This window comes from Zosterops lateralis, assembly GCF_965231275.1.
Source record: "Zosterops lateralis genome assembly, chromosome: 11".
Classification (NCBI taxonomy): Eukaryota; Metazoa; Chordata; class Aves; order Passeriformes; family Zosteropidae; genus Zosterops; species Zosterops lateralis.
This window is the reverse complement of record NC_139771.1, coordinates 11,675,696-11,819,874: the sequence shown is the minus strand read 5'-3', so window position 1 is coordinate 11,819,874 and position 144,179 is coordinate 11,675,696. Positions and strand designations below refer to the sequence as shown.

At 45.3% G+C, this 144,179-nt stretch overlaps 2 protein-coding genes across 5 annotated transcripts; one reads left to right on the top strand and one right to left on the bottom strand.

Annotated features, from left to right (window-relative positions):
* Positions 1 to 25,528: 25,528 nt before the first annotated feature.
* SLC41A3 (solute carrier family 41 member 3) lies at positions 25,529 to 51,706 on the top strand. Of its 4 annotated transcripts, none has more exons than XM_083869728.1 (11): positions 25,529 to 25,633; positions 27,451 to 27,767; positions 37,905 to 38,012; positions 38,823 to 38,894; positions 39,699 to 39,843; positions 41,904 to 42,050; positions 44,669 to 44,813; positions 45,538 to 45,617; positions 47,274 to 47,408; positions 48,203 to 48,351; positions 50,799 to 51,706. In XM_083869728.1, the coding sequence occupies exons 2-11, from the start codon at positions 27,477 to 27,479 to the stop codon at positions 50,982 to 50,984; spliced, it is 1,458 nt and encodes a 485-aa protein (XP_083725854.1). In that variant the 5' UTR covers positions 25,529 to 25,633; positions 27,451 to 27,476; the 3' UTR covers positions 50,985 to 51,706. The 4 variants fall into 4 exon arrangements, with proteins under 4 accessions (XP_083725854.1, XP_083725855.1, XP_083725857.1 ...); XM_083869729.1 differs by lacking the exon at positions 25,529 to 25,633 and adding an exon at positions 26,284 to 26,428; XM_083869731.1 differs by lacking the exons at positions 25,529 to 25,633; positions 27,451 to 27,767 and adding exons at positions 31,364 to 31,623; positions 31,985 to 32,427.
* A 7,278-nt stretch (positions 51,707 to 58,984) lies between these two features.
* Positions 58,985 to 88,048, bottom strand: CHST13 (carbohydrate sulfotransferase 13; the record flags this gene model as incomplete). The annotated part of the gene is made up of 3 exons (XM_083869683.1): positions 58,985 to 60,272; positions 63,593 to 63,669; positions 87,955 to 88,048. 3 exons carry the CDS (start codon positions 88,046 to 88,048, stop codon positions 59,427 to 59,429), a joined length of 1,017 nt encoding a protein of 338 aa, XP_083725809.1. The 3' UTR covers positions 58,985 to 59,426.
* Positions 88,049 to 144,179: the final 56,131 nt, after the last annotated feature.

Sequence of the window (144,179 nt, the reverse complement as noted above, 5' to 3'; positions counted from 1 at the left end):
ACCCCTCAGGCTTTGTGTCTTACTGTCCATTTCTTGCTCTTTACTTTTCCTGACAGGTGTTTGTATGGGTCCTGATATGATGGAGTGCTTTATGTCATTCCTAGTCCTGTTATTAGGCATTTTTAAGTGCATAAAACTGCCTGGCTGGTACATGCAGTATTGCAATGCCTGTAGATTCAGATGGGTTTTTTGCATCCTCTGAAGCATCTTCCTCAAGCAGGTAATAGATGCATTTTTCCCTTTAAACAAACAATATCCCCAGGAAAAAAAGGAAAATGCTAATGCTGCCTTTCCCTTGGGGTTTTATATCCTGAAGGGCCCCTCACCGAAAAAAACTACTGCCAGGCTGGGCAGGAGGGTTGGAGCTTCAGAAATGTGATGGCTTAGGCCTTTTAAATGCAAATCTATGTTTCTGGGATCCCATTTAACAGAGAGAGCTTGTGTGAAAGCCCCATCTTTAAGCACTTGCAGTTTTTAAAATCTCTTCACTTGAAGAATAGTTTAGCTTTGGCAATTTCCTGTTCATATGACAGTACATTTTTTCATGGTAATGGCTATTGTTTTAAAGCTGGGAAAAAAAAGTCATCATGCTTCTGTTAATCAGGGACACCACAGACTCCATTTAGTGTATGTAAACTTGCTGATTTCTCAGAGACTTTAGCAAAGGCCTGCTTTCTGAAGTGAGAATTATCACTAGCATTAAAGAATACTTAAGATGAGATTCTGCTCTCATCTTAATGATATTCAAGTCTTGAATATAGAGAATGACAGACAGCACTTGATTTCCTGCTGTCTAAATAATATTTCAACTGGGCAAAATTCACAAGCACAAAATCATTTGCACAGGCCTGCAGGCAGGACAAATGCACGGGAAGCCAGGAGTTACATCTTCATTCAGCTTTCTGTTTCTATACCTCAGTCTTCCAATTTGTGATCTGGGAACAAGTAACTCTTAAAACTGTTGTGAAACTTCACGGATAAGAATTTGTGGAATGATTTGAGGTCCTCTCCATTGGGCTGGAGTATTATTAGAATCGGAACCATGCCAGATATTGAGTTCATGCATGGGCCCTGGGGACCATCACTTGACTCAGATGCTGTAGGTAAATTTAAATCTGTGCCACAGTTGCTACGTCTGCAGAGAATGGCTGTTTTCCTTTTAATCTGCTGTTCTTCAATGGGTTTCCAGCCTTTGCTAGCCTGTCTTTGTGAAATGAATTTTCACCATTCAAAAGCAGCAGTGTTTTAGTTTTGTTTTAGCTGTGCTTGGGAATGCAGAGCAATTCAATCAAGAGGAAAATACACCATGAAAAGCTCTGAAAGCCCTGAGGTCAAGGATCTGAAGTTACCCACAATATTAATGACAAACCAGTGGCTGCACCATGGCAACGGGCAGAAGAATACGTGGCGTGGAAACCATAAGTAGTTTGGGGCTTTGAAAGAGCACAAATGGGAGAAAAATGGAAATTACATCATGTTCTCTCTGTTCTGTGCTAGGACAGCCATGTACAGTCTAATTCCCAGTGCTGGTGAGTCCAAGACTTTCACGAGGGCTCCATAAAAGAAAGAGAAAGGCTTTGGAGCTAGAATTGGACTGGTGAAAAGTTTTGTTGAAAGGGGTAAAGGTTTGGATGGAAGCAATTTAGATGAAATTAGTTGAAAAAAAAGGATGCTGATGCTATGGGATCTCCATTCTTGGGTTCTCCTCTGGGATTCCCTGCTGGGTACAAGTGAATCACTGAAAAATCAAACATTGGTAGTGAAGTTGATTAGAAGTATGAACTTCAGCTTCTTTGCCTGAGATGGGAATTAGTGGCAATCAGTCATGCTGCTGATTTCAGAGAGTATTGTTTCCTGATTAAGAAGTGAAGGGATTGTTTCCAAAACATCCTCTAGATAGGATAGCTTGTTATTCTTTATTTTTACTGAAAGATTATGTTTCTGTGACCATCCCTGCTGGCTGATAATACACAAGATAATAAAAAGCTGAAGCAATGGAGGGCTGAACTGTCCAGCTCTGGCATCTCATGGCAGTGCTACTGAGCAGGAATGGGGGAGTGGGATGGGGGAGAGAATGGGAAGAGTCAAAGCGAGAAAACTCATGAACTGAGATAGAGGTGATTTAGTAAGTAACCCAAAAGCTGTGCACACAAACAAAGCAAAACAAGGCATTCATTCACCCCTTCCCGTGGGCAGGCACATGTTCAGCCATCCTCAGGAAAGCAGGGCTCCATCGTGTGTGTAATGGTCACCAGGGAAGACAAGCACCATCACTCCCAATGTCCCCCATTCCTTTTTCTTCCTGGAGTTTTGTGAGTTGAGCATGATGCCATATGGTGTGGGATATCCCTTGGGTGAGCTGGGGTCAGCTGTGTACATTCCTGTGTACCCCCAGCTGACTTGCTGGTGGGGTGGGGTGAGAGACAAAAAGGACTTGACTTGACTTGTGGAAATGCTGCTCAGGATTAATGAAAACATCCCTGTACTATCCACACAGTTTTCAGCACAAATCCAAAACATGGCCCCATACCAGCTACTGTGAGGAAAATTAACCCTATTCCAGCCAAAACCAGCACACAGTGGTAGAACTGAGCTCTACAAACCAGTGACGATCTCCATTGCCATACTTGGCTACTCATCTTGAGTTAAGTGTGGATTTTTGCTCCAGTGCAATGTGTGCTGAAGTTCTGCCCAACCCTCATGTGGCAAACATTAACATCACAGCTTGGACAATGCTGGCAGCTGCAACTCTGCATCTTATTTTGCATAAACGCCTCTTTTTTTCACTTTTCTTCAGCTGTGTGAACACTTCAGCTATAGAACCATCCACAGAGCTTTCTATAGAATGAATGTAATTTTCTTCTTTTTTTTTTTAAGTCAAGCTCCTACATTTTGGAACACCAGTGGTATAGAAGGTGACTCAAAACTGGGTCATGGTAAACTGCGTCACTGAACAGCCCACAGTTCTATAACATCTGTTGCTGCAGCATTTGTTGTGTACACTTGCAAGCAGATGACCTAATTCTCTTTGTGTGAACAGGGAGTGCACTTGAGTAGGGAGAGGGCTGAGAACATCTTGTGGAGAGCCCTGTGCAGGAATCTGTCCATTTAGTCTCGTTGGCTAGATTGCAACAACTCAATTGCAACAGCTGAATGAGAAGAGAGGAATAGAAGGCAGCATAACTTCATGGAAGAAATGAAACATCGTTAAGGCAAAGGAAGTAAAACAGTTTAAAATCAGAACAGGAAGATTTTAAAATAAAATCCAAACCTCCCCTGATAAAGGCAAGAAAGGAAGCAGTGAACTTGTTGCAGTAAATGCTGCAAACGATCGCTTAGTGCCTAAAATATACCCATAAGGCCCTTTTAATGGTAGGAAAGGCAGTAGCTCAAGAGGTGTTAAATTTGAGACAGGAGGGCTGTGCAGGGCACTCTGGTGACCAGTTTCCTTTGAAGCACTCTGATGACTTGGGAAAAGCTGGGATTAAATGACAGAAGGGGACAGAGAGTTCAGCTGCTGGGACATGAGGCTGAGAAATGTGACTGTGTTTCTTCTTTCTGTTGGTTTGCATTTCTTGAATACATTTTAATTTCTGGTTCAGTGCATTGTTCAGTGTCTATCCAGATGACCTTGAGTGTTATACTTCTGAATATGAATTGCTTCTTTCCGTATTTTCTAATGCTTGTGGTGCTGTAGCCCCACAATGAAGAGAAATGAGATGAAACTGCATAGTCATGAGTACTCTTATTTCCTGAGGGCATTCTGTTTTCCAAAATAATCTTAATTATATCAATTTACCTCCTTTTTAACTGCCTTCTTTTCATGGATCCTTTTCTCCTCATACTTGTTGAAATGTGTAACATGGTTGTGAATAGATAGGAATGGAGATGAAGGGCAAGTGGAGGAGTGATGGTGAAATGTGCATATGAGCAGTTGGGGTTACCCAAACTTCAGTTTCTGTGGGATTGTTTTGCTGACTAGTGTCTCCAGGGCAGGGCCATGCTCTGGATTCCTGCTCCCTTTCTATGACTGGCCAGAACTGGCAGCAGAGTTTGGTCCCATGGAATATCTGCAGGAATTTGGCATCTGCCTTAGAGAGAATGAGCAGGACAAGACTAGCCTGGTTTGGGGCAGAAAAGAAATGTTATCTGTGCTGTCTGTTGGTGAAGGAACCTGTGTGGGTTTTGGACTTCTGATACTTCCCAAAATTTTTAACAAAGGGATCTTCTAGGAGGGAGAAAGGTAAAAATAGTGGGTAGCCCATCTTAAATGACTCTTTAGAAAGTTGTAACAGGGAAAGCTGGGAGGAGTTTTTGTAACATCCTTGTTCTGTTTTGCCCTTGCATTCTCAGGTTTGTTTTGCTGGTCAAACCATATATTGAAAATTCCAAGCTACTCTCCCCTCAAAAACAGCCCAGATGTTCCGCTTGGACTAAGAACTACAAATCTGCCTCTCTCCGGCTGTTTACTTGACTCCCCTCATTAATGTCTTGATCTTTCTCAAGATGGTTGTGTGGAGCTCTGGCGCCACAGCTGCCTCCTAAGTACAATTCCTCACGCACAGACTATGTCACATAACCACCAGTGGGGGCCTGCAGGGCTCTGGGGGCTTATCTGTGACTTCAGATCTCTGGAAGTCAGCCAGGAGGGGGCTAAGCCTGCTATTCACAGCATGTTCAACCTGGTGCCAACACATACGAGAGCAGTGAGACCCCAGTGGAGCTGCTATCTTTGCCTCTCTGAGATATTCCCACTCTTGCAGAATGTGACTTGTGGGTGTTGGCTGTGCACGACTTTCAGTATGCAAAGGAAGGTTGGCCACTGCTCCTCCAGCTGTTCCTAAAGTGTTCAGTGTCAGTGGTAACCCTCCATATAATATCAGAAACAGCAGCTACAGATGGAAAATCACCAAAGTGCAAGTCGTGCTGAAATGCCCAATGTCTGACATCAGATTCCTCGGAAAGGATCCCGAGGAATCTGGGAACTGTGGCACATGATGGATTATTTCTGGTTTGGCCTGTCTCCTCTATGCAGCTTATTTCTGTCAGTCTCTGCTCCTCTTGACAGCTGGAAGGTTGTGGAAATGCAACTTGTCTCTCACTGCCTTTACTATTCCAGTTCTGCTAACAGGCTGGCGTAAGCCTGAGTGTGACACATACGAATGGGGATCATATGTCCTGAGGTAACAAAGTCCTGGAGTACAGTCTGCTCTGTTCTTTCCAGCAAGGATGCAAAAAATAATCGTGCCTGTTTGCTGGAAGCAAAAGACATGATAAAACTCCAGCCCTTGTGTCCCTTCACTGTTTGTATGCAATTAGGCACCAAAAAAAAAAAAAAAAAAAAAAAAAAAAAAAAAAAAAAAAAAAACACCAAAAAACCAGCTTACATGGATTATAGAGAAAAAGCAGATTTAAAGTACATTGCTATCTTCTGATCCATGCCAATAAAACCTTCAAGCTGCTCCCAGGCCTTTCTAGCTCATCAGGGGGCATGTTCCAAGCTCTCCCACCCCAGTTCTTTGCCTGACCTTGTTGCAGTCAGATATTAGCAGTCTGCCTGGGCAGCATTGGGCACAGCTTGCAAATTGTGGAGCACGATGTCCCGTGCCTGCCAAGCCCTCCGCAAGGCTCTGAGCACTGTGCAAGCATGAGTTGAGACACAGGGAAAGATGTTCTGTGTAAGCACAAGCTTAGGGCCCAGCCTGTCAAAGGCTAAACACTCCCAACTCCTCAGTGCTGCCACTGGGGTTCAGGATATTTGGTACCTGGAGCACAGAGTGGCTTTCTCAGATATAACAAGAATGGGTTTTATTCCAGGCTTGAGTGATCCTACTTTAGTGTGGGAGGCTTAGGCTTAGGCAGCTTCTTTTGTTCCAGCCTGTTTCCAAAAGACTCAAAGAGCAATACCACAACTCTGTGAAGTTCTTGATAGTTCAACTTTCACCCTCTAAGAGTGTCTAACAGTAGGAAATAATCTGTCCAAATCTTACCCTGAAGCACAGCTTCAAAAAAAATTAGAGAACAAGCAATGATGCTGTATGATCCCACATCTGTAGTGGGTCTAAACCCAGAGCTGAACTCAAGCTTGCAGTGGCATCTTCACTCCAGATCCAAGCTTTCTTTTAGAGCCATATGTTTATATAACCTGAGTATGGTGGTGGATGGACTCAGAAAAGGTTACCAAGTAACTATTTTGTGTAGTTAATGCTGGTGTCAATATTAAAGGGTGAGTACCTTTTAATAACATTGAATTTTAATTTCACTCTGACTAGAATTTTATCCCACACACTAGGGCTCAGGGAAGGGGTCAACCTATCTTTGAGCTCATTCTCTATAGGGCAATGCTTTTCTAGCAGAGATCACAGGAACACAATGGCACTTGTGGGAAGGGTGATCTCACCCCAAGGTTTGTTTGAATCCTTTTCACACAGGTAGAAGGAGGGGCACTCACTGCAGAGACCAGTCTTTTCTGGGCACTGGGGCCAAATTTCTTCTGTCAGCAAATGCACTCTCGTAGCACGACACCTCCTAGGTATGCAAAGGGGGCAAGATGAGTCAGAAGCTCCTGCAAGAGTTCCAAAAAAAGAATGAAACTTCTGTACTGCTTGTTCATGGCCTCCCTGGAGTCAGCACAGGGGAAATTTAGTGCCATTCCTCTGCCATCTTGCTTCCCATGAGCACCTGGCAAAGAATGTCTGATGCAAAAAATAAACCATGGCAAATGCTGTCTGTTTCCATTACTGTATGGGGAATGACTGGATTATGTAAAGCGTGGAACCACTGCAGGGATCAAATATAAATATTGCTTTATTGCGGAATGTACTGCTGGCATAGCTGATATTTTTGTGGCTGATGAAAAATCAAAGCTCATTATCACTCCTGAGGTTTGCCCTCCGTGTGTGTGTTGGTGTGTGGGTCTGTCTATTTCTGTGTATTAAAGACTCTGGGTCAAATCCTGATAATTCTGAGTCTATTTTTACTTTGTCACTACTCAGGCAAAACTTTCATTGACACTAATTGGAAAGCTGCCTAAGAAAGGGTGCTGAGGGAATTGAGAAGCTGGCTGTAACTTGGCTTGACTTTTCTTTCTGAAAATTCCTTGCTTGAGATTTACTTTATATAACATACACTTCTTAATGCAAATTTAAAGTTGGTGCAAATTTACACTGCACCACTGGAGCTATACATTGATTTATTTCAGCTGGGATCTCTTTTGCTCTGCATTTAGGATACAGGTGTCCTGTGTGTTTGTGGATCTGCAGTTTGTAGGACTTTCCTCACGGAAGGGGTGAGGGAGGGTCTGTGTTTCAAGTCACCCACATGGCAGTGGAGCAGTGCTGACTTTCACTGGCTGTAGTTCTGGCATGCAGAGTATTTATCTTTTTTGGTTTTTCTTTTCCCCCTTCATCACTGAAGGAATTTGGAGTTTGATGGGAATGCATTCAAATAAGTCCCCTTCAATCTCAAAACTTTTCCTGTTCTTTTCCATCCAACCTGCTGCTTCCAAGCTTGTTCTCTCAGAACTGCTGCCACTATCTCAGTTTGTCATTTGGCATGGAAGACCCCACATGAAAGACACCTTGGAAAGAACTGGCTTGTGGAGTGAAACACATCTCCAGCAGAAGAAACATGAAGTGCATCTCCAGCAGATGAAACAATCCTCTGTTTGGCAGGTGGGAACTCTGACTGAGGGGCACTCAGAAAGATGCATTTTCTTTTATCATTAACCTGGTTTTTGGTTTTGGACTCGCCCAAATTGTGTACATGCTTCTCAGAAAAAACTTGGTCTGCAGAAAAACAGACAAATCTATTCTGGACAGATGGTGCTGAAAAAAGGGTGGCAGAAAGGTGGCAGGAAACAAAGGGAGGAGTGGGTGTGAAAGGAGGGTGGAGAGAGGGAATATGTCTAATACAGGCTCAAGCAAGTCTGTGAGGACTTTCCTGATGTGAGCCAGCCCCTGAAGTGAGCCAGGGAGCTCATGGTCCATGAAAATCATGTCAACGAGAAGAAACTTGTGTGAGTGCACAGGGGATTTCTTTTCCCTTTAGTGGCACTAATGAGAGTCATCAAGCTGCAGCTACTTACTGGACACAGTTATAGGCTTTGTTCTTGTCTTTCTCTCCACATCCTGAACTTCCCTTTTTTGGTGTTGCCACTTAAACTAGTTCCCAAACTCCCCTGGAGTCTGGGAACTTGGTAACAACCCATCCAATTCCTTTCTTACCACCCTATGATCCAGCCTGTGTTTTAATGAATTGGGTTATTTTCTAACTGTCCCTAGAGAGTGGGGATGACACTATGCTTTGGGCCACAGTGGTGGTCATGGGAAATACTCTGATTAATGTTATATTTTGCTATTAGGGAACCAGTGGGGGAAGAGCTGCCAAGAGCTTATTGCTGTCCCTGCAGAGAAGAGATTCCCAAATTGCACAGTGACATTTAGTGGTACCCATAGTCCTCTTTGCTAGTGTCAGGCCTTTGAATCTCTCTTGAAAAGGGGTAAATCCAGCCTGTGCTCCCACATCTACAGAAAGGTGCCATCCTGCCGGAACAACCTTTGAGAAGAGGTGGTGAACAGATGAGGAAATAAATAGATTGGTTATTCTCAGTGGCACATGAAGCTCTCTGGAGTCAGCAGAAGGAGGATTTCTCTTCTGAGAGATGCTTTTACTCTGGTGATATCCATAGAACAAGAAATTTCTTCTTGTCAATCAAGTTTACCATCAGACTTCAGGTTAATTACTGTTTGATACGACATGTTGTCCCAGCCATTGGCCCAAACTGCTGATTCAGCTGCAAGAAGGTGAATTAGGCTTCAGATGCAGCCCTGGACTTCTGGGACCACCATGCTGCTTTTCCTGGGATATCTGTAGAAACAATAAAATGCAGAAATCCCTTTTATTACAGGCCTTTTTCATGAGGTTGCTGAGTGACTCTTTGGAAAACAGAAAGGACAGTGTAATTTGGATAATTTTGCATGTGAAGGCTCTCATGTCTCTCATCTTCATTCATCACTATACTTAAGACGTAATTACAGTCAGCTATTAGCCATTAGCTGTTAAATCCCTGTTACTGATGAAGATGGAATTGAGTTGCCACTTCCAAGTGTCTTATTTCATGCTTCTTAGTGTCTGAGCCTCCAGAGAAACATCTTTTAAATATCTCTATAGAGCAGGCGAAGCATGACTTTCCTAGAGCTGGGCTGGACTTATGTTGCAACCCAAACAGTAAGTATTCAGGATTTTAATTCAGTTTTTAATTTCACAACATTTGAAAATGTTTTGGAGCCCTCCAGGAGGCTTCCAGGATTAAATGAGCGCCCCAGGCAGGTGATTTTCCTGGTGTGGAGATGGTCAGCATGACTTTCTGCATTAAGAAACATTTGTGTAGGACTCCAGCTTCAAATCTAGATTTTCATGCCCATGAGAAAATATATAGTTTCCATGTGGAGCAGTGACTGGATTAATCACTCCCAAGGAATGACTTTGCTTTCTTAAATTACCTGGTTAAAAAGGCTTTCAGATACAAGGCTAGGGAGAATTTTGCTGATTGGTGCTAGAGGGAAAGACTCAGTATGTATGCATACATCCATGATAAACTTCCATATTCAACTATAAGGAGCCCCACAGAGCTTCAGCATCCAGTGAAGCTGAGTGCCTGTGAGCTCCTCTTCCTTGGGATTTATAAACAGAACTTATGACTGTACCCACAGCGAGTTAATTATGGTACATTTGACAAGACATATTGCTGTGGTTTGAAACTGGCCCAACACCAGGCACAGTGAGAGTTGCTCACTCACTCTCCCCTGCTGCAGGTAGGTAGAGCAGGGAAAATGAAAAAAAAAAATAGTTAACAAAGGGTTCCTGAATTGACATAAGGAGCAAGAGAAAACTCTTCAAGGTCAAAATAGGCTCAACTTAAGGTTGCAAAGTGAAATTTATTACTAACAGAATCAGAAGAGGATAATGAAAAGTAAACTAAGTTCTTAAAACACCTTCTCCCCCCAGCCCATCCCTCCTTCCCACCAACAACACAGGGAGACAGGGCACAGAGGTTTTTGGGTCAGTTCATCACTGAGGTTTTCTTCCACTGCTCCAGGAGAGGAGTCCTTCCCCTGTGAGATCATTGGGTCCCTCCTACAGGTGACAGTTCTCCCTGAACTTTCCCAGCGTGGGTCCACCCTCGCGAGCAGCAGGTCTACCTGCTGTGATGTGAATTCCCCCCATGGGTAGACAGTCTTCCCAAAACTGCTGTGTCATGGATTTCTCTTTCCATGGGGTGCATCCTCCAAGGACAGGCTGCTCCAGCCTGAAAGCAGGGCCCCCTCTCTCTACCAGGATCACAGCCTCCTCCAGGCATCCACCTGCTCTGGCATGAGCACCTTCCCCAGGGACTGTGGGTGGATCTCTGCATCCCCTGTGGATCCCCATGGGCTGTGAGTGGATCTCTGCATCCCCTGTGGATCCCCATGGGCTGTGAGTGGATCTCTGCATCCCCTGTGGATCCCCATGGGCTGTGAGTGGATCTCTGCATCCCCTGTGGATCCCCATGGGCTGTGAGTGGATCTCTGCATCCCCTGTGGATCCCCATGGGCTGTGAGTGGATCTCTGCATCCCCCGTGGATCCCCATGGGCTGTGAGTGGATCTCTGCATCCCCTGTGGATCCCCATGGGCTGCAGGGGCACAGCTGCTTCACTATGGCCTGCAGAGGAATCTCAGCTCTGGCTCCTGGATCACATCCTCCCCCTCCTTCTGCACTGACATTGGTGTCTCCATGTTCTCCATGTTCTCACCTCCTCCTCTTCTCTAGCTGGAATTAACACTGCACACGACACTGTTTTGATTTTCTTCTTAAATCTGCTATCACAGAGGCATTACCAGCCTCTCTCATTGGGTCAGTTTTGGCCTGTCCATCTTCAGAGCCATCAGGGATTGGTTCTACCAGACACGGTGGAAGCTTCCAGAAGCTGCCCACAGAAGCCACCTCTGTGGTCCCCCCCATTACCAAAAACCAGGCCATGCAAAACCAACACACCTGAACACCTGAGGCACAGACCTCAGTGAGCACAGCAGACTTCCTCTGGGTCTTTCAGACAGACAGATCCACCCCACAGTGTGCAAGGTCTCAGCTCTTCAGGAAGGTGCATTAACTACAAACTGACACTGGAGCTCAATAAATCCATTTCATCCAGTACTGGAAAAAATCCCCAGTTGCCTTTGGATAATGAGGTGTACTTGAAATCAGGCCTGCGACAGCCTCTTCACTCTTTCATGGCTTTCACACTATAATTTTCTGTTCCTTCCATTTTCCAAGATGTGATGGACCCCTTGCTTTTCTATGAAAAGAGCTAGTGCCACAATGGAGACTAGATTACAGGACTAAATGAAATTATTCATGTATTAATTCCTATTAATTAGGGCCAGAAGGGACCATTATGAACAAATCCTCTGACCTCCATGACATAGGCCAAACAATTATATCCAAAGATTCCTGGAGCAAGTTCTCTATTTATATTGGAGCTATGAAGGTACATTTTAGAAGAAGGGTCATAATTTAAAGTGCTGGAAAATCTTCCTGATTGTAGCAATTGCCATGAAGCCATGACATCCCTCTGCCCCCAGCCAAAGTGCTGAGGGGGCAACCACAACATGATCATTTAAAACTGTACCCTTCCAGGAGGAGACTTTCAAAGCAAAACCAGCAGAGTTTCAGGAATGAGATTGCTATGGATTGACTATAGCTCAAGAAATCAATGCAAACTGCCTATGGAAAGGAAGGAAATGAGACTGATTAAACCAGATTTTGCTGAGATTCAGGAGATTAGTTCAAGTTATCTAAACTGGGCTCTGATAGAAATAAAAGAGCCTGTTGGTCTTGAGCTGAAGACAGTACAAGGAACACTGTGAGGTTTTTCCAGCCCACGGTGTGTATGTGATCCACAGGACTGCACTGAAGAGTAAACACATAGCACAGCTCTCTGCATGGAGAAAAATCCTAAAGTTGTTGTGCCCTGGAGTGAGCTTGATCCTTTTTTAAACAGATATGTGACATGTTTAACAGCAAAGAAAAGACTGGACATCAAAAACTTTAGAGCCTGACCCTGCTATGGAATATGTTCCTGCAAAATACTGCGTGACCTCCAGTCACTGATGAGTGTGAGTGTGAGCCAAAGCTCTGGAGCACATAGCAAGATCAGCCCCTTCATAAAAATAGTGTGATGTGAGTCGAGCAAATTTCCCCTTCCTGAGCCAAGAAGGAAAGGAAGCATCTTCTCCAGGCATCTCTTGCACTCTGAGACATTTATTCTGTACTTTTTTGTGCATCTACTTTGATCGCCTGGACAAGATGTTTCTATCTTAAAAAACCTGAGCCTCTGTTCCCAGTCTGGTTGCTTTGCAAAATGCTCCTTCCTCTCAGGCTGCTCAGTAGAGTGGCTTTTTTGATCACTCATTTACTGGGATTGTGCCAGCCCTTTAAAGAGTTCACATTCAATTACTCCTCTGTGCCACTTTCTGGTCACCAAGGAAATGCCTCCAACAATGGAGGAGGCAGTGCAGCTGATGAGGATGTTTCCAGCCAAACCCTCAGCAGGAGGGTAAAAAGACACACAGGAACAGCTCCAAAAGTCATGTGCAAAGTAAAAAGTGATCACTTTAGGAGTGTCCATTCACACCTCCCCTCCAGCTTGCCTCTAGAGCAACACACTTCAAAACAACACCCTTCAAAAAAATTTATTGCTGCTACTATGGTTTGAGGGAATCTAGAAATAGGGGAAGCTCTAGAGAAAAATAAATGCAAATATACCTATCAACCCCACAGGATATTTTCATATGTAGCTTGCAAAGATGTTGTATGAATAATTGATGGCATGGTTCATATTGTGCCATTGATTAGCTAAGCACTGACTGAACCAGCCACCCCACCCTTTGAGGATGAAGTGTTGAATATTTTTGTTGTCATTATCATAATTCTGACTTTCAGTTCCATGGGCAAGGGCCAGAACTGAAACTACAGCTCCAGCCACCCCAAACATGGGTGGTGTTAGGAAGCTGACCCACAACTGAGTTCCAAGTTTAGCAAATCTTTATCATGGCAGAAAACCCCAGCTGTGGGTAACTTGGGGTCAGTCTCTGGCCTCACTGAATCAGTGGGGTTTTTGCCAGTGGCTAGATTTGGAGGCAGGAGTGCTGGCTTGTGAATTTCAAGCTAGGATTTTTTTTACAACTTGATCGTACCTTAAACTGGATACGTCAGTGTTCCTCAGTTTGTACCCTCTCCCAAGGACTTAGGTAGAAGCCAGCTAATTAAAAATGTTGTTTAAAGTGTCTTGTTCTCAGCCATTGGGGAAAATGTGATGACCTTGTGCCCCATCTTCCTCCCATGTGGGATAGACAACTTCATTATTGGATGTTCTCACTGCAAATGGTTTAGCAGGTTAGCCCATCATTTTTGGAAGCATCTAATGAATTTAATGCTCTGAAGGACATTTATCCCTTTAGTCATTAATGTCTCTCTGACAGCAGGCTTTCAGTCGTTGGGAAATGAATGGGGTGAGGGTGGAAGTCATTAATGAGGATGTGTAATGAGGACCTCTGCCAGAACCAGTGTTGTCTATAGCTGGTTGTAGTCAGTCTAATCTGCCTAGGGACAGGTCACATTTCTCTGTCTGAAGAAGTGCCTTGGATTAAGGTGATGATTTTATTCTTCATGTCAATACACAGAGGTTGGAGGTGGAAAGAAAAAAGAGCTGCTTCTTGCAACCACCTCTGTTCCTTTTGCACTTGCACTGTGGCCAAACGTGAGTGACTGTCAGCTGCACGCAGTGCCAAAACACACTGAGTGGCTGTGCTTGGGAGTGGAGGGAGCCAGAGCCAGCCCTGCACCAGCTGTGGAGCAGCTGCTGCCCTGGGGTATGCTGTGTGCCTGCCGTGTGGCAGTGCTGGCTATGACTGCAGCACAGGGCTCTGACGTCCAGCCTGCTCTCTGCAACACTGAACCATGTTAGGCTGCCCCTTTCCAACTTTGCTCTCCATTTCCAAAGGCTTTAATCTTCTGATGAATTGTGAGGTTGAGGATTAATTTCTTTGGGCATAGGTAAAGAAGAAGTAACATCCTGAAAAAATGAACATATTATGGAAGTGTCTGTACTACTTGTGGAGAGGATGGATTGTCAGTAGACAGGGTAGACAGTGAACTTTCTGCTGCCTGGGACAGGGCAGGATATTGGGCAGATACTCACAGGCAAAATAGCTGTGTGACAAGGAAGAGTAAGTGATCTATATTTTACTATGGAAAACTCTACCAAGACATATCAGTATATCTCATCATGGGCTTTACTTTTTTTTTTTTTTTTTTTTGTTCTAAAAGGTTCACATTGTCAACATCAGGAAAGGAATGCTAAACACTGATATTTCAGTGTCTCCTTGCACAGAATCCATTCCCATGTGCAACGGACACAGTGAGCAGAGGCACCTAGTGTGAACTTTGAGGATTAAGGCTGTAATGTGGGAAAATGCTGGGCAGGTTTCCTTGAGAGGCTCTCACAGTGTTCCTGTGAATGCAAACCTCCCTGCATAGCTGCAGGGCTGAGATAAGCAGTTCTGCCAAAAGAGTAGTTAACCAGATGAAAAGAAATGCACCTCAGTCCACAGGCACGTACCCTGAAGCCACTTGGATCTTGTGTTCATTGCAGTCTGAAAAAAAGCCTTCCTCCTTGTCCTTGTTTGACCAAAACCAGCACATCCAGTACAGGCAGAGATGTGGACAGTGTTACCAGGCTTTGTTTAGTGCTGAAGATTTCTTCCAAGACTCATGTTGTCTGTTTACTTAAAATTTCAGTGTTTAAGGCAGATTCCTTCTGTAGCCAGCAGAGAACAATGAGCACTTTTACTGGGTCCCATCTGAAGAGACGTGTTTAAGATGGATTTGATGATTTGCTCCCTGGCTCTCTAGCCTTCCTAATGTTTAATGAGTATGATCCACCCTGTTTTAATTTTGACATGCAGTCAGGGGCTTTAGGCATTACTCATCTGGGTTAACAGTGCTCACAGCTTACATTTTCCCCCGTATCTATGAAAAGCAAAGATTTATGTAGCTCAGCTGACATGCAGTAGCTCAGTAAACCAGAGCAACCAAAGTGTCTGAGAACGAGACACATTTAACTGCAATTTATAAAATACCAAAGGATGTACCTCTAGTTGCTTTTACTTCATTACTTTCAGAAAGTGGGTAGTTGATGTTCATCATCTAATTAACAAACTGTGAAGTGGGAAGGCAACACTAAAAGCCTTCTCATCTATCCTCTGCTGCAGATACCTGTGTATAGATGTTTATGCCTGTAAAGATCTCAATTATTGGAAGCATGCTGGCCTAATGCTTCATTATCTCTGTAGTCTGAAACCTCTTCCTAAGCTGAAGCCAAATTTACCACGTCTTTCTGTGTGCTTGTTAGCATTTCAACAGAGGTAATTAAACTAATGTATTAATGAACAACAAAATAAAGGAAAAATTCTCAAAGGATGTTTAAGTGGACAAGGGAGGAGAAGGGAGGTTGCAGTACACCTGCAGACATAACTAGATTCTGACAGTGAGAAGATAGTGACTGTCTATAGTATTAAAGAGATGTTTTAGGAAGTGCTCTGTTTGGAAGTTTGGAAAATTTACCTTTTTCTAAGTCACTTTGCTTGGAAAAACTGCAAGTGACTTTGAGGGCTCTTCCAGTTCAAGTAAATGAAGTATATTTGATTATATAGCAATTTGAAAAGGAAGGAGAGCTTCAGAAAGGTCCTTTTTGCACCTATACACAAGACTCTCTCTGGTACTTGTGACGTGGTATTTGTTCAGTTAGAGTGATAGTCTCTTAGTGTTATAGATGGGAAGGAAGTTGTTTTAAAGCTCATTCCCAGGGGGGAGTTTTCTGGAAGGGTGCAAATTCTTCAAAAGCTCATTAAATTATTACCTTCATCCTGGAGTGCACACTGCAAAAAACATTTGCCCCTGGTCTTAATGTCACCGTACATTCAGTCTTATTATTACAGGGCAGGTCATGGGATGTAATGTACTACTGACAGTGCTGCCACAAGCTCCACACACCCCACAAATACGGAAAGCTCAGGGTTCACATACTTATTATGGCTCCCATTACTCCAAACCACTTTGCTGCCAGGTCAGAGCTTCCAGGCAGGGCAAGGCAGTGTCCATTCACCAGTGTCTGTCTCTTGAGGCACGGGAGAACATTAAACACATGGTACTCAGCAGACTGGTTCTCCTTAGCAGCTTGGCTCTCCACACACAGAAACCTGTTTGTTTGTCATTTCAAGGACTCTGATTTTTTTTTGCTTAGCACACAGATACATAAATAGATTTCATCTTAAGATATCAAAGCTGGTTTGGGTCCTATTTGTGGCAGAAGCTAACTGCTAATGGAACGAAAATCCATAAATGTTGTCGGCAGCTTTCATCACCCAAATGTTTAAGAAAGCTTTACCACAGACTGTGCTCAGTTGTTAACTCCAATTATCCTGGTAGCATCCATGAGAAGACTGAGACACAGGAGACTAAAATGCTCCTCAAACTAGCAGCACATTCAAATATAAGTTTTGCTTTGCCTCCTCCAAAGCTGCTTTTTCAACAGCTGGGCTGTGCTGTGTGCCCAGCACTGCCAATATCCTTCAGAAGTATATCAAAGCTTTTGGTAAACAGATTGAAGAGCTACTTAGCATATATCATGTGCTATGGCTGCTCATTGTTTCTGAACTAGAAGGGCTCTGCATTTAATATAAACCTCTCACTGCTGATACAGGCAAGCAATGGTTCTCCCCATAGCCAGGGGCGTGTAGAGGATTGAGTAATGTTCTTGAAAAGCCAGGGCATGTGATGGCTACTCTCAGCATGCTGGTATGAGACTTGGAGGCAGCACATGGATTGTACACCCATGGGTTGCAAGCCCCTCTCTCACCTGAATGCGCTTCTTGCATACAGGAACTGAGAATTTCCCTGCGCCAAATGAGCGGTGGCCTGCAAGCAAGAACATGCAGCCTTTTCCCTTTGTCTAGGCTGCAAATGAAAGGGAAAAACCAAGATTTTCTAGAATTATGTTTGTCTCTGGTGTTGTCATGTTACATATATAAACACTTGCATGTAATCAGAATTCTAAGCTATTTTCACAGAGCATCTGGGCTTGCCATATCAGGATGAGATCTCTGCATGGTGGGGTATATGAACACTTCAGATTAGAGTCTGAGTCTGGAAAGATGTTCCTCATTAATAGGAAGACAAGACTGGAGAACAAGAGATTAGAAACTGATGAAAAAAGTGATACAATCTAGAGGTTACAGAGCTTTTTTCTACTTGGAGTCTTCTACAGATACTGTGTGAGTTAATTAGAGCTCCTTGTGTCTCAGTTTCCTTAATGCATCACAAGAGAAATACAGCCTAAGTTGGAAAGGGAGATCTATGTGTATGTTTTACCCAAGTATCCCCAAAGTCTGTCACAAATAGAAAGTCAGTTTCAAAACAAGCTCAGCTGGACACGGTAGAAGGAAACACACAGGAATAGTGTCGCCTGCTCCTGGAATGTACCCATGTCTGGGACTGAATGTTACAGCAGTGCTTTTTTCACAGCCTGGCACAGCAGTTCACAGCAGGGTAGAGGGATCATGCACTGCATACCTTTGAAGAAGAAACGGTGATGCAAATTTGAAGCATGTAATCTACCCAAGCTGGAACTCAGAGACTGTCTGCATAAGGAACTTTTCTTCCTTCAGTTTGCACCCATGTTTGACAGCCTTTCTCTCACAGTGTCTTTTGCCTTTGTGCTCTGGTGGCAGGAGAGTGATTGCAGAGACCTGTGAGGTGTTGGCAGGGCAGCTCCAGAAGCATCTGTGAGGGCACTGTCTGCCTGCACCCAGCTGCATTCTGCACATGGGCACTGCAGCTACTGCATCACCTCACTGCATGGAGCTACTGAGAAATACATGCTCAAACTTACTTTGAAGTGGCCATCCCCCCAGAAGATCTTAGGGGGGGAAATACTCTTGAATTTGTTCTCAAAAGGCAGAAGTAATCTTACTACAGGATCATAGGACAGGGGCTCAGGTAGTACCGATGGCTGCGGCACAAAGCATCAAGTGTATTCAAACACCAACTCTCTTCTTCAAATGCAAAATGAGAATTCAGCAAAACCTTTAAAATTACTGTCTTCCTTTCCACTTGACTATACAATTCTAAGTCTGGATCTTCTGACAGGCTGAGAATAAACTATCTCCTCACTAAGCAGTAAACAATTATGCCATGGGACTCCACTCTTTGGAGGATTGGACCTGGAAATATGATAAGTATAGTAGCTAATGCTCAAATAGAACCAAACAAGTCCCCAAACCTAATACTACCACGGTTAATCTGCTGGCAACACTTTCTATTAAATATAGAAACCACTTCTCCAGCTCACAAGCCAATGATAAATAAATACCTTTTCCCTTTTCTTTTTTTTTTTTTTTTTTTTTTTTTTTTTTTTTTTTTTTTTTTCAGGAGAGCCTGGCACAGCCCCAGTGAGCCTGCTCAGCTTCTGTTGTGGAGCTGAGTAACAGGCAGCTGCAAACCTACTAAATACATGACCAGGCTGACATGCTGCAGCCCAGCTGCAGAGCAGGGACACAGGTTTTTCCCCTCTGCCTGTGGGTGACATGCTCTGAACAGGGCTGCAGTGGCTAAGGATGAGCAGCATCCCTTTCTCCTGCCTGTGGAGAACACATTGATGGGGAAAAGAAACTGGGTGCTTTGCTTGATGTGTGGGAGAAAAAGGAAAAAAGTCAAGAACTTTGATAGAACTGAAAGTGCTGAAAAAGTTTTTGCTACTGGTTTTCAGTGAGAGGAGTTTGTTAGATTAGGACTTGCACAAAAAAATAATGCCATGAGCAAGAATTTGCAGGTGCACAGGCCTACAGCCAGGGAAGCACCATGTGAGTGCAGAGTAACTGATGGGGAGAGAAAACCCTCAGTGTCTGCACTTTGAAGGGGACTGAGTATGGTTCCATAATCCACCTTTTTGGGCCTAATAACAGCAGCATCAGGACATTTATGTAACATTTATCAACTTTTCAGAATACCACTTAACAAATAAATCTTCTTGAGGAAGCTCGTAAATTGCTCAAGGATCCTTGGAGGAAATATGACTCTCTTATTTTCATGCTGCTAATGTGTCTTCCCTGTCACCCAACCCACAAGCAGATTCTGCTCTTAGAAGGTGATCTGTGACATTTGTGTGTGTCTGTTCCATGGCAGTGGCAGGACACTGGTCCTCCAGGTGACCAAGGGCTGGCTGAGTAAAGTGCACAGTCTGAGGGTGTTGTCAGAGGTGTGTGCCCTGACCTTGGTGCCTCCCACGGTTTCTAAAAGGTCTAAATGGTGTCTTATGACAGTTTTGTATAGAGATGTCTGAGGATTAAAATACATTTCTATAATAACTATGTGCAATTTACATATTCATTTGGCAATTCTTGAGACAAGGTACACAAAATGCACCTGCCTTGTTAGACAATTCCTTTGAAAAGGTCTTGTGAAAGCCTATGGCTATAACTTTGCTTTTTAAAAGCCTGTTTTTGGAAATGAATGTGTCCAGGCTCAGACTTCATAGTCCTCTTTACGCCCTGAGTTTTCTGCTAAGACTGCCAAGCTTGAGGCCATTTCTTATGGTGATCTTTGGGACACTATCAGGGCATATTTTGTTTTGCTGAACAATATTGTTTAGACTTTCCAGATCCCTTCTCAAGAAAGCTTCAGTTTTTCTGGAAAGAGTTCAGAGAGGAAAGTTTGTTGCTACTTGCAGCAGCTAATGGCTAAGAAATCAAAGCCAACAAATCATAATACAAATCAGCAAAAGGTAAGAATGAAACGATTTCCTGAGGAAGTATTCTGACAAACCAGAGCAACATTTCAAAATTATAACTTTTAAGTCACTTAATAAAATCAATTTCAGTACAGCTGTGCCCTAAGGAATAAGTGTCTATATTTAATTTCTCTTAAGCAAGAGGCATTTATCTGTAGGGAAAAGTTGCTTTGTTCATTTTCCTTGGGGGCAGTGACACAGCTTCAAATATATTTGATAGTATCCAGGTTTCTGCAAAACTGAGTGGTTTTGAAAGATGATTTATTTTAAGAGCTATAAAAACATGAGTAGAAGGATCACTGACTTACTTTAAGATATCATTTCCAGGCAGAACTGAATGGAAGAAATTATGTTTGTGTTACCTACATTTGGAGCTGCTACATCCCAGCAGAAAGATTTCCTACTGCCACCTCCATCATACTCAAGCACCTAAAAAACCTATTATGAGGCTGTGTCCTATACCAGGGCACTGCAAGTGTAAGTATTTCTTGAATGGTTCTGCAAGGTATCTTGAAGTGATCACTGCAAACTGGGAAACTGAGAAATCCTGAGTACAGCTTTTACCTCATATTCTGGTGTGAACTACAGGGAGCTAATTGTAGTGCTTAGCATGAATACAGTCATCTCGTTTCTTAGCAAAGGTGCAGTTATGCTAAATTAAATATGCTGAGATGAATAAGAATAATTATTCATCATGATATCTCCATGAATTTTCAGTGGTCAGGAAAATGACTCCCTTTTTAATACTAAAAATAGCTTTAACTGAATAGAGCATATTTGATGTTGCCATGAGTAAACTTGGGAGATGAAGCAGACTGAGTAACTACCTATGGATAACAAGAAAAAAACTCTGCCCATGGTAAGGGGCTAGAAATAGATGATCTTAATGATTCCTTCCAGCTCACACCATTCTGTGATTCTGTGAAAACACTGATTTTGGTTTTGTTTTTTTTTTCTCTCCCTCTTACTCAGTAGCCTGAGCTGTCAGTAGTGATGAGAAATGTACCCTGCAGGGGCAGCAAAGTACAGGTATGTTCCAGGAGAACGGAAAAAAAGACTGTGCTGGGTGTCACTGCTTGTGACAGTGTTATTAGTCAAAATAATGGAAGAGCTCAGAGGTGACTCATGAATGAAAATAACTGGGTAATTAACATCAGTGAACATTTATTTAGGAAAAACGGGTCCCTTCAAATTAATCCAGTCTGGCTGATGGGTTACAGGCAGAGATCTATTACTGATGGGCTGCAGTGACACTGTACCATACTGACAGTCTCCTGCTGCACAGGCAAACAACCATCACTTTAGTTATGAAAATCCATGGGCCAGTGTTTAAAGGTCTAGCAGGGCTGAAATGTTCACTGGCTTAACAAAGTCTGCTGCAGGTGCAGATAGTTTGGTTCTCTCTGGATTCAACACTACTGGCCAATACTGGAGCCTGTTGTTTCTCACATTATTGGGAAATTTAGTTAAGTGGGGAAGTTTTGGGGAGACCCACATGAGTAAGTGGAAGCTAATCTGCTTGTCCTAATGTGAGAGGCTTAAGGAGAATGACAAGAAGGGAAAGGGCAACTTGGAAATGAGTTTATACAGTCATAAAAATGTAACTGAATTCAGGGGCTGAAAGCCAAAATGGGTCAAATAGTCTCATAAAGACATTCTAACAGAATTTCCAACAGAAATGCTCCAGTTCAACCAGGAGCTAATCTAAATAGATGTTGTGTGCTTTGAGTCACACAAGACAATTGTTCTCTCTTGCCTTGCAGGATATCAACCATAGATGGGCTGAAACCACAGAGTTCCCCTCTGGGATCTCAGCCTTGTTATCAGATTGGTGAGGTTTGGGTTAAATAAAATACAAAATGAATACATTATAATCTGTTTGTTCCTCCCATTTTGCTTCAGGGCACTAACTGTGGGAAAATCACGAAGTGCTTGAATTCTTCCCAAGCTTGGGCAGCATCCCACATCTCAGAGGCAAAATGGCACATGAAACATTTCCTGTTTCCAAGCATTTTCTGTGGGGCTACCAGGTGCCTCTTTCCTGCAGTCCTGTAAGCTGTGCTGCTAATTCATCATGGGGAGCATCTCAGAGCTTGGTGAGGAAGGACAGATTCCCTAATGCACTTCTGTGTTTTCCGTACTGTATTGTTCATGATACTTGAGAGAACCCAGTGATGTAAACACACCCAGATGTGTGAAACATGCCCTTGGCCTCATCTGCCATCCTGCTCTGGGAGTGCTGTGAAGTATTTCCATTCTGGGTTACCAGTTTCTGTGGGAAGGGGGCTGTTTGGAGAAGAATACTCACGTATGCAGCGGGGCTGGGTCCTTGGAATGAGGCAGCTGGATCCCATCCCTGGCTCACAACAGCATTTTCTGTTGTGTGGTGGCACTGGCACCATGAAATGTCAGGTCTCAAAATGGAAATGGCTGGCATTGTTTAGGATTGATTCCAGCAAATGCCTTTTGGATAGAAGCACTCTTTTGCTGCCCCTTCTCTGTGACCTCGTGAGGAGAAGTATCTAAAATAGGTCATTGTTATGCACGGAGAGAACCCTGTTCCCTAAGCTCCCTTGGTTTCCAAGTAAACGAACTTTGGAGGTAAGTTAGCAAAAGAGGCTGATTCATTAGCAGCAAGGGAAATCTGTGTGCTGGAGGGGAGCCCAGCTGCCCAGAGGGATTTACGTAGTGACATGCTTCTCAAATCTTTATAGAACAGGCTGAGTGATACACACACGGGCTTGAACTGTATCACAATCACATGCTTGCTAGGCTCAGTTCTTATCTCATGGGTTTCTCTGGAGAGTATCAGTTGCTCCAGTCCTTCACAGGGCTTTAAATTTGTAAGGGAAGAAGTCACAGTGAGGTGTCCTCTAATGTGAGAAAATTCTGAATCTGTTTTCTTTTCCAAATTAGGTCACCTTTTAAGGCAGTTCTGGATGAAGTTTGTCCCCACAGTTATAGAGGCTGTAAATAACATAGGCATTACAGCATGTTTGACAGGATTTCATTGCGCCATCACTACTCTATCCCAACATCATATCTCAAATTAATAACAAATTAATTTTATCTGCTGAAAGACCCCAACTGTCACCCTCCTGTCCGGAATGAGATAATTTTGGGCAGTTACTCGCTTAGAGCAGGAATGGGGCCAGCACATTTTTCTGGCATCATTACCGAGGGCAGGCTTGTGCACAGGCATGAGTGCTCCCCTTTGTCCCGTCATGTGGAGTTCAGGGAGGAGAATTCAGTCCCTTTGGAGCATCTTCCGCCTCTTTGTTGGTGTGTCAAGCACTGGTGCCAATTAGTGCCAGTGATGAGAAGGGCACTCGTCCACAAGATCAGAAGCAGAAATGCACAAACTGCTCTTGCAGAGGACGCTCAGCAGCTGTCGGATTATAAAGATCTCTGGCCCCTCCTGACCTGGGCCAGATTTGAACCATTGACCTAGAAGCAAAAAGCTTGAAATCCCTGCTCAAGCCACAGGATATAGAGGACTTGCAGAGCCTCATTCACATTCAGTTGCTGCCATCTAATGGCAGATGGAGTGGAAAGGCCTCAAGCAATAGAAAACAACATAAATACCACCCTTGGGACTCTAGTAGATGGTAGAACCTGCACAGAGAGTTCTCATCAGAGTCCTGGGGATTTAGGCTGGGTTTATTCCTCTAAAGAATAGTTTGACAAAGGACTGCTGTGCTGCAACTCAACACAGAAGTGTCCCGCTACAGACACTGGGTCTTCACAACATTTCTGCTCTTCTCTGCTGGGTTGTTTCCATACAGGCAACCTCAGGAAAAGTTTGTGATCATAGCTTGGCTTAACAACTGCCCCAAGGGCAATGGCAATTGAGTGGTGAGTGCCTATAACAAGGGGAGTTGATGAGAAAAAGAAGGTAGGAAATGGCATTTTTAATTTTTCTTAATACCACTGATGCACACAAAACATTTGGACTTCCCAGAACTTTGCATCAGGAGAAGGAGGTGGAGATTAGAACAAAATTACACAACTATCTAGAAATTATTTGGGCTGGCCTAGCAGACAATAAAGCTCACTTTCCTTCAAATACTACATAAAGGAACACAAAAGAGAAGAGATCTCTTGATTTCTTCTTCTCCCCCTTTACCAGCTCCGGGAAGTTCCTGCTGTTTGCTGCCTCTAAACACTCAGATTTATAATGTAAAAAGTATTGATCATGTATCAGTTTTGCACTGCCTGTTTCTGTCGATGCACATATCTCCAAATAATTATTTTAAGCCATGCTAGCTAACACTGTCTCACAGAGGAGAAAGGCTGGAGACTGCATCTTCCTTTATGCATCCCTGAGCTGCAGCGGGTGGGTATCCAGAGGCATGTCCCATGATGGGAATGCAGCCTGATGAGCCATGCAGCAGTCCCCAGAAGCCTTAACACAGACCCAGTGGTATTATGTGAGCTTGCATGGCCCAGCAGTCCAACTTAGTCTGTGACCAGGGCTAACTGAAGTAATAAATCAAGATTTATATTTGAGAAATGTCTCCAGTGCTGCCTAGTCACCCAAGAAATGCCATTTTATAGGAGAAAACTGGGAAGGAAAAAAAATCAAATCTTCAGACAGAATACTGAAGAAAGCTGTAAAAGTCTACTCTTCTTAGCTGAGGGAATAATTGCTGGAAATAAAGTCCAGTTGTGAAGCAACGTGGAGGGAACAAAGGGAACACCAATCTTGTTATTTTTCTCCCTCCTGAAAGAAACAGTCTTCAAAAACACTGTGGGGAGACACAGAAATGAGTGTATTGAGTCCTCACCTTGCAACTGCTGGTGCTACCTGCACATCTGTGAGAGAGCAGAGGAAAGCAGCACATGTGAACTGTAACTTAGGGGGCAGATAAAACATTTTAGCATGAAGTGCTCAGCTTTGTGCCATCAAGCACTTCCCAGGCCGCAAGGAGCAGCTGAGCTATCCTATCTAAAGGGTCCCTGGAGCTCTGTTTGCAATCAGGGTTCAGCCACTGTTCCCTTACGTCAAAGCCAGGATCTATCCAAACAATGTTGCTGCACTTCCGAGAATGAGCAGCTTTGTGCCGCTGCTGAAAGGCAGCCTACTCAAATACACACCCGCTGGGGATGCTCCAGGGACTGCAGCCTGGTACATCAGGTCATGGCACAAGAGGCAGGTCTTCTGCACCCACAGTGAGCTCTGGCAGCGAGCTGGGAGCTCTTGTTGGGGCTGCTGCTCACAGCCAGGTGTGAGGTCCCTTGTGGAACAGTTACATCCCTGAGCTGGAGGAATTACCAAAATGCCCTTGTCAATCAAGTTCCCTGGGAGGATTTGTGCTTGCTCTGTAGATATTTTTCTTTGAAGCTCAGTGGTAAAACGATAGGAGAATACACTTAACAGGTCTAAAACTGTCTTGGCAACGTTGTTACTTTTTAAAACCGCGTTCCTTCCCCTCTTATTTCTCACACCAAGACGCTGTCTTCTGACCACTCTCGGGGAAGCATCAGTTGCAAAGTAAAGACGTAAAATTACACCAAGTGAGCTGAAATTTAAAGCCTTGCCCTTATGGAGTGACGTTCAGCAGTCACCGTGCCCCCTGGACACGCAGCAGCTGCAGGGTTTCGTTACTGCCGCTTACAAAAACCTTCAACTCCTTTTGGTGTGCCCTGCCTTGAACCAGAGGCACCTCTTTATCTCTAAGAGCCCTTTAGCATAGCATGACATCTGAGAGACTTCAGCAGGATATAAGTTTTCTCTGGCACTGAGGTATGATTTAATATCCTCAATTGTTCTGGAAATTTGAGCTGCATGATTCAGGAGACTTGCATGAATATGGTTACTCCAGCGCTTAATAAGATTTACGTGCTTAAATTCGATGGATGCTGTAATCACATTTCTAACACGCCGGTTCAGAACGGGAGGGGGAGAAAACCCAAGTGAACAGGGCTTTAGCTCTGCCGGTGGTGGAGGCAGGCTTTTTGCACAGGAAGCTTCCAACACGAGCTCTCGCAAATGCCAAAACGAGGAGGGAAAAAAAAAAAAAAAAAAAAAAAAATCCCGCCAACCAACCCAACAAAAAATACCGCGACGAACCCAAACAGAGGAAACGTCTTTCCGCAGCTCTTAATTGCAGCCTCCTGTTTACGCTGCCCACGCTGGAAGCTGTCACCCTTTCCCCACATCCTCTGCGGGCTCCGGGAGCGGCGGGGGGAGAGCGGGCGGCGCTCCGGGGCGTCCCGGGGCTTTTCCCCCGAGCCAGAGCCCAACGCGCCGGGAGCGGCCCCGCCGTGGCCGGGGGGCACCGGGAGGGGGCCGAGGCCGCCGCCGGCGTGCGGTGCGGTGCGGACAGGGCGCCGGGGCAGGACCGCCGGCTGCCACTCACGGCGCCGCCTCCGCCTCCTCGGGCGGGGGCCGGGCTCGAACCCGCGGCCGGCGCGCAGGGCGGGTGCCGAGCCGCCCCCGCCGCGCCCAGATGTGGCGGGAACCGCCCGCGCTCGCATCGCCCCGGCCGCGCCCGCGGGCCCGCGGGGCCAGCCCCGGCACGGGCAGCGCACGGAGCCGGTAAGCGCCGCGCGGGGACGGGGCCGCGGGTCCTCCTCCCGCAGAGCGGGACTTGGTCTTCCTCCCTCCCCTGCCCAGACGTGATTGGGGCCTCCCGGCCCCCAGATTTCCTCCGCTCCCCAGATGATGCGGCAAGAAGAGGGCCGGTCATACCTGGGGTTGTGCACGGCCTCGGGGTGTTAGGGGTCCATCCTGAAAATGAGAGCATCAGACATCTGGCAGAGGTTAATCCAGATGGGGGCTGGCAGGAGGTGATGGGTGAAAGACTTGGGGCACTGCGTGGGCCAGCAGTGGGACAGGCAGTATGAGTGACAGTTCCATCAAGAAATGAGATCTGATGGCAGCAAATGGGCTACTGGTTAGAATTCTGTGTGTTTATTTTTTCTTGTAAGATGCTGTGGGGTCATGGCAACTTCCCTGTAGATAGATGAGTCATGTAGTGCATGCGTGTCAACTAAGGCACAAAAGGAAGGATAAGTATTCAGATTGGTGTGAAGATGAAAGAATTGTCTTGCTATTGAGGAGTGGTGGCTAGCTGTGCTAGGTAGTAATCATAGCACACACCTGGATGCTAGTGCTTTGCTGAACTGTGGGATGCCAGGGTATAAGGAAGTCAGCTGCTCCTGTTTCTTGGCTAGGGGTCAGGTCCTGAAAAGAGTTGGATTCTGCTGGGCTCATAAGTTCTTGTGATTCCCAGTGTGAGAGCTAGTGGGTCAAGAGTTCAGGCCATGTGCAGCACCTTCTGCCTCCTTCTAGGCTTTCTCAGGGGAACAGCCAGGATGCACAGCAAGCACTGCAGCGTGAACACAGACCTAGGAAGAGATGCAACTCCAGAAAGGGAGATTGGTTTGACACTATACAAAGTTGAAGGTAAACTAAGTACTAGTATTCAGGCCAGCAGAGTATCTTGGGTTTGGTAGTTTGCCTTCAGGTTAAGTACACACAGTGCCAAAGAATTTCCTGTCTCTCACCTACCTGATACTCCTTTTTGTTATCTCGTTGTTTCTGACTTTGTTTTTCAGAAAAACTGTGATTCAAGAAAACCACCATGAAAGGTGAGGAAGTTCGGCAGAGGAGAAAAGAGGGCAGGTCTAGGAATGGAGAGCGATCCAGGCACAAAGGAAAGAGCAAGGGTAAACACAGAGAGAGCCGACTTGGCAGCCAGGAGGCAGAGGATGTCTCTCTGCATGCACAGCAGAAGCTGTTGGCTGAGGAGAAAGCAGCCATGGCAAAGTCACAGGAAGAGTCAGCAATCTCAATTTGTCTGCAAGTGCTTCTGCCATACCTCCTAGCTGGGCTTGGCATGGTCTTGGCAGGCATGGTTTTGGATTATGTTCAGGTAAGGGAAAGATACTCATCTGACATATTTAATATGGGATAAGTGGGGGACTTTTCTTCACAGGCAGAGGATTTGCTCTGGGAATGGCACAGTAAGGGAGGATTTGCAGCAGTTTTCTATGCCAGCTTGTCCCTTAAAGTCAGCTATTATGTACTGTGCAGCTCTCAAGAGACATGTGGTGATTTTCTGGCGCCTTTCCTCCTCTGGATAAAAAAGAGAACACAGTACTGAAGAGTACATGAAGGATGATTAGGAATGTGCAGTCCTGTGCAGAGATCTCCCCTTGGTCCTGGGAAGGGGTGGCACAGTGCTGTCCTGCAGCAGAGACCTCAGTGACATCACTCACGGATGTAGCTCCGGACAGTCCTGCACCCGCTGCTTCCTTGCACAGGGTGTCAGCCAGCCCAGCACTGCTAACACTTCATACAACAGCTCAGCCCTGCCTGTGCACCACATCCTTTTCTAAGGCCTCACAGCAGATGACTTGAATTCTTTAAGTCCCATTTCTGAGTCTGTGGTGGTCAGGATGAGACCCTTCCTTCTATGGTGCAGCAATACAGACCTTTAAGGCAATGATCAGCACCTAATATTAGACAGTTTAAAGCTGCAGTTAATTTCCAGATTATAAATTGCCATGCCTTTGCACTCTGGGTTACTCTAACAGCGTGCCTTTTTGTTAACCTTGTTATTTGACTAACTAGCTGTGAGGTCAAACTACCCTGAGCTATCTGATACAGTGACACTGAAACTACCCTGCTGACATTGACAACTTTCAAAAATGTGGAGCTGTGTTCCTTTGTCATTAACCCAGGGCTGATCTCCCTGAGCTAGAAGAGCTATAAAGGCTTAGGAGTGACCCAGTATCCTTAACTGACCTTAGCATGTATTTTATACACAGCAGAATGTCTAGTCAGATCACAGAACACCAGGCAAATCCAGAACCCAGTGTCAAACTACTTTTTGTCTCCTTAGACATTATTCCCAAGAGTCTTGAACACTGAGCAGCCACTTCCATTTTTATTTTTCAGACCTTTTTAGAGCTGCCTGTTCCTATGGATCTCTGACATTAAATATATGTTTCTTCCTACTGTGAGTTATTAAAGTGTGAAATGGTTTGCAGATGGGTTTATGATGTTGGAGGAGGATTTTTCCTTCAATGTTTCTTCCCTGGGATTTTTTTCCTCTGAGGAACTGAGCCACTAATATGAACAGAATGTGAGGCAAACCTCATTCTCCTATGAAACTGCAAAAGTCTGTTTTCTGTTTTTGCAAATAAAGAGCTCACTAAAAGCATTATATTAATGCTTAAAGTATGCAACCCATGCAACATCTCAAGGAAACGTGGCTTTTGGCAATTAGCACAGTGGCTGTTTGTGCATGACCATGGACTGCCTGAGCACATCTCATCAAGGACTTGCTGCTGCCCTTCCTTCCTGAGCCAGTCCTGGCCTTTGCCTGGCTGCTGCTGTTGTTTTTGTGGGACAGCAGTGGATCCCTGAGCCTCCCTGGGCCCCAGGTACTTTCCATTGCCTGCTTTCCATCTCTCCACAGAAGTTCTCTTCTTTGCCTTTTCCTAAAGTGGGGAGGAGAAGAGCAAGGTTAGAAACAAAAATACACTGCTTGATGTAACACAGAGCTCACAGAGTCAGGAATGGCAATGCTAGAGCAACTGGGACATGCAGCCCCTGAAGAGCATCGTTCTCCTGTGAGCCCAAGGTGTTGGAATAGTGCTGCCTGTTGCTAACACTGCCACGTTGTGAGAGCATTCACAGGCACTTCTGTCTCTTCTTTGCAGGGATGACAAGGTAAGTATGAAGCTGTGCTCTCAGACACTTGCCATCTTTCTGTTCTGTTTTTTGTACTGTGCCAGTGGCTGGAGGATCTAGATCAGGGTCAGGACTCACCAAGGAGGCTGTTTCTGCTTTGACTCCTCCAGGACTGTGCTGTTTGTTGACTTGTTGGCAACATGAGGATAGGGCATATCTGTGTGCACAGAAGGGCAGCAGTGCACCTCCCCAGATTTTGCCATCTTGAGTGGTACAGCCATGAGCTGTTGGGTTTGGTTTTATTTTAGTTTTTTCAGTAGCTAGTTACAATCTTTTTCCCACTGTTGAGCAACGCTCTCTTCTCAAACCTGATGTATCTTTTCTGGACAAATAAGGTATATTTCTTTGCCAGGAAAATGTGATGCATCTCTCTGCCAACAAATATAGTGTGGCTCTTTATCAGAGGCTCCTTAAATGCATAATAAAATGACCCAGTGTACACACATGGGTCACCTGAACCAATTACCTCTCTGCATACTGATTTATCGGTTGAGGGCTTTTTATGGTGCTTGCTTAGAAGGAGAGAGATGGAGCGTGATCAGCTCATAAACCCTGTCAGGCTGACGCTTTGGAACAGGATGTGTTGCTGCTGTGTTTTTTAATGTCATTTGAGTCATTTAGGCTCATTGATAGTTCCTTTACATTAATGTTTCTGCCTGTCATCAATCCAGTTGGCTGATACAACAGCATATGTAGGCACATTATTAGAACTTGAAAACCTATGTTTTTGTCCAGAAATTTTGTCCAGAAATTGTGTTTTATTTCCTTGAAGCCTCTGTGAATGACTAACCAGTACTGGACCTTCATACTGTCATTTCTCTCTTCCCAGCTGGTATAAAGAAGTTGGATCATGTGTGGTTATTAAAAGATTTTTATTAATCTGACTCTTCCAGATATTGTGGGACTTATTTTCCAGTTAGATTAGCTGAAATGTACTCTTCTGTTAGCCTTCAGCTAACTGGACGATTGCTAGGTGGTGGAGACACAGTAGACACCAAGGCAGCTGGGAGTGGAGAAGGTTTTAGGGGCTGTACCAAAATAACAGCCTAGAAAGCAGCAAGGACAGAGCCTCCATAGCTTGCGTTTGTTTTCCTCTCTGCCCTGCTTCCAGGGCGATCTGCTCTGTCACCTCAGTTTGTGTGAATTCAGACCAAATAAACACTGTTTAAATGACCGAGAGCATGTCATGTTCTGTCCAACTCCCCCGCAATGCTGGGGACCCTGTCACAAGGACAGAGTCCACAAGCTGTTAGCCTTTTTCTCTGCAGAGAATGTGAGGGAAGGGTTTGATCCATCCTAAATGGTGGTTTTTCAAGCTTTTTGACCCTCTGATTTGATTAGTTTGCCCAAATTAATTATTAGAAAGGAGCCCAAGCATAATACCATGACTCTTTTCCCTACACACATGAAATTGAGCTGAAGCCTTTACAGAGCAGGATACAAATATTTTAGCCATACGTAGCCACGGTGCAGCTCTGATTTTTGACCTTGTATAAGCTGCTTAAGCATGAAGCCTCTGGGGTAAGACCCCCTCTCTCAAAGACAATACCTTCCCGGGAGCATGCAGGAGCAGCGTGTTTCACTTCAGAACAGGAAGGGTGACCAGCTCACAGTGTGCCCTTTCTCTCCCTTGCCTGTCGTGCAGAGAGATTATGGAGCTACCTTAAATAAGCTCCAGCTAGGACTCTTATCTTGGCCTTTGCAAACTAGCAGAAAGTTGAAGTGATGACAGCAGATAAGGGTGTTCGCTTTTGAAGCTTATTGGCTGGTTCTCTGAACTTTTTTTCCCTCTGAGAGCCAGTCATTCAGAGGTGCAGCTGGCATAGCCCGATTGCTGTGTCCTGCAGAGACCATGGAGCGGACATGAGGGGCCAGGGTCTAGCAGGGCAGATCTTGTGTCACCAGCTGGCTCAGCTGTGTCACCTGCCCGGGGATGAGACCTGCGTAATACTGTCAGCTGAGTGAAACGTGGGCTCCTGCTTTCCTTCCTTGACCTTTCTTCACCTTGGAGAAGTGCAGAATGGATCGTGGTTGGTAACTCCCTACCTCCTCCTCAGCCTCGGGACAGTGAGGAAAGTTCAGTAGTGCTTGTGGTGGGAGTGAGGGAGCTGGGCTGGTTTGAGCAGGCTTACACATTAAACCGTCGTATCAAACGCGCGCCGCGCTCTGACAAGAAGTGTAACCCGAGGAGAAAGGACACCAGTGTGTTTGAGCACGCTGAGGGATTCTTGTATGACCTGTCACTCTTTCAGTGCTGTAGCCTGAGCAGGTCCTACTGGTTTTTACTGAAGTGGTGGGAGCTGAATGGGGTGTGGGCTAGTTTCTATTCGTCCACAGGCATCTCTACAATCTTCTCTTCTCTTTTTTAATTCCCCCCTGGATATAAATCAGAGAAATTGTGTCCATCAAGTTTGCTGCCACCTGGGCTCAACCCAGCTGAACCAATTTTGGAGGATACCCTTGCTGCAATCATCTGGACGTGCTCCTAGGAGGAGAAGAAACTAAAGGAATTTGGCATTGTTGCTGTAGTTTGAGGAAAAACATTCCTTCTGACTTTGGAGAGAGCTACAAGGAGGATCTGTGTGATGTCTTGATCTCCCTCCATTTTCCTGCTGAGCATGGGGTAGCAGTGTGTGACCATGGTGGTCACCCAGTTACAGCTGGAACTGTGCTTCCACGGCAAGAAGCTGAGAGGTTTCACCTGCAAGTTGACCAGGTCAGCCAGTGGATTTCTCCCAGAGACTTCATTCTCCATTGCCTCCCAGATTTTTGTGCCGTTCCTTCTGGCTGGCTTGGGAATGGTAGCTGCTGGCCTCTTGATGGATGTTGTTCAAGTAGGTACCTGTGATTAGGCAACTTGTAGTGAGAGGGTGGGCTAAGGCTCTGACCTTGAGTATTTGTGCTTGCTTGTTTTTAATGACTGTGGTCCTAGCAGCCAGTCAACAGTATGGCTGTAGGTTTTTTCTGTGCTGGAGGGACACTATCCATCTCCTTTAGATCAGTAGCTGGGTTCCATGTGGTGGGGATACTGGTTTTCAGATGGCTGCCTAACACTGCACTGGGTGTGTTAGACTGGGTGCTCCCTTTTCTCTATTGAGCTAAACAAGTAAAGACTCCTGTGAAGCAACTGGATCAGGCTGCAGCATATTCTCCTGATGCATGATATCATTTCTTTCCTTCAAAAAATGCTGATAAGGAGATCTAGGTCAGGGTTGTTATTAACTACCTGTTTTATTAAGAGGCAAGTTCTTTGCAAACTAATGTAATCTTTGGTCTAGAAAGCATTTAGATATGTGGTGAGAGGCATGCCGCCATTAAATGATTAGCATTGCCTACAAACTGAGTGCTTCTTGGGCAGTTTCTGAGGTGGGTATAAATTTAGAATATTTTCCACTGACTGCCAGGAAGTGCTGCTGCATTTACACCATTGTGTCCACAACCAGGATCTATCCCATCCGTCTTTCCTTTGTACCAGTGGCACAAATAGAAATGCAAAATTTGATCTAGTTTGGGCATCTCATGCCAGTGGATTTACAAACTAAAAGGCTGGCAGAGTTTCCCGAGGATATATCCTGCACTCTGAGCTCACTGGAGTACATTGGATTCTCTGGCATTAATACCACAGGAGGAGCTAAATATGGATACTTGAATGTTTGGAAAGACAATACCTTGCTTGTTTTTTTCTTGCGCTGGAAGAAACAAAGAAGGCAGGGAAGTCGAACTAAAGGGAACACAAGGCATATCAAAGAAGGGTTAACTGGAGTGGCACAGGCTGTTGCTGTGCTGTGTTTGTCATCTCCACCTTCTGCTGTGCTTAGGCACAGACCTGTCTTGCAGCATTACAGAAGTTCTCAAACTACCCAGGATGTTATATTAATAGTTAGCATTTGCCCTCAAAGAAGGAGAAAGACATAGCACATACCCACTCTGTACCTTGGAGTGAATAGGTCTTTGTCTAGAAGAAATTAATTCACTTGCTAAGAACTGAGCTGTGTTCAAAAATGTAACTGTATCCAAACTGGGGGGAAACACAAGCCTGTATGCCTACATTGCACCTGTCCTTTAAATAACAACATGCAATCTAGTTTGTATGTTTGCTCACTTGACTCCTAGAAATGGGGTCAGGTGTAAACCACAACCACAGGAAGTATATATTTTGGTGAACTATGTTGAAATAGAAACCATCAGTCCATGGGTTCAGCTCCCTGAGGAGGGAGTCCAGTTCTTAGCTATGCATTGGGAGTCCCAACTGGCACAGGAGAGATGTTAGTGAGGTGAGCTGCCAAGGTATCAACAACCCCATAGCTGGAAACAAAGCCAGTAGCTGGGAAAATGCAGAGATCTTAGCCTTTAAAGCTTTGGGATATTCTTTTGTGTCTTTGAGCTGTTTATTTTCAACTTCCTGCAAGTGTGAGAGCTAGAAATTCACAGTCCTGTCCAACTAAAACCTGACACTAAGTTTGTTTGCTTGAGGCCAGGTACCATAAGACTCATATTGCCAGTCATGAGGGCTCACATACTGAAATTACAGGTTTTTCAACTCCAGGAGAGGGATTTGCCCATTTTCTAGTGGTTCTTCTTGCTAAGGAATGTCTTGCCCTATTTGTAGTGACTGCAAAACATTCTTAGGAAACTCTGTGTCTGCTTTAGACAGGGAGATATATGGGCAAGCTTAAGGATGGTATCTAGAGCATAGATAGTACTGAGTTTAATCCTGCTGCCCTTCTTTTATTACATACAAAATATCTTGAAATAACTTGGTTCTCTGTTGTGAATCCAGCTGATGTTGTCTTTTGCAGGGCTCATATTGCTGTAAAGAGAAAAAAAATGTAAATTGCTCATTTGTATCCTATCAAACTTCTTAGGATTTTAGCAGTTTCTGATCTGCTCTGGGATGAAACCTAGTACATATTACTGTTTAAAAGAAAAAAAATCAACGGAAGAGATTTATCTAGCCCAGTTGACTCTAAGGCTCAGACCTGAGTCTCCCATGCTGTAGGAAAAGGATGCCCAAAGAAGTAGATGTTTGCCATTTTCTCTTCCTTTGTGTTTAGGTGATGCAGTCTCTCTGCAGGGCTGATAGCATGGCACAGGTTTTCTTCCTTCTGGACATTTTTGCCTCTGCTCTGGTGATCCTTGGCCTCCTAGGCCATCTGGTTTTTGGGCTGGCTGGTGTTTCTGGAGACCTTGCAGGGCCCTGCCAGTGTTTGGCCCACTTTTTTACAGTAAGGTGAAGAATCATATTGAGGCTGGATGATCAGATTTCAAACCAGAGAATTCAGGAGGAAAGCTTCCCTTTCATCTTCCCTTTCCACACCACTGGAGTGGGACACAGTCCAAATAAAAGTCACAGATATAAGATATCTCTGTCCTTTGTTGACAAAAGCCCATGAGATGATTAGCTTTGAAAAGTATTTTGAATTGGCTTGCATTTTGTACTCTAGGATATTTTGATCTTTCTGTTGACTTGTTCAGAGCAATGGAAAACCTCTGAGGCTTCTGAGCTGCTGCCATAGGAGATGGATGTCTTGGGGAGGTAACAAGATGTGGTTGTGTCTGTGAGGACAGTGTGAGGAGCTGCACTGAGGCTGGGAGTGCTGGCTCAGTGCATCCATGGTAGCCTCTCTTCCTCTGAGGGACCCCACAAGCAGATCCAGCTGCTGTGGGTAGAACAAGGGGTTAACCAGGCTTCTTCAGAGCTGAATTTTATGGCTGAAACTCCCTTACTAGAATGTGAAGTGGAAAAGAGTCTCCTTCTGGCTCTGTGTCCCTCTGTGTGGGTTTGCAATGCTGCATGAAATGTTTTTATTCTTTCTAGGCCAGTTTTTGTCTCAAAGGGCAGAGACATTTCCTAGGCTTTGTCCAGGTGTCTTCATTCGGTTCCTTGCCTGCATGCCTCCAAACTGTCCCACTCAGCCACTCCTCCAGCTGTCAGTCCTGCAAGTTGATGGCATAGGCATCATCAGTTTATTCTGTATTTCTGCAGTCACTAACACAGTGCAGTCCTGGCTGTTGTTGTATAAATAATTATGAATCTGTCCTTAGGCTCTGGATGAGTCACTAATGAGACTCAAATTGAAGCAATTAAGTCAGCTTTTTCTATTAGTACAGTTGTGTGATTATTAATTGTTCAGAGATTTCAGGTGTAATTATATGTAAGGCAGAGTCCCAAAAAATCATGCCTCATATGCTGAAACTTCTGTTCTGATGGCTTGAGACCTGCAAAATCTATTATGTCACAAGGATTGGAGCTTACCTAGATATACCAAAGTCATATTTCCCAGAGGTGGCATACACAGGAAATACAAACAGTTGAGTTTTCTGTTCCTTTCTTTTGTGTCTTTTTATGTGCAAAATATGCAAGGTCTTAAGTATGAATTTCTGCATGTCTCGATGCTTTAAATGATTGGGGGTTTTTACCTTGTGACTATGAAGTCTGTTTTTTCTCCTCTTTCTTCTGAAGGTGTCAGAGATGTGTTTGGATCTTTATTCTTAATTAAAGAGAGAGGAGAGAGGGGGATGTGAATCTTTAAAAGACATGTCTACCCTTAGCTTTTCTCAGGTATTTAAGTTCCGTGCTAACAAATTGAAACAAAACTGTAGTGTGTCAAATAAGGGGACAATTTTTGTGTTGTTGGTTGTTTATGCAACAGTAATGTACCTTGAACATTTTGAAATATGCCTGTATCCAGGTCACCGCTGGCAGGAAAAGTGCCTTTTTTATATTAATAATAACATTTTTGCCTGTTATCTGCACTTCTGTTGCTTTGCACCACATGCTCAGGACTGGCTCAGCCCCAATTTCATTCATCCTGACTGAGAAGGAAGCTGTGAGGTCTTCCCAGCAGACAGCACCACCACCCTCCCACAGCTTCCTGCAGCTTCCCATGGCACAGCCAGAGAAAAACATCAAGCTGTTATACCCTGTGTAAATTTCCTAACAGGCTGGCAGTTGAATGTGTCACCATTTGTTGAGTCTGTCCTACCACCTGGATATTCAGGTTTATAGAATCCCAGTGGATGTGAGAATAGTGGGTAGGGGTGTGCTGTTAGTTTTGTCCTCTAGTGCCAGAATTCAGGGCCACCATGGGGACTAGCCAGTGACAAGTTGGCAACAATGAACAAATTGTTCCTTCACACCATGTGCAGCTAAACTATGGAAATTTTTGCCACAGGATGGCACCTGGGTTGGAGGGGGGAGTTTGGATGAGGACCTGAAAGAGAAAGCCTTTCAACACTGGTAAGTGTGCAGAAAACCCCCACCAGCTCAGTGCCCTGTGGCAGATAGTCATAGCATGGAAAATACACAGGAGAATTATTGCATTTACTTGTCGTTTTTGTAGATTCTTGTTTTATACACCTGAATTGGATTATTGGCAGAGCTAAGGATGGGTTAGATGGACCTTTGATCTGACTCATTGCAGGCACCCTTTTTCCCTTGTATTCCACTCTTAGATGTTGGGCTCGTTACTTTTCCTTCATGCTCAGTGGCCCCATTCTGTGATTTCATCCTGATTTAAACCTCTCTGGCTACAGTAGGACTTTGCCAACAGCCTTGAATGCACAGAGGAAGAATGAATTCTATTCCAAGGCACTGCATGGTACAAAAATTAGAGAAGACATGTCAGTCAATAAAGTTTCTTACGTTTTCAGACTGACTCGGGTGTTGCAGCTGATTCAACAGCTTTGTACAGTTCAGCTTCAGAGGAGTAACAACAGTCAAGATATTGGCCCAGAAGTTTGGCTTATGAGATATCTTAATTCAAAACCTTTTTCCAGCTGCACCGAGAATGTACTTAGTAACAGGAAGATTAGGAACTGCCTGTGGAGAACAGATGCAAAAATCTCATTCCCTCCCACCACCAGTTTTAGGTGCTTGACTAGAAGTTTGGTAAGAAAAGACAGACAGAACTTCTTGTTGTGAGATCATTTTCCAGATCTTTGTTTTTGTTCTTATGAGTTTGGGTAGCAATAGAGGTTCCTGTATCTAGTGTCAGTGCAAAGGATGGAGAACATGCTCTATTTCATTTGTGGGTTTCCAAAATCTCCTGTCACCCCTAGAAAGAAATATCCTTCCCCATTAGGGTAGTGCTTTGTCATGCATGAGATGATAAAGAATACTATGAGCTGAAAATTCCTTCCTTCACTCCCAAAATGCAAAACATAAAATGCATCAGGGCAGCATCTGCCCCTATGTGCACAGGATGCCTGGAGGTGGTGAGACAAGAACCTGCTGCCCTGGGGTGCGAGTGCAACAGCATTGAACTGGTCAGCATCACAAACTGAGGTCATTGCCTTTGTTTCCTTCCAGCACTGGGATGTGTTTCGGACAATTACAGAAGTGTTTATCCTGGTTCCTGCTTTGGTTGGCCTGAAGGGTAATCTGGAGATGACACTGGCATCCAGGCTCTCCACTGCTGTGAGTGTTAACAAGCTGGTGGGGGGTGTTGGGAAGGGAGTGATTAGCAGGAAACATCAGGAGATTTCTCAATTTATGTAATCACACTGTGTATGAGAGATGCCCTTTTCTGCTAAGTAGAAACTAGTGGGGTGTGAGCATTAAAATAATGTGTTTGCCCTCATTTTGTAACTGGAACAGAGAATTTCCATCTGCACTTTGAAGGTGAATTAATCCCTGGGTGGCCACTTGCTGATATTTGGGGCCCTGTGACACATGAAGGAGACAAAGCCAGGACTCCACAGCTGTCAGCTTTAGTACTGGATTGCTTTTCTGTGGGTATTGATCCTTGAGGGCTTCCCAGCAATCCTACCTCAGGGAGAGCAGACCCAGGTTTCTTGGAACCTGCAGCAGCTTTTGCTACTCTGTATTTGATCTCCTCTATCTGCCTAAACAATACTGTTTACTTTGGCCTTTTTTTGATTATGCCTTGGGAGAAATTGTAGCTTACCAGAGAAATTTAGGGGGGAAAAAAGATGAAAAATGGTTTCATTTGTTCAGGTTTTAGTTTGTGCGGGCTGTGGTGGATATGCCCACTCCACCTTTAAACTGGGTGCCCTGCAATACCTCTGCACCTCCAGTGTGAGCCTCTGATACACCTGGGGACAGTGGGCTGGTGGAAAAGTGTCAAGAAGGAAGTGCAGGGGGAGATGGTGACCTGCATTTTCCTCTCTCTGACAGTCCCTTTCCACCAGGAACCAGGTGAAACTGCCTTCAGCAGCCACCTGTACCACAGAAACAGCTTTTCAGGGTATCTCTCTTGACTCCTAGGCTAACACTGGACAGATGGATGATGCCCAGAAGCAATGGAAAATGGCCACCTGCAATTTAGCCCTTATCCAGGTGAGTCACTTCAGCTGGGAGATAAAAAGTCCCTTTTCTCTTGCTATGCTGCAGACCAGTAGCATCTGTTCCAGCAGTGCTGAATGCAGAGCTGGTGATTTGAGGCAGGTATCCTCAACACAGCCAAGCAGAGCCAGGACTTGACCTCCAATAAAGCTCTGTGTGGCCCCAGAGCTTGTAGTTTAGCTGTAAAACACATCTAGACATTCATTGCCTTTGTGAACAAACTGAACTAATAAAACTCCTTTTGCAGCAGGAGCTATGGCAAAATCCCTGTTTCACAGCAGCCTCTGGATAAAGCCTGTCATTTACAGGCAGTTTTTGGGAATCAGCCTTGGGCAAGAGGGGAGAGATGGGAGAAATTGCCTCTTGTAGCTCCTTCTGCATGTTAAAATCCAGGAACCAGCCTAGAGTTTTCATATGGCAAGACCACAGGGCTGACAACACGTGTCGGTGTGCTTTCCCTTATCTCCCTCCACAGCTCCAACCATCCTAGGAGTGCAGTGCTGATGGGGAGCCCATTTTTGTGTTGACCAGGGCTATTCCTTTGCCAATGGACTCAGTGTTCTTTGCTGAAGTGTTATCGGCCCTTTGCAGGCCCCCAGAGTTTTTCTCCAAACTTTGTCAGGATTTCTGTTTTGATCTCGTGGAGCCTTGCAGGGATGCTGTTTAAATACTCAAATAATCAGCATCTGTGCCAGGCTTTGCCCTCCAAGCTGTGTGGCAGTGTTGCAGTCGTGTGGAGCCAGGGCTGCCTGGGAGCAGATGTGGGCAAGTGCTCACCAGCTGTCCTTTGGTCCCCAGGTCCAGGCCACTGTGGTGGGACTCCTGGCTGCTGTTGCTGCTGTGATCCTGGGAGCCATCTCCAAGGGCTCTGTGGAGCTGAGCCAGGCTGCTGTGCTGTGTGCCAGCAGTGTGACCACGGCCTTCATAGCTGCACTTTCCCTTGGTGAGTGGTTATGGTTCCTCAGATCAAACGTGCAGCACTCAGATGGGGAATGAGCTGTCCCTTCCACCAGGGAGGCCCTGCTGGCATCCCTCTGGTCTGGGAGAGGGAGGAGGGATGGCAGGGAGCCGTGTCTGCTGCTTTCATCCTCTCTGCTTCTCTTCCCCCATGATCTGTTGTTCACTAGGCCCTCAGCATCCACAGGCAGCAATCAAAATATCCTTCACCTGACACATGAAAAATGCCCCATGCTGTGCATGGGTGTACAAACATGCCCCACTCTGTGTCTCTTGGGTGTCACATTAACCATCTACACTGGCCCTTTCCAAGGGGAGGGTGAAATAATGCCACCCAGGGAATGGAGAATATTTTAGCAGACAAATCCAGACCATGCTCGAGATGGACTTGGGTCACCCCATACCTTGAGCAGGGTTGTGGCCAGCCCTGTAGTTTGCCTCCTGTGAGCTGGGAAATCCGGCAGTCTCTCCCTGACTCTGCCTCTTCCAGGGGAACCTGAAGGGCTGGACAGTAGGAGCTGGGCCTGAAGATCTCCAGTTTGTAGGTTTGCCATAGGAGGGCAGCATGACACCCTGAATAGAGGAGCTGGCACAAAGGATACCGCAAGGTTTCTAAATGAAAAGGACAAGTTAGAACAAGTGCATATCCCGAAGCTGGAGTCAAAGGGTGATTGTAGATGCCTTTGATGAAAAACGTGGGATGAGGCAGTTGTTAAAAAACAGCAGCTCAGCTTTCATTACTCTTCCCTACAATCTCCCTGCCTGATGTGGTACAGAGAGGCTTTGCTGCTGTGCTGTCTCAGGTTTGCTGCTGACATTAGTTCTTTCCCTGGACATGGTCACAGGCAGGCTGTGTGTGGGTGTGCACGACGGGAAGCTGCTGTTTTTATGGCCAGGGAGGGAAGCAGCATGAACTATGCTGTGGAGAGGGGAGCGTGGGTGTCTTGGAGGGCTGCTGTGGAAATGTCATGTTATATGAGGATGTGTTTTTGTGTAAGGGATGTTGTATCAGGGAGGATGCACATGTGGCATTTCTTGGGGTAGAACTGATGCTCCTGTGCGTGCTCAGCTTTGGAGGGGCTGTGTAGACAGGCCCAGAGAGATTGTGAGCTGGAGGGAATCACCATTTCTCGGGCTTCCTTTGGTGCAGCCTGTGAGCCACAGAAGGGCTTTGAAGAGATGTCTTCTGTCTTGTCTCAAGGCTGCCTTTGCTACTTAGCAGTGGAGCCTGGCCAGGCAGGGGTTTATTCCAGGTGCTTCTTCCACAGGCCTGTGACAGATCTGATAGCTGAGGGATTCCCACATGTTCATCAGGGTTTGGGGTTTGTGCTCCTAAACTTGGGCAAACAAAACTTCCCTTCTCCCTAGCAATGCTGAAAAGCAGCTCAATATTCCAGGTGCACCTCAGAGGTCATGGGAAGAGATGTGGGCCATCACCATAACCTCTTGACTCTGGAACAGCTCACAGCATCAATATCTACCCAGTGAAAATTAAAACAGCCCCAAAGACTCTGGGACATGGCGGGGTCAGTCTGATGGCTGGGCTGAAAGGCTAATGCAGGCTACTGTAAAGAAGCTCATTGCTCCTTGGTGATTCAAACTTGGAGAAATTTCAGTCTAATATGGAAAATATCTTTGTGCTATGGAATCCAGAGGAGGGGATGGCACCAGGAGGCTGCTGCATGCCTTCTGTGTGCTTATCTATGAGTGTGCTTCGTGCCTGGTCCTGCTTCAAGGCAGCAAAGATTAGGCTGCTCAGGAGGGGAGCTTCTACATTTGGGCTGCCTGCTGGTATCTCCTTTGAACCCTGGAATTTGCTTGTGTGCCTCTGGGCTCTTGATGCAGTTTATAAGGACAGAGTCATGCACTTCAGATTGGTGAAAACAGGAGGACAGACTCCTGGGGGTGTCTAATCTCTGGCTGCATGGTGCTGTTGTGCTTCTTGCTTCTCTTAGACCCCCATGTCCCTCTGGGAACCAGAGCAGCAGTTCTGGGGTAAAACACAGCAGAATGCTTTCTCTAATTCCTGCTCTGTGTCTTCTCTAGGTCTGGTGATGATTGGTGTGATCATTGGAGCCAGGAAAGTTGGGATCAATCCAGACAATGTCGCCACACCCATTGCAGCGAGCCTTGGAGATTTGATAACCCTTTCCCTCCTGGCAGGAATCAGCAGTACACTCTTCAAATACATAGGTACAGTGTTCAGCAGGGAATTGCAGCTCAGCAAGGGAGCTCACAGATCCTGGTGAAATTATTGCAGGCTGCCTCAGCATTTCTGGCATGTTTCAGAATGGAGGCTGTCTTACTACTGGGGTAGAAAAATGACCAAAGAGGCTTTTTCCAGACTCTCTTTTAGTAACAAACTGGAAGGCAGAACCTAATAAACACAACTAGGATTTGTCAAAGAAATGACCAACATGTATTGTGTGGCTTTGGAACAGAAGGCTGACATATGTGACACTGACTCTGTTCCTCAATCTGTCACTAGCCAAGCAAAGCTACTTCCTGTGTATGGGCAATAGCAGGTCCTTCTTCACAGGGCAATTTCAGGGTTTTGGCACTAGTAAAATACTCTTGTATTCTCTCACATGGAGAGTCACAGATGAACAAGATATTCAGTTGAAGGGAAGTAGTCTGCAGTGTTTTGTACCTGCAGGACTCTGAGTAGGAGTTGTGGTCTGGGGTTAGCTGTTCTGCTGGTTGCCAAAGACTTGGGCACCTGATGACCCTCAGAAGCTCAAAACATTGGTGATAGATGTCTGTTGCTTTTAAAGTGTTAGGCTACTTACTGTGAGCCTAAGCTAGAACAGGCTAAACGGGAAAACAAAAAGATCCAGCAAACTTAATACCATTTGAAACCCAAAATGTTGCTTCAGACTGAGCAGAAGCAGTGAGGCAGCTGTTCTCAGTTTGCATAACTCATTCCATGTGCAAGCACAAGTGAGGGAGTGAAGGAGCACACACTGCAGGGAGATGCCTATGAATCCCTTCCATCCAGTCCTCCTTGAGCTTCAGAGGTGCTTTTTTTAATAGGATTTTTCCATGATGCCATGACACCTGCCTCTGTAAAACCAATCTGTCTTTCAGTTGCTATGCCTCAGATAATATCTCCCAGGGAGCACAGGGCAGAACAACATAACAACCTCTATGGCTGTGATCAGAGAGCATTTCTGGGGTTGCCAGCATAGTTTAAAGAGCCTCTTGAGATGGAAAAATAGTCAGCACACAGACACTAAGTCATTGGGAGCATGAAGTGAAGCAGGCAGGAGGATGGCACTGCTGATGGTGCTTGAACAAATCCATTTCCCTGCCCAGTGCGTAATAAGGTACAGGTCACACTCTAAAAACTTCTGTGTCCTACCAAAATGTATATGTATCCTTCAAAAATACTCATGAGTCTGTAAAGTTTGAAGTACTGTGTGCCACGTGATGCAGTACCTTCTCCTTCTGCAGAATAGCCTCTTTCCAGAGAAAATTCTCTCTTTTTTTTTTTTTTTTTTTAATTGCTTCTGGTCCTTCTCAGTCCTGCATAAAGGAGATACAAACTGTGCCAAAGGATTTGAGTTTGCTTATGGGTTGTCTGTGAGAGAATGTGGCAGAACTGGAATGTGGAGCCTGAAGACGATTCATCCTACCAGGAGTCTTTCTGTGGGCTCTGATAAGGTTTGATCAACTCCAGTGCTCTGTGTCTGGATTATTTAAGAAGGAATTAATTGCTCAAAACAACATGTGGTATGGGTAAGAGACCTAGTACAGCAGCTAAGTCTTGTCACACAACCCACCTGTCCTGGATGACTCCAGGAGGTAAAGTGCACTGACAAAACTCTTAATCCCCAGAAGGAGATGCATTTCAGTGCCCACTGAAGCCACTCATGAAGAGTTGCACCTCTTTGTGTAAGAGCCTTTCATTCACAAAAGATGCCATCACATCAGTGCTGTTGCATCCAGGTAGCCCAAGGCCCTGGCAATGGTGTTTTTAAAAATGCACACTTTGAGCTGCTTCATCTCCCAGATTACCTGCAAAGTTGGCATTACATCCCACTGCCTTTGGCCCCAGTTCAGAGACCAGATGGAGAGCTTTCTTGAAGAAGCATTTTTTTTGTATCAAAAGGGTTGGCATCAGCCCCATTGCTCAAAGGTGTTTCTTATGCTTCTGAGTCATGTTCCTTTCAGTGCTGCACATCTACTTATTTTTTAATTTCTTTGCTTCCAAAGATTGCTCCAAGGCTATGCCTCTGCTGAATGGAAAAAGCACCTAATGGAAACACATGCAAGCTAGCACAAAAGAAACCCCAGATCTTAACTGGCTTATATGTGCCAGAGAACATTTGTTCCTATAGAGCAGACCAGCTGCTCAGCAATTCTGCTAGCTTGCCTCCTAAAGTACTTCTTGCCTCTCGTTTTAGGTGAAGGTATGAGGTGTCTGCCCTAAGTGAGATACAGCTGCCACACAGGAGTTTCCCCCTTGCCTTGCAGTTTGATTTGAACCCTGAAGCCAGAAATTTTGTAACTTTTAATCTTTCTTAGTTGGAGATGGAATTGGAGAGTTGTTCGTCTTCAAATATAACTTGCCTTGAATCCTGCTGGTTTTCAAACAGCATCTTCTAGCAGTGAATTTCAGGGATTAATTATGGATTTCTGTGGTAGAACGAGGTGCTTTTTGGGGAGTATCATGCTTCATGTGATTTTTTTTCTAACATAACTCGGTTGGAGCAAGAGTCCTGCTGCCTTTCTTCCTATCTTTGTGCAATACAAATTTGGCAACCAGTGAAGCTACGGGTATTTAATTCCAGATTTCTTTTCCTTGCCAGATGTGAAGTACCTTTCTCCTCTGATCTGTGCTGTCTTCATTGTCATGATCCCTCTCTGGGTTGCTATTGCCAAGCAAAGTCCTTCCCTGGCTGAAGTCCTGAAATCTGGGTGGCAGCCTGTTATTGTTGCCATGAGCATCAGCAGGTAAAGGAGGCAGTGCTCCCAGCCCAGCCCTGTATGCACACTGCAGAGAGACCCTGGGCTCACATAAAGGCCATCAGAGGTGACACCTGGGAGGGACAGCAGAAGGGTATTTGTCCAGAGCTTCTCAGCCATTGGTGACTCTCCAACAGGCTGTGACACAGCAGATAAGAAGCCCCCAAAGGACTGGAAAAGGCAAATCGTTCCAAGTCTCACTTGCACATCCAGGCACCACATGGGTGAAAGCCAGGAAACTGAAAGCACAGATGATGATCATCATGACTTGTCAGGCTTCAACCTCATTCTTATCCAGCTGAGAATATAGGATATAAGAAAAAATACTGGTAAATGTAGAGCCAGGTAGTTTATTCCTCCTGTGCTACATCTTTCACAACCAGCTGAGATCTGGAAGAGAATTTTAAAAAACTGCTAGAGCCAGTATAGAAGTCTAACAAAACTTTGTGGGAGGGTGATAAAGCTTTCCTAACTATTACCAGTTTTTCTTGGGGGTGGGCTAGGAAGTCCTCCTGAACTCATTATGCCATTAACAAAATCTATAATGCTTTTTGTTGATGAAAACTGAGCTGTAAAAGGAGTCCATGGTGAACAGTCCAGCCCTGGCAATGAGGAAGAAACAGTGACCCATGTCAGTGTGCTATTTTCACAGTGTAGGAATTGCCCTGGGAAAAGACTAATCCGCTCTAATTTCCTGTTCTTTTCTTAACAGCATTGGTGGGCTCATCCTGGACAAAACTGTAACTGACCCAAACTTTGAAGGCATGGCAGTTTTCACACCTGTGATTAATGGTAGGTTGGGCCTGGGGTTCTGTGCATGCTTTTTTTTATATCTTCCCTTCCTCCCAAGGGTTCTGGTATCCACTGTTGCCCTTACACTGACATCAGTGTTCAAGTCCCTGCTCCCATCATGAGTGGAAGTGAAGCTACTGGTCCTCATCACATTCCTGCTTGTATTTTAAAGTGTCTCTGGAGCAAAATAGCAGCAAGGACAAAGCTGTGTCAAAAGGTTAACAGCATCTCTGAGAGCTATGTTGACACTTTTCATAACATCAAACCTACTGGGATGTCACAATAAATCCATTTTCCCTTGTTTCCTTCCCTCCACTCAGTAATTTGTGCTGTGCAATCATCCCCTATACAGATTGTTGATAAATATTAATATAATAAGATTATTTATGTGTATGTATCTAAAAGATTATATGTATGGATTGGATATAATTGGATTTTTATATATATATCTCAACATATTTTGTGTATATTTGTATTCATATTTATATTCACAGTGCTTTTATACACACACCTATCAGTACAAACTGCTGGGGATCCTGGTAATCACTGAAGATCCACTAGCTTATTTTTCTGCTATTACAACGTTGTTGTAGCACAGACTCATTCCAAGGTAAACTCAGGTTCCTAGGGCCTCATGTCACCCTAAAAACATGGTGTCCTGTTGCAGTGCCAGAGGGTGTCACCTAGCTGCCACCTACCTGGATCTACATAAAGTCAACAGCCCTTTAGCTGAGCAGCCCCAGAAATGGCTCTGTGGGGACAAGTGACCCGTTTGGCAGAGCTGGAGGCAGAGTTGTGCAGTGCTCTGTGTCTTTGCACAGGCAGCTCTTCACTTTGCATGTGCATGGCTCAGACAGATCCCATCTTGAGCTACAGTGAGGTAGCCTGGGTATTTTCATTTTGATTCCCATCTGGAAAATCTCGCATTTAATGATGATTTTTTTCTCCAAGGAAGGGAAAACATGAGAAGCCTGTAGCATTTGGCTCACCATTATCTTTTTTTTGTGGCATTTCCACCCTGAAAATACTTAGAGTGCTGGAAGTTGGTTCCACAGATCATTATCCCTCTATTTTCTACTGGAAAATGTAGCTGCTTTTTCATGTTTGCTACAATTAATCAGTCTGGAAGGAATTAATTTACTTTAATTAGCTAAATATTTGGGTTCTATTTCATTCTCATGATTCCTTCTCATTTAACAAGTGTGTTAGGTACCTTCAGACAGATATATAATCACTCTCTGTGATGTTTTGTTGTCTTTTGAACAATAATGGTTCTCTGAGTGAGTAAATCCAAGAAGTGGCCATGAGCAGCATCTGTGCTGCCATCCCCAGGTGTTGCTCACAGGCTGTGTCAAACTGGTGCAATTACATCACGTTCAGAGGCCACATGGCATTTACATCCAGTGCTGGGGAGAAAGGAAAATGTTTCCAGTCAGCAGTCAGAAGAATACAATTACTGGAGCCTTCCTGATTTTTAGGAGCTGTTCCTGCAAAGTGAATAGTTCAGCACCACTAGGGATGCAGGGATCAGGTTTTCTCTTTTTCTCACTGCTGCTCTCAGTGAATGCAGATGACTCACCTTAGGCTAGGTTTTGGACTGATGTATCCTGCTGTGGTGAAGGTGGTTTACAGGTTTTCTGTGTTTTGTCCTCATAGGTGTTGGAGGGAATCTGGTTGCCATCCAAGCTAGCCGAATTTCTACATTCCTGCACTTCTGGAGCATGCCTGGAGTTTTGCCATACAAGATGAGGCAGAATTGGCCCAACCCATGCACCACATTCTTCTCATCAGGTAGACCCTGAGCCCTTGGTGTCCATGTCTCAAGGCCTGTCATACAGATAGCTCCTTTCCCAAGCCTGCTTGGTGAAGGACTAGGTGGTTTTAAAGGCAGAACCTTCCCCTTCCACAGAGAATAGTCAGATCAGAGAGGAAGCATCTTTGCAGTGAGCAGCGTGAAAAAAAAGGCTTATGGCATATTTGCTCACTGGCATGCAAAGAAAGTGGCCTTCAGGGAGCACTAAAGAAAGTAATTGAAAAAGAATCTTAGATTTGATCTAACAGAAAGTCATTTTAATGGCCAGCCTAGAGCCCTCACCTGTGGACAGAGCAGTGAATAGACCATAATCTTGCTGAAAATCAGCAATTCCTCCATCTTCAGCACTGGAAATACTTAAGCATCAGCAAAACTCTATTTTGGGTCTGTTGTCTTTATAGAGTTCCTCATGATTTTTCCTGTTAGGCTGAGAGTTAGTGCTAGATCAAACTATAAACTGGGAAAATCTGTTACAGTGAGGCAGAGCAGAAGTTGTGGGAGGCAGAGAGCAGCTGAGAGGAGTGTCTGCAAGAATCAAAGTGGATCAGCACAGAGCACAAAGCCTTTGGCATGTAGCTTCAGTGCTAGACAAAGCTGCTGGGCTGATCCTGCAGATGCTTCCTATGTCTGTGTGATCTAGAGAAGGCATTAGCAATGTGTTTGGTGGGAGGGGGCAGCCCCAGGTTTATACATTAAAATATGCACTGTGTCCTGTCCTCCCTTCACCCTCTCCAGCTGCTGTTACCCCTGTTTCTGTCTCTGTGCTCTGCAGGGGTGAATTCCAAGTCAGCCCGGGTCCTGTTCCTCCTGGTTATCCCAGGGCACCTCGTGTTCCTCTACACCATCCACCTGCTGCAGGGGGGGCACACATCCCTGTCCTTCACCTTTGTGATGTTCTATCTGGCTGCTGCTTTGCTGCAGGTAAATCCCAGACTCTCATCCAAAAGGAATCTATCAGATAACATAAACACAGCATTCTCCAGGTTAAAAAGAAGCCACAGTAAAACATTCAGCAGCAGCCTCTGTTTCCTGTCATTTCAGGTGTGCTTCTACCAAGAATCATGTACATTCTGTAGGTCCAGTAATACTCCACCCAAATTGCCAGGCTCTAGTTTCCCTCATGAGCACAACTGGGCTTTAGGGTGATGAGGGATCAGGTGTGAGAAGAGGAAGAAGTTCTCAGCATCCACTGAGAACTGAGAACACAAGCTGCATTAAGTGTGCAGAGAAATACTTGGCAAGGAAGGTCTTGTTTTAAAGTGTTCGTTCCTTGAGTCTCTAAGCTCCAAGTATTTCCAGGATGCCATTAGTCACCCCAGCAAGGGGCAAGTGAGGAGCAGTGAACTCCAGCCAGCAGGTTTCCCCACCCATTTTAGAAACCACTGTTACATATTATGGTGAAGACCTAGGGAATCTCTCTGGGCAAGGCCATTTGGGTAAAAAAACAGAGAGAAAGTCCAGGCCCTGAGCAGTTCATCTTCAAAAGTAAAAGTTTCTGGTAGGCAATGGGCAGATCATCTGATTTGTCCTGCTTGTTTCCTTTTGCTGTTTTTCTGGCCCTGTAAACTTTATTTTTCTCACTCAGAAATGCATACGGCTGTTGCCTGAACTCACACAGGCTGTAACTCCACTTGCCCTTTTAAATCAGTGATTCATTAATTTGCATGATGAGGTGTCTGACTCTCACTTTGCCTTACAAGCAGCTTTGTGTCTCAGGGTGAATTCCTTGTGTGTGTAAACAATCAGTTTTTCTCGACCTTTGCACAACCCTAAGCCCAGCAGCACAGCCACAGTTGTAAAGGAAAATATTTATTCTTCTCTTTATGCATCGAGGTAACTCCTTGACCAAAGCCAAGCATGAAGATAGGAAGAATAAATGACAGCATAAAGAGCAGCATCCCAGCAACACCACTGACCCTGAAAGATTCCCATGGAGGCCAGTGGAGGAGAATACACTCAGCCTGGCCCTTTTTTCCCCTCTGTTATACTTTATAAAGAAAGACAGAAAGAAAGAGGGTTGGGGTAAAAGTTTGGGTCAGCTGGAGGAAGCCTGAGATCAGAGGCCCAGAAAACATGACCTCAGAGGAGCGATTGAATGGACTGAGGTTAACTAGTCAAAAGTAGAGAAGCTTGAGAAAAATCTGGTTAACAGCCTTTAAACTACTAAATCTCTTTAGGGAGGGACAGAATAACATTTGCTATGTGGTCACTAGGGGAGGAAACATGAAATCATGGCAGATTTATGTTAGGCCTTGGGAAAACAAAAATAGGGAAAAAAGCCATGGGGCTGATTGCTTAGAGTGTGGCATCTTCATCTCTGAGGGTTGTTTAGCACAAGTTAAACAAATTTTCCATCAGGAAAGATGTGGATGTATTTGATCCTGAATTGAGGAAGACGAATGATCTATGTAAAATGCTCGAATTGCCAGCCAGCTTTAGTTTCTGAGATTCTGTTATTGAATTTACTTCCTTCCTTTCTCCCAGCCCAGCTTGCAGTTTTCACCTTTAGAAATGCTGCCTCAGGCTTTAGTTACTGATGTGCTGTGGTCTCCCATGGAGGGACCACAGATGTGGGGTGCAAATTCTCTCTCCCTTCTTAATTCAATTAACTAGACAATCTTTAATCTTTAACCAAAGTATTTTTTTTCTCCATCTGTTAATCTGAATTGGGAATGAAATAAGAATTAAGAGAAATTACAACAAAGATTTTTAAACTGTTGAGATGAAAAAAAAAAGATTTTTTTTTTTAACATGTCAGTTCTGCTTGGGATAGCTTTGATGTAAAAACTGCCTCAAACTCCAGTTGTCCACTGAGACTTTTAGGAAAAACAATGTAGACATGATCTGAATTTCTAATGAAAAAAAGGATGAAGAGAAAAAAGTCTGGCTACAAACTTGTCCTTTGGAGTTGCCTGCATATTCACAGGAACCCTTCCTCTGGTGGAGTGAGTGGGAGTGCTCACTCAGGGCACAGGAATAGGAACTGTACCTTTGGGAGATGCTTTTGGTGTGACCAGGCTCTGTTTTGGGCAGGCAGTGCTGGTGAGCAGTTCAAGCAGGGTCTCCACGCCTGTCGCTGGCAGCAGAGGGCTGTGGCACTGTGGGTTATGTGATGCCAAAGGGTAGGACCCAGCTACATCCATCCCGTCCCATCCCATCCCATCCCATCCCATCTCATCTCGTCCCATCCCATCCCATCTCATCTCGTCCCATCCCATCCCATCCCACGAGGAACTTTGACTCTCTGGGGAAGGTGTGAAAGCTCAGTGACCCCTGTTAGCTCTGGTACCCTGACCATGGCTTTGAGCTGAGGGTTTGTGTGTTACCTTCCCACTGCCTCACAGCAGGGCCTGTCTTGCCTCTCTCAGGTGGGGATCCTGCTCTACGTGGCCGACCTGATTGTGCGTCTGATGTGGAGGAAGGCTCTGGACCCGGATAATTTCTCCATCCCCTACCTCACTGCCCTGGGTGATCTCCTGGGCACTGGATTCCTGGCCATCTGTTTCCGCCTCGTTTGGCTCATCCACGGCTCAGATATGAACCTGGGGAACTGAGAGTCCATGTGCTGCTCTCATCCCTTGCGCCACATGGTGCTTTCCCTGGGACACTGGGGTGCCTGGCCATCAGTGTTGGGTCACCCTGCTGGGCTGGGCCTCCCCTGCCACCCTGACACCCCACCTGCCCTCCCCATCGTGCCTTAGAGCCAGGCTCGCCCACCCCAGGAATCAGCACCCACAAACTTGTGCCCTTGCAAGTGAGCAAGATGGTTTAAGAAGCACCTGCTGCTCACACCTGGACCTGGCAAACAAGGCAGGAAGGAGCATTTGGGCGTGGTGTCTATCCCCAGCACTGACACAACCCTGAGGCTGCTCCAAAGCCTGTCCAGGTCACTGCGTTTGATCCTGCATGGGGATGTTGCAGCCCCTCCATCAGACTCTGACTTTCCATCAAGGGAAATTCTTTATTCATCCCACTTTTCTCCTGCTGAATCCCTGGAGTAGCAGAGCAAGCAGGTCTTTAAACTTGTCTCCTCTCCATAGCTCTGAGGCTCAGGATCTGAGGCAGCGAGTTGCTGGCTCATGCCCAGTAGAAGGTTATCTAGGGATACTACCTACCTGCCCTGACAGCGTCGCTGGTGTCTGACCAAAAAGCTGGTTAGATTGCATTTTAGGGGCAGGAAGGTTTGTTTTTACGGTTTATGAAATGTCCAGTAGTTAAAATGTTTATAGAAACACACACATAAATAAAGTTGGTAAATAAAAAAAGTAATACTGTGGATGTGTGGTTTGCTTTTTTCTTGACATGACTCTGCCTGTTTCTAGTTCTAACTTGTCAGGTAGAACTTCTTGCTTTTTTCCATTCAGGGTCGGACAACACAATTTTAATAGAGCTTCAGGAAAATCAGCGTTTCCTGTCCAAAACAGTATTTTGCCACCCACATGTTTCAGATTAGAATTAAAACCTCCCCCACAGTCACCATCCACTCATTATCAACTGCTCTGGAATGAGTCCAGAAGCTGCCTCTGTTGGTCTGGGTGACAGTCAGGCACAAGGCTGTGGCCAGTAACTCCTCAGGTCCTTGTCCAGGGTGGCAATCTGGTGCTACCAGGGACATGTTCTGGGAGGCTTTTGGGGCTGAAAGCAGCCAATTCTCACTAAAATTTAAGAAGCACTAGATTCCTCCAGATAGTAAGATGCTGCAGAGTCAGGAGCTGAGAATATGGATCAAACCTTTGAAAAATGTCACTAGGCCTCACCTTTATTAATTATCCGCCTTCTTGTTGGAAAAGGGAAAAGGGGAGGTCAAGTCCCTCAGTCTGCTTGCAGACAGATGCCTTATTCAAGGACCTGCCAGCTCTAAAACACTTGAATCTCAGCTGTGTTGAGTGCCTGCTGGCCTTGCATGTTTTGTTGCTCCTAGTTCTCCTGTGGTGTCCCAGAGCCACTGCAGAGCTAAGGCTCCTGCATGGGCTGGACAGAGCTGAAGGTCCCTAACAGCAACAGCTCAACAGCTCTGGGCTGCCAGGCATGGGGAAAAGCACCCCCTGAAAAAAAAAAAAAAAAAAAAAAAAAAAAAAAAAAAAAAAAAAAGAGCTGTTGCCTTCCCTTTCTCCAAGCTTCATCTTCCTTTTGTTGTCATGGAGGAGGAATTGCCCGATGGTGCTGAACAGGAAAGGCTGTGCAGGGCAGCTCCTCGGCAGGGAGGTCACAGCAGGCAAGGCACGCCCTGCCCTGCCCTGCCCTGCCTCGGGTGTCACTGTTTCATCCCTGCTGTGCTGCTGGCTCAGTTCGCCCAGGGCACCCATGGGTGACAACTGCAGCAGCAGCTGAGAGACCTGTGGGGAGCACAAAGCGTCTGCCAGTGCCAGTGTACATATATATTTTAATAACTTGAGCTTAGTGCTTTACTTTGTAAAGCTTTAATAGCTCAAATTTGGCACTGGCTTGAGCAGTCCTGGCAAATAACTCCTCCTGCCTCAACACAATGTTTCCTCCTCCTTGCTGCATTGTCCCCACCTCAGAGGCCCTTTCTGGAGCTTGGTGCTTTTGCTGATCTTGTGAATCAGGTAAGGCTGGTGCTAAATCCAAACTGATGGGGACAGCCTAGCCCTCTACAGGATCCTGAACCTGTGAAACTCCTGCTTTTCTCTTAATAACACAGATTTGTTCCTATTTTCTCCAATTCTGCAAAAGACCTAGACTGGAGCCAGTGGCTGGTGCAAGGGAGCCCAGTCACACTCCTCCAGCATCAAATCCCAGTTCCCAATGCACGGATGCTTCTCTGCCATGTGCTTGCAGCAAAGCCCTGGCACTGGCATGTCCCTTCACTGGGGGATTTCTGGGCAGAACTCAGCCTAATCTGGTTGTCACTGTTGACAAAGGACAGGGATGGGAACATGTAATGGATGCCATCTGTGTCCTACTTGTGGGACTCAGCTGCTCCAAGGTGACCTATGCTGCACCTTGCCTGTGCCAGGCTTGGGGCCTCCCCCTTGCAGGAGGCACTGGGGCTCAGAGTGATGTGGGGAGATGACAGAGGGCACAGCAAGACGTGCTGCTCTCCAGGGCACCTCTTGGTGGGCAGCCAAGCATCAGCCTTGTGCCTGTGCACTTAGTGCAGGGAACGCACTTAAGACTTAAAATTGCTTCCAGCCTCAAGAGAAATGATATAACCAAAGGAAATGGTTTCAATAAAATGGGAAATTTTTTTATTTTTTTTTTAAGGGCAGTGAGAGGCTAGTTATTTGGCTGCTCACTCTGTTTACTTTTACTCTTTCCTCTTTTTTTTATTTATGCAAATGAGAAAGGGCCTTTGCTAACAAAGCTTATATGTAACTCCAGAGCACAGCTTGGGTCAGCATTCCTGTAACTCCATCTGAACTTGCTCCTCTAAGAAAGCACCCCCAGCCCTTCCAGTGAGTGGGAAGCACTGCTCTGTTCCCCAGCACCAGTTGCCCCAGCCTTCCCAGCAGGGCCAGAAGCCCCTGAGTTGTCCAGGCATCCTCCCTCTTCCCTCCCTTTAAAAGCAGAAATTTAATGCTTAAATACCTGCAGGCTCCTCAGCTTCTCAGAATGTTCAGTACATCACAGCAGGCCCTGCCTGGCTTTATACTCCCTGTGGTGTTGTATTGGAGCGATTTGGTCAGGGAGGAGATTTGGGGTGGAGGTTGTTTCCCTCCCTTTTCCTCCACAAATTTCAGTTTCAGAGCAGACTGATGTGGATAGCAGAGCCCAGAGAGAGTGGGGACATTTCATAGTGATTTCTGTCTTCAATCTAACCCAGCAGGGAAGTCACTGCCAGCACCACGCCTGGCTTCTCTGCTGCTGTGTCTGTGTCTTTACTGTGCCCAGCTTTTCACTGGGCTGGACCCACCCAGCCAGGGACACCAATACCTGTTTCAGCAGACAGTGACTTCTATTTGTATTTAGTCCTCACAACTCCCAAATAAGCAATAGCCTTAAAAAGGAGGAGATGGAAGAAAAGATCTTCTTTCTTGCTGCTCTTTAGTCCTTGGCTGCTGACCTGCCCCTTTGGGCTCAGTGCTGGTCCTGGAAACCCATCCAATGCTGTGAGATGCTTGTGGAAGGCTTACCTTGTTGTAATCTTTAGAGGGAACAAAGGAAAATGTGGAGTGAGAGAGAATGAGATTGGCTATGGCTATTTTTGAACCCTGTGTAGCCATCAGCCAACTGATCTAGACTCTAGTAGTGGTCTAGTAGTGGGCAGTGAAACAATTTTTTTTTTTTTTTTTTTTTAATGTCCCATGGATTTATTTCCCACTGTATTAACAGTGCAGGTAGGCTCACTCCTGACATCAGCCACTATTTGTCCCCCAATAACCCAAATCTCAGGTTCATGGCAGTGTTGTGGGATGGGGCTGAGGAAGAGCACTGGAGTTTGGGAGGGGGTGGGTGCCTACCCTGGACCACCACATGTGTTGGGGTGCTGGGGTGGCTGCTGGGACCTTGGGGAGATCCCAGCTGAACTAGGGAAGAAGGTCAGTCAGGTGTTGCCCCATTCCTGGGTGCCTAAGAGTTTTTCTTTGCAGACAAAGAAGGGGCTGTCACCATCTGTAGATGCAGATGGGAACAGGGGTTTGTTTTCAGGGATAGTCAAATCATTTATTTTTCTTCCCACACTGCTTCCACTCACTGCCTTCATCCTAACACAGTAATTTTCCAGAAACTCTCTGTGAGATGGAGCTTCTTACCAGGGACAAGCAAAGTGCCAGCCAGCAAACACAGTAAGTCTGAAAAGCCTCCTTTAAGGGAGACACTGCTTCCAAGACATACTTCAACACGCTTTGGCTTTTTCTCTTCAATGAAAGTCTATTTAATCCTCCAGCTGGTAAACAACCCAATCTGTGGTGCACAGGAAAGTCTGGAAGGAAACCTCCTGATCACTGAAGCTCTGTTTTGTTCCACTGGAAGGAGAAACTCAACGGCTTCACATGGGCCATGAGGGATGGGGCCAGCAGCTCCATAGCACAGAAAACTCACAGCACAGGCAGAGTGCCTACCACACTTGGAGCTGCTGGAGGCACTTGGAGGAAGGGGCTGGTTCTTCATCAACTCCTGAGCCACGCTGGACTGTGGCTGCAAGGGATGGTACTCTCTCTTTTATGCTGAGGGGTATATGAGTATTTATATAATAAATGGGAGGGTGTACATCCACACATATGTAGACATACATAAGCCAAATGTCTATTATTATTATAACCATATACAAATGTAATAGCTCAATTTATAATATGTAGGTTGTTGCAGCAGTAATTCTATTATACATTATAATATAATCATAATTTTCATTGTGTATTTGTGCTCACGTGAACACGCCAAAGTGAGTCTGTTCTTGCTTTTTGTGTTCCTGGTGCTCTGAGAGCTCCCCAGTAGCTCTCAAGCCTTAGGCCAGACTCCAGAACCAACCTGATTGATTTAGAGTCTTGTCCCCAAGCTCTGCAGCCTGAGGCCAGGATGGGAACATTTCAGGGGGCTGGGGGGACACTCTACCAGGGTCCTCTTTTCAGCATGGCCAGGACTGGCACCTTCTGCTGGTCACATTCCCTGCTCAGAGAGGAGTGCTTGGACAGGGCCGAGGGGATGATGCCCTGACCTGCTCCTGGGGGAGAGACCCTGGGCATCCCCTTGTTGTTCATGCCCTTGCTGCACATCAGCCACTGCCACATTCCCACTTCCAAGTGGAGGAGAAAACCAAATCCAGTTACACTTCAGAGATGGCCCAGGCCTCCTTGATATTTTCTCTTCGAAAAAGGGACCGAGTGAAACAGTTTAAAAAGCCAAACCAACCAAGAACCCTCAGACAAATACTTCCCAGCACTCGTACAGGGAATTACACCGCCTGTAGTTGGGATCAGCGGTCACACGGGGTCCTCCTAGCTCCGTCCTGCTCCCGTCCTCCAGCGCTTTCGGTCGGACCTGGAAAGGTTCGACTGTGCCTGCGGCGAGGGCGGCGGCTGCCCAGAGCCGGCCCCGGCCCTGCAGCATCCCGACCCCGCAGCATCCCGGCCCTGCAGCATCCCGACCCCGCAGCATCCCGGCCCCGCAGCATCCCGACCCCACAGCATCCCGGTCCCCTGTCCCGCAGTATCCCGGCCCCGGCCCCGCAGCATCCCGGCCCCGCAGCATCCCGACCCCGCAGCATCCCGACTCCACAGCATCCCGACCCCGCAGCATCCCAGTCCCCTGTCCCGCAGTATCCCGGCCCTCGTTCCACAGCATCCCGGCCCCGCAGCATCCCAGTTCCCTGTCCCGCAGAATCCTGGCCCGGCCCCGCAGCATCCCGACCCCGCAGCATCCCGGCCCCCGTTCCGCAGCATCCTGACTCCAGAGCTGGCCCCGGAGCATCTCGGTCCCAGCAATTCGGCTGTGCCTCGGGCTGAACGATTCTGGTCCCAGAAAGCTCCAGCTCCAGCTGAAGGTGTTCCCTTCAGAAATACAACGTTTCTCTTTTCTGTTTGCATGGTTGGCTTTTCCTTTGGAAAGCTTTGGATTTAGGCAGAGAAGAAGTCAAGGGTATGACCTAAGCGGTCTGGATTGTGGATTTTGGCTGTTGGGATTTTATAGAAACAGCCCAAAGGTAGGTGTTTGTAAAGGTCCCACATGACCCCAAAACGCACCTTTACAGGGTCCTGCCTTGAGCAGCTCACAGCCAAGGCTGCAGGGCTGCACTTGGTCCATTCGTGTGTGGCTGGGCTGTTGATTGGGTCAGTGGGTCAGGTCTGATGGGGATGCCAGGACAGGCTGCCTGTCAAACAGCCATTCACAGCTGGGACCACCTCCCCATTGCCATTATTGCAGCAAAGATTAGAAACCACCTGGCTGAAGAACAAAGCCTAGAGATTGCTATTCCCTCGCCAAAGAAAGCCCAAAGTGGCTCCCAGCCAGCCAGATATTGTCTAAACAGCCACAGACAGCACAGCTGGGAGTGAGGATATCTGTCCCTGCCACTCACTGTGACATCAGCTCTTTAGAGGTACTGGCAGGGAACAGTATTTAGGAAAAATAGAAACAACCATTCAAAAATCCATCCCTTTATGACCCTTCATCTGACCCCAAATTATGATTCATGACCAAAAACAATGAAAAAATCTTCCAGTGATTTGAACAATAATTTTTCCAAGCAGAGGCAGCTCTAAGCAGAGAACATGAGATTCCTGGGAAAACAGGAGGAATGCACTCCAAGCCTGAACACTGCAGATGAAATTTGTTGCATCATATAATCTGGTTCTGTGCTTTGTGTTTCAGCTAGACAGGGAGATACCAAGATAGCATGGGAAAGGCCATTTCTTCAAGATCTCCAGTGCAGATTGGGAGAATCAGTCACACTGCCAGGATCACCAGCAGCTTCATTTACTTTTCCTTTTCATTGCTTTGCTAAAGCCAATCTTCAGTGGAGCAAGTGAGGAGGGAATGTCAGCATATAGATGCCAGTCAGAGGCAGAGACGAAAAAGGTTAAGATATAACAGCTGAAAGTTGTTAGCTGGAAACACCATTTTTTTACAGATACTGAGAGCACTGTGGTTTTATAAAACCTCCCATTGTATTGCACTAATAAGTCAAGTGTTTGCAGCCCAGCCAGCAAACACACTCTACAGCATCTATTACCAGTGTGTTTATTTACAAAGGCAGCCAGCAAGCCAAAGCCAAACAGAAAAGGAACGACTGAAATATGGACTTGTTTTAATTTAAAATCCTAGGGCTCGGTTTGTCATTTTCTTTTGTGTTTCACCCTTTCTTCCCTGTTTTTTCTTCAAGGAATGATTATCCAAAGGCGACCAGGCAAAGGACTGTTTCCCTCTAGGTGTCTCTCTCCCCGTTTTTATCCTCAATTTTTTCTCACACACACACAGGGACACACAGAGGGATGGACACGGACACACACACACAGGGACACACAGACTTTTCTGGCCTCCCAATCCAACATTACCTCTCCGTTACCACAGCAATCTCCCACACCCCAGCCCAGTGCTCCCCCAAACACTTCATGACATTTATAAAGGGGCTGCACACAGGAGCAGCCCATGCTGTCATGGGAAGAGAAGCCAGCACTGCCAGTAGGGCCCTGCCTGACCAGTGGGGCTACAGGCAGGACACTGTGAATGACGTTATTTCATCAGAGCAGACAATTGCACTCATGCTGTCTGTGTGGCTTTACAACTGGTATCACCTGCTTTGAAAAAATGGGAGGTGTGGGGCCTGGATTTAATGGATTTGACCAGAAATCCAGAAACATGCACACACAGGCACTGAGCACTCTGCTCAGTGGTAGTTCAGGGGAAAGCACTGAGGACCTGCTGCAAGCCTTTCCTCCTCTTTTGGAGTATTTTACACCCCAACTGAGAACATGTGGAAGGAGAGGAACAAAAAATCCCTCCAGGGATAAAAATGTGGTCAGAGTAACACATCTCTGTGTGCAACATCCCCCTCAGTAGGGGATGGTGCGGGAAGTGGGACGAGGACAGAGAAAAACAAGACAAAAAGTGGGAGCAATTTTAAATAAAAGGAAAAAGTTACATTAAATTATTGCTTTATTTCTGGTTCTATGCAAGTCTCTGATACACTCCACTCTGACCCCGGAGACTCCATGTCTGCCCCCCAAACCACCCAGTAAGGAGGAGAAAGACCTGAAGGGATCCTGCCCAAAAAAGGAGCCTTCCCAAGATTTGGATCTGCAGAGGAGTCTCTTAGTTAAAAGAAAATCCTCAGCCAAGGCAAGAAGTATCCAGTCCCACCACCATTCCCTGTAGATATTGAAGGCTGGAAGGGAAAAGGGAGGAAAAGTTCCAGCCCCAGTGTTTTCAGAAGTGTTCGTCCGCCAGATCATGCATGAACAAGGCATCAGGAGGTGGAGCAGGCCCTAATAAAAGGGCATAGGCAAGAAGTCAACCAAGAGATGAGTACGAGGTAGGAGGAGAGGAGTGGCAAGATGAGAGTTATCCAGCTCTCCCTCACCTCTTCCCCCACAACCCCTACCTCATCGGATGCGGAGGTACGAGGGGATGGAGTAATTGAATAGCAAGTAGTCCATTTTATATAAATTAAAGAGTCTCCTTTGGTAAAAGGGGCTAATGTCCTGGAAGAACTGGGCTGTCATGTCGTCCGTCGTCCTGGTGGTCTTGGACGACGCCGGGAACTTGACGCTCGCGTCGGCCCCCACCAGCTGCAGGATGTAGTCGGCATCTTCGGCCAAGGTCTCATATTTACCCACCACATCATAGTGGATGATGCAGGGGTGGCACAGCGAGTGCACCCGCTCCCAGTGCTCATTGAAAGGCTCCTCCTGCTGCGTGCGCGGGTCCAGCAGGTAGTACACAAACTCCTCAAAGCGCACGTCATCCCCGCGCTCCAGGGCGCGGTCGCTGGGGTGCTGCCGGTGCCGCCGGATGATCTTGGTGCCGTAGCGCTTGTGGAAGGCCGTGTTGTAGCTGAGGGTGAACTTGTTGCGATAAGCCGAGACCAGGCGCTCGAAGGGCTCCCGCACGAAGATGAACTTGAGGTAGCTGCGCAGGCGGTAGTTGATCTCGGGAATACTGTACTCAGAGAGGGTGCGCAGGTTGGAGGGGACGTGGGCCTCGTGGGCAGGGATTGCCAGCGGGTCCCGGTACTTGCCTTGCCCCGTCAGGACCATCATCACCCTCTTCCAGTTAGTGCAGGCCACTTTGGGCACGTAGCAGTAGAGCAGCCCGTGCGTGTCGTCCACCACCAAGTGCCGCAGGTCGTCGGGCTGCAGGAGACGCCGCTTGCGCGTGTAACGGCTGCAGACGTTGCTCAACATCTCCCGTCTCTGCTGGTGAATGGCCTGCAGGGATGACTGCTCAAACTGGGAAGAAAAAACCCAACAGAGATGGTCACCCTCTTGCCCAAGCTGATTGTGGACTACACACAACAACCGGCCCGCAATTGTCCCCACTGCCTGCCCTTTACTGGGTTGGTCAGTCACCCATGTGGGATTTTGTAGACAGCACTCACTTTGAAGACAATTTGATTTTGTGCACTTAATCCTTGGACAGGCTGGCATCAAAAGAAAGGACAAAATGTGATGAGGAGCTGGATGAGGAGAAAGATCAAAGGGGAAGAGGGAAGAACAGGCAGTGAAGAGAGGGTCAATAACAGAATATCGTTTTAAGAGCAGACACATGCACTGGGTGTGTGTGCTCTCCCTCATACCAGTCTCGGGGATGCATGGCCCCAGGGACAGAAAGCACAGCCTGTGTGCTGGCACAGGGCCATGCACACCTCCTGCTGCTATGGGGCATTGCTGCCTCACACTGACACACACACACATGTGCTTGCTGTGAGCACTCAGCCAAAGGCAGAAATGTGGCACACATATTTGGGCATGCTGGATGGAAATGGCCTGGATGCCCTTGCCAAGGAAAGGCAAATGGAAATGGTCTCTAAAGCTGATGATCAAATCCTGGTGAGCAGGACGGGAGCTGGGAGGTGGGGTGGCAGGTATGATGTAGAGGAGCAAGGGGCTGAGCAGATGATGCTGGGGCCTTTCCTGACGGCTTTGAGTTCCTTCTCCTGAGGGACTTCTTCCACACAGGCCAGTCCAATGCTTCAGCTCTGGTCACAGTTTCCTTTGGCAGGAGGGACAAGGAACCAACACATGGTCCTTTAACCCTTCTGACCCTTGCATCAAGAACTGACAGCTGCTGCAGTGGATTACCAGAAGCCCAGAGTCCCTTAACCCCTGACCCAGATGAAACCCCCTTGCAGATCTGGGGACATGACCTTTCCTGTCATGGTTTTCATCATAAATCCCAAAATGTCATTAGAACATCTGGGGAAGGAAACCATTTCCAGGAAGTCAGAAGGGGAAAGTCCCCTCCTCCTCCTGCCCGCCGTGTCCCTGTTTTGCTCACAAGGGTTGGGAAATTTCGTGTTCCTCATTGCTGGGAGCATCCAACAGCCACGCCTGGGAATGGCAGCACCAAGCACCCGCTGAGCCAGGGTGGCCCTGACCCCACAGGGCTGTGGCTTCAATGCCCTGCAGTGACCACCACCTCCCAACAGCACGGTGGCTCCCCCTTTGGGGTTGTAAAGACAGTCCTCCCAGTGTCAGAGGGTGCCACAGCAAACAGCTCTGCAGTTGCACATATGTGGTGACCTCCAGATGAAGGGCAAGGGCAGCCCTTGCTGCCTACCTGGCTGCTGAGAGCTGTCACTGCCCAGGCATGCTAAAGGAACCCTTTACCAGCCTTCAGGTGCTCCCTAACTGCTCCCTGGGGGCTAATGAAGTGTTTTGAGGGGCAGTTGTAAGGGCTTGTAAAACTCCTACCAGGAGCTGGGATACTAAGACAAACTGTGAATCCTGTGGATGGTCCAGCAGACCTGTCATCTTCAGAGAGACACTAACATCTGGGCAAACAGCTCCTTCTGCAAGAGATGAATCACACTCACACTCTTTAGGATCTTATTTCCACAAAAAAAACCAACCTCCTCCAGGTCACCTTAGTGACCACTTTCTCCAGGAACCTGCATGGGCAGTAATCTGAGACAGGGACAGGATAAAGTATCCCGTCCTTACTGCTTCCAACATGGACATGATAAGGGAAAATGCCAAAACAAAGGAAATTCAGGTGAACAGATGCTAACTGCCAGCAAGGTATAACTCTGACATTGTTGGCTACTAGGCTACAAAGAAAGTACAGCACCTAGGGAGGTGATAACCACAGCTGAAGACGCATTCTCATGCTGCCTTGCAACACAGCCAAACCTTCAGTAAAAAATTCTTTTGTCTGGAGCCTCCCTGCCAGCTTTTAGAATTGGAAAACCTTTTTGCAAGGTCTTAGAAAAAGAGGCATTTTAATAATGTGATTTTTTTCAGGTGTTTTTCCCTGCACTTGCATAATTCAAAACTATTGGACCAGAGAGACAGACAGACAGACACTGTCTGCAGGCATGGCAACAAATAAATGTGACTACTTTTCAGCAGCCGCCCACTGGAATAAATGCATGTCTTGCAGTTATTTCAGAGCAAAATTGCTCCCTTCATTTCCTTCTCTTTAAAAGCCAGGGAAATTAAGTATCACTTTTAAGGAAATAACACCATGACATTCCAGCAGCATCAGGGTTTGCTGGCATCACGGCCACAGGAGTCCATATTTGCCATTTTTCAGAGAGCAAACGTACTTTGGCTGCTTACAGACATAAGAGCATCAACCTAGGCAGTAACACAAAGCAACACATCTGACTCTGGCTGCATTTGGGCAGTGGGGAAGGCAGCAGGGATGGCAGCCCACTGAGGGCCCACCAGCATTGCCCTCTGCTTGTGGGTTGCCACAGATGACAGCCCCATGGACACGGGAAGATGCAGGGTGCGTTTGGGGGCTGGGGCATGTGGTGTGGCACCCGTTGGAAGGTGGTTTCACACAGGGCTTCCTGCAGGGAAGTTGTGGGTGAAGATCCCTCTGCAAAGGCAAGTGTGGCTGAGTGAGGGGAAAACTGCCTGCCCAGGGGGAAATGCAGCAGAAAGAAACAAACACTTTTTACAGCTCTGACCACAAGCCCTGCTGTGAAAGACAAGCAGGACACCTTCACTGATTCCTGCACAGGGAGGGACTAACTAAGCCCACCTGGAGGGGAGTGATTCTTTGCCCAGGTTGTGCCTGGCTGCTCATTTCTCAGCAGGTAGAGCTGGCACAGCTCAGAGAGACGGACAGGCCTGAGATGTTCCAGGATTATAAATCCCCCACGGCTGAGTCCAGCAATATCTACATAAACATATATTTGTGCACATACCTATGTGTCTGAATATATATATAGCAGCTAACACAGAAACATCTGTCAATTATTAGCTCAGGAAGGGCAGTAATGAAGCTCTTGCTGTGATGGCCCAGAGTTGGCTTTGAAATGTTCAGATGGCAAAGTCTCCCAGGTTTGCCTGGCTATGGCTCAGTCCACTGGTAATTAAAATGTTTGCCCAAGTACCAGCAAGGGCCATAAACAGTTTTTATCAAGTTATTCCCCCAAGCTGGGTGGTCTTGTCTTTTATACACAGCCAGAGGTTCAGCTGCCAGGACCCTGGGGGTGGCTGGACCTGGCACGGTGCCTCACACACCAGAGGAGTGGAAGAAAGGCTCAGCACTCAATGCTCCACTCGATCTTTGCCCCACCACTTCCCTGTCCCCTTACCTGGTCACTCTCATATAGGGACTGGAGTGGGCTGCGACCAGCCTTGCCTTGCCAGGTGGATCTCATATCTTCGGAGGCTGAAAAAAGAAGTGAGGAAAATCAGAGGGGTTGGAAGGGTCTGCTTCTCCCACCTTTTCTTGAGATTCCCCAGCTGGGATAAGAAAACCTCTCCCAAGAAGAGACACACCCATTTTGCTCTGGAAGTGATGCTCAAGTAATGCTCTTCCCCTCTCCTTACTTTGTAACAAAATCTGCAGTTAGATTCAAAAGCTCCATATCTATTTTTTAACAAATAAAACACCATAAATAAAGGTAACAATTACAATTTCAAGAGCAACTAGGAAAAATTTGATCCATATGCTTTTGGGAAATGCCACTTTGTCCAGGCTGTATGTTCAAGGGAATGACCCAGAGGAGACAGGACCCTGAGCAGCATTGCCACAGCCCTGTGAGGGGTGAGACAGCCTCTGTGCATGGCAGAGATAAGGGGCAGGTCTGTGCTGAGCCCCCATAGGCTCAGAGTTTGCACTTCCAGGCTCAGAGACATGGACAGGAGCACACAAATGGTGAGGTGGTTTGTCTGACCGGTAAATCAATTCAAGTTCTTATTTGCTGTTTATATTTTTTTTTCTTCCCTTCTAAATCAGCAGCATCTCCTCTGGTGTTTGAAGCTGAAGACAGTCACCCTGGCAGTCCTTTCCTCCTCCCCATCCTGCAGATCAGCTATTTCATTTTGGAGGTCCATTTGCAGCAGCACCAAGCCCAAGGCCAGATGTGGCCAGCTATAAGTGCTACACCAGAAACCCAGTCAGTGACAGCTGCTCAAGTTCTCACGCTTGTAAATTATTTAGGAATGCAACCACCTTCTAGGCTAGGAAGCATCTGCTTCAGCCCCTGAATTCCACTCAGGGACCTGTTTCCAGCAGAGTGGGGGCAGAACCATGTGGCCTGGATATCCCAAACCCAACACATGGAGCCAGCCATGGCAGGGGCACAGGCTCTCACTTGCAGCAACACTCTCAAACAGCTCTCCCACCACTCACCCACCCACTGTCTCTTGGCTCTGACTCTCTCCATTGGCAAAGATGCCACAACAATTTCCACATGGCAAGGTTTGTAACCATGGGGGTTGTACAGCCCTGGAGTTGGCTTCCACAGAAGGAATCACACCATGAGTTTTAAAATGGAGAATTATTTTTTTTTCTGAAGAGGAAGATAGGACACATTGTTCAGGAGACTGTGGCCTGGGAGGCCCTTCCAGTGCTCCAAGTTCCTGGAAAAAGCATCTGCTGCAAGACATTTCTGGCAACGTGAAGGTTTCTAACAGAAGCATTTTGCATGACAGTTTGGGGCTCTGGATCTTTTCATTCACTGACCGCCACCAAACAACCCCAAATCGTTATACAAATCCCAGATGGTATCTGTGCAACCAAAATAACCAGAAGGAAAAATCCAGATCCTGTGCTCATTTTGACATGCTTGTATTTTGCTTAAATGAAAACTGCTCCAAAATACAAAGTCACCAGGGTTTCAGCTAAACATTATTCATTCCTGGAGCTGTAATTAGGAGGAAATGACTGCCTGACCTCACAAGATTTCATCAGCAGTGCCTGTACGCTTGCGCGTCTGTGGGAAATGACACTTCCTGCAGCACTGCATTGATCAAGATGTGACTCAATGAGAGATACAGTTTCTTCCTCAACCCTCTATATCAGTTATCCCACAGGAGGGTGAAATAGCATCTGTGCCAGTGGGAGATAAGCTGAAAATCCAACGTACAGCGCTGGGCTGAGATGCTCATCCCAGAGGAGCCCAGTTTCACATTTCAGCCCCCTGCAAATGACAGGGAATGAGATCGACCTTGAAAACTCGACTCACTGCAGCTCACATCTGCAAACAGAGAGCACTAAACCTGAGCCCCTTTCCCCTTTGGCTGGGGCTGATAAACTCCTGTTGGATGCAGGACTGTGACCCCGCTGAGGTCTGCCGGCAGTGCTTTGCAGCAGACACTGCTCCTATATTTAGTAAAAACAATGTGGAGGCGTTTGTTTTTGTGATTAACACGTGCATCAGCCAGAACCTTTCTCAATGGGACAGAAGCAAACCCCGGGTGGTTGAGGCTGACTTAAGGCTGTTAGAAATGCAAATAGCTCGTGCTGGTGGTGCACACGGCAGTGTGGAAATGTCTCAGGAAAAGGTTTCAGTGCCTGTTGCACTGTCAGGTCACGGCCCCAGAGGAGTGCTGGCTTGGCAGGAGGTTCTTTGGGCTCAACAAAAGGCAAATCTGCAGTAAAGACGGGAGGGAGCAGAGGTCAGGCAGGTCACAGCTATGCTCTGACCTCTTCAGTTCTCTTTTTTTTCAGAGGGACCAACCTAGTCAGTGGCTGCTGCACTTTGCAGGGCTCTTGCCAACAGCTCCAGCAGAAACGTTGCAAAATGGATTTCCTCCAGCCCTTCCCCAGCACAGGATCTGGCAGAGAACAAGGCATCTTCTCTGGAAAGCAGCAAACCCCCTGGGATCCCTGCTATGCTCTTGCTGTACAGGGTTCCAGAAAAAAAGGGGAAGAGATAAAAAAAAGTGGAAAAAAAAAAAAATCCCTGCCAGGCTGTTCCCGTGCAGCTGGAGGAGGCTGGGAGTGCTGAGCTGGCAGGGGAAGACCCCAGCACTGGGCACTGGCTGAAGCCTGTGCGCTCCAAAGCGATGACGCCATCCCTGCCCCAGGCACTGCCAAACCCTCCAGAGCCAGGCCTGGCCTGGCACCAGGGGTTTGGTTTTTGGTTTTTACACAGCTGCACTGCAGGAAGTCTCAGAAACTGTCTGCTGACATTACACACGGCATCCTGAGGAGAAAAGCAGCCGGGATCTCGGCTGGGTGGTGATGGTGTCTTGTGGAGCCAGGGTTAAGCCCTGTGGCAGATGTAGGTGTGGCCCTGCACAGCTCCATGAGAAGGTGCATGAGGAGGACAGCATCTGCTATGTCCCATGGGATGGAGTGTCCATTCTCCATAAGGCTGGGCCAGAGCGGCTGAAGGTGTGTGAACAGAGACAAGTCCAGACTGTCTGTACCCAGAGCATCCCCAAAACATCTGGGATCATCTGGTGATCACAGTGATCTGCAGGGCTACCAGCAGGGTCGCTGCAACCTGCTTGAGCCAGCAGCAGGCTGGAGACAGTAATTTAATGGAGTCCACCCCACTAAGACAAGCCTTTGACACTCAACACAGTCCTGCCCCATGACCTCAAGCTGTGGTCAGCCCCTGTTCATCAGCTCCAGTACCTGCATCACTGCTCACCCACTCCTGCCCCAGTCCTCCCTGATGCCAGATGCTGGCTGGAATTTACACACCCCTCCTATTCCACTCATTCATGCTGGGAGCGAGTTAAACATTCCATTCCCTGTACCATTGGTTTACCAATCTCTGGAATGCCTCTGGGACTTCCAAAAAGTTTGGGAAGGCCAAGGAATACTGAAATAAATGACAGTGTTGAGGAGGGAGTATCATGTGAGTGAATTAATGGTTCGTGTTGCATTTTGGCACCATGGCCCTGAGGCAAGCAGGATATTCCATAATGGAGGAGCTGCCAAGATCTTCACATCTCAGTTTTTCTCCTGACTTTATAGCTTGTTACTGAGGTTCCCAGATTCCACCACATGGAGCGGCAATCCTTGGAAATTTAGCATTGCCACAATTGCATCTGAAAGCAGAGATATCATTTAGCCAAGACATATCAACTTTCTAAAGCAGAAAAACCACCAACCCTTGGCAATTGCAGGATCACTATTTGGGTGAGAAGTATCAACACAGTGCATATCCCCGATCCAAATCTGAAGTGTTTTTCACTGACACAGACAGAGGGAAGTATCACATTTGTCCTCTGAATCTTCAAATGATGAGGCAAGGGGACAGGAGTGATGAGGAGCAGGAGACCAAAACCGCTGTGCTAAGGCAGAGACACTGACCAGAAACCGCTGAATAAGATGAGCCTGAAAGGAAGCTCAGGCACATTTTTTAGTCTCCCGTACTACAAGGGCTTTCAGACTTTCTGTTCGAGCTTAAAAAGATACCACACTTCCTCCTTTCTTTCCTCCTTTCTTTCCTCCTGTACCCCAGATTTCAGTGCTGTACCATCACAGCTGAAGCTACTCTCAGTGTGACACCAACACCACAGCAGGATCTGGGGCTTCAATGTCTTGCCAGCTGTCCTTGGAAAAGGGAATAGATTTTAAAGCTGTGAATATTTAGGTGTACTAGCTGATTGCAAAGACAGCCAGACATGTGTGAGGTGAGGGAAAGACTGGATCATGCTTATTCCAGACTTCTGGAAGCAGCAGTGAAAGAATATGCTGTTTTGGCTGCAGAGACCCTTAAAAAGAGAGGGAGGTTCTCTGCAACCACAACAGCAAATCCAGTGTGTGAATTGAAGAGTTTGGCTTGCAGACAGGATTCAGGCAGCAACAAGCCTGCTAGGCTGACATCAGCATTACCCAGGCTTTAGAAAACAGTCTGAAGCAAAAAAAGCAATTAAAAGATGTGGGTGCAACTGTATAATAAATAACAGAATGAAAATCAACATGGCACTTAGCAGACACAGCTCATACCCATGCAAACCTGTCTGTAAATAAAATAAGCTGTTTCTGTAGATCAAGCCTATGTGGTAGATCCTCACCCAGATACAAACAGTGCATGAGAGACAACACTCCACAGGAAACAAGGACTTCAGTCAGAGAGGATGAAGTTTAGAAAGTGAACTGTATATGTCACAAGCAACAAGAAAGCAGATGGCACTTAAATGAAAAATACTGGGCAGAGGGCAGATGTCTAGAAAAGTACCTCCCAGATTAGCTTTGGAATTAATACTTTGAGAAGGAGTTGATATAAAAACAGAAAGATACTGATGATGGACAAAGACTTGAGAAAGGCTGCCATGGCAGGGAAAGACAAACACCAACAGGGAAACTGAAGTTCATCCTGGATGAGGGCAGTGGAAATTTAATAGGATTTAATTTCACAACGTTGGAATTCAGCAGTTTCTGCTACTTTGCTGCTGGAAGTGGCAAGAGGTCCCAGATGAATTAGTTCTGGGCCATCAGCTGCCAGTATGACAGTCAATAAAAAAAGCAAATGAAGCCCTGAAACAAATCAAGTGAGGTATTTGCTATCACAGCAAAATAAAAGGAACTATCCATATGCTATTATCCAGAGCACTATTATCCGTTACCCTCACCTGCAGCACTGACAGCCCTGCTCTCTTGGGACGAAGGCAGATCCAGAGCAGCTGAGAAGGGCTGCCAGGTGACTGGGTGATCCCAGGACTTGCTGTGCCATGGGAGGCTGCACAGGCTGGATGTGTGTGTGAGCTGAGCTGGGATGTGACCACCCCCTGGGAACAGGCCAGCAGAGAGGGAGGGCAGGTGCTCCACGTGCAGGAAATCTTCACGCCCACTTGCTCAGAGAGGAAGAAGTTTGGAAACCCCAGATCAGTGGGAGTGAGTGGCTGGGATGCAACAGGAGGAATCCCAACTCATTGTGGGCTTGAGGATGAAGATGTCAGATATTTTCCAGGCTGGACCCTGGGGCCACAAGAAGCCAGAAACTGCACATGTGGTCTCCAATATGAAACACTGGAGAGGGTTAACACCTGGAGGAGATTCAGTGGTCTCCAGCCAAGGGAAGTGAAGAGACAGCACATGTACTTGCACATAAGCAGGCACCCCAGAGGCCCTGAGGAGCTAATCCTGACCCCACCACTGCTGTCTCACAGCCCTAGCTTCACTTCCTGTTGTGTCTGTGCAAAACCTAAAAAAAGAGAAAAAAACAATTGCGGTGCCCGAAATGATCAGTGTGAATTACAGCCTACAAATGCCAGCAGGGCAGTGGGAGAGGTGCTTCTTTGTTCTGTAGGAAGAGTCAGTTCTCAGGGCAGACCCTCTTGGAAGGGAATGCTCCCTCTCACACCAAAGAAGAGGTTCTGAAATTGAAGGTGATATTTTTGATGGATTCTGACTTGAACAAAGGAAAAAGGAGTGGTGACAGGAGCTGTCAGTTTGGCCCACATGGCATGTGTGCAGCTGAACTGCAGGCATGGGAGAAGGAGGAGTGTACAGTGGGAAACAACTGTATCACCAGAAGGGTAAACAATGCCCAGAGCTCTGTGGTGTACAGGGATTAGCACTTGGTTTAAGTTAGTCACTGAAATAGCCAGAAATTAGGACCTGGATCTCTTCACAGGCACAGCAATGAGTTTCTCCAGACCTTTGACTCCTCTCCAGGATCTGCCAGGGGCAATGAGTGAGTGCTTCACCCTCAGCAGTGACAGCTCACTCACCCCTGACCACAAAGATGCTGCTCCACAAAGACAGGCTCCTCACTACTGAAATAATGCACCCAAGAGACATAGGGGAGGATCCTGCCATAGAATTTCTAAGAGGATATTGTGACTGTGCTAGTCAAAGCCAAACCCTAACTGCAGCCACTGACTGCTAAATCTGTCTAATTTTCGATTTTAACATCCAAGCAGGACAAAAAAAAAAAAAAAAAAAAAAAAAAATAGAGCTTGGCAGCAGCAGTGATGGATCCAGACAGTTCATGCAGTCTGAGCTCAGTTTTCCCTCCTGGTTTGATAGCAAAGACTGAGACAAGCAGCTAGATACACAGACTGCATGAGGATGGTCCAGGACACAGAGGCCAAGAAATCCCACATGGAAACAGCAGTTGAACCCCTGGACAGTGTTCAGTGGTCCATGTGAAGAGCGCTGGCTGGAAGGATAAAAGCAATAGGGCCAAAGTGTTGTCTCCAGAAAGCAGTTTAATTCTAGGAAGCTCTGTTTTTTATGCTTAGACTCCTACTGGTGGAGAACACATTTCCTTAATTTCTGCCTAAGCACAAAGGCTGATTGTTGTTTGTTGTTTTGTTTTTAAATACAGATATTTTTTTAAAACTATGGTGATGTGAGAATCCAACATTGGAATGCCACAGAGAACTCCAGACTCACTTACTGCCTTAATGTTGTGGAAGGCAGTGACCTCTCTTTGATGGACAAGATGACCAAATAAGTGACTATTGCTTTCTCACATCATCCTCTTGGCAGTGAAGAACTGTGTGGCAATTCTGGTGATCACAGAGCTAAGGGAGGACCTTTGGGAATTATTCTTATTTTAATTCTTACTGAAAGGTTTTGATTTGGGAATGGGAATTTTTTGGCTCTGAAAGCAAATCAAATTTTTGGCTTCAAAGAGGCAATCAAATCTCCTTAGATTCTCGTGATTGCTCATTTTTACTGCATCTAGAAAGTGAAGGATATAGACAGCAGAAGCTTAATTAAAAAGCTTAGGAAAAGAAATCTAATAGAGACACATGACTGATTTACATAAATGCATCCTTCATCTTTGTGAATTCAGACACAACCACCTCTGCTGGGGAGCTGGAAGCGTGAGGAGGTGTCAGTGCCTGGGCTCATCCAGGTGTCTGCACCCAGAACACTGGGAGTAGGGAGCATCCATGCCCCATTCTAGCAGGTAACTGGCAGCAGAGCACATACACAAGAAAGAATTTTGAGGAGAAAGAACATGTCACAGCAATATTCAGACAAGCATAAGCAATGGCAAAAAACAACGATCCCTATGGAGAACAACCAGAAGAGATGATTTCTGGTCTTTTCTCTGGGTCTCTCCCAGGCACAGCACCACCCCCCAAGAAGAGGAGAGCTCAGATATCGACCCATGACAGCCTGCACCTTGCACAGCTTCCACATGGCAGGGAATAACAGATCCCTGCAGAGCAAATGCTGTACTTGACCTCCTTGGTTCATCCTGGGGCTGTGCCAGAGAATGATGAGCAGCAGTGATGGAGGGGAGCTGGCATCAACTCACAAACTCTTTAACTCTAATAGTTACAATACAAACATGCATTTCTTGTTCCAGACCAACATCCTCTGTAGCTCAGGAAATGCCCCTGTGGCCCTTCCCACCATTACTTCTCTTTTCATGGTGCTTTTCTCCCCAGTTATGCCTTGTTCAGCCTGTTCTGCCTCATGACAATGTCCTGTTGCAGAGGCTCAGCACTGACACAGCTAACAGGTTGCCACCTAACATAGACCCATGCAGTGTGCTCATAGGCAGACTCACAACTGGCCTCTTCCACTGTTTGCCTTGCTGATGAACAAACCAGCAATGTATAACCCAAGTAATCCCTGACAACCTGCCCTTGGCTTTGTGGGCCAAGCCTTGGGAAGGGCTGGCTGCTCTGCATGTCTCTCTCTGCTGAGGTACAGGTGGTGGAGAGTCTGTTGGAGAAGTCTGTCTCAGCTCACTTGCTAAGGAATGGGAATAATTCTCCATCAGAACTTCCCCTGCCAGCTCCCCTCCTGCTCCCTACAGCAGACTGACAACCTGCAGCATCCTGGGGAGCAGCAGAACCTTTCCCATGCTTGTTCCAGAGCATTTTCAGACATTTAGAGCACAGCCAAGGGCCAGGATGGCTGTACCCAGCAAGGGTCCTGGAGCAGGTCCTTCCCAGATAACTCAGCCAAGCTAATGCAGCATATCAGAAGGTCAGGACCTTTGTGATTCTGCCTCCCTGAGCAGATCAGCAGACAAGCACATCCCTGTGCCCTGCAAAACCACCATGTGACTCCATGGCATTCCTCTATGTCACCAGTTGAGCCACAACCCTCAGGCACTGGCATGGCACCAGGAATTCACCTACCCCTCTGAAACCAGTGGGTAAATGTCTTTCACCAGTGCTGCACCCTAACTCTTAGGCTCAGAAATTGTCTCAAGGAGCTTCGTTTTGGGCCATACAATTCTATTTTGAAGCATAGCCAATGCCTGGATGCTGTCAGCCCAGTTATCCACATGGCAAAGGGGCTCCGTTTGGTGGCTCCTGACTTAATGGTATTTAATGTAGCAGAAGTTAAACCAAGTGACTTGAACTTGGCTGGATGAAACAGGACTCAGTCCCAGCAACACAGGGATGCTTGAAAGCTTAGCTCAGGCTTTTTTTTCCCAGAGCTGCACATTTTCTCCCATCCCCCCTAGTCCTCTTGAAACAGCAAAACCAAGTAATTAAATCCCCCTGCCTCCCCTCACCTCTCAGCATTTGGAAATAGAGATACACTGGGAGGAGGTTACCCACAAGGTAAGGGAAAAACCACAAGGAAAGCAGCTCAGGGCAAACCTGAGCAGGACAAGACAGGACATGCACAAGAGTAGGTTTACACAGAGAACAGCCCAAGTACAATGAGCTGCAGCAGGGGATGACAAATCTTCTTTCCCATCAGCCCAGATGGTGAGCCCACATATGTTTGCTTATGGGAGAGGGTGGTTTTGCATCTCCACAGGCACTGAGGTCACACAGAAGTGATGTTTTAGCCACAGTGATAAAGTACCATCTCAGGGCAAGATGAGGGGTAGGGTGCAGAAGAGGGATGAAGGCTGCACAATGGTCCATCATCTTCCTCTTCTCCAGTACCTGGCTATAATACATCACATTTCTGTGGAGCCAGTGGAGGCATCCTATCAATCTCTATCACACAGACCTTCCACCCCTGAAATCTCCCCTTCTCTTGGTTTCCTGGGAAGCTACTTAAGGCCAACTCCAATCAGTCACAGATGGCTCCTGAAGGGTGATGGGGCACCCCCTCCCCAGGACCCATTTTCATCCTGTCTCTGCTGCTGAAGCACTCCAGTACCCCCTTCCTATCCAGAACCCTCAGAGGAGCCTCCACAGGCACTGAATTTAGCTCACTTCTGAGGAGGCACAGTGGTGCAAACCTCTTAGCCAAGAGGAAAAGGAGCATTTTTCAAACTCCTTCCACCAAATGCATATGCTCCACAGCTACCACCCCCTGGGACAAAGACTTCTGCAGCATTTTCTGCCCCAAACCACACAGTTCCTACACACACACAAAGACGTGAAGGTATGGTGGGTCCCTGGACCTCACATAACCAGGTCTACATAGGCAAGATGTCCAGGATTCCTTCCTTTGGGAAGAAGATGAAAAGAGGTGTCACCCCCTAAAAATAATACCCTTGTTGTCAGCAATCACCCCCTTGCCAGCTTCTCCAGAGTGCCAGGGCTGTGTGGCACAATGGGGTGGTAATGGCAGCCAGGCTCCCTGGCACTGACAACAGCCTTCCTCCAGCCAAGAAACACACTCCAAAGAGGGGACAATGAGTCAGTGTTTTACATGGGATGACTCGATGGACTGCACTGCCTTTAACAGGAAAAGTCATTCACTCCTCCTGGGATGTGTGGCCTGGTGGCTGGAAGGCAGCAGTCCACAGACAAGGGAGGGACAAGGGGTGTGCTGCCTTCAGGAAATGTTAATGAGGGCGTGGAAGAAGGTTCTAAGCTATTCTCTCTGGAAAGTGATGGATGGGAAAAACCACGCAGACAGATGAGTACATGTCCTGCTTTCATTCCAACCAGACAGGGAACAGCCAGGCCTGCCAGAAGCAGCAGTGGTTGTGGTGAATGTCTGGGGTGGAAATATACAGCCTCAGGGAACTGAAGTGGGATCAAAAATCCAAGCACACCTGCCTCCACTTGTGCCCAAGATCCCTGATATCTGTGCACAGTCATCTGCAGGCAGCATCCCTGTAAATGGGGCTCATGGGACTGGAGTGCCTCTGGCATGCTGCACTGGGGGATGGAGAGGCAGCAGAGCTGCATCACCTCTTTGTCTGATAATTGGGGAACTTGTCCCACTCACACAGTGCAAATCACTGACAGTGCAGACTCTCACACAGAAATCTGAGGACATCACAGAAGCCCCAGGCACATTAAATGCACTCACATGGTTTCCAGCCTGCAAGAGGCAGGGGGATGCTCCTGTTTCCTCAGTCTGGGCTTGCAGTGACCCATGCTCATGACTGTCACCTACCCACAACCATTTCCACGCTCAGTGACTCATGTCAGATGCAATAAAACCACAGATAGCAAACATGGGGCAGGGGCCAGCAGCATAAGGTGCCAGTGGCACCAAGTGCCACCAGACTTCAGGTTTCTCCTTCTAGATCCAGTTCAAGACAGACACATTGACTTTCACTGGAAAGTGCCTCAGCCCAGCCTCTCAAGCACTGTGGCAACCTTTGTGGGGCAGGCAATGCCCCTGTGCCAAGAGCAGCAGACGCCTCCTGAGTGAGTGGTGTGACAGGCAGCAGCCCCACAGTTGACCTGACCCCCTTCCCAGGCACAGGCTCCTCATGGCTGTCCCCCTTGCCACCAAATCTCAGTATCTTCTCTCTTAGCTTGAACATGTCACAGCCACGTTCCTTACCAGGAGTCACACCTGAAGAGAGCCTTCTGACAGGTCACACATGGGGCTGGCACTGCCATCACTACAGAAATGTGACTACTAGACCTTACTTCACATCACTGCTCCTTCCTCCACTGAAAGGATCCAGAAACTGCTTCTCCAAGGGGTAATTTCTCCACTCCCACTCCCCAGGATCTGCTGTGTCTTTGGCACAGTCCATGGCTGGAAACAGGACACTGGGTTTCTGGGTGAGATCAGCCCCTGCCACACCACAGCCTGCGTGTCCCATTCAGAACCACGTGGGATGTGGGGTGGGAGGGAGGGAGGCAGCAGTCCAATGTTTAGAACTATTTGGGTTCTTCTCCAAACCACTAAAAAAGAGGGAACTCTGCTGAAAGTGCTCCAAAGAAACACAGTGAGCACTGCTGCCAATCTCCACTGTCCACTTCTATTAATGCTCTTACAGGTTTAGCAGAAACTGGAGCTTGGAGCTGACTTTTTACTGTCCAAGGCATGCAAGAACTCCCAGATGAGCAAAGCCAGTGTGACCCTGTGTGCAGCCCCCATCAGTGCCCTTTGGAGAGGCACTTCCCAGCAGGCTGCTGGAGCACTTCCCTGGCAAAAGAGACAATGGATTGTGTGTGTTTTACTCCTCGTGCCTGGCTGACAAACCCAGCCCACAGAGCTTCACATTTGCAGTGCACACTCAGCACTCTGCAGCTAACCCAGGCTGAGGGATGATCCAGCGCTGAGGGGTTTGCAGCCAGCTCTGCCTCTCTGCCTTCCATCTGCTGTACACAAAGCTCAGGCAGCAGCCACAGAGGTGGCTCAGAGGTTTGAGGGGGTGTCGTCAGATGGATTTTTTTTAAGCTGCTACAAAAAGAACATTAAACTCCTGACATGAGATGGGGTCAGAACATCCTGCACTAGTTTAAGATTTCTACTGCATGTCACACACACTGGGCAGGAAAATAATTAGCTTTCTAACTTTACTTTTTTTCCTTTCCTTTTTTTTTTTTTTTTCCTAACAGGAGGCTGTTTAGCTTTTAACTGCCTAGAAGAGACCTCTGAAATCTGAAATCCCTGGTCTGTCCAGGCTTCTGCTAGATGCCTACTGTTTAGGATGTGCTGGTTTTACCCAAGCCAGTGCAGGGACTGGCTGCCACTGGTTCCAGAAGGGACTGTGATTCAGAGATCTGGCTTCTGGACACGCTTCAAAACCACTTGTGCATTATTCTTGATGTTCAAGATCCTGGAAGGTTTACTTAGGAAGAAGTTATTGCCACTGCCATTAGGAAGATATTAAAATTACATAAAGAACCTCCTTGTTTTCTATAAAGCTTCATGAAAGCTCTTTCCTCTTTTGGCTTGTGCTTTCTTGCACAGTTTACTTTGCCTTTATGTTTCTAAGAATAATTCTTCTTCATTTGTCACTGATGACATCTCTTGGACTATCACAGTGCCACCAGCCATACCCAGGGGCTGGCACAGCTGGGCCTTGGCTGTGTGGCTCCCTCCCTTCTCCCCAGAGGTGGGGATGGCTCAGGCTCTGTTTTTCAAGGAAGGCCTTCTTATTCCCATTTAGTCAAGTTGAGTCAAGAATCAGCCAGGGAAACTCTAATCAAGTGATGGAAAATGGTGACAGTTATAGGATTAGCTCCCAATAAATCATGCAGAAAGGGAAAGAAGGAATCCAGCTGCTTCAAGGAGCTTGCCAAATGCCCCAGTATCATCTGTGGGGATCATATTAGGAACAGAGCCAATGGCAGCTGGTCTGGACACTCAGCCCCATTCCCTGCAGGGGTTCTTCCTACACCTTCATGTCTCCTCCGCAGCAGGAGGCTCTGGTCACCTGGTACCAGCCTGAAGCAGATGCCAGAAAGGTTCAATAGAAAGATCACAAGCATTTTAGCTGGAGGGATGTATTTTGCTGGAGCAGTGTCCCCAGGTCTCTACTGTCACAAGTACTGCAATCAAGATCTTTATAGGAAACAGAAAATTAACAACATCCAGCAGGAACGCAGCCTCTGTGAGCAAATAAAGTATTTGTAAGTACCATGCAATCTTCTGTTTCCAAATGGTTAATTCCTCCTATAAGCCAAGTTAGAAGCTTTCCAAGAGCAATTTCTCTTCCCCATTACGCCTGTCGTTCTCCTGGCCCCAGTTGCCTGCTTGCATTTATAATACAAGCCTGAACTGCCAGCATTTCCATTCCTTGTCAATAAACTCCTCCTTTGCAGCCTGCTGCCCGAGGGAACTGCAGAAGAAGGGCTTGCACCGGCAGCACCAAGGCAGGGATCCTTGCCGGGATGGACAGGGGCTGATTTTCCCTGGGCGAGGCTGCACCAGAGATCCACCTCTCCCTAAAACCTCACTGGCATGGTGTCTGTACCCCTGCAGGCCCCCATCTCTGGGCAGGCTCAGGCAGCCCACAGCTGCTCACACAGTACCACGGAGCTGCCAAGCCAGGAGACCATCTGCACCAGCCTGCTGCCTCCTGCTCAGCTGCTGAGGCCACGGCAGGCCAGCGCGCAGGGGACCAGGCTGGGCTTGCTCAAAACCTGCCTGCACTCAGCTCTGGTTTGGGCAGATGCTGTTTGTGCCCTCTGCACACAGGCCACCAGCACAGGTATGACAAAGAGGAGTCTCTCTAACGTCAGATGGCTCAACTTGCCAGCGGAACGTGTTTCAAGCCATCTTCTCAGCTCTGTGCATCTGGGATTGATGAAAGCCTCAATAAGCTGATCTGAGAAAAAATGCACACTCAGCAAACTCTTCCCAGGGCAGCACCTTGCATGCAGCCATCCCTCCATGGCTTTGCTTCATGGCTCTCATCCCTCTGCTCACAGCAGAGGCAGCTGAGGGGCTGTGTCCTGCCCTTCTAAAGGTCATCAGCTGGTGAGACTCCCTGTTACAAGATACACACAATAAGAGGCTTTACGAAGAGTTGAAGAGATGCATGAGCTCGCAGAGGAGGAGAGGAGTGAATTACAGCCTGCTGGGGACTAGGGAGAACCATCTCCAACCCATATAGTCTGACCACACGGCCCATGGTGCAGCATTCTGCTGCATTTAGTAATGACCACGGCCTGAGGCCACCAAAGAGCCCTGTCTCCTCAGCCAGCATGTTCAGCAGAGGACACAAACTCCTCCAGTGCCATCCTAGCTCTGGGGCACAACGGGTCCAGCATTGCTGGTAGCTGCTTGTCTGAGTGGCTGCTGGATTTAACCCTTCCTGAGAGTGGCTGTTGGCTCTGGGGACATCCCCTTCCCTTTCACAGGGAGTGAGCAAGCTCTGATGGGGACCTCAGGAAGAAGGGAACTGGGAGGCTTGTGTCTACACCACCCAGCAGCAACTGTGGGCTACTGATGCAAAACTCCACCAGCATCAATTCAGCCTTGTTTGGGTCTCACAGTGCCTGTGTCTGCTGACCCTGTTAAGCTAAAGGGAAATCAATCTCCATGATACTGCCAGGAGTAAACTTGGAAGAGACCCAGCTGTGAATATGCTACTCCTGCACCCTTGCCAAAAGGAAGGGCCTGGCTCTGTAGATATGTGCAGGACTGAACTCGCTGCCTTTTCCTGCCATGGGGAAATCTGCCTGTGCAGAGACACTCCCCTGGCAGGCAGAGCTGCACTCTCGCAGGGCAACAGAGTACAAATGGAGGTGGGAGCTGCTGAGGAGCTGCTGACCTCCAATTAGTTTGTGCTGATTTCTCAGGTCCCTGCTTCGAAGAAAGCCCTCTAGAACAGGCAAGGCAGCCCCAGAGACACCCACACTCAGCAGCTCCAAACAAACATTACCTTTGAACCTCATGTCGATATTACCCATCTTCCTGCGAGGTCAGTGAAGCAACATCTGGCCAGAGAGCAGGCTTGGGTTGGGTTCCACATTAGCAATGACACTGCAAACTCCTAGGGAGAGAGAGCACTGCAAGGGATGGCTCAAACCTGCTGCTGCTCTCTCCCTGGAAGAGCTGGGAAAATAGCCAGGAGATGGAGGGCTATAAATCAAGTGGCATTTACACAGAGAAGGAAAAGCTGTGAGGTGGTTGTGACTGGAGGCCAGGACTCATGGCCTCAGCATCCCTCCATATCACATGTGACAAGCTGATGAGAAGGGACCTATGGGCCCTGTGCACTGCTATGAAGATCCAGGACATTTAATAGCACATCTCCTTGCACAAGTACCACGGGTAGAGACACCAGCACCTGCCCATTTGACATGCCCAGACTAGAGGCTTCCTCATGTGTCACTCGAGCCACTGCAGAGCCAACAACACCCTCAGAGACACTCTCTGGGGAGAAAACAGCTTCAAGTCCAGTTGGATGCTGCTCTGAGGGAGTCTATGAAAATTAAGTCCAATTTGGAAAAAGCTGGGTCTCACCAGAATCAGGTGCTTCTTCAGCACAGCAGGTCTCAGCACCTGTGCTCAGCACGTTCTGTGTACATGGCCATGAAACAGACTCACCCGAGCACAACACCACACACAGACCCAGGGCACTGTAGTTTGCAGCATCTCACAGCTGCCAGAACAGCTTCACAGTGTGACATCACCCCGAGGGTTCAGTGACCAGGGATGCAGCACTGCTGGGAGCACTGAAAACCTTTGCCATTCCTTGCTCCAATGCATCAGGGGTCACTGGTAAGATGGAGGGAAGGTGGGACATGCCAATAGACAGGGAGGCAACCAGGACTCCAAAGAGCCAGGGCAGGGCTGTCTGCAGGGCTGGGGATAGCTGGTGCTTGGAGAACCTTGCTGTAGGTCAGGAAGCTCTTGTCACAGCACAGGGAAGCACCTGAGGTGGCATGGGACAGCATGTTCAGCTGGGACAAGAAAAATCAGCAGACACTGAATCCATACACACTCACACCCTCAAAACCAGGTTCTCAACCACTTCTAGCACTGAACGGTGATTCTCCTCCCAGCACAGAGCTGCCAGAGGATGTGGGTTATGTGGCCAGGCTTTCCTGCACTGGTAGACAGCGATGAGCCACCTCAGCTGAGGGTGTAGCTGCTGAACCCACGGGTGGTGGAGCTTCTACAATCCTAACCAGCAAAGAGAAACCCTGCTTTCTTCTCCCAGGAAAGACCAACTCCAAGCTATTCCTAGCCAAATTCCCATCAGTCTGCCTGCCCATAAATTTACAACTATTTATTTAGTCAAAGCTCATCCAGATATTAAGAGCTCAGGGGCACTATGGGGAAAACAGGAGCAGGCAGAGCAGCCAGCCTGTTTCTCCAACAGGCTGCAGGAATTCCCCACTGGCTGCTTCAAGGCTGGACGCCTCCATGCCCTGAAGCTAAACATGATCAGTGCCATGCCAGCAAGCTAAAGGGAGTGGACTTATGCAAGGATCTCTGAAGGTGGGATCACCAAGTCTAGAAACAAAATTGAGGCAGATCTTTGACTCTGAGACTTCAAAAGGTGGGAGGTGGAAAAGGTTACAAGACAGGGACCTTCAAAAAGCCTACAGAGCCCAGACATCCCAGTAAGAGCTGCTGCAAAGAGTCTGGGAAAAAATGAAACTTGCTCAATAGCATTCAAAAGAAATGCTGGAAGAGAGCTCAGCATCTCTCCCACTTGCCCTCTCCCTGCCCACCAGAAGCCACCATAAGATGTCCCCATATCAACAAGCTGGCAGCCCAGAAGGGCAGCACCAGGTCCAAGACGGAGCTCCAATGGCATGACTGTGGCCCTGATCCCATATGGTGCCCTCACACAGCTTCTCATCAGCTTTTCAGACTGAAAATCCATATTGTAGGCAGCTCCTCAGAGTAAGTCACAGCCATGTGTGGGGCTGGCAGAGACCAATTTGCCAGTGGCAGGGGAGCGTGTGTGCACAGGGCAGTGTGTGTGTGTTTGCTTTTTGCAATCACTGTCCTGTCTCAGGGGCTCAGACTGGAAACACACTCAGGGCACTACTGAGCTCTCTGACAGATTCAGCCCACCAAGAAGGGAGCAGAGATTTGTGGCTGTGAAGTGGTGGGGTGACAGTTCAGGGTGTTGGCCACTGCAGGTTCCACTGGCTACTGGGTGTCCTGGGCTTGCTCAGCTCCATGCAGAGGGGAACTGGCACTGGTGCCTGCTGGAACCACCTGTGCTGCCTCCTGCAGAGACTGCAGAGGTCCCAGTGCCTGGCTGGCACTGCTGTAGCCCCTGTTTGCTGAGCAGCCAGCACACCATGGCTCCTGGCAGCATGAGCCTTGCAGTGGCAATGTTGGTATCATTTGTGTCCAGGATCTAAGTCACAGAGAGGCATTTCTCACGTTGTGTCCTCTGGCTCCCCTTCCCTTCCCTGTCCCCACGAGGGACACAGTGGGTGTCCCTCAGAACATCATGCTCTCCTTCCAACACAATGAATGAAACATCATCTCTGCTCCACAGATCATTAAACTGTGAGAGAAACAGATCAAGCCCATGGCCCAGTGCCACCTCCTACACTGGGTGATCTCCTGTGAATGACCTGCAGGAAGGCTTTACCCAAGCAGTAGCCATCCAGCTCCTGGGGATACAGAGAAACTCTTCCTTCTCACCTTTGCCCATGTAGGCCTTTGAATTAGAGTGAAGTTTTGGCTTCCCAGTGGAAGCCACAGGCAATTAGGAAATGGAGAACAGAGCAAGAAGAGACATTTGGGGGTTGAACCCTATGTATCAGAGTTCTACAACTGACTTTAATGGCTAATTTACTAGAATGACAGGGGGTACAAACACACAACAGCAAAAACTGACATAGCCAGAATAAATCAACAGCCAGCCGTGAAACAAGGATCCCAGCATCTGGAAATGAGCATTAGGAATGGAGGACAACCTCACAGGGCAGCAGCACATACAGGGGGCATTTACCAATATCTCCCACCATCAGCCTTGCTGGGAGGATTTTACTGACAAGGGAGGAGTTCCATCTAAAGAAGGAAAAAATTAAAAGACCTGTGTGAATCAGTGGGGAAACTGCAGAGAGCTTGTGGTTGAATACAGACCTGTCCCACAGCTGGAGATAGGAGACAGTGTCCTAGTTTACAGCATTGCAAACTCTGCAGGTACAGATACTTGTATGGGAGAGAGCAGACTGAACTAAACTGGGCAACAGAGCCTGAAAATGTGGGGTTCAACTCCCCATTGACAATTCCCCTCCATCCATGACAAATTTTACTGGTGGAAAAAAGTACCTCCAGCTCGTAGGGTAGGTCCATTTGTCCCTGTTTCCACTCTCAGTGCAAACTGTGCTGTGCAGGCAGGACCAAGGCACAATGGTGTTAAACCCAGGCCTTTCAGGCCACCAAATCTACTCAGTGAGATGTTTCCCCCTTGTCAGACTGCGAGTAGTCCTTAACTGCCTTTGAACAAGAAAGTTTTGGGCTTTTGCCCAGCTGCGCCTCAAAGCGAAACATCCCCCCTTGGCCTCTCAGAAGTATTTAGGGAGTTAAGCTCCCCTTTGGGTACTCATCTCCAAGGGGCAGTACTGGGAGTTAAGTGCCTAATGCCTTTGTAGTTTCTTGGCTTCTGATATAGAGTCCTGGGAAAGACAGCTGTGTTTGCACTGGAATTAAGATGGAGGGTTTGTCATGCTCTCCATTCAGATGCTTGCAGGAACCAAGGACCAAGAAATAAACCCAGCACATAACAAGTCCCAACACCCTCAGGAGAGCCCTGTGCACTGCACAAGCACTCATCTCCCAGCCTGGGACCTCACCGACCTGCACCAACACAGGCAAAAGTCCTACTGGTGCTGTTTTTGTGGAGTTCTTATTGCAGGATATTGGAGTTTTGTGTGTGGGGACAAAATGCAGGTGCATCGTGCTGCCAGAGGGAAACAGTCAGGCTGAGATGTCAGAGGGGAATGTGGGGCCAGGAGAGGCTGGGCACAGCCAGCAGAGCCACCAGGACATGAATTTCTCCTGCAGGGACAGAGTTAACTCCGGGTGTGCTAAGCCCACTCCTTTCCCCTCCAAAACCTCTTGCACATATCAGAGATTCTCAGGACACTGTATAAAGCCAAGAAGGACTAGAGGAAGCATTCCTGGCCCTCAGGGCAGATGGGCTTCATTACTCTCCTGCTCTCAGCACTGGACTGGGCAGATTTTTCTACCCTGACAGGTCACGGATGGAGAACTTCATATCTTTTCCAAACATGGCAGATCTGAGGGCTTCAGCCTGCTTTTGCCAACATCTTGGCTGACAAATGCTGCTGTGCTTGGAGTACTGGCTTCTCAAAAGGAAGGGGCTGCATCATGGGCATCATGACACTATGACTGGGCAAATGAACTGGGGAAAACTGCCCCATGACAAATGAAACAAAAGAAAATGAGAAGATGGGATGGGAAAGGGGGAAGGGGAAAGGGGGGGGGGGGGAGGGGAGGGAGGGGAGGGGAGGGAGGGGAGGGGAGGGAAGGGAAGGGAAGGGAAGGGAAGGGAAGAGAAGGGGAAGGGGAAGGGGAAAGGGGAAGGGGAAGGGGGGGAAGGGGAAGGGGAAGGGGAAGGGGAAGGGAAGGGAAGGGAAGGGAAGGGAAGGAAGGGAAAAACAACACCATCTGAGGGTGGCTTAGATTTGTCATCCCTGCCTGTGCTTGCACCCTTAGCCAGGGTAAAGCAGCATCTCCCTCCTTATCTGGAAGGCTGAGGACATGTGTCAGCCAGCTGCAGGCATGACCCAGGCTCAGAGCATTTGCTGGCCGAACCACGCGCACGTCCCAAGGCAGCAGCTGAATTTCAGCCTCCAAATACCTTTAAACAATGGGGAGGAATTGAGGCCTAAAATAGGCTCTTTCCTGTTCTGGAAAAAAAAATAAATCCCTGGTATTCAAAGGTCTGCTAATATTAAAGTGTGCATTTATTTCCATTCACACCAGGTCTAGGTGCAGTTGCAGGTTCAGGGACTAGAGCTCTGTGGGTCAAATCATTTATCAACTCTATAATCTCCATAATAATTTGTATCCCCCTTAAGGGACCAATCTTTAGGCACAGAGATGGAGCTGACTGGGAACAACAAATTTGGAGCAATGAGCAGCAAGAATTTCTCCAAGATCTGCTACTCCTGAAGGGTGTTGGGCTGGGCAACTGAAACCACCTGAGAAGTGGCAGAGTGGTGGCAGTGGTGTCTTCCATATCCACCTTGGCACATAGGAGAGCTAAGAAACACACACAGGTGGTGAGGCAGTTTCCTACCTGTGATATCTGCTACAGGTGTTGATGTGGCTTCTGGCATTGCTGCTCATCCTCCTGCAACACCCCAACCCTTCTCTCTCAGGCTGGTGAAGGGGTTGGAGAAACCTTTGCTCTATCAGAGCCCAGAGGAGATTCAACTGGTTGATACAGGAGCAGATAAGGATGGAGAGAGGGCTCTTGCTGCTTTCTCACTTGGAAAGCTTTCTGGAATAGTATCACAACCCCGGCACTTCTAGTATCTCTTGTTGTGAAAGAGTCAGACCAAAGGCTGAGTACATCTCACCTGCAAAGCCCCGTGAGGTCCAACAGCTCGTGCTGACAGCAGGCTGTGAAACAACATGGGGAGTGTAGAAGCCAGCATTGATCAAATGCTGCTAAAAAAGACCTAAGAAATAACAGCTGGATCCTGCAAATGGACAGAACCAGAGCAGAAATAAAGAGCACTTTGAGATTGAGAGCTTTTCCTTCTTTCTTATTGGAGAAAATCTGCCAGCTCTCCAGGTGCCATTTGCTTACTCACAGTTGTCCCAAAGACATACCATTGGGGTGGCCCCACAGCACTGTCCTGCAGAAACCTCAGGCCAGATGAACACAGGGCCTTAGGACCTGCCATTCACTCCCTCTACCTCCTTCACATGTCTCCCCCTCCCTCTATCACACATCTGTACTACCAGAGTCATCCCACACCCTCCACTGTTGCTAAAATCAGTGTGGTCCCCCTGAGAACTGCAGTGACCAAAGCTCTGATGTAGACAAGGAATGGCAGCCTCCAGGTATGTCCTGCTGTGCCAGCCTAGATGTGCTGCCAGCAGAGTGAGATGAAACACCAGCCTGGGAGCCCTGCTGGGTATTCTCTCCCTCTATGCAGAAAATGTACAGAGTGCACAAGTCAGCACGGCTAACAGTGTGCTACTCCTGCCGGGAACAGCAGAGAAACATCAACTCAGAAGATAGGTGACCATCATGCTGAGGCCAGACAGATCTCCTGGATGGCTGTGGGGTGACACCAGTACAGCCAAGCACTCCTGGTGGCCCTCATCACTCCCTGAACCCAGCTGACATGGCATGAGGTTTGCCTGGGAGCTGAATGCACTTGCCTACGCCACCAGCCCAGGTGCAGGAGGTGTTGAAAGGCGACTGCTCCAGGTAAACCCTGGAACTACCTGCTGTGGCGTGGTGTGGAAGGTCCAGTGGCCCAGCACCACTTCAACACCTTCCTGCAATGCAGACATCCTGCCCTTGGCCATATATCTGTGAGCCTGGAGCAGGACAGCTGATGGCCAACAGGACAGACAGGTCACCAGCGACTTGAAGCATGCAGGTACAGTCCCTGGCAGAGCTCCATCCCAGGGCCAGGGGAAAGCTGGGCTTTCAGCCCCCATGTCTGCTCACTAGTCACCAGGAAGGAAAGGCAGCAAAAAAACACCAGGGCCACAAAGTCAGGGCGCACTGAAGCACACAAGCCCACCTCCTTGTGGAGCACCAAGACCTGCCCCACCTCTCTGGCAAATACCCGAGCTTATTCCTGCCTCCAGAAGGTACAACAGGGAATTCTGCTGCTGACTTCAGTACAAACTAATTCAGCCCACCACCAAAATAACCCACATTCAGCTGCACTGAGGAGCAGAGCTATTTCAGCACAGGCTGGTGTGTGGTTCCTGAGGCAGAACAAGAAAGCCTTATTCCAGCACAGCCATGGAGCTCAGCACAAACCACTGCAGCACACAACTGTTGGGATGGAGCTGTAAGTGGGCAGTGCAAACAGAACAGTTAATTCCTGCTCCCTGAGCTGAGTGAGCCCTTAGAACTCTCAATTGTAAAGGGTTCTGGTTATATCATCTTTCTTCCCATTCCTTGTCCTGGTCACAGGAAGGTTTGGTCTCTACATGCCATTAGCAAGGATTAATTCAGCATGTTCCACGTAATGGACTGTGGGTGGCCCAGGGAAGGCAACCTGCTCAATCCTGCTAATGATGAAGAAAGGATCTGACTGTTCCTGGGGGAAACTCATTGCATTGCTTCTTTTTCTTCTAGCATTTTTCTTCATTATTATATAAAAACCAAATGACACCAGACAACTGGAACTCCAAAGAACCCCCAGGCAGCCATCACTTTAAAGATGACATTTTCGCTTGCAAATTGTTTACCTATTATTGTAACTTGTAACATCTAAAATTCAAGTAATTGGCCTCAGTTTGTTTTCCTTTGGGATAAAAAATGAAGCAATCTTTAGCTTGCTTCTTTTCTGTATATGGTAATGACCTTTCTCCTGCTAGTGTAAGTTTCTCACTGATCTGAAAAGGAAAGGAAAAACTGGAAACTGAAAAATAATAAGGGAAAGAAATGGCACAAAAATAAAGGCTGGATCCAGGGAGACAACTGTATGGCTAGAAAATAAGCTGATGTTAGAGAACATGAATATTGCTTTAACTCACCTCTTTTTTGAACCTAAAGGGACAAATCTGCAGAGGGCATCCACACCCTCACAAATGGGTTCCCACCCAGTGAGAAACATTACTTGGTTCCAGCAGTTAGAGATCCCCACCTCAGACTATCACCATCTATGGGAACTTTCAAAAACCACACTTGGCCCACGGGAAAGAATAGACTTGCAGGGCATTGCACTTCCCAAAGCCTCAGCTGGCCAGCACTTCTCAAGGTAGGATTCCAGACCCAAACTCCCAGCAGCACCTCATGAGACACCACCACCATTACCATCACCTGGTTTGCTCTGACCTCACGGGAACTCTGTGTGAAACTGGGTTGAGATCAGGTAAGGAATTAAAGTCAACTAAGCACACTCAGACCAGCAGAATGTGTTTTTGAAAACCCGAGCCCTGAAAAGAGAGATGTTTTCCAGTCAGATGCTTGAAAGAGCATCCAGTGTAAAACACAATCATCTCTTCATTAGCACCCCTGGAGATTAAAGCTGATTCAGTGCACTTTTTACTGTGCAGTCCCAATACTAAAATAAGATGCATAAATCATTTCCTTAAGAAATGATTACTGAGGAATACAATACTGATTACAGTCTCCTGGGATTTCTGAATTCGTCTGACAAGCTTCACATGCTCGTCTAGAAATAACAAATGCTCGCTGAAACCCAACTCCTTTTCAATCTTACTCAGCCAACAAGTTATGCCTCTTTATTTTTAGGAAAAAAAAACACATTAAGGTGATGGAGCAGCCCCTATAAAAGGAAAAATCACATTTCATTTAGTCTACACTGATAAAATTCCATTAACGTTTTAGTCAAGTCAGTCTTCTGAATTTTAAGATGTAACTCTAAAGGCCCCATTGATGGATAGAAATCCATCTGTACTCAGAAAACATTAGTACACTGTTAAAACGGCAGGAATTACCCAATAACGTCTCTTAGGAAAGAGGAACTAATTTCAGGAAAAAGGCAGGGAAATAAATTATCCCCCCAGCACAAAACGGTTCAGATTTTAGTTCAGAATTGTTTCCCAACTTTACAGAAATTTCTAAGAGCACACACTAGAGAAGTCCCTTGAGCCGTTCAGGCAGACTCCCAGGGATTTCAGCCACCGCGGGTGTCAATCGGCTCTTGCAGGACGGAGCAGCTCCCCCTGCCCGGTCCCGGCCCGGCCCAGCCTGGGGCACAGCACGGTCCGTGCCCGCACAGAGCCGAGCAGGGCTCCGCGCCCCGCGGGGACACCGGCCGGGACAGCGCCCCGGGAGAAGGCGCCGGCAGGCAGGAGACACGGGTGGGTGTCCCCGGGCCGGGACGGGAGCGCAGCCCGAGCTCAGTGCGCCCAGCCCGGGGATGTGCGAGTTCACCGCCGGACACAACTCCGGCCCGCCGGGGGCTCCGGGGGCGAGGAAAGGGCTGCCCGCCGAGCCCCGCTCCCCTCTCCGCCCGCCCGCCACCGCCGAGGGACCCCCGGAGAGCGCGGCGCCCGCGGACCCACCTGGGCTGAGGCTGCTCTGGAAGTAGAAGAGGACGAGCAGGAGCGAGCCGAGGCCGGCGGCCAGCGCCAGGCGCGGCGCCCGGTTCCGCCGCATCCTCGGCCGCGGCTGGCGGCGCAGAGCAGCGCCCGCGGCCCCGGCCCCGGCCCCGGCCCCGGCCCCGGCCCGCCGAGCCCCGCCGAGCCCCGCCCCGCGCCCCGGCCCCGCGGCCCCGCAGGAAGTGACACGGGGCGGCTCAGCCGCCGCCACGGGAACTTGGCCCCCCGAGAGCCCCGCGGCGGCTGGGGCTGGGCACGGACAGTCCCCCCGCGGGGCCGGGGCCGGGCAGCGGGGCTTGCCTCGCCCTCCCGGGGCCGTGTCCGCGCTCCCTGCCCCGCTCCCGGCACGGCTCGAGGGCTCCCCGCGGGGGAAAGAGCGTCGCTGATGTGGTGGCAGGATCGGGAGTTTCCTGATGACACTCCTCTGCACGGTCAGTACTTCAGAAGCATCAGGAAGTTTCGTGGCCTTAAAATACACGTGGACTTAAAATACACCTCTTCTTCTTTCTTTCTTTCTTTCTTTTTTTTTTTTAATATATATTCTTTTGGCTACCCCCGGCCCTGCGGTCTTTCACTGAAAGCAATAATGCTTCTGACTAATTCCACCTCAAGCAATAAACTTCTGTAGAAGGAAGACATAATTTTCTATTACTCTCAGCATGCTTTTAGAAAGTGAGAGCACAGAGTTCTCCTACTGCATCCTCTATCCCCCAGGCTCCGTAATCACAGGCAGAACCAGCCCAGAGCTTCTGTTGCCCCAGTTTTGAAATAGCAGCAATGCTTTTCACTTAGCTCTGTAAAACACTCAAGACCTACTCTAAGACACCTGCCAAATTAGCCAGGCCAAGAGCTGGGTTCCACTGACAGCACTCATTCACTGCGTCTCTTCAGCCCCAACACACTTAGCTTTAACAAAGAGGACAGCTCAAGGAGGAGCCACTGGGGATGACAAAGAAAGCCTGGGTAGGTGCACATGCTGGGCTTCATTTTGCCCTCATTTAGGGCAGAGGAAACCAGGAGGAGAATCTCATTGTAGTGAAGGAAGCTGGAATGAAATAAGAACACACACGCAGCATCTTGCAGGCTGTGCTGGGCTATGACCATGGATTAAACAGCTCTTTGATGTGTCCGTTGGAAGGTCTAGAGAGGGGCAATAGAAATGAGACCACAAGTGAGACCCTGATATCCCTCCTTGCAAGGGCACAGCATGTGCAATAACCACCTGGAACAAACCTCAGCAGCAGAGCCCTGTGCCTGTTTGATCCGTGCAGGACTATGCCCCCAGCCTCTAGGGAGCAGGAGATAGTGCTGGGGGAGTGCTGCTGGCTGGCCATGGCTCTGCAGATGCAGCCTGCTCTCTCCTGCAAGTGGTGCAGTAATTTTAGCCCCTTGATGAGTGTGGAAAGACTTGGGGTCTGCCTTACGTGGAAATATGGACTGATAGACCTCAGGGGCAGCAAAAGTAGTATCTAGTACTGCTGTCCTTGGGGCCAGAGAGAGATCAATGACTGAAGGCATATCCAGCCTGTGCAGTGGGAACCCCCTTGGAGCAGCTTTTCAGGAGCTGGAAGGTGTATTAAGGCTGTTGGTGAATTTTTCATTATTTGCGTATCCCAGTACTGAAATCTCGGGTTTAATCGGTTGTTTCTCACCCGAGATTCCAAAGCTGGCTGGTGGTTCGAGTGGGCTCAAGGGAGTGATTTTCCCTCTTGACCTCTGAAGGATTTAGGGTCTGCTGTCTGACTCTGTGTCACTGTATCTGTGCTGAGCTCGGTGCTCGGTGCTCGGCGCGAGAATGATGAGGAGTCTCAAGGTCTTGGTTTTCTTGGTTTCTCACGTTGTTTATTAGTTCTTATCTTACAATTCTCTGTGTCCAGCCAAGGTGTTCACAGCAGCCTGGACACGAGGTGACTCCCCTGTGTGATGGGAGGTCGCTACCTCTTATACAGATCACTACGTACCCATTGTTTACAATTCTGTGCCAATGTCTATCACCTGTACTAACAGGGTCATTTCTACTCTGATCCAATCCACTGAAACTACTCTGTGCCCACGTCATTGCAGAAGATGGATGCCAAGGGAGAAGAAGAACCCAGGGCACCGCCCTAAAATCTCCATCTTGTCCCTTTGCATCTACATTCTAAAAATCCAAAACTACAAAATCTTCTGCACAGTGATAACTACACTACTCTCAGTAACACCTTTGTGACTTGCAATTCTTCTCTCTGTTAGATGTTTTTCTCATGGACCAAAATCAAAGATTTTGTCTTCCTGGGCTCTGTGCCAGGCAAACCCCCCTGCACAGACCCCAGACCCTCTTTTTCGGGTCCCAGGCCTCTCTACCGAGGTCTGTGACTTCCCAGGGTGCCCAGAGGGATGCCCTGGACTCCAACACTGAAACACTAGAAAATCTAGCCCAAAGCTCCCAGAGGAGCTAGGGAATATGATCACCCCTTTAACCCAGCTTCCCTGGATTCAGCAGGAGGAATAAAAATAGTAGAAATAACCAAACTTCACCCATAGTTGGAATTTCCCTTTAAAGAAAATACAGTAAAACATCCCAGTAGAAACTCAGGCACCGAGCAGGACCTGTTGAGTCCTGCTGCCTGCTGTCTGTATTTCATGCCCGGGGGCAGGGCCAGGGCTATCTGTGAGCACGTCACATCTGTGAGGCTGGTCTTCAGCAGCCCGAGGTATGTGCTGTGCTGTTCAGACCCACGAGGCTAAAAACTGAAGTACATCGGGAGGATTTCATAAGATTCCTATCTGGACTCAGCTGCACATGCTCTCTTTTCCAAAGGACAAACCCCTTTTAGAAGGAGAAAACCAATTTTAGAAGGACAAACCCATTTTCCAAGGGGAAGAGGTGCATTATAAGAGCTGACTGCTGGCTATAGCAACAGCTGCTGGGAGGTCAGGCCTTTGCTGTTGCCTGTTCCTGAGTGTGTGACAGACCTCCCTGGTCACACATGATGCTCTCTCGTACCATCTCCCTTCCCCTGCAGCCCCACCATTCAGAAAAGAGCAACCCCAGCCCATTAAGGCAGACAACAGTGACCAGTGCTTGCTTGAGAAGATTACCTCAGATATATAGGACACATAGATGAAACTGTCAGAGCCTCAGATTATGATCCCAAGACTGTTTCTAATGGAATAATCAGATTCAGTCTGCTTTGGAGTAGCCCTTCTCTACTTCCCCAGGCACCACTGATGGCTGGAGAACAGCAGATGCACAAAGCACACATGAAAATACAACTGCTCGTGGGCACACATGAAATGAGTGTGCAAGCACAGACCCCTGGTGTCTTAATCTGTTGCTCTGCCAGGCTAATTGGAAGAACTGAGAAATGAGTATTTGCTGTAGAATGGCAATGGCTCCTTCCCTGACAGGCTGTGAACTCGTGGAAGGGCCACCCTGTTCCCTGTCTGCACAATGCCTCCCACCGTCGGGTTCAGACCATGGCTGGAGCTATTTATGACTGTTAAAACAATACTGGTAACCAAAAATAATGATCAAAAGGTGCTAAAAACATGCTGCAGAGGGAAATTATTTGTTACTGCCAAGGTCTGAACTGCAGCTGACTTGTAGGTGAAGAGGAAGTGCTGTTTGCCTGCAGAATGATGCTGTGCCTTTGATGCAGTGCATGCTTGATTCCCTCTCTGCTCATTAGTAGTGCTCATTACTGTCTTCTCAGCAGGTTTCTGCCACATGCTTTGCTTTTTCCCAGGACCTTGGTGCCACTGAGTGAGATTAACCCCAAGCTTTGGTCTGATGACCATGTTGAATAGAAATTAAACAGCGTCTAGTCTCTGCTGGAAACTGAGGAATCTGTTGTACTCCTCCCTGAGGCCTGGTTGTCCAGTCACTGTGAAAAAAGAGCCTTTCTGGAGGATATTTTGACTTTGCACCCAGTTGTTTAATTCTGGAGCACAGCAGCAGTTTTCCCTGGCCTCCTGCCGGTGAGACTCCCATCTGCTGGTGGCCCTGGTGCACTGACCGTGCTGCCACTCCCCGGGTGTCACCGAGGAGGGCTTGGGCAGAGATGGGGGCAATGACACTGGTGCAGCACAGGCTTTCCTCAGAGACCTGCAGCCGTGAAGTGTTCCAGGGATGACCGCGGGTCATCTCCCCTCTGTTTCCTAAGAACTGCATTAGGCATCACCCTGCCTTTGGGATTTCCATGGACCCCTGTGTATCCTGATACTTCATGCTGTGTTTTAAATTTTATGGCGTCACTGTAACCTGCTGGCTGAGAGGGACCTTGCAAAGCCTCAGCCTGTCCCTTGCTTGAGCTTGTTCTGCAAGTTTCCCCAAGATGGACACTGAAGATCTTGCTAAGCAATCCTTTCCAGATTTACAAACCCTCAGAAATTTTTCCTAGCACCTTATCTGAACCATCATTGCCAAAATATTGCCATTTTGCCCTGAAAGATAAACAGAGTGCAAGGTTCTGCCACTTTTTTGTGTTAAAAGGAAAGGTCACTGCTGCTGAGACCGCCGAACTGGAATACTTGCTTTCTCAAGCAGTGCATTGATTTTTCATCATTTTCTGTAGCACTTTGCACCTGCAGAATATGTGACATTTCAAATATTATTTCATAAATAGTGTTTATGCTCATTTTGCACTGATATACAAGAGCCTTACTTCACAGCAGCAGAGAACCCATGCTGGGGTGGACTATTCACCATTGAGTGCTGGACTAAATATTGGCAAAGTCAGTATATAAAAGACACAGGTTGGATAGAAGGTAAAAATAACATTAAATACCTCTGGAGAGTTAACTGGAGGATTACTATTTAAATAGAATATAACAAGATGCTTGGTGTATATTTTTAAAACCTGCGGCCAGATTTTGCCACTTGTTCATACAAAGTAGCACTGATGCCTTGAGAAATCTCCTTGGTCTCAGAAGACAGGGCAGGGAAACAACAGCAGCCAATCCCAAAGACGTTCTGTACCCTGAGGAATCCCACTGATTTGATGGGTATGGGAGTGTACATTGCTTAAAGTTAATCAAGTTCTTACGCCTCATCAGAAAAAAAATTACTAAGGGTTAGAATAGTGCACATAGCATCTGATTCTGAGTAGCCAATATTGTAACCTGGCTAATTCCAGAGCCTTTCAACCTTCCTGTTGCCCCCTCACCTAATGGAGCTAATGAATTCCTAGGGACCCTTTTACAATTATCTCCTCATGTCCTCAGAAGTCTTCCTAAAGACCAAGGAACTAAAAACTGGGTGAAATGCTGGCCTCTGTCAAAATATATTTCAAGGAAACATTCTTTTAACTTTTTTTTTTCTGTCCCAATTTAAAAATAAAACAAAAAGCAACAGTTGTTTTTTTTTTTTTTCTTTTAAAAGCATCAGTGGTGATGGAAGCAAACTAAATTACAGGCTCTAAGGACAACCCTCTTGCCTGCATTTACTGGAAATGCTGTTGGTAGGATGGAAACTCCCATCAAACTTTTTATTCAGTAGTGGAAACTAGGGACTGTATTGTCTTTTGTAGCAGGCATTTAATTTCATTAGCTTATATGCTGCTCCCAGCTGGGAGCTTGCTTTCTGCTGATGTCTGATTGAGGGGCTTGCCTGAGGAAGGGATGTGATTTACAGATACACACTGGAAACCAATTGACTCTGGCACAATGATGGGAGTTGTGCAGTTCCTTTGACAGCAGCAGCAGCAAACCTGTCAAGCTTCCCATGCCAAGCATGGTCAGGGTTTGCCTCATGCTCTGCTGTTTCTTGCACACCCAGGGAAGAAAGCCACAGCTTTTCTCCCTGCTGCAAAAGCAGCTGATTGGCTCTGCACCTCTGTGCCAGCTGTGGTCAGGGTTGTACAAAGAGAAAGTGATGGCTGAGATGGGAACTAACCAAGGACCTTGTATCCCTGGGAAACCCAGTAAATCTCTGCAGCAAAACCCCGCCAGGGATTCATGCCCATCATGTGGCAGAGCACAGCAGCTCAGTGCACGGCTGCTCTGGCTTGCAAGGGAACACAACTCACAGGGAGGAGATGGAGGGAAGGAATTTTTCTGCTGTGTCACACAGATGTCCTCTGAGCGAGGCCTTGCACAGAGCAGGGACTCTCACATTCAGTGCTCGTTCTTACAGCCTGATTATGGTGGCTGGGAATGAGGAATTAGAGCATTTCGAGCACAAACAAAAAGCCATGCATTTCAAGTGTCCTCTGGAGGTGGCAGTTTTTCCCTCTCATTCCTTAAGATGTTCTCCCTCCAAGGAAGAACTCTATCTGAAATATCACAAGGGCTCTGAAGCCAAGGGTAAAAACTCCTGAGAAAAGACTAGAATTTTGCCTTGCTCACAAACACCTAATTCAGACCAGGTACATTGTTAGACTTTTTATAGTCTATGGTCCAAATTAGCTTCTCTTCCAGGTTTCTCAATATTTGTGGTCATTGAGTATTCACTATTGAACAAAAATATCTTCTGTCTTATTCATACCTTGTACTGCAAATCCAAATAAATAACACCAAATCCTGTATTGGGGGAAAAAATTACAAAGATTCCTGTAGTTATATACCCATGTTCCTCAGGATGGTCTCACAAGGACCCAAGTCTGTAATTTTTGAATCAATGGAAAACCTGACTGCATCCTAAGCATTGCTGCATCACCTCACAGTGTGACACAGCAGTATTTAAATCCCTGGGGGGGATTATGAGAGCTGCACTACTGCCCAAATTTGGGGTTAAAAACAAGTCATGACCAATCTTCCCCAAAGAAATGTTTCATCTGACTACTCTCTACATCTGTGGGGAGCACACTGCAAGTTCTGCATTACTAGGTAGCCCTAAACCTCACAGAAAATCACCATGACCTGATATGGGTCTTTGGGAATCCAGTGTTGGCTGCTGTGTTAAGCCTCTGTCTGCATTCAGGCCCTCTTGGACCTCGTCAGCAGAACCTGGTGAGGTGGGCACAACTTCTGCACTGCCACATGTTGACCTTGCTACCACAGTCCCAGAATGTCCGAACAAGAAATTCTCTCCTTGGAGGTACAGCTTACATTCCAAAAATATTCCCAAAATGGGGAGAGAGAGGCTTGGAGATGCCATTGAGAAACCTCTCCATATTTCAGGGCAGTTTGAGCACTGTGCTTTCAACCATTTGGCTGAAGCTGGTGATAGGGAAGCCAAAGACAGTTCTTGTCCATGCAGACACAATGCCTTTGTGATGGACCCAGGATTGTTAGACCAAAGCCTGTAATGAAAAGGCCAGACCTTTGGCTGCTCTAAGCATTTGCTCAGAGACTGTATTCGTTTTTAATCCCAGCTGAGGGACCATGTCCATGATACATGCATTTAATAGAAAGAAATCCATTACCAGCATGCTTTTATACCTTCATAAAAGGTATAAACCAGATTATTCTAAACTGGGCTTTATTTGCTTGGAAGCACATAACTCAGCAGCACAGAGAAGCCTGGTGTCTTAGGAGCAGAGCAGGTAGCAAAGACTCTCTCTGGAAAGTCATGTTTCCTGGACTTGAATTTATTTACATGTTCATGACCAAATAATCTGGTCTTGGGATCTTCTGCATCCAGTGAGAAACAGCATGAGAGAGACCTTAGTTTTAGTCCCTCATTTGGAGAGTGTCCTTCTTAGCACAGCAGCATTGAGCACAAGATTGTGACCTGGGGTGTTGCTTTCTATAATTCCCCAGGTCTGAGCAAAGGCAGATTTGTCCCTGAGAGTGGAGGGAGGAGGATTTTTTGTGGGTATAAATGCTTGTGGCCCAGGGAGGCATCTCCCCAGCCTGGCAGGGCACTGCTGGAGGGAGTTCTCTTCCCCATAGCATTCACATTGCTGCTACAATGCACACATCCATCTGAATTGGCTCCAAAGGGAAGGGGAAAAACCCCACACTGGAAGTAACAAGTGTAAATTGCCATCAGTACTCAGAACAGTACTGTAGAACTCTCCTCAAGCATAGAATGAACATGCTGAGAAATTTCTCTTTCTCCTTAAAACCCTGTGTTATAGACAGAGACAGAGGTCCCTTTTGTTCTTGTCCCTCTCACACCAGGGAAGCTTGACCAGGTCTGTCCTTTCTTCCCTCTGCACCCCATGTCCTGACAGCATAACCAGACCACCCTGAAATACTGACATTGCTAACTCTACAACAAAGCAGCCTGGCCCTGGGGAAAGAGAAAAATGAACAAAGATAACAGTATGGAACAACATTTTCAAAGAAACCTCTATGACTTATGTACTGTCCTCACTGACCATGTCTAGTTGAGGTTGTAGGTTCCTAAATCCCTTTAGTACTGCTGATACATTCACTCATGACTAAAAACAGAGCTTCTTGTTTACTCAAGGAGGTGCAGTTAAAATAATCATCATCAATTAAATACCATTAGTGAGGCTGTACCCTGTACATATGGCCACAAAGTCAAACTCAAGTCTGTTACTGCAATTTTAAGCATAGAGAAGTAATTGCATATGTCTGAACATGATAGGGCTGGTCAAGTCCAATTCAAACAGCTTCTATTTCATGGAAACCCTGGCTGAAAAGGCATATAAATATTCTTAGTCCAGCTCTTGTTCATGATATTCAGTGTTTTCACTATTTTAGGAAGCCTGAGATACTATTTTTATTTAGACTAAAAATAATAAAGGCTTTTCTCCAATCCTCTGGGTGCCCTAATTGAATTATGTCAGCATTAGAAAATTCCAGCACTGCTAAAATCAGACAGCCACCCACCCATAATGTCTAGGAGGTCTATCAAGGAAGAATGGTGTCTGCCTCCACCAGAAATATATCCAGAGGTGTCTTTTGCAAGAAGTTTAGTCCTGGAGAGGTACGAAATCAGTTTAGTGTGGTGTGGAGAAAGCCCATTCCAAGTCTCTGGGCCACTGCAAAGACATCCAAGCCAGCTGGCCTCTCTCTTTCCTAAAGAAATCTTTCAAACAGGCACCTCAGCCCAGTGTCCACGGACAGAAGGGAACAAGACCTTGGAGCTTTTATTGTGATGACAATCAATTCAGGATCAACAGCCCAAGGAGCTCTGCAGCTCTGCAGGCCAACCCCCTCAGATCAAAGGTTTTCAGGTAGTGCCTTGGCCTCTTTTTGTAAAGATTGGGCATGGAAGATGATTCATGAGCTTCTGTGTCATGGGCTCCCAGAAACTCAAGCCTGTGAGTCCCACTCTTAGTTCCCAAATCCTCTCATTTGCAGCCTGTCCCCCCTATGAGCCACCCTGGAGGAGGCACCAGGGTTCCAGCACAGATTGTGTGGCTGCCTGAGTTATTGGTGCTCTGCCCTGCTCAGGGCAGGGCCAGACCTCCTCTCAGAGCACTTGCCTTCTTGTGTTAGTACTGCTGACAGTGTTGGAGAACAGTCTGGCTGCTACCAAATCTATATATTGATGGCAGCTAAATCATGCACTTTTTAAAGAGGTGACTATATTTCCAGTTGGCTGCAGTGAGACAGGCTCTCCCCTTTGCAGTGTTGTGAGAATAATCCACACAAACACTCATGAGGCTGGCCTTCTCTGAAGTTTGCCCTCAGTGAGAGGGGAAGAGAAAAAGAGAAAAAGCTACTTCCTTTCTACAGATGTTCTCAGCAATAGAGTGATTTCAGCAAAGCCAGAGAGAATTCCTATTCCTCTCTCAGCTGAGGAAGACAGCACAGTCATATGCCTTGCCTAAACCCTCTTTGCAATGAACAGTGCAGCCAGTGTCATTGCGGGGTGGGGGGGGGCGGGGAGAAAAAAAAATGAAGGGAGTAGAGGGTTGGTGGTGGTTTGTTTTTTGGCTTTTTTTTTTTTTTTGGCTGCTATTTCTGAGGTTACAGCTACAGCTAAAAGCAGCAGTGGCAGGTTACAGCAGAAACTGAATATGCTACTGTGCAGAGGTTCAATTCAGTGAACTGGGCAAATATAAATGGGCTTTTAAACTTCAGAAATTAATTTAAACAAAACACAATTATCTCTTTCAATGAGGACATGTCCAGAAAGCACCAGCTGGACACAGTACAAGGTAGCTCAGGCGTATGTTGCCATGTTTAAAACCTGAAGCAATGAGAACTGCACTGAAGCTTTCACTGTTTTATTTCCATTTGGCATCCTGGAGCTAATGGAGTGAAGGAGTTTGAACAAAGTGCCTCAGTCAGCCTCTCTGTGGCTTGTGCCCTGAGATGCCTCTGGCCAACAAGTCTGTCCTCAGTGCTCCAGAGGGCTCTCCTGTTAGCCAAGGAAAGAACACACAATCGTGAAATTGTATGCGGTGCTTTATTTCAGAGCTCTGGAAGCCGGGGATCCAGACCCAGATCTCGGCTTGTCCAACATGCTTTATGGTTACAATTTTATACCTTTCTTGTTACATAGGGATTCGTGTTTATCATTAAACCCCATTGTTCCATTGATTCCATCCCGAGGAACAATAGTCTGTGTGATTCTTGCTCAAGATTCTGGTTAGAGAAAATAATCATATTTAGTTACCAAACTGATATTACAATTGACAATTCTGGCATGCGTCCTGCTAATGATTATATTGGTACAGATCCTCCTGACCTAACTTTATTCTTTTAGGGCCTGTGCGTTCTACCAAGGTTCCCCCTTTCTCTCCCCCTACCACCTGTGCAAAGTTATGCTTTATACTTCATTTAATTAAAACAGTAGCACGGAATAACATCCTGGTGACATGTGGAGCCGATCCCTGTTCTTGGGCCCTTGCTATTTTAGAAATCAATTTAACCCTATGTTATCACTCCCAAATGCAGGATGGAGGGCTACAGCCATCCCCAACCTCCTGGTTTGAGCAAAGCAAGACAAAGAATACCTAATAATTAGTGAGGGACTAAAAACTTACTGTTCAAATTGCAGGGGTGGCAGAGAGGGGACATGCTCTGAACAAACTATGAATCCATACTCTACTGCATCATGGATCTCATCCAAGCTTGCATGGAGTGTGCAGACTGAGGCTCCCTGTGCAGAGCTCTTCTTTGCACCATGAGGCTGGGGAGAGCCAGGGACTGCTGCTGTGCCTCAGCCTTCTGCTGAAGGGGGGTCAAATCCCTCTGGGCTGAAAGCACCAGCCTCAGGTCACGCTTTAATGATGTCCACAGACCATGTGGAAAAAGCTTCATGCTGCCCAGCAAAGCAGCTGAAACTGAACTGTAAGATAATCAGTGAGGGGGAATTATGGTTAAACATTATCTATAAATAGAGCAAGCCCAAAATATAAACTCTGGTTCCATGAAAGGAAAAGATTAGGAATTAGGGGGAAAAATGTAGTGAAGGTCTGCTCTTCTGACAGTTATCATCCACACTGCAGTGCAGTGTATATGACTTTACTGTTGTCCTGCACTTTTTGTTCCCAATTCTCTCCCCAGCTGCGTGCGTGTGTGTGTGTGTGTGTGTGTGCGCATCTGAGAGTTTGTCAAGCAGCTCTGTGGTGTTTTACTGCCTGCTGGGTTAAACCACAACTACTGTCTTCTCCTATTCTGCCCCTGTAGCTGTACTTTCTCTGGTCATTGGTTTGTAGCCAGCCAAACTATTCCTGCAGAGCCCAGCAGAGCTTATGGTGTTAAACCAGCCAAGCATGCAGCCAAGGCAAATGCTAACTTTCCAGAATCTCCTCTCAGGATGTCCAGAGCTTGACAAAATGGGCATGACTCCATGGATCTCGTGAGCCACTGTCTGGCTACACAGGAATTTATAGCTATGTGGTTGCTACAGCTTCAGCTGAAGAAGACATATAGTTAACTTGTTTTCCAGTGAAATCTTCATTGGACAATGCAGAAGCCAAGAAAAGAAAACCATTCTCAGCTGAAGTCTCTCAAATGTATTCTTCAATCAGTCTGGACTGCAGAGAGAAACTTAACCCTAAATCCCACTCTTTGTGGCCAGTTAGGAGTAGCAGTGAATGACACAAAGCAAAATCTCCTCCTTTTGATTGCAGTGCCTCAAACACCTGCCCTGGGTTCAGAGAAGTCTGATCTGTGACTGCATGTTGATGTTTGTGAATGTGATAATGGAACTTTAAAATATGCTATGAGAAGACTATAAAGGAAAAGGTATCAATCAACAGGAGCATGGAACCTCTTCATGTCCTTCCTTAATGTGTTAAATAATGACTGAATAAAATAAAAATATATAACAGCTGAATGAAATATTAGACTGCACAGAAACACATGGCATTGCTCAAAATATCAGCTTTTCCTGCATGGAGAATTAGTGCTGCTTCTATATGGACTTAGCCATCACAACTTTCCATCCACTCCAGCTTTTGAAACAATTAATCTCATGGAAGCCAGAGCAGGAAATCCTGCTGGGGAACCAAATGCTTTTGGTGAAAAATCCAACAGCAATGAAAACAAATGCACCTGACTTTCTGGGCTGTGCTTAAAGAAAGTCCCCCTTAGTTACAGTGACAGATGTGAATATTTCTGTTTTCCTGTAGCAAGTCTTTCTTGCCAACTTTAAATCATATTAAGTGATATTAAATAAATATCGTATTAACTAAGTGGGGGGCAGGAGGGGAAGGAATCTCTTCTTAACTAGCTTCAGGTATCTGGTTTCCTCTTTGTCCAAAAAACCTCTTCTACCCCTCTGGCCCTAAGAGTATTGGCTGTAAAATCAATCAACAATCTGAAGAAACTAGTAGAAACTCACATAACACAAGTATTTCCCAGGTGTTCAGTGTCCAATCCTCTCCAGATGCAGAAAGTGCAGAGAGCCTTCAAGTGGGAAATGTTCACAATGTCCAGACTCATACAACCAACTAAAATCAGCCTATTTGCTGACTTCAGGGAGGGCAAAAATGTCCATCTGAGCCTGGGACAGACCTGTAAGAACCAGCTCTGCCATACTGAGTGGAAGGAGGCATGAAACCCCAAGTGTATTCAATTGAAAGAGGCGACAGCAGAAAGCTACTCAGCTTGGATGGTGGGATTGAGAGAGGAACAGGGAAAGCAGGAGACAGACTGTAACAGGAGGCAATGAAATGGGCTGTGATTTTACCATTTGTTTCATAGAGGATCTCAGGACAACCCTGCCTGACACCAGAAATCACATCCAAGAAATGACAAGCTTAGAGTAAAACACATGTGGGTGGTAGAATTTCTTTTATGAAAGGGATAAAAACCTCCACCATAACAAAAGTAGTAAGAATGATGTCCAATATTGTAGCTCTTTAACCTTGGCCAAAGAACAGCTGCAACATTTTTGCTGATATTTAAAGCAAATTAATCAGCATGAAACAGACATTCTCTGCTTATGAAGTTTCAATCCAAATAGTTTCCATTTGGCAAAACTATGAGAGCTGAAATGAATTATTGTTGCTGGAAGTGCTGATCCATTTTAGCTATAGGTGGTGTACCTGCATCACTTGCCATATGCACAAAATTCAGTATTGCAAAGACAGAAATGAAGGCTGACACTGTTAATCGCTAACACCTAAAGCATTGTAAGGAAATTAGGGAAAGTAGGTTTTTTCTTCAAGTTAAGAGGTGCTAATTTCACCCTCTCTTGCAGAGAAAACATTGGTTGCTGAATTTAAATTTCACAGGTCAGAAATTTTTTTACAAAGCTCTCCAGGTGGTTTCTAGTCCATGCAGTTAACTGAGACTGTGAATTCTGAGACCCCCTCAGACAGACATCTTGTTTTCCAAAGCCTTTTGGAAAGCCTAGTAAAGATGAAACAAGAAGCATTTTATTATCCATTCCAACACAGAGGCCAGGAATGGGAACAACAGGGGATGCTGCTGGACCCAGGGGCACAGGTGCTGTGTCTTCTCTACATTAGAAGCTTGGAGGTGAAAATGTGGGAATAGTATATATCTTTATATAAGATATATCTTTGTATAAGATATGGACCAAGCTGTGTAGGAGAGTGAGGATGAAGAAGGAGGTGATGGTAAGAGGTGCAGAAGGAGCACACAATGGCTGCACCAGTCTAGGAGCTGCATTGACAGGTGCATAAGAAGAGATCAGTATAATGGCAGCATTCTGGGTCTTGAATATAAACTCTTCAACCAGGTTCTAGGGGAATATTTTTGCTATTACTTAAGTGAGTCAGGTGAATTGTCAAAGTAAGTTCAAACACAGAGAACCCCAAAGACTCACTGGGCTGAATGTTTGCTGGGCGACACCCTTTAGGATCAGAATTGTACTAAAGCACATCAAGAAGATGTGCAGAAGAGCACGAGTGTCTCATTAAGTAGTCCTCAATACCCCCACCCAAAGGCAAGCTCAGTTCCCAGTTTACCACTCTGCATGTGTCCTGTGTAAAGGCAATGGGAAGCAGCTCTGCTCACAAGCTCTGCAGAACTTCCCAAAGCTGCCACAGGCAGAAGGAAAGTCCATAGGCCCAGGGGTGTCAGCATTTTCCCCCCCACATTTCTACTCTGCAAAGGGGATACTCAATGATTCATAGCAAGCTGCAACACTGTTTGTGTGGTGCCACTATAGAAATACTTCCTTCAAAAGAGGCTGTGTTGCCAGACAATGCCATGGGAAACATGACACATTTATAGCTCTTTATGGCAAAAAGTGGGCAGCCAAATGTACAATGAATCTTGATATCTTTGTAGGAGTCCCATAATCATTTCTGTGGGCTGATGGGGTGAGAACATGGAGCTCTATGCCTTACCAACCATAGATTCCTTTCCGTTTAACTCACTCTTTAACCAATTACACCTTCACTACAATTTTAAACCATCTGTTGCATGTTTGGCTCTTTAACAAGGACTTCTAACCCATATTACCCTCTTCTAAATTTTAAAGTCAAATCTCCAGATCAACTGAACATGGACAAAGTAAAAAGTGAACAAAGCCATTACCAGAAAAGCATGGAACAGACTTCCCCTGGATACACGTTCCTGCAGTTCTTATATCAAGATGAAGTGACTTGTCTGTGATGGAAGAACAAGTCAATGGCAGAGCAAAACAGAACTGAGGTAACTGGATTCGTAGTGGTTTACTCCAAAAAGGTTAATCCCTCCTAATGTACATCTAAAGGAGTTTCTCCAGGTTTGTTACACACCACCCTCCCTCTCCTGCCTCTGTGAGCCATGTGCTCAGTGCTGAAGGTGTCTGAGGAAGAGCAGATGTCACTTCTTGAGAGAATTAAGTACTGTCAGATGAGCCTTGCCTGTCCTGCACTGGTAGGGCACTGGTGACCAGCTGCTGCACGAAGGCAAAAGGTTTCACACACACGGTACAAAAGCAGCCCATGTTCTGACACAGGATCCCCCCAAATGGAACCCATGGGGTTCCAAATCCCTATGTCATAAGACAGAATGCTGCCATCAGAAGCAAAGCGCTCTTGTCTTGTACTGAACACCCACAACATCTGGCTGTTTTGCTGACCTTTCAGTGTTAATCCATTTTTTTTTCTTCAAGTTCCTTTACTTTCACATTTAGAGTATAAGTTCACTTTCAGTTCACTTCCATAGTAAAAGGTAAACCTGTCACTTTGCTCCAACTTGCCCCAGGAATTGTTATATTATCAGCCAGCCAAACACCAGCGCAGGGACATAGCCTAGGTTTTTATCATTTCAGGAGGTTCTCCCTTGGGCACATGCATAACTCAGTCCAAACAAGCTCTCACAGGGATTTAGTTCCCCACTGCAGCACCCAGGCCCCCCTCTCTGGACAGGATTTGGACATCCCAAGTGCAAGTGTGGCTGAGAAACCGGCTGAATTTCAGCAAACGAGGCATTTCTCCCTGGGGATCACACCTTCACCAGGAGAGCTGGAGTGTTTTGAAGGGGTGCACTGAGCTTTCTCCCCATCCTGGGAACACTCAAAACCCAAAAGGAACACTTTCTCCAGGATGCCCACTGCAGCAGGGGGCCAAGCTGAGTGCAGATCAAGGCCAGGCTGTTCAGCCTGGTTGTTTATATCCAAACCTGCTCAGGATGCTGCAAAAAGGACAGAGGGAATAATGTCATTCCCAGTCCAAAGACAACCTCTCTCTGCAGAGAGGTTATGCTGCTCTTTCAAGAGCAGCCAAGAGCAGAGTGTGCTCTGCAGTGCCCCGGCTCCCAGGAGCAGCAGGAGCCTGTCCCAGGGAGTGCCTTGTTCATGCCAAGGGGCCGAGCCCCCAGCAGCTGTGCCGATGCCACTGGGAGCTGCCAAGTCTGTTTAGAGCCACAAAGGGCCCATGTGCTCCCGGGAGCAGCCCCTGCACGTGGCTGTAATTCTGTCTGAATTCACCCCTGAACTCTGTGGGCTTCCCAGGCTGCCCTTCTCACCCCTCTGCAGTGCAGTGCAGACAAACTCCTCTTCCTTGCATTCAAGGGAGAGAATATATAAAAAAAGCTGCAATACAGAGGAGCACACAGCCCTGGCTGTGCATGGGGAACATCTGCTGGAAAGGAGCCAAGTGACTACTGAGCCCTTGAAATAAAAAACAACAACCGGTTTTCATGAAGAATTACAAATCAAGACAGAAAGAGAATTGAATTAAATGAAATTCTGAAGAGAAGCAGCAAAGCCTCCGGTGCTTGGGAGGAAGAGGGTTTCTCCCCAGCAGTGCTGCTCTGCTGGGAGCCTCTCTCATCTTCCCCTTGGCTTTTTGGCCAACCATTCACACAACCTAAATATTTATAGTATTTATTTCCTTCTTGGAAATAGTATTTATTTCTCTCTTAGTATTTATTTCTCTCTTGGGCCTTTGGAAATGTGCAGTGTGTCTTGTTTGGGTCACCTCCTCACTGCTGCTGCTGATGCTGCAGAGGAAGGGCTGGCTCTCCCTGGCAGAGATCAATATGGTATCCAGGTCCTCCATTCCAGCTTGAGCAATACTGATGGGCAGCCTATGGATTTCTGAAGTCTATCCATTACAATTTCGCATAGCATTTTTTGTTTTGGCTTTTCCCCCATCTCTGGACGTGTTAGAAGGAGTCACTGGCAGAGCAGGCTGTTGCACAGCCTTTGGACTGTGATTGTCCCTGTAGGACCACCAGACCCTTTTGTTCTGACTCCTGTATGTGGGGGAATAATGGCACAGCTTTGACGTAAATATGCTTGTTGGTTTTGGTTTTTGGTTTTGGTTTTTTTTTTAATCTCGAGAACATAAAATCTTCTGGATCAGAGAGGCCTTGCTCAGGGCAGTGTTCCTAGAAGCAAGATTGGTTTAGATTTAACCTCCAACTGCGCCCTGAGCAGGAACAGGCCATGGGTGCAGATGGACATAAATTCCTCTGGCTCAGTTTTTTGCTGGCCAGATGCAGGTGGCTCTTGGCCAGAAGCATGGGGCTGCAGGAGTGAGGCCCTGAGCCTGGCATGGGGGGCTGAGCCCCCTACACTAAAACCCAGGGGTGGGAGTTGACTCCCCTGAGACCCCCTTGGCAGGGCAGGGTGCCAACATCTGGCTGGGATGTCTGCTTGGCACGGCTGCCTCTGACACAGGCAGGAGGGTCACGCCCACCTGCCAACTCAGAGTTACGCCGTTTCAGACTTCTTTCTTTCTTTTAATTTGAATCTCTTGCAATTTTACTTGCAGACTCTTGGCAACCAAGTGATTTGTGATTTACAGTGAATTCCTTGCAACACCATCCAGTCAGGGGAGACCCCACCAAAAAAAAGAAATCAGCAACATTTGTGGGGTCTCTTGTAGCATCTGCCACACGACCCCAGCTGGGGAGGAGGTGACTCACTCCTTTTCCACCCTGCCTGGATGTCAGGGATGAACAAGGCAGCTGAGAAACTCCAAATGCTGTGTGAAGCAGGGTTTCATTAAAATAAAATACACCACGCACATTGCATTGTATCGATTTGTAATTCTCACCAGTGGTTGCTTTCATAAAGTAATTGCAGATGCTCACTCTTGTTGCTTGCAAAGAGAGCAGTCAAAATCTTTGTCTTGCTTAACAGCTTCTGCATCAAAGACCTCATGAGAGGCTTGGACACTTTAAAAGGATCAGCAATTATTTGTGGTGCTGGCTTTGCATTTAGTTTCCTTGCATATTCATGCCAGTGATATTTTAACATGCACATAACAGGAGGAAGCGAAGACTGACAGTAGGGGATCCAGCTGAAGTGAAGCAGATGTCTTTTAAATTCAGAACACATACAGCACAGCAACACTGAATGATCGAACACAAACTAGAAGCGAAATCAGAAAAAACAGATTTTATACTTAAAACTGAGCACTGCAGAAAGAACAAAGAGTCTGAGTGGTGCAAAACAAACTTATATTAAAAAACTCTTCACTCTGAACACCCTACTGCATTGCCAAGGAGCACAGGTTAGGAATTTCAATAAACTTAGTTTTATGTTGACTGTGTCCCTTTAACTATTACTTTTTGGCACAGCATGTAGGACACCTCCAGGCCAAAACACAAGTGATGTTGAAAGTGCAACTGTTCCTTCCCTTTGGGAATGAAAGTTTTCTGATTATTATATAAAAATATTTGGATGTATTTTTTAGAAGTTCATCCCATTAGCAGCCATACTATTAGCAGTGAGTCAGAGAACGTTTTGCTGATGTTTTAAAATACATAACTTAAGGTCAGAACTTAACTACAGCAAGCAGGCAGGCCTGTTGTGAGACAGCCTTGTTCTCTCCAGTGGGATTGCTCTAATGAGCAAGGGTTGGCAGCGTGTGATCTCAGATTGCGAACTGCATAGAGCAGCTTCGTTTTAATTGCAAGGCAGTGGGCACATCCAGGCAGGAGGAGAATGTAAGGATAAAAGAGCAAGTGCGGAGAAACAGCAGATAATTATAAAAAGAAAAAAAGAACCAAGGGTAAACTGTTTCTCTTTTTACTGGTTAATCTGGGAAACTTATTCTACTGTGGCAACAACCAGTGGTCGTTAGAGGAGCACTGTGACACCAAGCAGTAAAAAAAGTTCACATCTAGGCTTTTACAACATAGGCCTGAAGACCAACATTCAGCTTCCCTGAGAACAGCCCTCTTCTAAAAGCAGACCTGAAATGTAACCCACATGCCTGAGGCTATCTTTGGTGCAGGAGCCTTTCTGGATAAACCAATGTGATGACTCCTTGGCAGTGGAGCAGAGTTACTTATAGCTCTGATTTGGCTTTTGCACAGCACAGATGAGGCTATGGGGAGAGGCTCAGCTGCTTTGTTTTGCTGCTACTCACTTAAGATTTTATGAAATTTTGATCCATACAGATTAGACAACTGCCTCCCCTCCCACACTTTAATTTCACTTGGGTTTCAGGGAAAGCTAAAAAAGAAAAAAGAAGAAAATACAACTCAGCTTAAAACACAGCTTCTGTTTTGGGAATGTGCCCACTGGCTTAAGCCACACTAGAGGGTTAGCTTCCCCCAGTATGGAGAACATTCCAAAATACAGCTTGCACTTTTCCCAAAAAACTCGTGTTTCTCTGGGCCCTTGCACAGCCATGGGCTGGCTGTGGGGCAGAATCACCCAGCATTCACACTGTTTTGCTTTTTGCCTGGGTATGTTTCTATTAAAGCTTCTTCCCTGCCAGAACCACAAAAGATGATGCAAAGAGGAAAAAAACGCCAAGGCTGTCAGTGAAGCCCTTCCTGAATAAGGTGACATAAACCTCGCATACAAAAGATTAAGCTTAATCTCTGAAAGGGAACAGCAGAAAGGCTGCTAGACTTCAAAATGAGCTACAACAGCTGTGTTTTGGTTGGCCAACAACAGCTCGGCTTTGGCTGAGGCTGGCTCGGCTCATGTGAACAAGTCAGATTATTAAAATACAGCGTTCAGCAATCCCATCCTTGGAGCACTTGACAGCACTGCCTTCTCCTTTGTGCGTCGCTGCTTTGACTGAATGTGGTAACAAAGCAAAGTGGAGTAATAATGTAAGGTGCCCATGACAACAGAGTCAGTGATAATCCTATGGTGCTGTCCCTAGTTCAAAGCAAAAGATACCATTTACTGGCTTAAAGCACTGTCTTTTTGTTTCAAAAGTACCCTTTGGGCAGGGAAATGCATGTCTTTCTCTTTGTCTGGCTTAACTGCTGGGCTTAATTGGCCTTATTTTAGAGCATAATAGATAAATCAGCAAGACATGGCAGAATTCAGAATAAATCAAGCTAGAAAGCTTTTCATAACTTGCAAGTCACCACAGAAGGAGAGAAACTGCCCATTTTCTCCAGTAATAAGCTGTGCTACCAACCTGAACAGCAGTTTAAAATAATTAACAATACCAAAAAAGAAAGGGTGTGTGTATATGAGTGGTTCTGCAGAGCCACTCCACCCAGTACAAAGGGAAAAAATTAACTGGGTGGACCTGCATTCCCGTGCCAGTTTAAAATGAACTGCACTTTATATTTCTGTGCCTGCAGATATACATTTCTTGCACGTGATCACAAGTATTGAGGCAAAAAAAGAGCTTAAAAAGCAAAGCAGAACTAAAAAAACATTCTCAAGAAAAGAAAGGGAAAGAATTTCTACAATAAGATAAAGAGCGACTTGCAGTGAATTTTCAGGAGTGCTGATTTCCTTCTTCACAGTAATTATAGAATTTATTAGGTGAATATTTCCTGTATGATATTTAGTATTATTGTGGGAAGATGTCATAACATCTATGTTTATTAGATAACTTTGGGGACCTTGCTGTGGCAGACTATAAGAGAAAAGAATGAGGGAAATAAATTGTGTAAGAAAGATCGAGTGCTCTGTTTGAATGCGAAGGGCACCACACACTTAATGAGGATGGGAAATAACCGTGCAGTGCCCTTTCTCCTGCAGATGTAAAATGTCTTGTATTCAGCTTTAACCTGGTATTTAGGACATCTCTCATACTGACAATAATCAGAAAAAAAAAGGGATGCAAGCCATGCCAGTTCTGGCTGGGAAGGAAGGAGATCAAAGGAGAAGTGTATGTGCAGAAAGGCTGGGAGATCTGGAACTGGAGAAGACTGAAGGAAGGATCCTTGGGGTGACAAAAAAAAGCCTCTGCCATACACCAAAAAAGCCCACAGAGCAACTAAATGTACTTTTTATACAGGGATTGCTCAAAAGGGCTTTCCCTGCCAGTGAAGGGCTTCAGGATGATTCTACTCTGGACCCTGGAGGTTGATCAAAAGTGTGCTGTTGATGACAGCCTGAGGACCACAGAGCTCTGTGCCATCACTTTGGGACAGGCTAAGGTCAGACAGAAAAGTGGGCTGGGCTCTGGCACAGGTTCAAACAATGTGTTATAAGTTATGAGAGCTGTGTTTGTCTGGATCTGGTCACCATCACCTCTTTGTTGATAAGTTTGTTTCCTCAGGAGAGCCCAAGAATGAAAACCAGCACCATTCACTCCACCTTCGCAATAAATATATTGGACTAATACTTATTTTTAAAAAAGATGTAAGTGTAGTTTTTGTCTGGAAAAATAAAACTCATTATATCAGTTGTACCAAGAGAAATATTCAAAGTATTCAGGTTTTGTTTCTGGAGTCAAGTCAACTTGATTTCCTCTTCTTCAATAGGATGTTCCTTTGGTATTTGACATATTTTCTGTTTTTTTGAAATTCCAGTGTTATTGTTGTTGTTAGAGAAATAGATTTTAAGGATTCTCCCAGAGTCCACTTATGAATAAATGTTGATTTATTAATTTCCTAAAATCCATCATCTTGGCTGTGAAATCTTATTTGGGGCAACACTACTGCAAGTTTTTGTGGGGCTCACTCCAGGTCTGCTCTCAACCAGGACCTCTGTGGAGAGCTGAAGATATTGCTGCTGTCAGCTCTGCCAGCAGATCTCAAATACCAGCATCACAGATCACTTGGCAGAAGCAGAATCTCCTTGGCAAACCTCAAGGAGGAGGAGGGGAATTAAATCCAAACACCCTAAAGAATGGAGGTACCAATCTTATCTTATGCCAAGAGCTTGGACATTTTCATCTCTTGCTTCACTCTGCTCTTTCTTGTCCCTGTTGTGTGCACAAGTTGCTACTGTCAGATTGAAGGAGAGGGAACTTGGTGAGAAGAATACAGACTCCAAGCACTCCTGTCCTCTAGAAGCTGAGCATGTAGGTCAGACAGTGGGAGCAGAGGGCAGGATACATCAGAGCACTTGGGGTGCTTGGGAGAATAAAAGCTGCACACAGATGAGTTTTTTACGTGTCACTACTCCTCATAGCCAGGTCCAGTTTATGGAGCTGGGAAGGTTTTTCCTTGTTTAAAAAGTAAACTTTATGGATCAGCAACAGAATGGTAAGGTCAGTCTTCACTGTAAAGTTTTTATTTACAGCAATGATGGAGCACAGAAAGAAAAACTTGGTGTTTAGCTCTTCAGAGTTTGGAGTGACTGCAGTTAGAAATATCACTCTTTGACTTGTAGAAAGAGCACGTTTGATCTGGGAATTGCTCAGACAAGAAAAATCAATATCGACTGGTATAATTTGTTTTTGACAAAAAGTTGTTCTACTCTTGACTGCTAAAGGCTTTACACCATTTAGTAACAGACATTTTTCAAATAGATTGCACTGAAGACTCTAAAACCCACACACAGCTCTTCTCTTGGCTGATGGCTGGAGTTTTAAGTTCAAGTAGGATATAAAACAGCCAAGAGGAAGAGGCAGAACCCTGCAAAGGGAAGGTTGAATATGGGCTCTGTTGACATTGGTTCCTAGTTGGGAAAAGCTTTAAGTTGCACGTGAAGGCCTGTGAATATCTGCCAGACTCTTCTGTCCAGATGAGTTCTCCATGGCAGCATCGTGTCCTGTCCCAGAGAAAAAGAGAATAGTGTCAGGCTCTGCACTGCAGGAGCATTTAAAAGCTGTAGGCAAGCAGCATAATCATCCAGCTTTGTTCTTTCAGGGATAAGAAATTGCTCTTTTCAGATTCTGATTTTTTTCTGCACTGCTGCTAAGCTGGGAGTTCTGCCTGTTTTTAAAATTTTATCATCTGGGGAAATCTATATCTAGAGGAAAATAGCAAATTCATATCACAAGGTGAGTGCAAATGTAAACAGATATCTAAGCAAGCTCTGTCTTAATGCACAATTTGATTATTTCCTTTTCTTCCATCTCCATCTGCTGTCTGCATATAGCTACTCTGGTATTTCCCTTGTCCCCGATTAACACCTTCTGCTGGAGTAATGCCATCTGTCTTATCACCCTGTTGTCCCCATCATCTGAGCTACAGAACAAGGGTGGTATCCCAGTAGTGCAGGCATGTAATCACTGGCTCTTTCACTGGGGCTCTCTGAAACTGCAGGTGTAATTTGGTCTGTGATGTTTCGATATTCAGGTGGAGAATTGCACATGTGGATCTTTTGGAACGACACTTGTGTAATAAAAATGAGACTGGTAGTGGCAGTTTTCATTATGGTAAAGCAGATGAGTTCTTACAAATTCTTTTGTCCAAATTAAACTCTTCCCCTTGGCCCAAAAAAATTACCATTTCTCTGTTTGAAGTGTACATCTGATATTTTGCTTTTTGATTAAGCATCTCTGCCTTCTTAGAGAGACTGCTGTTGTTACTCAATTTTATAAATTGAAACACTGAGGTAGGGAGGAACTTGTTCACTGCTCTTTTCCCTGAGGCTCTATTTAGGACCTGCACAAATTAACCTATTAATGAGTCTTATAGTGCAGCTGCCTTATATGTGCTGTGTCACCTCCTCTATGAATAAATTTTTTCATTAAAAGAAGTGTATTAATATCCTTCAGTTCAGTCACTTCCATGGCCTTGGCAAGTCAATATCCTCCTTGATAACAACTTTCCTGTTCATTTTCAGCAGCTTTCTCACATGGTTCTCTAAGTGATCCCAAACAATATAACATGGGAACACATATGATCATCACTCAAAAAAGTACACAAAGTTTCATTTTAGGTAAAAGAAGCCTGAACAGCATCCTTTCTAAAAGAAACCTTACCTTGGTGGATGGGTAGGATGCACTGTACTTGCACCATAAGTGTCTTTCTAATTCACTTCTTTCACCACCCACTCCAGGGCACATTTCCCTGGGGAGATTCCCCACAGCCAAGAGGTGATTCCATATGCAGCAGCCCACATAGCACCATCTGACCTTACCCTGCACAATATTCAAGCAGTGTTGAGCAACCAACTGTGTCAGGGATGCCAAAGCTGTGAGCTGTGCAGAGTTACAGGGGAGACATCTCAAACTGGAGATACAGCAGGGATGAGGGATTAGTTACAAAATTAAGATGGAAAGGAGTGATTTGGAAACTTTACCCCTTCCCATAAGTACTGAATCAGTGAAGCATTTTTATTCTGCACTGCAGTCATAGCCAGCAGCATATACAGAATAAGGATTGAAATATTTTGAAGTGCTGTCACAGTGTGAATGATTTTCTTTAGAGCATAAAATCAGACTGCAAAGTTATTTTCTCTCTGCAGCGACACAAGAAGAATATGAATGTCATCATCCCTGGCCCTGGGCATACAGGAATGCAGAACTGACCTTAAACAGATTCTCTTTTTCATTCTGAGTCCTTCTAAGAAATGTATAATCCAAAACAAATTCTGAATCTGGCTGGATGTCTCATAAGAGGAACAGGATTTCTGCATAGCTGAAACAGCATGACTTTGATTATTTGAAAACGCATGATTTAATCATTTCATTATGCATACCTTTTCTCAGCAGGCACCACAGCCTAAAACAGACAGGGACAAGCAGTAGATAAAACAACATGCTTTGTAACTGAAGAGAGTGAAATCAAAGAGCTTAATCTTGCAAGGCACTGGTATCCTCAATGCCTTTGGACTTGGCTGCAGACAGCAGGAGTGCTGCACACAGCTGAATTGAGCCCTGGCAGAGTCCCCTGCTCAGAAGAAACACCCTGCAGGATGACTTTGATGTCTCCTTTCCCCAGTGCACATCTGCCCATGTCCCACACTCCTCCCCCTCACCTGCTCACCAGTGGAGTGAGGAAGTGCTGTCAGTGTCCCAACACCCAGCACCAGTTCAGGCTGCTCTGACAGCCCCACCTCGCTGCCATGCATCCATCCAGTGTCTGTCCTGGCTGGGAAATCATGGAAGAGACCTGTATTCCAGATCTATCTATGAAGGACCCTTTCTACACCATATAGTCAACAGATACCCTCAGCACAGTGTCCTTATCACAAGTCACAGAGAGCTGCTCACTCAAAATGCACACACCATACTTCAGGTAGCTGATAAGTCTGTCATGGGGGGTAGAGTGCAGACACCCTATTTTTCCCACTCAGAACACCTGGTGTGTGACCCTCTCTACAGAGCCAGATCCTTTTTCTCTAGGAAAGAGTGGAAACAACAGGGCCAGTGATCTGTCTGATCCCAGATGAAAGGCATTCCCACTGCTCCTCCCTGCCTCCCCAAACACCAAGAGGAAAGAGATGGATTGCACAAAATAAAGTTTCTGCACAAAAGCAGGTTTTAACTCTTTAGAGCATCTCAGACAGAGAGGCATGACCACTGGCACAGCCAAGCACAAATCCCTGGGACCCCCTTAATGGTGTGGGATGGGCCCAGAGGCCATGCCCTACAACTGGGTCTGACGGAGGGTCCCTGAGGGGCAGAAAAAGTTGATTATGACTGGGGAAACAGCCACCCATTCATTATCACTATCACCACATCACTGTCTGGACCAGTGGGGGCTGCTGGCTTCAATTCAATGGGGGCTGTGGGGCTGGGCCAAAGGGCCATGGTGAGCAGAGGGGCCCACACCAGGGTCCTGGGGCTCTGACAGCTGGGTTTGGGGATCTCCATCAGGAGATGGACTCTGCGTGAGCAAGGTGGGCCTGAGCAGGAGGAGCAGCAGGAGCCATCACCATGTGCTGCTTCCCTGCCACAGACTCATCATTTGACCTTGGCCCTGCTGCATCTGTCCCTTGTAAGCTCCTCTCTGCTCCCCAGGAAACGGGGTTTGGCGGGGTTTGCCATCAGCCTTGTAAGCTCAGGAAGGCCATTCAAACCTGCCTGAAATCTGTGCAGAGGACACCAGGGGTAGCCCCACCCACCAGTCCAGGCTGATGTGTTTCAGCCAAACTGCAGAAAGCCCACAAGGGAAAGCAGGGGCTGCAGGCTTGGCAGGGGAGAAAACCAGCCTGCTCCCACTAGAAAGGAGGCTGAGAACACAGACCAGTGTCCTGCAGACCTAAACTGGATTCATCCAGTGACCCAAGCAGGCAAAGCTCAATCCCAGGTCCTAAAATGTGGTCTCATGGCCAATTAAATGCTGTTCAAAGGGCAGCAGAGCATCGAGGAGTGCTTTGATCTCAGAGATGCCAGCCAGATGTGTAATATCTGGTGTTTGCCAGGTATCAGTTTACAGTCCATGCACATCAGACAGACAGGTTTCTTCCTGGGTTTGCTAACAGAAGCAGCAGTTCTCAGAAATCACAGAGAACAGAAATAATCCCTACCTTTTTAAACATCAAAAACTGTAGAGCTTCACAGCTTCACAGTTCTGAAATTGAATTGAATGACTTGACTTGCCAAAACCAGAGATCAGAGTTCTAGGTCTTTCATGCCCCAGCTGAAAGCATCAATAGCACTCAAAGGAGGGCACAGAGCTGCCTTTCAAATACTGATTGTGACTTTAGAAGCATTATTTGGTCTCACCCTTCAAACACAGTAACCTCAGTTCAAAATGAATGTGGGAATAAAAATACTGATTTTCAACATGAGCATTTTATTATTTGAAGCACTGGTTTTCTTTTTTTCTGAAGTTGTGTCTAAATTAGCCAAGGAATCTAAATTTTGAATGGGTTTTGAATTTAAAGTAAAAACATTTGAATTTGTCTTTAAGTAGGAGAGGGCAGCAATGTGTTTTCTCTGCAAGCAGTGCAACAATTCAAAAGCAATACTGATGCAAGCAGACTTGATCCCACAGGGATCCAGAGAAAAAGACTTTTGGGATGAAGCATTCAATTCCCAGAAATTACTTTGCCCACTGCTCCGTAAGAATTCCAGCTCTGTTGACTTCTCCTCATGCTATAGGACCTCATTTCTCATCCTGAATATCTTTCTGCTTAGCTACAAATCCCTTGCCTTCATATATTGTCCCACCACCTGAAATACCTGAACAGCTCGATGTAAATCATATATTTATCCTTCTAAAGCCCCTCTGAGTTCTGGCACTGCTGCTACCTACCTTTTACAGCAGGGAAAACGAAGGCAGAGGGAATCTAAATACCTGGCCAACAGCAGTGGATTTTTACTCATTGATCACTGCATTATTCACTCAGGTTATTATAGAGAAACAAAATGTTATTAACAACTGGACAACTGAATCCAGCACTAAAACCAGAACTCCTTTCCTTGCAAACACAGAAGGGGATGAGCCATTGTTTTACTCACCACAATACCTCTTTTCATACTCTAAGGGAGGCATGAGGACAAAACACCATCATCATCCTCGGGGGATGTGGGGACTCTGACAGCAAACACTAGATTCATACATTTACAAAGGTACATATCTATAAACCATACCTACATTTTTATAGTTTTTATATTTGCAAGCCTTCTATGCATATACAAACATATATTTAGCTATATATCTGGCAGAAAGATGTAAAAATGCAACATCCATAACTGCTGTAAAATTAATTACCTACAAAGCAAAACACCTCGAAACCCCTGAAAACCTATTCTCTCTGACAAATACTTTCTCTTTTCTCCCTGTTTAGAACATCCTTGAGCTGCAAAACCCAGAATCACTTTGTGTCATGGCAGAAAAAAAGAAAATAAGTCAGTAAAAGATCTAAAGTCAAAGACAATGAGAAGTTTTAAAGTGACCTTTGCTAATGCTACCAGCACTTTCTTGGTGAACACTGGTGTGTGTATTCCACCTAAAGCTCACCTAAAAAGCAGTGCTGATAATGCAAAACTCAGGGCCTGCATAAAATGCTGAGTGGGGCATCTACAGAAGGGCATGAGCTGGTTTCGCTGACACTGAACAAGAAACATTCTGAACCCCTGAGCTGTGAGCTTCTTGAACCAAAGCCTTGTATCAATTTTGCTGATGCCTGGTCCTTGTGTTCACAACATTCCAGGTGTGGAGCTGCACCCGAGCTTCCCTGCACCTTTGCACTGTTTGAAGAGCATGATCCAAATTTTGCATCTTGGGACTCCATAGACAGTGACTGGTTTAAAAATAAATAAAAAGAAACCCCCTAAACCTACTGCATATTTTACATTCTTAAGCTTCTTTGAATCCATACAAATATTAGGAACCAGCCAGACAACAGATGCATCAGGAAATTAGCTCATCTCTTCCAAGAACACATTAAAATGAAGAAAGAGATGAAGATCAGGGGACCTGATGCCCTTAAGGATCTATTGCTGGAAGCTTTGCCTCCAGGTGATAAAGGGGGAGATGGTTAATCCAAGGCAGAGCAAGGAAGATAACATTTCTGTACTTGTACAATTCTGTACAACATTAGTCCAGACAGGAGTCTATTAACAGTGTCTGATGGAAGCAATTGTATTATTTATTAAACTGACAAGATCAATTGGCTGCTTTGTACCCATATAAAGAGAACTATGGTACTTTCATGTCCTTTTAAACACTGAGAATAAAGCACTCCCCAGGGTGCTTTCATGGGCTGCCTTCGATTAAGAGTTCTGAGAAGATCTGATATTGTCAGAGATGGCTCTCCAGATACCCAACTAGATCCGCAGTCCTCACAAAGAAGGAAGATGGTAGCAATTATAATTATCAGTGCACTGGGAAGGAAGGACCCTACCTGACCTAGAGGAGTGCTTTTACTCAGTCTTCCCAAAGATTAGGCTCTCAAAGCTGAGGGAGACTGACCTGCTTTGATAGCACCAGCAGCAGTGTCAGGACTAGTGTCATGGCACAGGTAACTGCACGTGAGATGTTCATGCTCTTCTTCACCAGAAAAATGGGGGGAATGAAGGAAGATGACACCTTCTAGGTACATGAGTAATTTTTATTAGGACCCAATTATGGCAGGCCTAAGTGTTGTGTAAATTGTCAGCAGCTTATGAGTTGTGCAATATATTTATATGTTAACCCCTTGCAGCACTACAGGCTTGGGAAAGAGTGGCTGGAGAGCTGCCTGGTGGCAAAAGACCTTGGAGTGCTGGTTGACAGCAGCTGAACAGGAGCCCAGGTGTGCCCAGGTGGCCAAGGCCAGTGGCATCCTGGCTGTATCAGCAGTAGTGTGGCCAGCAGGACCAGGGCAGTGACTGTCCCCCTGTACTGGGCACTGTTGAGGCCACAGCTCAAATCCTGGGTTCAGTTTTGGGTCCCTCACTACACAAAAGACATTGAGATGCTGGAGTGTGTCCAGAGAAGGGCAACAGAGCTGGGGAAGGGGCTGGAGCACAAGTCTGATGAGAGCAGCTGAGGGAATTGGGGTTGTTTAGCCTGGAGAAAAGGAGGTTCAAGGGGGACATTATGGGTCCCACAACCCCCTGAGAAAAGGTTGTAGTCAGGTGGGGGTTAAATTCTTCCTCTGGGGAAGAGCTCAAGTCCATTGTTATTTAGAACATGGTACTAACAACTTGTGTTAACACACACCTTTATCTGCAGAGTATTTTGAGGAGTGCATCCAGAGGATGCAACTCTATAAACTACAAAAAAAAAAAAAAGGACTTCAGTCCATTCAGAGTGGCTAAATATGCTTGAGAAATTAATAGCAATGCTGTCTCAGAGCACCTGTTTCTGGGCAGTTATGGAATTTTCCAAACATCTGAATGCACCTTTTACTATGTGCTCCTAAACAGGGATGTGTATTGACTGCACCAACCAGCTTAGGGAAGGAAAAAACTCTTTGTGGGTATCAATACAGTGTTTTTCTGAGTTTAATTGAATCACAATTATGTGCTTATCAACCTAGAACTAAAGGCTCCTGCAAGCTGCCAAGTACTGCTGTGACTCCTGTATGTGGTGAAGCTCAGGCTGGGTTTCTCACAGCTTGTCCAGAGACAGAAGATGTCTCTCTGCTCACAATTACAGTGGAATAAACTCCTAACACTTCTGCTAGAGGAGTTCTGTGGGTTTGATCTAAACTTACCTCAATGTCAATGAAAAAGTTTTGCCTTATATTCAAACTCAGCTTTTATATTAGATTTTGCCCAGTCCTTGCTGCGAACATAGAAAATACATCTATGTTAAGCTGAAATCTGTACAGTCAGTGTTCTCAGTTAATTACTGCCCCAAACAGTTTCAGAAACAGTGTCAAATAGAGCTACATGGTATTTCCCTTAGTTCAACTCCCTACTCTTCTATTTTTCCCAGTTCCCTACCTCTGCCACCTGGATTTGCCAACCTTATCAGCAGTGCCAAGAGACCTCATGGCCCACCAGCTCCGGTTCTGAGAGCAGCATTAAAAATTCTCACTTTCTACTATTTCACCTATGCAATTTTAATATGCAATCTGTTGCTACTTTATCCCTTCTGCACCTTACACACCTAAAGATTGGTGTTGACATCGGTGCTGTCACTCAGCAGCAGCAGGAAGCAGCAAAGCCCGTGCCCCACCTCCCGGTGCTGGACAGCACTGCGGGGATCAGCTCCAGAGCTCCTGGAGAAATCGGGACTGGCTAAAGGTAATATATATTTATGCAAATAAATATATTTTTAAAAATAATATATTTCTTTATATAATTTTTAACATACAAATACAAATTAATTAATATGTATTTAAAACATATAAAATATATTAAAAACACGTATACATACACACAGAGAGATATATATACACACACAGCAGCACCCTCTGCAAAGATCAGTATTGCAGGAAATTGTTTGTTGTTCCAAGATTTAACAAATCTTCAGCACTATTTATTTCTTCGTTTTATGTGTAAGCTGGTTTTCAGGGTATCTCAGTGTGATGCTGTCATCAGAAAGTGTCACAGGTGGAGAGGAAGCTCAGATTCTCCTGAGGTGGGGTACCTGATGCTCTCAGCATGAGGTGACATTGGGAGAGAGCTCTGTAGAGGAACTGACAGACAGTGGAGGGAGACGGTGAGGAATTACCCACAGAAATGAAAGGAAGGAAGAGTAAGGTAAATATTCATGGCAAGGAAAGAGGACAAGGAACACAAGTGATGTAATACACAAGCAAATATTCAGATTTGCCCATCACACAACACCAGCTAGTTCCCATCTTCCCAGGTCTACAACTTTCCTAGATTTTAGGACCGTCAGTGTAGACAGGCTTCATGGTGAGTTACTTACAGAAGTTTTCTTGTTCACATTTAAAACACCTACCAAGAGACGATTCATTAATTTTCTCACAAATTGCAGTGAGAAAATGAATTCTTAACTCTCTTAATTTGTGTATAAATTTGACAAAGACAGCTGACCTTGCCTGCAGGAATAACTACATGTGCTCACAAGACAGTCATGATGTGTTTAACCATCCTGTGATCCCAGCCTGCACTCACAGAAAAATACACGTATTTCAAGGAAACAATTGTGTGAACACACAGCATAATTTATCCTGCTGTGGGTCATTAGAGTCCCAGAACAGTGACTAATGTGTCATTCCCTATAAGTTATACTGAGTGAGTAACAATTGTGGAAAATACCTATTCTAGGATAGAATAGTCCACCTGGATCATAGGAATTTTCTTCTTATCACAAGCATTTCTCAGGAGTTTCCTATTTTCTATAAACTCTCAGTATAGGACTATACTATACTAAATCTATAGGACTTGCTTTTAACATTAAAAAAAAAAAAAAAAAAAAAAAAAAAGCCCCAAAACACACACAAACACTATTTTTTTCAAGAGCTATAATATAACCAAAGCTGTCAAACTTCTTTCCAGGTTGACTTTACTCCCAGAGACACATCCTAGGAAAGGAGCAGTTTAAGGTGAATTTCTCTGTTTCATCATCATTCAGGAGTTTTCTTCAGCAATAACATTCTTTCATTGTCCAGCTGCAGTCTGAGGGCATCAGGGGCTTTTTCACATCCTACACAAGAGCAAACAGAGAACATTGCTGTGGAAAACACCTACACCTACAGCAGTGAGTGTCTGGTGTCTGCCTCACAGGGAAAACTCTTACTTGCTTTGGCATTTGTGTCTTTCTGGGACCTGCTTTAGTAAACTTCCCTGAAATAGTCTTCTAAGCCATAATTAAAAGACAAATTTAAGCATTTATTGTATAATGAAGTGACACTGTGAGCACAGCAACATCTGGCTTAACAGCCAGGAATATAGCTCTGGAGTACACATTTATAGAATCATATCTAAATTGGTCACTGTTCTAAAAGAGACCAAGCAGAATCTAAGGGGTCTTTACATCCTGTGGGTTCTCAAAAATCCAAATCTGTGCTGATTTTTTATGTCTGCTCATTGCAAAGTCTTCAATCAAGTACTTTGATGTCAGCAGAAAAATGCTTCCCCTTCCTCAAGGATCTCAAAAACATTGACTGAGCCTTGAGCAAGTTTACAAGGGAAAGATGAGAAATGGACAAGCAGAGCACTTAACCCTGGTAAACCCAAATCAGTTGCAGGAAAGTGAAGAGAATTCAACCCCCCAAAGCTAAACCATTGTAGGTACAGTGCATTTTGCTTCTGAATTCATAGACCATAGTAAACATATTTACATTAATAATGTGGACAGGAATAGCATCTTTAAATCCCAATTTCTATTTTTTTATGAACTCTTTGCCTTTTCCAAATAGAATTTTTCTGTCTGCCAAAAGGGCTTTAAAAAACCCAAAAAATCTGGTTTGGCTCCTTCTTCACTTTTAACTTCTTGTTCTTTGCTTGATGTATTCTGAAGGTGTTTCTAACAGGGAATTAATTTTCGGTGTCAGTAACCTAAAAAAAAAAAGCCTATAAGACAAGCCAATAGCAGAAAGAAAAGCCTGCTTTACACTTGTTTCTGAAACCAACAGCCTGTGACATGCCAGGGCCAGAAAGCATTGATTATAAACAAAAAGGTGCCATCTCAGATTCCATAGAGAACCTGGCTCTCAGTATCCTCTGACAGTGTGACACTTCCTACCAACAGCTCCTTTGTGCCGGGAGAGCAGAACAAGCAAACTAAACAAAACCACAGAAAAGCCTCGGAGGCAGCGACAGCATAATCCCACTTATTCATAGCTCAGCTGAAGTGCTGCCTATAAAACCCTCCACAGTGATTTATTTTGCTCTCATTTCAATATTGCCAAGAACCCTGCCTTCCTGCCACAAATCTGCCTCCCTTTGCCCGCAGAATAACCCAAACAAACAGAGAAGCGTTTAGGCTAATAAATTCCGTGTAGGATTTAGGTGCACGCATTAAACGTCGTGCATATTTTCAAGCTCCCTCCTGCAAACACAGAGATCGTTCTGCCGGTAGATGTCACCCGGAGCAGGGAAATAAATGTCTGTGGGAGCCCTGGAGAATCCCGGTTATTCCCACTTGAGTGTCAAAAGGTGCCCAGCTCCCACCACAGGCTTGGGAAGGAACCGAGGAGGAGGTTGCCAAAGCACACAGGATTCATCAGCATCTCTGCCTTGTGCCCCGGTGGGCGCAGGGCTGGGGGACACAGGTGTTATAAACGCAAGGGCAAAATCCAGATTAATAAAGAAACGGTTTATTAATCAAACAATCCCAATCACCGACAAACAGAGAAAACCACAAAATAGGATATCTGCAGCGCAGTGCTGGGTGGATAGGGGTCTGCACACCAAGGTACAGGTCACCCAAATCCACCCCGAACGATTCTCAGTTCGCTGTTTTATAGGGTGTTTTTGTCCTGAGGCAGTACAGGTGTCCAGGATGGACCAAAAAGTCCAAATTTCTTCTAGATGGCCTTCCCGGATTTGCCGAGTCCCGTGGATCCGTTCCGGGAAGGTCTTTTTCTTATGCGAATTGAGCCAGCCAGTCTTATGTTGATTCTGGTGTGCATATTATGCCGGGGAATTTTTCGTCGTCGGGGAATTCTGCTTCACCGTTCAAGAAGGAATTCTCCTTGCATTGGACGGGATGTGATTCTTATCGGGGCTGGCTAGTGTCTTTGTTTGGTCTGATGGTCCTTGTCCTGCTTTTTGTTTCACAGCTGGAGCCGCAGAGACTCGGCTAGGTACAGATTTCTACCTGCTAGGTTTTTACAGTTTATTAACACCATTATATTATACATTTGATTATTATTTTATTTACGAATTTTTATACCAGATTTATCACACAGGGGACCCAGGGGACACAGGGGACACACGGGACACAGGGGACACACGGGGACACACGGGGACACACGGTGCCCTCTGTACAGCCATCACGGTGGTTTCGTGCAAACAAACCTGTTCCTCAGGCTTGCGGCTCCAAACACATCCTTGACGAAGGGAGAACGCGGGGAGATTCCAAACGTAGGAGTTTCCACATCCCTGTCACCTGCAACCCTTGGCCCTGGTGATTATTCAAATTGTCTGTCACAATCGTTCCTTGGGATGAGGAAAAGGTAATCCCCGAGCTGATGTTACACTTTGTTGCTGTGAGCTGAGCACAGGATCACCATGGGGGTGGTTTCTGACACAGCACCTATCGGGCTGTGCAGTGGCAATATGGAATTTCAGGATGATTAAAAATCAACATTCCATCAACATTCCTACAAGAATGGTGGTTATAAAACAACTCTAAAAGCCTTTGAAATCCACCCCCACCTGCACCCAGAAACATGAGAATCCAGCCCACACACCTTTACCTCCATGGTGCATGTACCAAAAACCAGGTTGTGGCAGCAGAAATCTCACTGGAAAAAAAAATGAGTAAAATTCAAATAAGAATTTTAGGTGAGACAAATGCTACACAAGAAAGATCATCAGCTGTACCAAATAGTCTAATGAATATGTTGTGTTATGCCTCTTTACATCTGAACAAGAAAAATAAAAAATCAGACTAAAAATGCAAAGTAAATCTCCAGGCTTTCAAGCTCCCTACCTAGAAGTAGAGATTCATATTTCATCTTGAGTACTGCTTTCACCAACAGCATCCTTCTGAAAAAGTATTCTGAATCTTTTATTTTGCTAGATCTTGGTTATTTGTATCTGGTATCATGTAAGGTTTTCCTCCTGTAATTCTTGGGGAAAAAAATACACCAGAAGCTGTGACAAATAAGTGAAACCTCAAAGATATAATTGATCAAAAGCTATTTGCTTCCACAAATATGTCTCTTTAATACCTTCATCAAAATTTAAGCTTCAATGAACAGCTTCAAATATGGTTTCTTTTTCAAAAATGGAAGACCTATGACAAATACAGAGACAAGCAGAGAACTTTCTCAAAAAAACCAACAAATTTAGTTTTGTGTGTTTAGTAAGTAGAATGTAAAAGGAGCGGAGTGCCAGGGTAATAGCTGGAAGGGGGAGAAATAAGTGCTCCTGTGTCTAGTCTTTGTGACAAAATTCTTTTCAGAAATCCAACCTGCATCACATAAAGAAACCCCCTATTCAAAAGCCAGTTTGTTTGCACAGTCTAATTTGATAGAAGCATTTTCTGTGCATTTTTATTATGAAAGGTTTACTTTTTTTCAATGGGCAGCAATCTCCTTTGGAAGCAACTCTTGACTAAAGCAGGATGGGAAATCTTCCAGGTTTTGGCCAGAATAATAGCAGTTCTTGCAGGACTTGTGCCCTGGCTCTGGATTTCACAAAAGGTTCCTTTCTTCCTTCCTTTCACTCACAACAATGCCCCTCCAGAGATCTGCCACAAAGGATTGTTCTGAAGTATATTTAGCACATGGTGGCAGGCTTAGCTGCTGAGATTCAGTTCTTCTTCACTCTGAACTGGTTCTTATATTTCTGAATGCAGCAGCTCATTCAGAATTCAATTCCTCGTTTTTCACAGCAGTGCCAGTTCAACTAAATTTTTTACCGGTTCAAAAATCAATCAGGCAAACCCAAGACAGAAAAATCCATGAGATGTCCCAGTTAAAGCTCAAGTAACAGCAATACTACAGTGCACTGGATGCTGTGAAGATATACTGGAGGGCTGTCATGGGATGTTTTCCTGTCCTTTTAATTTCCTTTAGGTTGGGCTCTATACTGGGCTCTGTAGACTCTGGTCTGGCTCGTTAGGGCTGCTCATATGTTACATTCTCATCAAGGAACCTTCCAGGTGGGAATCGATGGCAGTGACCCCAGGAACAGCAGCTTTTCTTCCCTTTTGGTGTTTAAAGACAGATTTTCAAAGATGGATGGATGTGGTAAGGATATAAAAAAGAGTAAAATTTTATGACTATAATAAAACTGGACATCATTAAGTTTAAAGCCACATTTATCTACATATGAATATGCTTGCAGAGTTTCAAATCAAGGTTCCCCACTAGGAACCCTGCCCCATTCCTGCTTTATTTTTCCTCCAAATGATGCTGTTATTTTCTTTTTTAGCAGCTCATTCAATGAAGAAGTCAGAGGAGTGTGATTTATTCTGGCTTCTCCACACTAAATTGCCCAGTGCTATTGTGTATGGACAGCAAGCACTTCAGAGAAGTAAAACCATTTTTTTTTTAAAACAGAAGTAACCCAAAGAAACATTTAAATATATAAAAGAATTAGAAGGATTTTTATCCAGCTTAGGTTTGGGTCTAAATTATGAGCCCTGCTTTTTGGCCTTTTACACAGAATTAACCTTGCTTTATTTTTATTTTTTTTGTTTGGGCACTTATTCCAATTCAAAGGACACTGTGAAATGGCCAGAATTAAGGGATTCTAAAATCCAGGCTTGGATCTTGTTGAAATTCAAGTTTTCCAAATTTCCTTCAAGCAATACATTTTGTTCCAGTCCTGCTTTCTGATGGAACAGTCCAGTTTATTTTGCAAGTGAAGGAAACAGACAAAAAAAATGTAACTGAAGAAAAGGGAAGATCCATGAGGTTAAGCATTTTTTTACACGTTCCCACTTTCTAGCAGTCACCAATATCCAAGAAACATCTGTACATACCAGTGAGAAACTTAGAGCATTAACTGCACAGCAAGATATAAAGATCATTTTTAAAAGCTTCAAGATATCTTCAAAAGCAGTGAGGAAACAACACTGGAGTGTTATCAAGAAGGCTCTCAGACAGCAAATTCTGCTAAATATCCTAGAGCTTTATTGAACAGCTTGCACTGGAAGATAAAGGAATCAAGACCATCTATGAAACAATCTTAAAACTGATTTAGTAATTGCCTGTGAATACAACTCAGCCCAGACTGAATGAGGCTCAGGAGATCTGAGACCCATCAGCTCCCCAAAATAGGTCATGAATGGAGCTTTAAGTGATGCAGACTCTGCCCATGGATTCCTCTGTGGGGAATAATTTTTTGCCACATTGCCACAGGAAGAATCCATCACCCAGTAATTTTGTTCCATTTGTGAGGCACTGAGCAACTTCAGCAGGCAGCAACCAAACTAAACTTAGAAAAGCAAAGCCCATGTCAGTTGACATGAGGCAGTATTTTACCATGGGGGGGGCTGGAACACATGCACAGCCAGCTGAGCCTACTGACAAACACCATTGCGGGACATCCTGAGACAGCACGAGCCTGTCTAAAACATCACAGGCTGGGCTCTGTCTCCCTGGAAATGCTAAACTTGAGCTGATATCTTACCATTTCCAGCAGAAGATGTGGATATTTTAATACTTAGAGTCCTGTGTATCAACACCTCCCAGACTGCTGCATCCTGGTCCAAGTCCAGAAATACACAAATGGACTCCTTACTCAGTGGCCTTGTCCCAGAAATTCTCCAGTCTCCCCATTTGCTACTGCAGATATTTCTGAGATCTGCTGTTTCTTTTTGATCTGTTCCTCTCTGGGTTTCTATTGCCAAGTATTTTCTCTTCATCTCTATGTTCAAAGCACAGAGCTGAAAATGCAGGAATTAATCACTTTGAGGCTTCTCTGTGTGGATGGGCACAGCCTGTGAAGACCAGCAGTCTGTGGCTCATTTCAGCACCGTGGGCAGACTAATCTGCCGAGCTGTGACCAGAGAAACTGGGAGGTTGCCCTCCACAAAGTGCCTGGAGCACCTGCCAGAGGCACAGAGTGTTCCCTGGTGCCTGTGGTGCCTTTCCAGCTGCAGCACAACCTCAAACATGTGACCAAGGGGCAGGAAGAAAGAATACACTCCACATAAATTTAGCCAACACATTCTCATATCTCACTGCTTTGACTGCCTGGCAAAGCTGACAGAATCTAACTGATGTGGAGCCTTAATCCCAGCCTCCTGACAGACATTTTTAGAACTGTGCTTGCTGACTAGGGACAAAGGAATGTCATGAGTCCAAAATCAGCTGCCATTTGCATGGGCTGAGCACCTTCTGGTGAGGTCATGAAGCAAGAGGCTTGAAGATCAGAGGACAAACTGGCATCTACACAGCACAGTCTAACACAGTATCCCAAAGTACTAAATCTGCAGCAATGAAAAGCAGAAAACAAAATTTTTCTCAATTCTGTGAATGCCTTCTAATGCCTTTTTTATAAAATATTTTTTTAAAAAAGTAGATTTTAACACCCTTAAAGTCAAGATCCACACTTTCTTACCTACCCAGCTGTACTGCTGTGGATCTGCCAACACAGCCAGGCCAGGGAGGCAAAGGACACACATCATCCATACAGAACAGGCAGGATCTTGTTTTGGGGGGTATTCTTTAATTCCCCCAAATCTGTGACATAGCATTACTTCCCTAAAAACCTGCAATATACTTGAGATTGGATCAAGATTGAACAAACCAACATGTTAGAACATATTTTGGAGGTAGGAGAAGAAGGGAAATGAGCATTGTTTGAGGAGTTGCCTTCCATCCCCTTTCCAGATAAAGCTGGAACGCTGGCTGGCCCAGCCCACATAATTGTGTTTAAACCATGACACACACATTCCCTTCACACATTTCTCAGGAAAACAAAAAACAAACAGAAACCCCAACCTTCCAAAACAGGAAAAGAATCTTGGGGTTTTACCAGATAGTAAACACCAGACCATTACTACGATTTCAACTGAATTATTCATAAGAATATTCATTCACTTTTCAATGCAAGAGAATCAACCAAGACCTCAGCAAAGGTCAAATATTTGCTGATGCACCTTGTACGTAACACAGTTCTGACCACAAAAAATTGGATCTAATCAGTCATATTGGTTAAACTACATGTGGGTGGAATTTAGGTGGGATGTAAGCAACTACAGTGCAGAAATCAGATTAAGCCTGGGAGAAACTGCAGTGTGTGATTATCATATAGCAATTACTCAACGTTTTGACAGAGCTCAAGACTGGGCTCAGCCCAGCCCTTGACAGTGTGAAGGCAGCATAAACATCAGGGTATGAAACTCCATCACTCCTGTTAATCTGCCAGCATTTCCTCTATGGGAAGTCCGTGAGCTTCTGATAAAAGACCAGGGCTGCAAATTCAAGAGAACCCCTGGGTTTCAGAGGCAAAGTCCAGACCCCTGGAGAAGGCAACACCAAGTCAGCTGCAGTACAAATCTGTGTGGGCGACCTTTTGGAATTGGGTCACCACCAACTGTCCATGTATGTGGAGTTCTTAGAGAAACCCATCTGGTCCTGGCATCCCTCCGATCTGCTCTTCATGCTGTTACCACAGCAACTGACACTTAAATGAAAAATCTTTGAGCAAGCTGGATCTATAGACAGCCATACCAAATCACAAGGCAGCAAAAGTGGATGCTTGAGGCGGGTCTGGGAGGCATTTAGCTGTGTATTTACCAAAAGGGATTTCAGCCTTGTTTGCTGTTTCTGCTTTATCATTTGACAGAATAAGCATCAGCACACCAATTTTTCTTTATCAACAAGTCCTCTGTAGGTCAGTCACAGCAATGATATCTTTCCATTTGGCCTGCTTTGCAGTCTAAATAGATCTTAAATATTTTGATTTCTTCATTGTTTCCATATCACACACAAATTGAACATTTTCTTGCTGTAAACACAACTGCTGAGAGATGTAATAGCAGCCATGTGCTTTTTCAGAATTAAAAGACATTTTACAAAAGTATAAAATCTAACTAGATTTTCCCAATAGCCTTTAGATTTATTATGTTGGATTTGACCCAAATTTCTTTAATACTTTAGGGACACAGGTCTAACATTCAAGCTCTTTGCAGGATATTTTAATGTCTGGCAATACAGATGTTAAGACTAATTTTATTTGGAGGGAGAGAAAGTCTGTGTTTGTAGTAGAGGATATCACATGGGTTGAACTAACCAATCTTAATATTCTCCCAGCTAACCCTGAAATATGCTTTATTTCTGTCTCTGGCATAACAGAAATACGAGAACTAAGCTTAAGCTCTCAGCTCTCATAGCAGGACAAATGAGGGAGGGTTTTGCTCCAGTCCATGAGCCAGATTTAGGCTCCAAAAGCAACGCCCACACAGGTGAGATGTGACACATGAAGAACATGAAGGGAAGTGGGAGCTGGTGACTGAGGACAGGGGAGGTGACACTGGGGCTGGCACTGGTTTACACAACCCACACCTTGAGCCTTTCAAATCAGTGCTGAACATTGCCACTGGAAGGGGAACAGAAGAAAGTAACACATTTCAAATCCTTTTTCTTATTCTTTGAATGTATCTTTGAAATTTCTTTTCTTATTACTCAAAGTCTACAAGTGAGTGGGACTATTTTACATGTAAAACATTCTGGTTTAGAGGTATTATGTTTTTCAAAGACCAAGAGGGAGGAGAGAAAGAGGCAACCAAAGAAACTGAAGGGCACCATTGAGTGAAGTGAGAAGTATCTCAGATCCCTGAGCCTGAAATGGAGAAGCACATTTCCATAAAGCTTCATTATTACATATTTTGCTCCCTATTTTCTTTCAAATAAAGAACTGAAGAAAACCTTCCTTGCACAAAACCTCTCCCAAATACTCTTTTGCCACTGCAATGTTTTTCTAAAAAAAAATCCCAAATTACTTGTACACTAATAACTCAAGAGTCAAATTTCTTTCAACTGGCTATTTAAAATTGTCAGCAAAACTCATGTTATATAAAGTTCTGGTTGGGGAAAAGTCAGAGGGGCTTTTGTCTTAATGTTTCCAGCTGTAGATATTGGACTGACAACCTTTCTCTCACCCAGCCCTTCCCTGCTGTCACTGGTTACCAAATTTGAAAAGAGGAAGAAAGTTAGAGCAGTCACCATGATTTACTCAATCAGGAGCAGAACAGCGACCCATAAAAATTTCTGGCACAAACCTTCCTGTGAACACATTTGCATGTTTATTAGTTAAACTTTGCCGTCTGTGAGCACTCTTGTGAAAAACAACAAACCATTAGTAAAAGAAATGGTAGAAAACACATTTTTAAAGGCCAAAAATTCTAAACTAAACTGAAAACTCTTTATTGCTGGAAATAAAAATCTTTATTGCTGTTTGTGAATTGGCCTGTCCTTCAGAAAGTCCAAAGAGTCCCAAGGTACAAATTCTGTCAAAAGACAAGTCTGAGTCTTGTCTTCTGAATTTGGACTAAATTTTGAAAATTCCAATTTGTAAATACAGTATACTCTGTCAAATGGAAGTATTCCAAGTGGGAGAAACAACTCAGCAGGAAGATATGATGTACAGACTATTGAAATAAGCCCAAATTCTTAGATAAAGTTCAGATATTTCATGATTTTGGATGAAACAACCCTATAAGCACAACAAAACTTTTCTACAGTCCTCAGTAAGGTAAAAGCTATTGACATAACTGGGAAGGAAATTTAGTAATTAAGGAACAAAATTCCAAACCTTAATTTGACCCTTTACTTTCAGTGATTATTTTATTAATACTTATACAATAATATTGAAAATCTGATTTGGAAGAGCAATATTCCATGTCATGCCATGACTGCCTCTCTTCCTCAGCAGTAAATCACTACTCACCACTTTCAGTTTGTGAGGGCAGAGGACGATTATTCATATTCAATACCCTGTTAACAAGTATTTGTTCTTGTCCTTCTCCAGTGACTTCACAGAGCTTTAATTGACAACACAGATGTCACAGCTCCTGTCTCCAGCCAAGCAATTGTTCAAAAAGCTTCTGAGTTATTTAACTGCTGGTGTTGACAGGAAGCTGGACATTTCTGCCCTGATGAGGGCTTTGTTAAAAGGTCTCTCAGTCCATCTTAACTTCTGTCTCTTCCTTTCTTACATGCCTAAAAATACTGGTAATGGCTGTGCACAGAAGGGTTCCCATCTCAACATCACATTTGCATTTTGCAGGGAAGACTCCCAGGAATTTTTGAGATTCTTCCAAATTAGAGAGAGACCAAATCCACCACATGACAATCAATTTTAATAGAAGCAAGATCACAGTCTCAACTTCTCCCTGTGTGTTCCCACTAAGATCATAGTGCCTTCTGTTCTCCCAAAGTCAGCTATTAATACAAATTATATGCAGAAAAAAAAAAGGGATCCCACCGTGTGCTGGACATTTGTATTCCCAACAAGATCCTGTTAACAAACTGGTGGATGTCAGTCTTACTTCACATATTGATCTGGTGGAGCAAGTTCAAGGCATGTAAACTTCTGGTCTCTATTAATTTGTACTATAACTCTTGGCACAGGATCAGCTGGCATTGATCTCCCCCATGTTTTAAATCAATTACCTGAAGTAGTAATTGTTTGTTATCAGTAAGGGGGCTTTAATAAACAAATATACTTGATAAATCAATGTGCAGACAAATCCAGACATCCACATACAAATTAGTTTACTTTAACTTACTAAAATGAGGCTGCTGGAATGATAATGTTTCAATACACTAAAATAACATTACCAGTTTGTATAAGTTGGCATGTTAAATACATCTCTGTCCATTCTTTGAGCTTTAGAGCTTTGCTTCTAGTGACACTGTTCAGTATCTTAAGGAGGGGCTAGGCTGGAAAACCCAGATTGTCTTTTTTGTGTATTGTCTTAATAGAATCAGCAAAATAAAATGATGAATTATATTGTTATATCAACTAAAGAGCTTATATAATGTACCTCTGTTCCCACAAAATTGAAATGTAGTGTTTTAAAAATGGACTTTACTCCTGCACTCACCTGTAAATGAGCACTACTGGAACAGCACTGAGCCCAGTTCTGCCCTTCTCACCAACTAAATCTGTTTCCTTTTCTGTGAAATCACTGCTGCTTTACATCATTATGAATTAGGTCAGAAACAAACCCAGTGACTGCTCATTCCAGCTAGTGAAACATATGAAGAGTGGCTGCAATGACAGATCTGTAATAATGCTTCTCATCTGCAGTCAATTAAATTTAAACCACGCAGAACTATAAGAAGTACACAGTGGAAAATTTTGGCAGGGTGACTGGCAAGCTGTAGCACATCTAACAAACCTGAAGACTTTTAAAATTCATCTTCCCTCTGAACTTTAATCAAAGGCTATAAAAAAAAAATCCAGCTGAATACAATAAAAATTTAAAGAGCGAAGATCATTAAAGCAGACACTTCTCGTTACCTCGCGGTGACTTGCAGGAAAACCTTGTCAACGTCAGATGCTCATCCCCAGTGTTACAATCATAATTCACCTTGCTGGAACAAACAGCACGGGAATGTCTGCATCTGCTAAGCTCATGTACCAAAGGCAGATATGAGAGGAGGCCAAACATGTTTTTATAAGTTACAAAAGAGAGCAATTACTTCTGCTGGAGGGGTAAGAGCTTTCGGAATGTGCTTTTGGACATAGGAGTGTCGTTTGAGAACTACTGAATATATCTTCAAATGAAAACTATAAATTAAGTGTAATTATTTCTGACAGCTTGCATGAGAAAAATAAAGCGTTTATCCTGTCATTGAGGTTCCCTGTCTCAGTGCACTCTCAGGACTTTGGAATCATCCTTGTGGCATATCCACACTTCCCTTAGCACGGGTTTCCTTTGTTTTTTTTCTCCACCACAGTTGTGGGGTTGTTTTTTTAAGTACATCACCTTCCTTCAAAAATTTGTGGCTAAAATATTTGTCTGTCCTTTGCCTCTTTTGATTTTTGACAACTTCTCCAGCAAACCTCATCCCACAGCTGCAATTTTCCCCCTCCATCTGTACTCAGCAGCAATCATACCCACATCATTGTCCCCTCCTCACAAACCCCAGCCTTTATTCCTCTGCCCTCCCTGTGTCTGTGTATCTTTTGTTTCATTTATCCTCACTCTCTGCCCCAGAAATTCTCAGAATTCATCTGCTCTTTGCACTTTTCAGTCCAACGTTAGCTCTGGCTTTGCCTTTTTTAAGTGCATCCCCCATTCCCTTGCCTTTTATTCAATCAGCCCTACAAGACAGATCCTTCCTGTAAAGGCCACGAATGATTCCTCTGCAAGATCTGCCTCACTAATTATATACTTAACATACATTTATCTGTTCCTACATGGGGTTCCAGAGAGCAGGGGCTTTATTTCTGTGCCTTGTCATTTAGAACACTGCCACTATCAGCCACTTCTCAATGGCATTGGCAGCACCACTTTACTGCAATTAGGAAGGAAACTTGCCAGCAGAGGATGGGATTTAAACTCTTCTTGATAAGAAAACAACATTGAAACAATCGTCTGACACCCTGTTTACAGAACCCTAAGGAGTATCTGGGAACCCCGGGTCAAATGTGGATTGTTTGTAGATATGGAACGGATGGTTTAGTTTGGCAAACAACCAGTGATGAGGAAATGTGCTCCATGTGAAACCAAGTGAAAGGCCTGAATTTAGAGGCAGGTTGTTCTTAGAGACATGGCGCTTTTTAAAATAAATTTTCTTGAAAATGCTCTTAACTATCATATTTGAAGCATAGTGACATATATTACCCTATTTTGTTCCAAAAAATAAATAAAAAATCCTAAGGATGATATTAAAAGCTGACAACACAAAATCTTTACTAACACACATTCCTACAGTGTTGTTGCCATGAGATCAGTCTGTCAGATTGCACAAAATCTAAGGTAATGTGTTTATAATCCAGTAAATACATTTTTCAGGAGCAGGTTTTCCCAAAACAGCCATTCTCCAAGGCAGAATGGACTCACCCTTACCCAGCCATGGCCATGAACCAGCTCAGCCCAGCAGACACTCAGCAGGAAAGAACCAAGGAGGAGAGAGTTGTTGGTGTTGTTCAATATGAAGGAATTTCTGTGATGTCCCTGCTCAGTGGAATAACACTGAAAGAAATAGAAAGTAGAGCCCAAAACCTGAGTCTAGAAGAGACCAGAAACACTTTTTCCCAGAGCAATATTTCTGTCTTGGAAGGGAGATCCACCACCCTGCAGACCAAAACAGGGTAAGAATATTCTGGTTAGAGAAAAAACAGGTACATTTAAGATTTTTAGATTGGACTTGTAAGATGACAGAAACAGCAAAAAAATTATGCTGATATTTTGCATTGTTTCTGACAGAGAATTTCAGAGGTTTTGATCAGCATTTGCCCCTCAGGGTTTCTACAAACAGGTTCCATGCAGTATTTCTGGTGGAGTAGGATGCACAAGAAAATTTTCAGCAGGCATCAGCAAATGCATCTTAAGTTTTCATTTGAGAAACTAAATACAAAAATACTGTTTTTCAGATCACCAGCAGATTTGATAAGAAGAAAATTTACTCTGTGCGTGGCTTTAGGTTTAGAGAGTTCAATACAGCCTGTTATGGAACTCTGGTTACCATCTCTCCTTTGTGTAAGCCTCTTTACATTTATTGCACTGAGTTTCCAAGTATTTCCTATAAGGAGGAGAAGAGGTGGATAAGAGACTCCAGTGGGGCTAATGACACAGAATAAAACTCAATACTATTATCTAAGCTCTTTGTCAATGTTTTGAGAGGAGAGAGGTTATTAACAGATCAAAACCTACATCCTTAGGACAGGATAATCTGACCTGAATTAAGACAGCCAAATTCAAACTTCTTAATCAAGAAGTTTACCTGTATTAAATTTCAGAGTGGGTTCTGCATAGGGTTTGTATAAGTTTTTCTCAAGCAGGCAAGCTGATTAAATCATTTATTCAATGCATGGAAATGGGAACTGTAATTGTTTCAGGAAAGTATCAAATCAATCAATTTTCATGCAGGTATCTTTTAAGATGAACAAATTTAGAATGTATTCAGTTTTCCTTACCTTCAGGAACACCATTTGCTGAGGTGAACTTTCACCTGATGTGTTAATTACTTCCTCAGCACAAGCTGAAGCTATCTGGCTTTACATTAAATTGGTGATGTGCTTAATTAAAGCAGAACAAAACAAAATCCACTAATCTTTTAAAGTGTAATTCTGGTGTTTTAAATAAAGTTTCACCATCTCACTGATCACTTTCAGAGCAAGCCCAGTTGACATTATCTCCACATGGATTGAAACTCATCAACACTGCAGAACATTTCATAAAATAAGTATCAATGATAATACTGGGGATTGAAATCATACATTGACCAACATTGGACCTAATTCAGCAAAAAAAAGATGAAATACCCAAACAACCCTTAAAGTTGGAAGCTATGCTCCAAGGGGACCCTTGGCAGTTTATTTCACATCAGTTGTATCTAGCTGGATGGAAAAGATGCGTTAGTGTACAAGGAATTACCACTGCCAATATTGGTGAGGAAATAATGAAAATGTGATTGGCATAAATCATTCAGAAATCTTATTACACAATCCTGATCCATATATTAGATTGCCTGACATTCCAGAGCTCAGAATTACTAAGGTCAGACTTACTCTGGAGTACTGTATTTCTTTACACATTTTATTGTAAATAAAAAGTGTAATTCTGATCCCAAGGGAAATTCCAACATTTTGACATTTATTTTCGGTGCAAATAACAAACATACAGGATTTGAATCACTGAAACTCTTATATGCAATAGTATAGGAATATCAAAATAATGTAAATATCATAGAAGTTGAAATTAAATGAATAAAATGCCAATATAAAATATTTCAATATTGCCAAAAAGAAATAAGGTAAAATTATTCATTTTGATATATTCCCATCAAATTTAATATAAATCAATGTATTCACTTAAGATGATTCATTTCTGATGAAATTGCATTGTCTGACTAGAAAATTGGGTTTTTTTCAGTTCAGTCTCATTATTAAAGATTGATCAGATTGTAAAAGTGTTGGGGAAAAAAACCATTAGGAATTCAGCTTTTGCAAACTCATTATACTTAGGTAATTTTGATTAAAATTTCACAATCTCCAAGAAGGAAAAGCAAATAGCCACTATAATTGTCAATCATATTCAAAAGACTTACAGGTGGCTCTGAAGTGACTCCATAAGTGATAAGTAATTTAATTGCTAACATGAATAGGACCATTTGAACACAAGTTCTGTCTTTTCCTCTGCACGTCCTGTGGTTTTCCACCCTCAGCAGCAGCCCCTGCTTTGGTCACTTCCCTACTGGAATCCTGCCTGTGAGAATGTAGAGCTGCTCTGTTACACCAACATGACAGTGTCCAATTACTGTCCTGGCAAGGAGATAAATTTCTGTGTCTGGCTTCTTTTTTACCAGTTCAGATTTAGCTACTGCACCACGTTTCTGTGGCTTCATGTTTCACCTTGCTCCCCCTTCTCTTCTAATTGTGATTCCTTCATTCACATCTTTCTTTAATCATCCCTCAGCTCCTTCTTTAGCTTCTCTGCTTTCTTACAAAATACTCTACAGATTTTCTGTTGTCCCAGCCTAGAAAAGTTCTTCCCTCTCCCTGGGAATAGTCTCCTAACTCATTGACCTGTCTCTCATCCTGCATTAAGCTTTAACACTTCAAGACTCTTTGGGGAAAGAAACTCCACATTTATATAAATGGTAAGACTTCAGCAGTATTCAGAAAACAAAGAATAAATGAGCAGAAGCTTTCATTCTGCAGGGAAGGCAGTTTAACTCTAAGCCAAGCTAATTAAGGGAACTCATGAAGATAAGGGATGCCTTCTGTTTAGATGCTGCTATATTTTATCTACAGCCTGTACAGACACGGTACATTTACTCCCCAGGTGCAAAGGGAGATCAGACCTCAAGTGTTTCAGTGTCCTTAGCTGATTGTTACATTAGTTCTTTCACTAATCCTGCAAAATGAGAGTAAAATTAGTCTGAAACAACAGATTATCCCAGAATTGCTAATAAAACAATAAGGAGGACAAATAAAAAAACCTTAATGTAACTTTCTGGCTGTTGCCCAACTTTTGGTGCTCTTGTGCATGGAAAAATTCTGGCTTGGAAGCACAGTTGGACCTATTTGTACATATTGAACCTTTCCTCATCTTATGCACCACTAAACTTCTTGCAGATGCTTAAGTGACTCAAGCAAAGTACTGCAGAGAGCTAAAACATCAGTGAGAAGTGGCTTTAGTTTCCAGTCAGAAGCAGCACATTTGGCCCTCAGATGCAGTGACTCTGTGAATGATCCACACACTTTCCAGGCTGGAATTGGTAAGTTTACCCTCCTGCAGGGTTATATGAAAGTATTTCTCACTGCACAGTCAGCATTTCTCTGGTCAAATGTGTCTGTTTCAAAACTTCTCTCTCAAGAAAGTTTCTCCTCACCTTGAGTCCATGTAATTAGTCCAGGGTGGCCCTGCCTTGTCCCACCCTAAATTCCTGGTGGTATTTCTATACCATAATTGTGCACGTTTATCGCCAGCTGTTCTCCAGACAGTCTTGTGACTTGGACAGCAGAATGTAACTGGTGTTTAGCATTTGCTTTGTATACTTCCCAAGTAACAACCTTTCATTACCTGCACTTGGCAGCTGCCCAGGAAACTTGGGCTTTTCAAGCCCATATGAGTACGGGAACATTACTAAAATAGTCTTCTTAGATTCCTGGATTTTCATTTACTTCTGCTGCAGCAAAAGTATTTCTTTACTTTTTCTACAGCTAAAACCCCAGAAATCTCATGGCACAATTTCTCCCCCTTTATACATGGCTGCTGATCATCTGGTGAGCTGGACATGTGCAGGAAAACCTTCCAGAGAGTCCTTTAGGGTCAGTTCTAGAGAATGAGGTTGCCTAACAACCGAAAGCTTTCTGTTTTGCATGCAATCAAAGTGTAATTTTTGTGGTTCTTTTTTAATGAAATAGCTGAATGTCATCTCAGGAAAAGAGATTCTCAATGCTTTACCCATTAGGGAAGGCCACGGGGTGTACATTTCCAGACATACAAGGTAAGTCACAAATGGAGGGATTCAGTGATCTATCATTATGTTGGGTATTTTTCCCAACATAAATCACCACCCAAGCTATTGGGTGCTGTATCAGGGATGGGCTCAGCAGACAAACTGCAAGCCCGGGCACACTGAGTGCTTTAGAACCAAAACACAACGACACACAGGAATACACAGAACAAGAACAAAGGGCTGGGGGAATACCTGAAACACTTATTGGCTTGATCTGTTTTTCTGGTTTCACACTGCTGTTTTCTCATGCCACGTGTGCAGTGTTGTTATATATTATTGCCATTAATAGCAATATATAACAGCAATGCCAGGATCACCACTCCAGAGAGAGGAAAGAAAATCTAAAAGACAACTATTTCACAAAAAATAGCAGGTCTAATAGATTGGCCATGAGTTATTAATCCTTGATTATAGATGTCTTTTAATCTTCAAAATACAAGTATTTTTCTCTTAGTAAAAGCAGCACACACAATTCAACTCATCCATTTATGTACTTACAGGATTTAAAATTTTAAAGTAGGGATTTTCACCCTTTTAAACTCTAATGACTCCAATGATACTTCCATGTCCATTTAATAAGAAATGCTGATGAAGCCAGTACCTGGAAACCATGAAAGGCCAAAATTCCCAGCTGTTTGAGATGAGAGAAACACAGATTCAAGCACCCTGAATGAATGGGAAAAAACAAAAATGTGAACTTGCACTCTACAGTTCCTAGATTAAATCTTGGCCACAGGAACAGTTTCTTGGTCAGGACAAAAAAAAAAAAAAAAAAAAAAAAAAAAAAAAAAAAAAAAAAAAAAAAAAAAAAAAAAAAATCATCCTGGTCTTTGGGATCTTTTCTAACACTAATTTCAACATAGTTGGTGTGCTTCTAGGAAACAGTGAAGTTTTGACAAGTCCACATCTTTTACTGCTAACTAGACTGATAGCCCAGTGCAAAACGTTCACCTTGCTCTAGTGAAAGACTCCTTAGTTCTACCTCAGTGTTTTAATTTTTTGCTCTGCCACCACTAAACCTTTGGGGCAGTCACTTCATACCTTCCATACCCGTGGTGTTGCATGATGCTGTGATTTTCCCTCTCCATAAACTTTTCCAGGAAATTTAGTTCTGTAACTGTGACTGCAGCTCTTATCTTCATGTTCACATCTCAGATTGGAACTGCAATAAAACTCAGGACAAGAAAGCTGCCTGGAGAGATCAGCTCTGTTCACTCTCTGTTCTTGGACTGAGTACTGTAAAAAGCAGGTTGCACAACACAATGTGACTCCCAGTCCCTTCAACATCCCAACGGGGACACACCCGTTCATCCAGAGCCACGGATAAGTCAGCAGAATAATCACCTTCCCCACACTCAGCTCGTCACGAAGACGTTGTAAACTTCTGTGAACTCCAGCAGAGCACGTACCCAGCCCTGTGAGAGCAGGGTGAGAGCCTGATCAGCCCTGAATCATAAACTGCTGCCTTTCAGTAGCTACGCTGTGCTGCAAAATTGCTGCATTATTCATTCAAAGCCATGGTGCAACTTCCTTTTATCGACTGGGGATTTAAAAGCCGGCTCCAGCAAAGGGAAGGGTCAGAAAACAATTACTTAGGGCTCCACGGAGCCCCACAACACTGTATTAGATAACACAAGGAGTCATTCCCTGTACTTGCCCCTTAATCTCTGCCTGGGGCCACCACTACTCTCCCACCAGCTCTGGCAGCTAAATAGGGATTATTGCACCTCTGGCTGTATGAGTGTTGTGTGTATGTGTATAAGAAGGAAGGAGGATTGGTTTTTTCCTATTGCTGCATAGGTAGCTCTCTCACCATTTTCTGGGAGAAAATATTTAAATCAGTGGTGTGTCTGAAGATTAAATCCACAGGCAGAGGCTTGTGCAGTGCATTTTGAAATTAACCACTGCTTAAAAAACAATAACAAGCAATCATATATATCTGCACTTGCAATCCACTTCTATACACGCTCACTTGGGTGAAAACAGATAATTTAATAACGTTCTCTTATAAACAGCATTGCAGCTCCTAGAGAATGCAGTTGGTATTTTGTAATTTCTCACATCCCGTCAATACAATCCGTAAGCAACTTTCAGATGCAGAGCTGATCTCCACTGCTCTCTGATAATTCTGCACACACCCTCTGAGACTTCAGGTGTTGCCAAATTCTAACTGAGGGCAGAGTACAAATTGCAGTGAGAACTGCCCTGGAGTTTGTCTAGCCAGATTTTCCCTTAGTGCCCAGTGCACTCCAAGCTGTCCTGGTAAAATTTAATAAGCCCTAACTGTGTGGATGACTTTTTATTAATAAATCTAGCAGGTATAGTAGTTACTGAGAGGTAAGCACACATCTCACTAATGGCACATCATAGCAGAGCCACACGCTAGCAACACTTCATTAATTTACCCTAGAAGTTTGAGAAATGAAACAACCTCTAAAATGCTGTTCAAAACCAGATTTCACTTACTGTATTCCTAAGGCAAAGCTATCAGTTTTCACCTTGGATTTATTCTATTTGAGAAGCTGCATTATTTTTTCTTCTTTAGCTTTCCCTAGAGTGACATTAGATTTTAATATCTTAACCACAAAAGAATAAGTAGTTTACTAATATTTGTGAAGGACACAGAGGCCACAGAATTCCATATGGCTCACCCTGTCCTGCCTGTATTTCATTGAAATCATCATAGAATCACAGAGTGGCTTTGGTTAGAAGGGAATTAAAGACCATTTAGTTCCAGCACATCTGCTATGGGCAAAGAGATCTTCCACTAAACCAGGTTGTCCAGAACCTTGTCCAGCATGGCCTTGAATGGTTCCAGGGAAGGGACACCCACAGCTTCTCTGGGAAATCTGTTTCAGAGTCTCATGACTCTCACAAGAAAGAATTTCTTCACAACATCTAACTTAACCCTGCTCTCTTTCAGTTTAAATCCTTTGTATTCCTTAGTCACAGACCCCATATGCAGCAAGGATTTGGGATATCCACCTAAATAGCCTTCAATATGATATTTGCCCTGAGACAATACACTTGCATTTTGTTAGTAAATTTCAGAATTGTTTTTAAATACAAGTGGAAACACTAACATTATAAATCTAGCCAAGAATGGAGTCAGGCTTCCCAATTCCTGATGTCCATTTTAAAAGCCATTTCATTAATTTTGGTGTGATAGCATGTGAGTATTCTGCAATAAAGTAGAAAATGGAAGTAACAGAAAAGTAGAAAAGAGAGAGAATTCTACCTAGAGACAGAGAAATCCATGCCCCACATTACTGTGAAATGCAGTGATGAAGGTTTTCTTCTGCAAGTTCCTGGTTCCAATCTCTGCTTTGAATCAGTGGAGAAGGGATTTGACTCGGATTCCACCACCCACAGATCTGTACCAGAACCACAAGAACTGAACTATCAGAACCAGAGAGAGAAGATCAACCAGCCCTGCTTTTATTTGACAACTTAGCTCCTGGGGAGGAGGTAGAAGTTTCTTTACCTCTGATGGTTAATTAAAAGAAGTTTCTGTACTTGTGAAATGACTTTTGTTCCTTGGGAAAGAAGGATGCAGCTGAATGTATCAGATAATCTATAACATATTAGCTTCTTTTCCACCTGCTCCACAACAGTCCTGAATAAACCTCACCAAAGGACCAGAATAACAACAGCTCAGTGAAATAAAAATTGGTCTGTGAAAGACAACCTCATTCTCAGTGCTCCAGCTCTTGATCTATAGGTATGATACTGTAAAAAAGGAGGAGACCTCACACATGGGCACAGGGCAAGCACCTGAGCAGCTCACTTCACCATCCCCAGCCTTCCCAGCCCCTGCTTAAACTGTTTGCACCTGGCTGTCCAGGGCACTCTCACCAGAGAGGAACTCACTGGAGGACTAATCCAAGTTAATCCTGGGCATTATGGATGAATGACACCTATTAACTGTTGTGCTGATGCTTTAACTGAAATTTTGCAACTCACTGAGCAGCACCAGTTGTCTCCTGGCCTGAAGGAGAGCAGGAATGCAGCAGCTTTGCTGTTGGAAAGGGACACAACAATGTATTTTATGACAGAAAGAGACAGCAGAAACAGTGGCCCATATTGAGAGTTTTGTAACAATTTGATCTACAATCTGTATCTTAAACATATTCCTTTTTGTACTTTTCCTGTTTGAGATACACAGGAAGTAATAAAATTTTTGCTCTGGGTCACTTGGTGATTCCCTAGAAACACATTAGAACAGCCTTTGGTAATCAGCTCTACTGCAAAGCCAATGAGAGTACCTAAGAGTCACTATTATATTACACAGAAAACAATTCAGCAAGATTGGAATTATTTTATTAGAGAGCAAAACAGAGTCTATTTGGACATGCTACCTATTTTAAAATTCAGCAATTATCTGAATTAGTATTTTCTTTGAGAAAATATTTGAATGGCTGAAGAGAAATAAGTATTACTTTTTCTTTTTTTTTTTTCCAGTTTGGTTTTTATTTTTGGCAAAAACTAAAGCTCTCTCTTTTTCTTTCTTATGACTTCATTGTGGAAGAAATTATAAACATATAACCTGGAGATAAAAAGGAAATAAAACTAATAAGCTTGCTTGATTATTTGCAGCAGATAAGACCACTGGATGGCTGTGACTACAGCTCATGTAAATTCAGCTCCCTCATTAGCAGCATCCTCACAGGTTCTTTTAGTTTTCTTAATCTAATATACCTTCACATAACCCCAAACAAACTGTCTACAATACAAAGAGACTCTGAACATATTGTGATGCTTCTAAATCCCACAGACACCTATGTAAATAAACAATTGCACACTCAATCCTCCCTGTATGCCCCACACCGAGTGCTTCAGGAGACAACACACATTTTCCTTCACTGAAAATACAACCCATTTGTAATATGAGCTTTATAAGTGCTGGATTTAAGCTTGAAGCATATTCACAACACAACTAAAATCCCATTAAAATGGAAGTGAATTTCCTGACTCCTATTCTTCTATCGAATTTTTTTTTTCTCAGTTTCCCTCATCTTCAGTGAGGTTACAATTCACATTTGTAGCTTCCTATTCAGTCTAGGAGAATAAGTAGTATTAGCAAGGTGAAAGCTTATATAAAGGCATAAAAATCTGGGTATTTTTAATAGTATTAGGAAGGGAAACATCAGGTTACATCAGCACAGCTTCCTTTTAAATCATGTCACAGCTTTTGCAGAATAACAATTTCTATAGTGCGAGATTCATAAAAAAGGGATGTGAAAGCATTTGGTTAGTTTGAGACTCTCAAATCATCATTTGCCATAAACAGGCTCAGGTAACCAGGGCTTACAGAAAAAGCAAACAGCAGCAGAGAACCAACAACTCTTACCTGTTTAAGCACTCATTCACCCTCTTTATCTTTATAGTCCCCTGGCCCAGGTAAGATGAAGTGGTTGTTGTGTGTCTAATCAGACTTTACAGGCTACCATCAAATAGCAAGGGCAGTGCAATCCTGTCTCCAGTTTCACCACATGCTGCTTGTATGGCTTCAAACTTCCCACTCCCCTCTCATTAGCAGTGTTTTCTATCCTCTTTCCCACAATATATGTGTAAACACAAACAACAACAGAAGCAGGGGCATTTCAAGGCTTACCATAGCTCAAGCAAGATCATTTTCAAGAGACTTTTGTCTACTTTAAGTGAAGAAAATGCATTGAATGAACTTCAGAGTCTCTTTCTGTTTTGCTTTCTGTGGTTTCTAATGTTTATTCCTGCAGAAGGAACACAGCCAATATTGATATTGCAACCAGAAGCCCACTGAAATATGTAAGGCACCATTACAAATATATCTTGTTATCTATATTCATATATACACACCCCCTCACCATCATCTCATCTGATTTCAGTTAGAAAACTCCATTTGTAATATTTCCTCTGCCAAGAAAGTAAGAGAGATGGGACATCTCTGAGGACTTCTCAGCAAGCAGCATTTCTAGCAAGGGAAAGGGCAAAATTAAAGCCAGGACCTTGCTGTGTAGGGTCTGATGTCCCCCAGAGGTGAATTGTTCCACTGGGGTGTTTGCACAGTAGGTTCATGGCTGCCTGCAGCAAGGACACACACAGAGCTATCCCATCTTGTCTGGGTGCAGAGGGAACACTGTAATCTTAGCCAAGGAAAAAAAACAAAAAAAAAACATAAGGTGGGAAAATTATAAATTAAAGCTAAATTTTCATTAAAGGAAAAGGATTACCTAACTTAATGCTAAAGAGCTTCCATTCAACTAGTCGTCTGCTGAGGAACAGGCCTTGTTATTTCCAAGAGTGTTCCCACAGTTTCACTTTATGCTAAAATTTGTCCCCCACTGATACAATGAAATGGGTGGCAGCATATACTTCCCATACATTTTTAAACACTTGGAAGTATTGGAAACTTTCAAATTTTGTTAGAAATGTTGCAGATGATGAAAGACCAGCTCTAGTTGGAGATGTCCAGCTCCAACCTTGATGGAAGATGTACTTCCACTTGTAAGTGCTAAGAGACCTTTATTGGTCAGGACCTTTCCCACACATTTCAATCCTTTGACAAGTCTGCTACTAATCCAAAACTTCAGAGCTTCACCCAACTGCTCCTGTGTTCGGCTCCTTTCTGGAATACAATGCTTTTGTGTTTTGCCATTCCCACTAAATCCACAAGCCTGCTGTCAGCCCCCAGCACCACTGCTCTCACTGTTCTGCAGGATTCCTCACAAACTCATAAATGGATAAAACCATTCAAATGCTTGGAGGCTGCAATGAGAACGGCACAGCAGCTTCTTCTTTGTCAGGCATCAGCTCCCTTTCAGCATGCAGGGCCAGAGCACAGGCACAGAGGAGAAAATCATGAAATAACTGTCAAAGGCAGCCAACATCAATTACAATACACTGCAGGTTAAATTGCACATGACACTTTCTCAAAGCAAATCACCTTCTCCTATAAAGAGGTTTTATGTCATTTTTAAATTCTAATGATTTGCTGAGAACTCAATATCAAGGGAAAGAAAGAAAAAAAATCAATTATTTTCCACAGATGGCCACTGGACTGAGATGCAGCTGTGGCACTGATGGGGCAATCACAATGACATGGCTTTTTCCCTCCTGTTAGCAGAGTTTATGGTGCATTAGATGGCATTGAGAGGGTGGAGAAAACTGGAATGCTTCTATGACAGTGATGTATTGTAAAGCTGGATGAGCTAATTTTAGACCATTTAAACTCAGATATTGGCAGCAGTTTTTCTGAGAGCTCAGTTAAGGCTAA

Excerpts from the sequence above, each read along its gene's own strand:
- SLC41A3 (XM_083869728.1), top strand. The coding sequence starts at position 27,477 with ATGAAAGGTGAGGAAGTTCGGCAGAGGAGAAAAGAGGGCAGGTCTAGG. Across the intron at positions 27,768-37,904 it reads TGGTTTTGGATTATGTTCAG|CACTGGGATGTGTTTCGGAC; the intron begins GTAAGGGAAAGA and ends GTTTCCTTCCAG. Across the intron at positions 45,618-47,273 it reads TTTCACACCTGTGATTAATG|GTGTTGGAGGGAATCTGGTT; the intron begins GTAGGTTGGGCC and ends TTGTCCTCATAG.